Source organism: Vanellus vanellus, assembly GCF_965231255.1.
Source record: "Vanellus vanellus genome assembly, chromosome: 1".
Classification (NCBI taxonomy): domain Eukaryota; kingdom Metazoa; phylum Chordata; class Aves; order Charadriiformes; family Charadriidae; genus Vanellus; species Vanellus vanellus.
The window spans coordinates 44,733,361-44,855,256 of NC_138905.1; the positions used below are offsets into that span (position 1 = coordinate 44,733,361).

Genomic DNA, 121,896 nt, shown 5'->3' on the forward strand with positions numbered 1-121,896 from the left:
GAGCGGACTCAGCATGCAGACCGGGACCAGCATTGCTCCTGCACCTGCCTCCTGCGCTCAGACCATTTCTGTTATTTTCGGTTTTTAATCAAACAATGCTAGTGACAACAACAGCCTCCAAGACAGACTAACAAAATGGCCACGAGACTGCTAGCAATTAAGTTGTTATTCTATTTCCAGATGGGTTACAAGAAGCAAACACAAAATTTTACATCAGCGGTGCTCCTGAAAAGTAAGATTCGATCCTAAAAATATCACCACAGATTTCAGGGTTTTTTCTGCTCACACACAGCCTAAGGGTTTGAAGAGATCAGGGTCCAATTTTTACACCTCAGGTACCATTATCTTCTGTGGACTTGCATTATAAACAATGACATCCGGACATCCTGTGGCCAGTGTGGCCCGGCCAGGCCAGAGACGATGCTCAGCCTCTCTGCAGGGACTGGGGGCTGCTCCAAAGAGGTGTTTGTGCATCCTTAGTTTTTCCAGCTGATGGGCAAGATTTCCTGGTGCATTCTAGCCACCTTTTATCACTTCAGGGATGCAGAGCAGTCACGAAGTTTAATTGCCCCATTAAACAGACTTTACAGTTGCTTTTCGTTGCTGGACTGCCACAAAGCAGATTGAACAAACTAGTGAAGCTGGACCATATTTTTTATTGCATCAGAAAATAATGAAATACGTGGGCTAAAGTAACCTAAATACAGAGGTGTGTATACTTGTACAGGAAGGCACGTGTTTCAGTGTTGTGGAACGAGTTACAGGCGAGAACCCTAATCCCTGCTGTTCTCTTTACAAGGTGGCAGAGGGAGCCCCGCGTGTGCGAGCCAAGCTGGCAGAGCCAGGGCTCCATTGGGGCTGAGAGACAGAGGGGGACCACAGAGCGGCTTGGGCTTCCTGCCGCTCTCTTGGGTCAGCAGAAACGACCCTTTGAGAACAAATCATGGGAAAAGGCGGAAAAAAAAAAAAGCATATAAGCATCAATGACGATTTGCAAATGGAGGAATCTAAACTTTAATGAAGAGCGGAGGTCAGTGAAGGTGGCAGTAGGTGAGGGCTCAGACCACCTGAGCTCACAGCTCTGCCTCTCACCGCCTGCTCGTCCTTCACCAGGTCTCCTCCGCAGCCCCACAGCTTCTCTCCCACCCACCCTTGGTGAGTTCCTGTTTCTTTTCAAGCCTCTTGGTTGTGGGGTGACACCGGATGCACGTGCCTAAGGAGAGGAAAACAGCAAACACTTTAGGGTGGTGGGGGCCTCTAGAGACAATTTCACTACAAATAAATACTACCGTTATCTAAACACCAGCAGGCATCTCAGTAAAAGCGGCTGCATGTTCAAAAAGCTGCCTGATTACTTCCAGGTTAATATTTTTTTATTTATTTACTGAAGCAGTTTGCTGACAGTATAAACTATTGGGTAGAGCAGTGTTTCTCAGACTGACAGCTATCAGAGGAGCCATGGGAGAGTTCAAAAAGACCGAAGCTCACAAAAAGTCAATCAATTCATGATATTTTTATGTTAAAACACCAACAGTTTAAGGCAGTAAGTATTTCTCTTGGTAAGTATGTGGTATCCAGGGCTTGCAGGATTTTCACAGAAACAGACAAATCAAAAAGGAAGCCATGCTTGCAAAAACAAACAAAAAAGAAAAGTGAAACAGACCCTGTTACCAGCCCCCATCTCAGCCCCCGCGGGATGGTGCCCCTTTGTTGGGGCACTGCCTGTGCTGGGGTCACCCTCAGCTCCCCGCTCATCCTGCCTCAAGGAGCAGTCCCACTCCTCCTGCTCCCTGACAACGTCAGCCTGAAAAGCGTTGTTTTTTGGATCTGTGTCAATGTTTATTACAACATTTTTTCAAGCATTATTTTTGAGTTAGTGAAACTAATGTAAATCAGCTGATTTCTCGTCGTTCTTCAGTAGGGATTAGTAGAGACAAATCTGAGTTAGTGCAAACACACTTCATTTTAGCTTCTCCGCTATGTAATAATGGGGTTTGAGGTGCGGTTTTAGCTCGGCAGCAATGGAAAAGCTAAGGGAGCTTTAGCATTCACCCCCATGGCAGCTGGCAGCAATGCCGACCCAGTGTGATCCCCCTTCCATGTCCCAAGGGCACTCAGCTACGCAGGGCTGCGCGCTAGCCCGGCTTTGCCCTCCCCATCCCCTACCACCCACACACGCTTAGATCAGCACTGAGTCTGTTCCAGGCTTGTCACAATCCTCTGACAAAGTAAAGAGAGACAAAGGCATAAAGGATAAGGAGCGAATTAGCAAGGAGGGGAGAGATGGAGAGAATACATATGTGGAGTGGGAAAGGGATGAATAGATCATTGGCTGAAAAAAACATCCTGCGGCGGTTTTCACTTGTTTGAGAAGGCCTTCAGTAACAATTGCTTCTGCAGGACCCTGAAGAGATGACAGAGGTTGCAAAGATCACTTTAAGTGAACTGATTTCAAATCTAGCTCAAATTAGAAGGGCTGGAGGTGTGATCACTAGATAGTTATGCAACGGTCACATGTGAAATCATCAGTTGGTCCTTACAGCGTAGTTCAAGTGGTACGAGCTGGTGCTGTAAAAGGTGTAAACCCTCCGTCTGACCTAAACCTTCTGCCCAGTCTTTCCTCTGGACAGTTAATGCAGGAACAGTAGAAAGAAAGTGCATTTAGAGATTACTTTTTCATTCTCAGAACAGCCCACAAAGGGGTTGTTTCTTTTGAATGTTTGGGAAAGAATAGTTACATATATTCTTTAAAGCAGAGTTACACCATTTGGACCAGAGCTACCTATTGAACAGTTGTGACATCATTACTTAGGGACATATGCCACCAAAATTTGAAATCCAAACATGCAGACATTAACAGAAACCTAAAGCCTTTACATAAATTGGGCATTGCAAACTGTAAGCAGAGAAGTTAGCACTGACACTGCTTTATATAAAGCAAGATTTCAGTTGCTACGGTTTCCAAATGGACACATTTTGCAAACAATCAATAAAGGCACTGAATTAAAATTAAATCAGGAAGACTGATGGGGACTGTGCAGTTTCTGATGCTGAAGGCAAGGGCTCTGTGCACGTTCAGTCACAACTATTGGTTTGTTTATGTCGTTGTATTCAGAGGGTTTGATAATTGCATAGAGGAAATCCATGCATACACAGGCTGAGATCACACAGAGACAAGATGGTCTTTTTTTTTTCCTCCACAAATGATAGTTTGACTCTCTGTGCTGTTGAAAGGCAAGTATTCTGTCAAGCTCATATAACTGCAAAAAATTATGCTCAAAATAGTAAATCACTATTTCATCACATTTTACTACTTTATTGAAGCATGATTAAAATTATTTCTATTACATGTGAACTGTATGAATGATGTTTTAAAAATTAATACAATATGGATACTCTCAAGTGTTCTATTATTTTAATTAAAAAGGTATAAACACCAAACACATTAAAATCAAACTGCTACAGATTTGAAACCTGATGCTGTCCATGGATTAAAAAAATGTATTTACATCAGCTCCATATGATGTGGCAAAAATACATAATAATCATTAAACTGATTTTGGGATGATGGAAGATTGTGAAAAGTTGTGTTGACGGCTTATCTATCTAAAATGTCACTGACCATGGAATGGAATTACATGGTAGGGATTACATGGGACTTTTTTGTAAAAATACTTTAACTCTTAAAATAAACGACTAGCAACTGAGTCCAGAACGCACAATAAACAGACTTGGAGAGCTTTTAACTCCAATCTTAGAAAAAAAAAGAAAGGAAAATAAAAAGCGTTTATATAAGAATAACAGTTCAGAGTATCTTTAAATCCAATGGAATACATTCTTTCAGTCCTTAATACTCTGCTGCATTTGTCCCAAGCACAACCCTGACCTGTCTGTGAGATACTTGACCTGTTTGCTTTCAGCCCCTACCAAATAATGGATTTGCTAGAACAGAGAGGGCTACGCCTCTTGACACAGAGAGCATGCTAGATGGAAAATAAATGTTCCGAAGGCTTCCAGTGAACTCCTATTTTCAAAAGTTATAGATATTTGAAAAAGTCTAATCTAATTAACTTTCAATCAGGTATAGACTATGAATGCATGTCATTCTGCAAACAGAACTCAGGCTCCGAAGTTACTTAAAGGCAGAGGTTTTGTATTCCTTCGGGAGTTAGGCACCTAAATGCCATATACATTTTAAACATTTTTGAAACCTGGGGTTCATTTCACAACTACTAGTTTCTGTGTGGTATAACATCATCAGAGTTTGTATTCCCATACTTGTATTACTCTCCAAATTCATTCATTTGGCAAGACTTTGCAAGCTTACATCAACAGTGTCTTCCACTGTATAAGACTACATGCAACGATCATTGAATCATAGAATCATTTTGCTTGGAAAAGACCTTTAAGATCATTGAGTCCAACTGTAAACCTAAACCTGCCAAATCCACCACTAAACCATGTCCCTAAGCACCACATCTACATGTCTTTTAACTGCTTCCAGGGGTGGTGACTCAACCACTTCCCTGGGCAGCCTCGTCAAATGCTTGATAATCCTTTCAGTGAAGAATTTTTTCTTAACATCCAATCTAAACCTCCCCTGGCACAACTTTAGGCCATTTCCTCTTGTCCTGTCACTTGTTACTTGGGAGACTGACACCCACCTCACCACAACCTCCTTTCAGATAGTTGTAGAGAGCGATAAGGTCTCCCTTCAGCCTCCTTTTCTCCAGACTGAACAACCTTAGTTCCCTCAGCCACTCCTCATAGGACTGGTTCTCTAGACTCTTCACCAGCTTTATTGCTCTTCTCTGGACATGGTCCAGCACCACAACATCTTTCTTGTGGTGAGGGGCCCAAAACTGAACACAGTATTCGAGGTGCAACGCAGTATTTGAGGTGCAATGATGATCACTTGTGGGAGGATTACTGCTCACTGTTCTGATTAGTATCTTTGTTAGATGCTATATGGTTGATACATGATATTTTTATTCCTCATGAAGAAAATGTGCCACACTCAGGGATTCCCGTGGAGCCCAAAGCAGCATCTGACCTTCAGAAGTGAAACAACATCCAAGGTGCGTGTTAGAGCATGAAGGGTCATGTACAAAGTATGCATATCTCACACTGAGACAGAAGTCTTGCTTTGGCAAGGCATTATTATTTCTCCAGTGTCCATTCAATGTCTGTATTCAATAACTACAGGAAAACTCTACTTCATTCTTTTACAGTTTGAAATGCATATCAGCCCCCTATTCTGTAAGGGAACTAGGTTGGGGTGGTTTTCTTTTCCAGCTCTGTTTTTTTTCCTATTGAGATATTGTACTTTTTCCTTGATTTTGATTGCCATAAAATTAAATAAATAATTTTGATTTTTTAAAATACATAGTTTTCTTTTGTTGTAGTTCATAGATGCAATGCTAGTGCCATCATTTCTATCATATTTATTTTGGAAAGATAATACTTTCCAGGAAAAATCTCAAGGTGGTCTTTCTAACATTTAGATCAGTCTGACAATTTTGCTACCAGTGAAATCTTGTATCTGCTCTATATTTTCTGAATCTCCATAGCTCTACTGAGCAGTCATAACCCTTAAAGAACACTTTTATAAAACTAATAGCTGAACAAGAATATGGATAAGATGAAATTTTCAGAAAAGCTGAAATTTGGCTGGAATGTAAATAGGAAGAGAGTCCAGAATGGATCTCTGTTGAAGAGGTGTTTACAATTTAGGTGCAAGTCTTCATAAGGAATGGATGATAAAATTTCATGCATCTGTGTTTTTTAAACTACACTAAGAAAGTCACCAGAGCAATTTCTTTTGCTTCTTAATCTGCTAATAATATATTTGTCACTATGCCACAACTACGTTAAGATTGTGGAAATACACTTTCCAGAAATACTTTTTTTCTAAGATCAGCAAGAAGCTATAGGGAGCACCATCAGAAAAAAAAAAAAAAAATCTGGGTCAAAAGCTCCTGTGAAGTTAAGACATAAACACACGAAAAAATTAAGACATTATAAATGATAAGCTGCTATGACTGCTGTATTGCTGAAGGCTACTCCCTGAGCAATAGAGCTAGTATTAGGTCTTTAGCCTAAGATGTTGACTTTGCATTGACATAATCTGGAATCTACCTATTGTTTGCCATCCTGTCAGAGAACTGACCCCCACCAGACAGTGCAACAGTCTCTTGAAGTGACTGAAGCACAGCTGAATTAGTATAGATGACAATTCAGAAAATGGCACTTCAAGGGACCTTGAGATTTTAACAGGTTTTGATGAAGCAGCTTTTAAAGGAGGAAAAGTCAGTATGCGTATACTTTACAGTTAAGACAAATGTACTTTCTAGGTTTGCAGTAAAACTAAAACCAAAGGACTAGAAGGTCAGTGTAGTTAAGTTCACAGATACTGAAAATGAGAGTTAGTTCCTAGTTGAAACCAATCACTGACAGCCTATAGTCACTCTTTTACTTTCCTCTATCGTTGGTCAATTCCTGTGTTACATGTTGTCTTCCTTAGACTCTGAATTCTTCTAAGCAAGGACTGTATCTTCCTATGCAATTTTATAACACGAACAAAAGCTGCTCATAATCCTCACTAAAGCCTTTGGGTGCTACTGCACTAGAAAGAAGAAACACCATGTACAAGAGCAGCCAGCAAGTATACCAATGATGTAATTATGATGGTATTTCTGTCAAAAGGACAATGGATTACTTGATGAGACTTACATTTGTATGAATGTTCTAGTCCATCATCATAGGACACATATATAATTCTTTTACTTTGTGTGCAAAATCTTCTCTAGAAGAACAAAGTACCTCACTAAACGTGAACTTTGTCTGCATAAATAAAACCATCTGGTTTGCTGTCTAACCATCTGGTTTGTCTAAAGTTTATAGTCTCCTGAGTGTTATTCACAGGCCCACATATGATCAAGCCTCCACAGACATTTTTATTTGGTAAAAGCTTTCCCACAGCACTTTATTTTTTCTATCTGTTTTTGATCTTGTAAAAAAATGTCATTTTAATACGTGTGTTGTAATACGGCATGTGTTTGTGTTTCTGTGAACTGCATGTAGATCTCCTAGTGAGTAGATATTACGGGCTAGATTCTCTTGGGAACAGTGGAGGAAAGAACTACAAAAGAGCCATTTGGAGATACCAGACCCTATGACTTCTTCACCACTGCCTGTGAACAAAGGGCTAGGTGAGGGTGGATAGATTACTTCAAAATGCATCAGCTATTAACATGTAACAAGGCACCAAGAACTGACCTCTGTCCCAGTTCAAGAGCTACAGCTGGTAACAGGTAACAACCACTTTGTCAATCCTACACCAGACGGGGACTCTGCTGGGTTCGATGATTCCATAATTCCTGGCAGCATGCAGCATCCAGATAACCTAGCCATATTCAGTCCTGTGTGAGTAAAACGCATTCTTATTTTCCCTTAAAGCCACAAGCTGGAGAGTCACTACGTTTCTGCTCGCTCTCTCTGCTTCATAAACACAAGATTTTCCATCCAGAGCCCTTACAAAGCCTTGCCAAAAGGGTTCATTCTCCTTCGGAGCTCAACTGCTCTAGTTTCTGAAGAAAATGTCTCAGTTCTATGGTAGGTCAGTAAGTACACAACAGTTCACAAGCTCTGATACTTCTCCCTTATCTGCCCTCTTACCACAGGCAATGGAAAATGTTTCACTTGAAACAACAAACAGATTCAAAATCAGAAATAGAAATGACCTCAGTAGAGATTAATATAACTTCACAGAAACCTACCTCTTTCTGCTCTAAACCACGATTGATGTTTCAGCAAATTAAGCATGTGCATAATTAATAGTCTAGTTCTGTAGTCAATAATTGCACTTTTTCATCTACCTAGAAGATAGCAACTTTCTGTACGTGTAACAGCAAAGATGAGATTGAAAGAGAAACGTACATCTACAGATCATGGAGTGCAATATTGTATTTGTAATCTGAACATAACTAAACCCACTGGGGCAAAAAGCCTGTTATTTTAAAGATGTGCAAAGTAGGTGTCCATTTCTATGGTCACTCTTTCCCAAATTTCTTTAACATGGAAAAGTAGAAAGGATCCCAACAGGCCTGCGGAAACTAAGACCCAGGACAACTCCTCTCGCTGCAGAAGAGTTGAGAGAGGGCAGCTGGATCCCACTGGACCCTGCTGTGATTAGCTTCTAAAAAAGGGAACTAAACCGAGAAGCAGCCTCCAGGGGCAGCAAAATACAGCAGGAAGCTTGGAGATGCCGTTCTGTTCTAAAAAAAATAAATTGTTTCATGTACGTGATTCTATTTACTTGTTGGCTTATTTGTGTAGCTTGGGCGTACTGGGTCGTTGCCCGGTCAGTTTCTTACAACTTTGATTCCTGTTGACATATGAAAGTGTGAGTGTATGAGCTCACGCGCACACACTTAAGGGCTGCTTCTGTGAACGTACAGAAGAAAAGTGTTAAGTGATTGTAATTTACTGTCAATAAATTTCACTAAAGGCTTGTATACTGCAAGAGAGGTCGAACATAGATGAAGTCATATTCCAAACCGACATCCTAAATTTTTAGATTTTGTCCTTTAATATACAGACAGATTCTAAAATGATTAGCTAATACACTATCACTTTCCAGCTAAACTATGTTAACAGATAATATGAATTTCCAGCCATTGGAAATAGGATACATTCTGTTAATTTAAGTCACAACATTTTTCAGATTCCAGCAACAAGTCAGGTAACAGAGCTAAAACAATGAGCCTAAATTGTCTGTCTATACGTTCAGACCCAAGATGGGGTTTGTATTTCTTTTGTTTATTGTACTGAAAGACATATCCTATTCATTCAAACCTAAAGTCAAGACAATCATTAACTGTGATTTTTCCAAGTAGCAATGCTAAGAATGGGTCCTGAGTAACCTATTGTATTGCTAAGCATTTACATTGGCCTGAAATTCATTGAATTACAGGCTGAATGTGCCAATTTCTACATTACAAATTAGCTTGTGTTTTCAATCTCGATTTGATGTTAACATTTAAATATGCAAATGGGAGTCAGTAGTCACACCAATCAAGATAATCCGTATCCTTACATTTCAGATCTTATGCTACAGAGCATCCTTAGAGAAGGATAATTAAACCAAATTTTTTGCTTTAGACATTAAATATTTTCTTAGGAAAAAAATATTTATTAATAAGAAAATCTTGTGTGATCCTTATTTGTTTTCAGAACGTATTTCCAAGAGCTGGGAAGATTTGTTTTCTGGCATGCATTGAACATTTTTCCATTGGTCACAGCATTCTTGCACTAATTGAGTTTAGAAAACTCTTCAGCTGCCTGGATGAATATGATCTGTGAAAAGCAAGCATCAGAAATAATGGGATCCATTAGCTAATTACACTTTATCATCAAACACGTACCAGTTGCAAAATGAAATATGAGAACTATATTGTGGTATCCCAGATCTTTCAGATTGTAAGAGCTGCCATAAAAAAAGGACATCAGTATCTTCTTTCCTGAAATACTTCATACTTCTTAGTGAAGGAACCCACTGATCTTCAAAAGGTATAAACCTGTACAAGACAGAAGCCTTCTGAAGCATATAGAGATGATTTTGCTCTGAAGTCAAAACTTCAGGGAATACGCTTTATTTGTTCATATTTCATGCATGATAAACATCTTCCTTGGTTAAAATTATCCACTCTGCTAAAAAAAAAACAACCCTACAATGTATAATTTAATTGCAAATTGGGACATTTTGTTAGAAGACATAGATTTTTTTTAAATGTGATTATGGACTATGTAAAATAAATGTTTCTTTGTATTTCCCCTAAATGCCCCTTTACTTTTACAATGATTTTTTAAAATTTTCTATCACAATATACACAGAAGTAACTGACTGCATTTTGCCATAGCTCTCACCTTTCTATTAGCATTTCAAATATTACAAGAGGAAGATAATCTCACTAATTCTCACACTACTTTTCCATGGAGAGCATTTTCTCTCCTTTAAATAGGAGGAAATTTAGAGTCACATTACAGCCGGCCTTGTTAACATATTGACCTTGACTCTTTGTTGCCTTACACTCTCAGTAGCTTCTGTGTTAAGTGGAAGCTAAAATGCCGTCCTCTTGGAATGTTTACCTTTTGAACTTACATGTGAATTTGATTTGAAAGATGACAAGGTGCAAGTAGAGAACGAACATCATGATGTCACATGGAAGTCCAGTCACTGGCTAGTTTAAATTCCCCAAACCCCACACAATCATGTAAATCACAAAAATCTTCAATAGATTTGACTCCTGCATAGGGATGCCAAATAAAGTCTCTGTTAGCGTTCAAGTAATGAACAAGTATACATTTAAACTTAATTGGCTGTACTACATCAGCCTGACAGTATTGGTGGGCAGTGGCCTGACACCCATGTTTGGTACTGCAATTTTCCATATGCTCCACACTGGCAAATTTCCAATCGAACAGATACAATGCTGCTCTGCCTAGCCATGCTCACTGACTCTGGTCCACTTTTGCTCATCTCCTGCCATTCCCTTCCTGCTCTCCTCCCTATGGAGCCATGTTACCTACACAAGGTTTGTGTTCCTGTCCCAAAGCGAGGAAACAATTGGAGACATCGTCAGAGACCTTACCCTATAGCACTATACTCTGCTGCCATATCATAGCTGTTTCTAGCAGACTGACAGAGCAGCAGTGCATGTGCCCAGTCTGTAGGAGAGCAGGTCATAGCAACATCGTACATCACAGCCTGCAATGAGGTCAAAGCAGCTCCAGTGGACGATGTCAGGCAGCGAGACTCTCAATCCCTTAGAGGCTCAGTAAACACCCATGTAAAAGATTTAGTAGTTGTAAGATACTTGTTGGTTCAATAATACACAAGAGATCATCTGTTAGTACAATACAGAACCACTGTGAAATCAAGGACTTAGACCTGAGTCAAATCCAAATATTTTTCCTCCTGTTAGGAAAAAAACAAAAATGCCCTATCAAGATGGGTTCAAACCTGCCAGCTTTCTCTTGAAATGCTCATTCTGGTAAGAGTGGTTTACCAGTAAATACACCTTAATTTCTCTGGGCCTGATTATTCACTGTTTTGCATGCTGTGTAACTCTTCACGCTGGTGCAAAGTTAAGGTTAAAAAAAAAAAAAAAAGAAAAAAAGAAAAGGCTGCCAAACAAGTGCCTTATATTCCACAGGTGCAATTATTTTACAAATAAAACGAAAGTGAAGATGAGTTTGCAGGTGGTGCTTGGAGATTCTTACTATGTTATTCTTTTTGAAATCAGAGATACACTAACATTTTAAAGCACTCTGTGCTCAGTAAAACTAAGTAGGGATATTGTCAGTGCTTGGAATTTTCTTCATAGTATCTTACCTGAGGGTTTTTTTCATTCTGGTATCTTTCTTTTTGTTTCTTTTGTATATGGTGGTATTTATGATCTAATTCTCTCTTCCCATGTTACAGCCTAATTTCTGTGGTAGGTGGCTCCTAAATGCCTTTTAGCTCCTATTCCAATTTTTATGCTAGAAAGCAAAGACAAGAGCACAAAGCCTTTATCTTCCAGGCAACACTATCAATATACGTTGGTTACCTTCTTATTTTGCTAACAGAAAGATACGTATATGTAGGCACATCACATACAGAGACTCTTGTAGGATCAGTGTTTTCAGTTCCAGGAAGAACATGCAGCAGATGAACACCCAAATGAGGATGAATTTTTAAGGACCTAAGAAAGCACGCTCCCAAAATGTAAGCTTTATACAAGCAGACATTTGAGAACCCCCTATTTAATGGCGTACTTGGTGTTAAAACATAGGTCTTCATTAGCACACCTCAGATAATGCCCGCAAAAGGAACAGGTTTAGATTTGCTTTCTTTTCCTTTATAAGTGCCCAAAACACCCAACACAACTCAGTGACTAATGGCTCACCTTTGGGTTAATTGTAAGTCTTAGTTGAACATTTTTGTCTAACTGGGTTAATTAGGTATTATGTTTTTCTCTTTTTCACCTAAATAATGGTTTTGTAATGTCTAATATTTCAGCTCCTGCAGCTGCCTTCATTATGCAAGTAAAAGATCTCTCTTATACAGAGCCACCTATTTTCATCAAATATGTACAAGCTAGATTTGCTTTGAAATTTCCATTCTTCTGTGAAAACTAACTGAAATTGGCCAACAAGCTGGCAACCATTCCCTTTCCCCCGACGATGGGGAAAGAGTGGATGATAGACACGTGTGACTGCATAAACACTGTTCCTTAGGAAACAGCCTTAAAAAAAAAAAAAAAAAAAAAAAAAAAATCACTTTTCGGGTCACATGTTAAAGCTTTGTACAATTGGGCGTTTGAGATGTGCTAAATCTTATACGCTCTGCACAGTACTATTCACTTGAATAGAACTAATCACTCAAATTGCATAAAGCTAAGTGCTTGTTTAAATCCTCACATGACTGATGACTAATGTTCAGTATTTAAAATCCTGTACAAAGGAACTGATTGTTTCATTTGAGCAGTCAACTTTCTAATTAATCACAGTAATTTAAATCTCTATTGTTTAAAATATCTAAGAAGCATGACCTTGCTTCATCAATAGATTCTGCTTTTGTCCTTCTGGAAAATTTTGCATACTAAATACCAAGCCTTAGAACTAAAATATTTTCAGTCTGAAAGTGACTCAAATTCCATGTTTTATGACAGATATTACAGAAGGAGAACAGATAAAAGCTCAAATTGATGTGCTCCGTGGATGCCCTGAATCTAAGGAAAAGTCCTTGACTTAATCTTAAACATAATGGTTTCTGATTATTTAAGTGCATATAAAGAATTGCCTGAATATGTCTCAGTGTACAATGCTGGAGTAGAATATGGAGTTTAATGCTTCATCTTCTCCAACAGTTTATCAAACTTCAAAACTAAAAAGGCTATGTAGTTTATATTGCTGCATCTCAAAGAAGTCCAAAGAGTAACTGTAAGTGTTCCAGGGAGGGCATCGTTTTCTTCTCTTTATACCAGAAGCCCAGCTGGGTTCTGCTTGTCACTGAGATACCCAAGAGATGGTATGCTATGGTGTTAACACTAGATATTTCATAAGTAACTCAAGAAAAAGCCTCTTCGCAGGCTGTGCGTCCTCTCTATCCTTCTCAAGAAATCCTTCAAGCTACTGTAATCCATGCCAAAGCTCGGGCAGTGAGTGCCCTGCTCTCCCGCCCCATTCTAACCTCCCCCGCCTGAGCACCGGCTTTGCTTCTCCTGGGGTGCTGGGCCGCTCAGCTGGAGAAGGCGTGCGGGCACTCGGCCTCCTCCGGGCGGCGCCGGGCTCCCTCCCGGGGAGAGGTGGCCGCCTTCCTCCCGCGGGGCGGGGGCAGTCCCGCACGGGCAGATTCAACCGCAGCAGCATTAAGGTGACAGAAGCGGCCTTCCTAAAGCGGGACAACGCCTACCCAGCGCTTGCGGAGTCTAACGGGACTCCATCCCTTCACATAAAAGGAGAAAGCGAGGCAAGTCTGTGTGCGACGAAAGCAACTTTAAAAAACAAACAAACAAAGAAAAAACAACCAACCAATCAAAAACACCCAAACAAACAAAAAAAACCCCTGACAACCAATAAACAAAAACTACACAGCAGAGCTGAGGAGGGGAGCGAGAGACAGAATGACCCTACACCAATGTGCCGAGGCGGCCTTACAGAAGGTCCTGTCGAGGCCGTTTAACCCTCCACAGCGCCCACCGAGCCGACTACTGCGCCGGGGGCCGCGCTTCTCCACCGGCGGGAAACAGGACAGACGCAGCCCCTCCGCCTTATCTCACCAGGAGCCTTCCCCGGAGCGCGGGGCCTCCGGCCCACAGCCGCTGAGGGTCGGCAGTTAACCGAAGGCGCGCGCGCCCCCACTCCCCTGCCCGCCCAGCTCCGCGCTGCCGCAAAGCGCGACTGAGCGCGGGAGGGGCGGCCGAGAACTCTGTCGCACTGCCGGAAGACGACGTCGCGCTTTACGGCCTAGCTGCCCCTGAGAAGAGGCTGGGAAGCCCCATTCGGCCTTTTCCTGGTGCTGCCGCTGAGGGGAGGGTGAGTGTTCGGGGGGCTCCGGCCTCCGCCGCCCTGCTCGGGTCCGCTCCCCCGGCAGCGATAACGCCGTCTTATTCTCTCTTGCAGGAGCAGTCATGCCGGCCAAGGGTCCCCTGCAGAGCGTCCAAGTCTTCGGGCGGAAGGTGAGGCCGGGGCGCCGCGGCCCGCTCCGTCTCCTCGCTGTCGGGCTGGACTGGGCCCTGTGGCCTTACGCGCCCGGGGCTTCTCGGCCCCAGCTCGGGGGCAGCGGCGCCGGCTTCTGGCTGGGGCCGTGTGCGGGGTGGGTGCGCGGAAGGGCCAGCGGTGGGGAGGCCTGCTCGGCAGCCCACGTGTCCCGCTGGGCCGCGGCGTGTCCCCGGGGCTGCGCGGGAACTGGGGGAGAGATTTGCTCTCTTAGGGAGTGGTCCGGGTTCTCTGGATCGGAGCGTTGCTCTGTGTCTTGGGGGTGCTTGGTAGCAGTCACCGGTGTCGTCCGCAGGCCATAGGGGCCTGGCTTATTGCCGGCGTCTGAGAGCCATGTTACGGGGTGGTGGTGGTGGTAAGATCGCACTGCTGAGGTCCAGTGGCTCGAATAATCCTAGGTGACAGGTTCTCGGGAGGAAACGAGCCACAAAAATACCGTGTTACAGAATGGAGAGGGTGTCTTTTTCTTATTTATAACTAAGCGTTACAACTATATAGTATTTATAACTATAAACGAAACACAATTGTATTAAGACGTTGCCTTAATGTTTTGAGTGAATACCTGGGCATGTAAGGAGCAGTACTGTTTTGTTTAGTGTGAGATGTTAATCTTGGCCATAACACTAAGATCTTTAGATTGTTAAAATTCAATAGACGTTCACTTCATACTGCTAGTGCAAAAATTAAATCTTGCACTAATGCACATTCGGATTTTTAGAAAACAGCAACCGCTGTTGCCCACTGCAAGAGAGGAAATGGCCTCATTAAAGTGAATGGAAGACCTCTGGAAATGATTGAGCCCAGAACTCTGCAGTATAAAGTAAGCATGCATCCAGTCCCCGTCCCCCCCCCCCCCCCCCCCCCGCCTGCCTTGGATGGTAAAATACCTTTATAAGTATAATTGTTTGGGAAAGGAAAAGAGTTGCTTGGGTTATTGACAGTACTGAATTTTTCATTGTGTGTTACCTGGTTAGCTGAAATGTAGATGCTGCTGTGAAAATTCAGAAAACTGTCCTGTGATTGCCTTGTTAAAAGGGGGGGCTTTTTGCTTAACTGTATTCCTATATGTTAATGTAATTTTGTGACACATTTTCAGCACTTCACATCTATTTTTTAAATGGAAATGGGTGACTTAAACTCCTCCTTTTTAAAAGATAGTCTAGGACTTAATAAAACAGCTGTTTGAATACTGCTGAGAGAATCTAAAACTGACTAGATAACTGTAAAATGTAATAAATAGTGGAGAAAACCGCCCACAAATTACTTAAGATCTTCAAGTTTAATAAACTTTTTTTTTTTTCTGATGCAGTTATGGCATTCTACTTGAACTATTCCCTAGCTTTTAATTCCCATGTGCATATGCTTTGCTATTAAGATTTCTGAAACTTAAAAATTAAATACATTCCAGGCTTCGGTAAACTTATAACAGCACTAGTAGATGTCAAAGAACTCTGCAGGAGGTGTACTTAATTTGGGTGCCTGGTTGTAAAAGGCTCCACTTTTCAGAACATTGAATAACTTCACATCTGGTAAACCTACTACAAGCTCTAATCCTTGTTTCTGATCACAAATGAATTTTCTTTCTGTGTTTTGTTTCCCAGCTGCTTGAACCTGTCCTCCTCCTGGGGAAGGAACGGTTTGCTGGTGTTGACATCAGAGTCCGTGTAAAGGGTGGTGGCCACGTAGCACAAATCTATGGTATGATTTTTGATGGAATCTCTGTTGTGGGCTAGAACAGGTCAAGCCACATATTTAAGAGGCTTGAGTTTAGAATAGTAACTTGTGCATCTCTATGTTCTGTTTCTTTTTCCACTGCACAAGTATAGTTTTTCATAAGGGTTCTATTTTATGTGCAAAGCTGTAACATCTAGAGTAAGTTGAATGAAGTAAATTGATGAAATTTTGAGAAAACATGAGGAAATGATCTTTGCATCTTGCAGTGTGACCGGACAGTTCAAGTGCAGCTAAGCACAAAGATTTTGGGTGGAGAAAAGGGGATTTATCCTTAGAAATTGTATCTTTAGTTGTAAATTTCCACATTGTTCAGCAGCATCTTTCAGCTGACCTGCAAAGCTAGGCAGTTTTTTCCCCTGCAGAGAAGACAGACAACATCCTTGCATTAGCTGTTGATAGAATTGCTCTTTACAAATGACAGATTTGTTCTGCTCTTTCAGTTTGGGTATGGGTTAGTGAAGTGGAGCTGAAGCTGCACAAAGAGCAGAGACGTATTTCAGTCTCAAAGTTGATTGCATTCATTTTTCAGAAAATTCAGATACTCGCCAAAATCCTGGTCTTGATGTTCTGACAGATTACAGCCTAACAAAATCTTTACAATTACTCCCGTGCCCTTCTGGTTTCAGTTCTGATTACTGTGTTACTATGCTACAGGCTTGTTTTATTGAGGTGTGCTGGAAGAACTGCTCATACCGTCCTATTGTCCCTTTTGCCTCCTTAGTCTTTAAACACACTGGTGAATTTTATCCTTGTTGCAAAGTACAGACATTTCAGAGAACTGTTTATAAGGATTTTGAAAGATGGCTGCTTGTAGGTAGAATATGAACCTACATTAGTACTCGGGAGAGAATGTGATCTGGACTGCCCTTGTACAATTCCTTGGCTAGCTGGCAGTTGTCGAATCAACAAATAAACTGTGGGTGGCCTCCTGGCACAGACTGCTTCAGATTTGCCAAAGTAAAGGTCACGTGGAGTATGTGGGAGGGGAGATTAAGGAGGGAAAGGACAATTTGGCAGAAAAGAAGACGGCAAGTTTCTCAGATAACTGGCACTCTGTGTTTAAGTACATTTGTAATCCTTACTGATACGTTATCTTTTTTTTAACAGCTATCCGTCAGGCTATTTCCAAAGCATTGGTGGCTTACTATCAAAAATGTAAGTGGTTTTGGTTGTTGTATTAGACTTAAGTGGAGATGTATGGCTTCTGGTAGTTTTGGAGCAAAAAAAAGTGCGTGTGGATTTGTTCCATGTGAAACTTCTTAAACTGAAGACTCTTTTTTTTTTTTTTTTTTCTAAAACAGATGTTGATGAAGCTTCTAAGAAAGAGATCAAGGATATTCTAATCCAGTATGACAGGACTCTGCTGGTTGCAGATCCTCGCCGTTGTGAATCCAAGAAATTTGGAGGACCTGGTGCTCGTGCACGCTACCAGAAGTCTTACCGTTAAAATTGTTCTACAGTCATGTGACAGTTAATAAACATCAAGAGAATTTGATAAATTTCATGTTTCTGAGTTGCGTTTCTGTGTGGGTAAATTTTTCACTGTGTGTTAAGATTGATACACAAATTGATTAGTATTAAAGTAAAACAAGGGCTGTTGGCAATCCTCTTTTAGCCCTTCATAGTAGATAGGGTCATGGGAATAATGAAAAGCTTTCTCCAGGTGATGAATGTGCAGTTATCAGAACATAAAGAAGGCTTACATCCTTTTTTTTTTGTGGGTACGTGCAACACTGGCAGCTCATTAAAGCAGAGTTCAATCTTCAACTTGTTGGTAAATCTAAACAAATGTGGACCTTTTCTAGTACCTGGATGGCTACTCTTCATGGTGTTATGAACCAATGTGAGTAGCCCACGTTCTTCCCATGTGAAAATATTTTGTCAGCGTGGTTACAGACTTAGTCCATAGTGCGTGGGAACATGGATCTGACTTCTGGCTGGTAAATTCTATATACTGTGTTATGTGACTTCCTTTAGTATGCCGACGTAGCGTGATGCAGCACATGAAGCATCTTTTCGTATTCGCTTCGGCACTGGCAGCTCGTCTTCTTGCAAAGGACTTCTGTTTTCCTTGTATGTTCACTTGAAATACCACACTGAGAGTGGAGTTCCAAACACCACTATGGAATATTAGATACCAATGAGTGTTGTCCATCTGCGTGAACTGCTTTTGTTTGTTCCTGCTTAGTGGCAAGGAGTTTACCCCCATGAGGGTAACTCCATCAACATAGTGCTGAAGTGGGTATTTGGGCAGCTGTTCTAAAATTTGTCTTTAAAGTTTACGTTGTCAAAACCAAAGTAGTAATGGGAGCAGGCGAGGGAGGTTTACTGAAGTCTTGGCATACCAGATAATACAGAGGCAGGGTTTTCTGGATTACTAGCCTAAATCTAGGAAACTTCTTTTTTTTTAAAAAAAAAAAAAGAAGAAAAACCACAAACAAGCCCCGTATAGTCTGTTTCTAAAATAGTATTTTGTAAATGTAAACCAGAGGACTTTGTGCTATAAATAAGATTGGGTTTAAATTATTCATCCTTCAATTACATGCTCACAGAGTACAAGCACAGAGGGATGTAGAGCTGGAGAACAACGTTAAATGATTTAATCAAAAAAACCCCAGAAAAATCCCTTTGGTATATAGACAGTTGCTTATGTTGTGAGCAAGGTGAAGCAGTTTGAAGGCCTTAGGGAAGTAAGTAGAGTTGAAAATATGACAGTAATCTTAAAAGATCTAGGTAGGGCGTACGCGTATCAAACAGGAAAAGAAATGTTGGAGAAGTCCCTAGTTTCTTATCCATTGAAACTGAAGATTTTTTTGTTCTGGAAGTGATCTCCCAGGGACAAAGAAGAGGAGTAAAGCTCTGAGTAAGGCGTGGGATGTGCCAGCAAAAGGCTGTTGGAAAGGCTAATTCTGTCTCTTGGAAGAGTTGCAAGTAATTGAGTGAGGCCTTGGAAATGAGTTGGCCCAACAGGCATGGGAACAGCCCTGGGCTGTAGTTTCCTCTGTTTGAAAAGCAGTTTGCAGAGGAACTGGAAGAAACATTGGAGATGAAGCAACTGAGAGCCGTGGCTTCTGCTGTATTGCTCACTAAACCTGGTATTTTTCTGTCTATTGTACGCTTGTATGCCACCGCTGAAATTGTCATAGGAGCAGCTTCATACTTGAGCTTTCTGTTGGGCTTTCTATTAATGTGGTATTTCTTCTCTCACTTCTTTGATGGTAGGTCGTTTCAGTGTACTTGATGAACACAAATTTAAACCAGCTTCCTTCGGGAGTTTGCTGGGGGAGTTGGAAAGAATAAGTATAATTTTCCCCTTTTTGCTCTAGTTTGGGAAAATAGGTGCTCGTAGCTTTTTATAAATGTTAATATTTGTTATGATGTCTCTGCTTTTTCTGTAGAAAGGCATTTAAGGCATCTTCACTGAAGTGTAGTTATTCAAGAGTTAAATGTGTAACTCGAACAAATTCCTTCTAAAAAGTAATTCTCCATCCATCTCCCATTTTAGCTGTCAGCGTCTGCCACAAAATACTGCATTACATGACCTGAATAGAAGTGGAACACTCTTGTTCAAACCCCTCATGCTCCCATTGAAGTGAGAGAGACTGTTGTATATTCTGTCGCCAATTTACATACCAGGATTTTTTGTCTTACACTAAGTGAACAAGATATTCTATTCCAGACACTTGCTGTCTCTTTGGCAAGAAGTGTGGTTTGCTTTCCTCAGTCCCCCCCTTTTCTGTACCCTCGGATCTGACCCATTTCTCGTCCCGGCGAGTTCCTCAGAGTTTCTACCTTGTAGTAGCGTTGCTCACAAACTATTCTAGCTCTTGGGCTGCTGAAAACTGTGACGTTCTGCCTCCTAGCATGGCTTTCTAAGGAAAAGACACTGTGCAGGGCTAACTTCAAATTCGATTACTTGAATTCCTGAGTTTTGTGAAAATGGGCGTCTTGATCGATGTTAATTAGCTTCAGCTGAGGAAAAATAATCCTTTTAGTTGTTTGGCTCGCGCGGTGACTCAAAAGCAATGGCTCACTCATGGCTCAGGAAATGTGTACTGGCCTGCCAGTTGGCAGATAGGCACCCTGCGTGGCGGCTTGTCCAAAACTGATTGTTGCCTAGCTGTTAGAGCAGTCGGATGCAGGAAAGGAGAGAGGACACTGTGGTGTGACAGTCAGGCAGGCAGGGGGAGATGCAACACCTGATGCTGCTAACCTTAGGGGTGGATTTCACAGTTATGGGGAAACCTGATGTATCGGTTTTTCTGCCCATGGAACAGCTTGTAACAATTGCGGATTTTTGGTTTGCTGTGCTTTTATGGAAGGGCTGAAAATAAAACTTGCATTGCTACTAATATATCCAGAGATGATATCTGCATGTCATTTCTTCAACCAAAAGGCATAATAAAAATGCTTTCTGAACTGAACTCTGATCGTATAAAAATGCCCCATTAATCCTGTGAAGTTATGTCATTCCCACAGATTTGCTTTCTAAATGAGAAATGCTTTCAGGATTGGGCTGGTGTCTGCCTGGGTGGCTGAAGATTTTTGTTCTAAATGGTTACTTACTGATCACCCACTAGAGGGCTTAACTTCATAGGGGAAGCGGAACTACCACGAAGTTTGGAAGTGTAAGGAGAAAACCTGTTCATAAAAATGTTTCCTGTCCTGATTCTGCAGGTATGGCAATCAAGCTCTTGTTGTTCAGCATCCGCTCTGGCCAGAGACACTCTTCCACAGAGAAATAGTAACAGTTTGATCTTCAAGCCCCTAGCGAGTTCTTGAGCAGCTGTGGACGTGGTCCTTGGAACAGAAGAAATGCCCCTAATTTATCACCCAGCTCTTTCATTAGTTTCACTGATGCTACTCCTCAGGACGATCAGGTGCGCACATCAAAATGTGGCCTCACTTGAATTCTTCATTGAAAACCCCAGTTCAGTGAAGGCTGCAGTGTGAGCTCTAAAAAGTACTATGTTTTGTTAACAATGCCAGTGGATTCAATTCCAAACCAGGGCAAGCTTATACTGATGACACTGAAGGCGGTTATTTTCCTCGCCTGTTGCTTGTAATCCAGATAAGCTGTGTAACCTGTATATAAAATTAAGTCCTCTCAAATATTATGTTGGAAAATATGGAGCAAATTAATTTTGACTGTAATGTACAAATATATTAATATTGACATGTTTAAATTTTATTTTTAAAGAAAAATTTGGAGCTTAAAAATTTAACACTAGCATTTTTTAGGTATGGACCAGTGTGTTCTATATTGTGTTTATTTTCTTACAAGCAATTATTTCCTAATGCATGTTTTCTGTTCACTTTTTCAGAAGTCTCAATCTGTGAGTACTCTACTTGTGTAGATAATGTTTCGTTGTTTAGATATAATTTGATTCAATTTTTCTGTGTGTCTTTCTTAATATAGTCCTCTGATTTACAGTTCCAGTGTACTTGGCTGAATAATTCTTTTTCCTTATTAGCTAACATCCTTCATGTGCTTGGGACTAAGCCATTTCCTACCCTGCCTTAAGCAGAGATACGCAGATCTAAAGAAACCTGTTGCTCTAACTCTCACGAAGTCCCTTTGCAGCTGATGAGGCATAGCCTACTTTTTAAATATCAGAAGTTAAACAGCTGTGAAATACTAATGTGCATCTAATATTCCCTCAACTTTGCTATAGAAAAATTGTAAAAAAAAAAAAAGGCAATTTTTGATAGTTTCTGTTAAACTAATAGGGTTCATTTATATTAATGGAAAGGTTTATCTGTGAAGCTGCATATGAAGCATGGTGTGAAATAAGGTCTTGAGGAAGGGAAGAATCCCAGGTAAACAGTTTCTAAACCAGACTTAGCTTGAAAGTAAGAAAACTCAGAGTCTGGTAATGGAATTTGGAAGCTCTAACACTTGGATTCATCTTGGCTTGAGAGCAACCTGAAGCATTGTCCTCTAAGAGTAGGTTTGTGAGGGGGTGATTAGCCTCTGTCACCTCCTACAAGATAGGTGCATACATAATTATTCAGTCTGTGAGTATGACTACATGACTGTGTCAGTTTGGATCAGGAACTCAATTCTTTTGCTTCTGTTTGCCTTTCTGGTTTTGGACCACATGGAGCAGATGAAACTAGGCTGGGACATGCAGTCCAGCTGCAGATAAGCAGCTGGCCCGTGGGACCAGCCTAGAACTAGTCAGAAGTGAAAACAAAGCAAAAAACCTCTCGAAATGCCAATTCTGTGACTGTCAGCTTCTCAGATCCAACAATGATAAAAATAATTATTAAGAAATACTCCAAACACAGTGTAGTGTTTTAACATATATCAGTTTGCAATAAGTATCCTTGGGCTGTGCGTGGTCCCGAACCTGCGTGAGTACTGTTGGCTGCTGTGGGGACATGGAGTTTGGTCTTTGTCTGGGGCTGCAGAGGTTGAGTGTTTTCCTTTGCCTTCTCTTTTAGTCCAGCTGAAGAGTGGGGAAGAGAAAGGGCTGGAAGAAATGATGAGAGAACTTTTTACCCGAGAGAGGCCATCAGCTTCTATATTTTATTTCAGTCCAAACTCACCTTCTGTAGCATGCTCAGAGGGTCTCACAAAGCACATCCTAGGTAAAGTGGAGGGTCAGGCAAAAGACAGGCTTTGCAAAATAAAATGAGCAGTCGCAGTTTCAATTAGTGTTACATGTGTCTTTAAATGTGCACTTTTTAATGATTCTATTAATATTAGGGTAAAGCAGATGAGATTTTTCCTGTTTTAAAATATGATAATTTTTAGTTTTGGTGAAATTATGTTTTTATATTTTAATGAAATTTAGAAACAAAACCCATTGGCCCCGTTGACTTCTTTCTTCTTTTTTGCTACTATGAAAATTTCATAACATGTTTTATTAAGAATGAAATATAATCATCCTCTGGGAAGCCTTCTTTTGTGACATAAGCAAACTATACACAAAAATGTATCTAAAATATTCTTAAAAATCCAGGAGTATTATTTAATGGAAGTTCACGTCTCTCCTTTTAGAACAGATAAAAAACATTAATAAGTCAATCTCTAAAACCATCTGGTTATAATTTATACAGTAGCATCATTGCAGGGTCTTGCAAAACTATTTCACCGTAAGAAGCAGTAAAGGGCAGCACTCGGCGCAAGCCTCAAAGCGCACAAAGGTGTGTGACGACTGAAGGAACTCTCAAACCATCATGACATGGCAACATTTCGATGTCATTGTCGGCTAGGTTATAAAGGGCCGATTCAATTCAACAGAGGAGTGATACTTGCAGGTCTAGTGAAAGTGTAACTAATACAGACTCCGCTGAGGAGTTACCATGCATTGCTAATGAGAGACATGCAGCCAGAAAGTTGTATGCGACACTTGCAGAGCTCCTGAAGCTGTATGTAGCTACCAAGCTTGATATCTCCTTTTCGTTTCCTTTTTTTCATTGCATTATTTTAAACTATGCATCCAACTATCTAACTCACACACTGTAGAAATACATAGTTCTAAGATGCCATCGTAACCAAAGCCATTGATTTGGATAAATTTCCTATCACTAAGTTATACTGAAATGAACATTGTGGGAAAGCTCAGTTTAATGATACCGTGGAGTATATTCTTGCTTCATTCACTGCTGTCCTCTTTGCAAGGTAAGAATTTTGTTTCATTTTTGTAGTAATATTAACTTTAAAAAAGATTTTTCTAAATAATTGAATATTACAGGTCCTTCTTTTTATATCATTAAATAGCAATGTTTTTGACCCTTGCTGGAATTCATAAATAAAAAAGTTTTTAACACAGCAGGTTATAAAACTATATATCACCATTCTCTCTCACAGGTGTAGAAATTAAAATACAGCTTTTTTTTTTTCAAGATACATTTTTATATCTGAATTTGTTACAAAACAATTATTTAGGAACTAAATTTAAGTTTCTTGGCTTTCTTGACGCTATTGGCAGATGAGTAAGCATCTAATGATTTTCAATGGGGTATGATTTTGTTTGAACAGACTGTACCTGCAGTTTGTTTAAGCATTTTTAGAATGCAAGGGTAAATAATCACTCCTCTGGTTATAGAAATGATCCTATTTTCTATGCAAATGGATCTTGTAGATAGTTTTCTTGCAGCAATTATAAAGATTTCTGAGGCAATATGAGAAAGAAGGGGGGGGTTGTTTTTGTTTTTGGTTTTTTTTGTTTTGTTTTGTTTTGTTTTTTTTTAAGCATGGACTCTACAGCATTTAAAATTATTTACAATTGAGTCTTGCAAGTAACATTCAGAAAATGATTATAGGTAACCACCCTAGAAGTTTGATTCTGAAAAGCTCTGAGCAACCTTTGTATTTTATCAGTTTTCTTCTAAGCCTCTGAAGAACTATGAACTCTTTGCTCTTTTTCGTGGAGCACGTACCAGAACTGAGACCATGGAAACATGCAGGTGATAAATACTTGAGAGAATCAAAATCTCAGGAAGGAAAGCATGTAGTTCTACATCCCTTGGAAACAAAAAAAGTTTGTGTAAAAATGCTCTGAAAAACTTAGGATCATTAAAGAACAAAATTCAACAGTGGTGTTTTAAACTTGACAAACTATTGTTTGCCAAGTGCAGAGTGAGGCTGCAGAAAAAACATTTAACTTGATGACTTTTTAATCTACAGGATCTTATTGCAAGCTTTCTCTTTTGAGAAGAACTTCAAGGTAAGTTTTTACTCCTTATTTGTCAAGTCCTACAAACAGAACAAGAATGAATGTGTGACGCAGTGCAAGTTAGAAAATAAAATACAGCCTTGAATTCGACATGTAAAATATTGTGTACATGCACGTTGGATGTAAAACACACTTTCAGAATGTTTACAACTGTTTTCAAAGAATTTACATAAAGGGGCACGGGTCCTCTGTTTGAAAAATGGATGTCCTTATGAAAAATGATACTTCTATGGTCTCGAGAAAGCTTAGAGGAATAATGGAATGAAACCAAGATGAGATCATGATTTCATGACTGGAAAAATACATTAAATGAGTATCCTTCTACAGTTTTAATTGCATGATAAAATCCTAGCTGCTATTTGAAGCACAGAAAAGTAAGTGCTATACAGTCTTAAAATAAACATTTTCAATACAAGTTTTCATGCAGAAGCCGAAATCCAAACAAAATCCAAACTAGGGAATGTTCCTGATCCCATTGAATTAAATGGGAACTATGCCATCAATTTCAATAGAAGCATCCAGTCGGACGTAGCTTCGGATGTCTAATGACCTCTAATACATCTAGCAAACACACATGCACATCAGATGATATGCCATCTTGGACTGTTGATAAGACTAAGTACGTTTTATAGTTTGATGCCCTCGTTTCTAAGCTTAATCACAAATTTAAGTCAGCTACAGCTGGAAAGCCATCACAGTATATTCAAATAACACTTGGGGCAACTTGCAGCCACTCATACGCAGCGTCAAGTAAATATGAAGCTGCTTTACAATTTTGTATCCTGTCACGTGAGCCTATTTTGCCTGTTTACGTATCCCCCCACAAGCTCCAAGTACCTCCCTGTCCAAGCAGAGATCGGAGTACTGCCCAAGTCTGTAAAATGAGACCATGAAAAGAAAAAAAAAGAAAAAGAAAGAAAAATCACCTTTTTAAATGTTAACTCAAGAAAGACCTCTTTGATAAAGTGATGGTAATCAGAGAGAAACACTTCTCTCTGGGGAGCTGCTTATTCAGGTTGCTCCAGAGACCTTTGATTATACAAGATCCTTTTTGTTTTCTTCCAGAAATGAGTTTAATGCAACTCGACAGAAAAGAGATCTTGTAACAGCTGAGGTAGGTTATACCTCCAAAAGCGGGAGGGAAGGGAAAACCTCCCCCCTTTTCGTGCTCCTGGCCTTTGCAGCCCTTACAAAGGAGCCTTTGTGGGGAGAAGGGCCGCAGTAACAGGAGGACAGTGAGGAGGAGCAGCTATTCCCTACCTGCTCGCCCCCCACCGAAGCCCGTGGCCTCGTGCCTTCATTCATCCTCAGCAAAGCCCTGGTGGGTGACCCACCCTGATGCACGCCATGGGAAATACAACTGCAATGACTCTGTCTTTTGTGAGGGCGAACAGAGCATCCTGCAAAGCTGTTAGTGTTTGGTGAGAGGTACAATGGCGGCGCTGCCGCAGAGGGTCCCTCCCACACGTGGTGTGGTGGTGGCCCTGGTTCCCACCGCCCCGGCCCACTGCTGCCTCAACGCTGCATCCCAGCAATGTTGCACTCAAATTTAATAGTAAATGGGGGAATCTCATTCCCCCACTGGTACACACCGCAGGCTACAGAGCCCAGGCGAGGATTATAAGCCTATTTGATGGAGGTAGGCGGGGAGCCCAAGGTGGTCCCTCCTCATGGTCTTCCAGGGAGCCTGCAGCCGAGCCATGGATGGTTTTCTCTGAGTCCCTTTGAGACCTACGTGTTTCCTGACCGAGTTGGGAAGATAACTGGTGTGAAACACTGCGCTCAGGCAAATTGAGCCTTTGAGGGAAGCAGCCCTGTGGGACTGATGGTGTCCCAGGAGGGCCTTCAGGAGGAAACTGCTGTTGCAGCAAGGGTGCTCTACCTTCCCAAAATAACACAAAGGCCAAAAGCTGCTTTCCTGAGGAGGAAGGCTCAGAGTAACCATCAGGGGGAAGGGAAATGGGTCTTGTTGTGCACGGAGGGAAAGGATCCTCTGTGGCTAGCAACAAGTCAAGGGGACCAGGAATAATTTTGGTGCAGGGGCCTTCCAGGTGGTGATTTGAAGGAGTCCACTTCAGGTTGATTTTAGACAGATTGTGCTACTTGGATGCATCCCACAAAGTATTCAAGTTGGAAAAGGGAAGTTTTTATGTCACTGTACGAGGAATAGTGAGACCTAACCTAATCTGTTCCTTGTGCAGTGCTGTTCACTCAGTTTGAGATCCATTAGTTCAAACTCCTGACGTGGAAAATGACTGATGGCAGGAGGGAAGAAAGAAATTAGCTCACAAGGGAAGACTTAGGCAATTTGTTTTGCTTAGTTGTACAGCTGTAGGCTGGTGTATACGTCTGTGGGGAGCATAGAAGGGTAACAGTTTTCTCATAGTACCTCAGAGAGAGAACAAACCACAGGGAAGAAGAGCTATTTAAGCACAAGGGCCAAACTTTATAAACCAAAAGGATTTAAACTGGCCATGAATAAGTGTAAGAGGGAAATATCTAACTACCCAGCACTTCACCCTGGTAAACTTTCCAGTCAGACTAGTGGGGGCAAAAACCCCGGAGTGCTTTCAGCATGGAATGGGATCAGCTCTTGGAAGGGATGATGAGACGTGACAAACTGCAGTAGCAGAGCGCTGGGTCAGATCCAGAGCTTCCTTACAGTTTGATGTTCCCTGGTGCCTTAATGAGACAGGAAGCAGATCAGGCAGATCCGCCTCCTCTGTTGTTTGGGATGAACTGAAATGCAATTCGGAAGGATCTCAAGGACATGAAATCCATTGCAGCTGGACTGGCCACAATGGGATGCTCAGGGTGCAGCACAGAGCATGAGTGAGGGGAGAGGAGGAAATGGAGAGATATCCCATCTCTGAGCTCTCCAACTAATGGCATTTGACCGAAGTGAAGAGGGCAGGAACGCTCTCCATTCCCTCACTCTTCCTCCCAAATGTAGACGCAAAACACCCCCGGTGGAGCCCTGCTTGTTCATTGGCACTGGCAAAGCTGAGGACATGGAGAGGAGGCCGGTGGTGATCTCATGGTGCATCTATATCATTCCCAGCCCCTCTGAAAGCTCTGCTCCCCCTTCCCATGGTGCTGGCTGCCATGATCACTGCCTTCCCTGTCGTCCCAGGCTGCTGATCCCTCCCACAGTGCCTGTGGCCATGCCCTATCCTGGCCAAGCTGCAAGCTACTCCTCTGTATTAAAATAACCCTCAAAGTCCTAACCCAGCGTTAGGCTGCAAGGCCTAAGGCTCTTATCAGCTCATTTGTAATGCACAAACACCCTGATTCTGCTTTTATGTTTCTCTGACAGATTCGATCTGCCTCTCCTCAGTCACACCTTCATGGGGCCTTGACACGGAGTCCACCAGGAGGTCAGTGCTGCGCTCCTCGCACATGGGAGGAGAGACGCTCCTGAAAATGCTGCCTTCCTACCAGCTCTCCTGCATAACCACACATTGTGGAAGCCCTCCTCATAATGTCCCCTACAAAACTAATTTTCTCATTTTATCCACATTAAATCATGGAAAATTCCCATTAATATTGTACTTTCAAAATAAGGCCTTACAACCAAATCTGAACAGCTAACTAAGCCAATCCTTTGATTTTTTTTTTTTTTTTTTCTTTTTAAAGTTTAGTTCCATTGCAGTTTTTCTTTTCTGCCACTTTTTCTGGCCTTGGCAGAGGATGTCAGTATATCTGAGAGTTGTGTAACCGGTTATGTGAAGAGACAGTGGTGCTCAGACACTGAGCACACAGCTGCTCCTGGAGGGTTTTAAGCATTGTACAAACTAGTGAAGCAGGTCCAAGTTACAGAAGTTGTTTTGCAGAAAATTTGATTGTATGCAACTGAACTTTGGTATCCTTCTTGGAAAATATATATGCCTCGGTAGGTGCTTACTGTTGTGTTTTTCCATGTAAATGAATATGTGTAATTTTACAGCTCACAATTCTAACAGCAACAAAGAAGTTTTCCACATTAGTGCTGTTCTATAAACAGAATTTTCTGCCTTGTTGGTATTTTCAGAGTATCTGTGTATATTTGGAAAGCAATTCTTAAATGGGAAAAATTCAAAAGTAAGCATGGCAAGGAGTTTTCACAGTGAAGGCTGATGTTCTGAATCATTGGTAACTTGTGTGTGTGCTTTACTGTAAAGGTCCCATTTTATTCCCATTTAATGTCACTAGCAGCTTTACCATGGTATTGTTGGGCATGGAAGGGCCTGTTTATTTCATTTACTTCCTGCTTTTTGCAATGTTTTTTTAATCTCCATCAGCAAGACTGCAAGTGTTTGTATCTATGGTAATCCTCCCCCAGGAAGGAAAGCAACTATCTGCAAAACATGATGAAATTTAGCTTTAGGACTACCTTTCTTCTCCACTTTTAGGGAACTATGGTTGAGACCAACCTCAGTGAATTGTTAGTAGATGACAGTGAGGTCTTAGCTTCCAAACAGACTATAAAACCCTTTAATGAAACTGCTTTTAGAAACAATTCCTAATTATAACATAAAATAAGCCATTCCCATGGAATCTTAAGTCTCTGACTCCAGTCACCTCTTAAGCAGAAATAACCTTTTAACTGACTCTTTTTAACATGGGGGGAAGGTTATTTATAATTGGTTTTGACTCCGTGAATTATATATTCTGGACTGTTCGTAAGCTGAATGTACCCTTTGCTGCAATGCTTAAGAGGGAGGAGCTGAACATATGTATAAATTGTGCTGAATTTGAATAATCTGTGTTCTGTGTATTTCGAGATCAGCGGGACTGGGATTTGGTTTCTTTACATGGGAACTTGACCTTTTGTTTGCTGGGAGGAGGTTGACCTTTTGCTCCTTTGTTAGTTTACAAGTCTCAAACCAAACGAGAGAACCTTGCTTGTCTTTTAACCAAGAAACACAAAGGATAAAATTAAGTAAATGTTAAAAACTGGAGGTTGCTGTTGGTTAATTTTCTTAGCTAATATAGCTGCTTATGATTTAACAATAAACAGATTTAATGTGGATCCCTCAGCCTGTTTGCAAAACACTGTGTCTACTAAAAGTATCTACTTAATACTGTCTACTAATGCTTGCTTACAGGTTCGTGTCCTCAGGAGTGCCTTAATGGAGCAGCCTGCACGGAGGCAGGTGACTGTGACTGTCAGTTATTTCAGGCTCAAGGCAGCAGGTGCCAAATTGGTAAGTTTTGGGCCAAAAGAGTCAAATTTCTGCTTCAAGTGAGATTTAAGGTGCAGGTTTTTAAAACAATACTGTTAACAGCACATTTCCACAGATTCCTCTGTGGTAGGACTGTCATTCCAGTAGTAGCTAAGAGTATTAAAATGATATGCGTTAGGGATATATATAGAGCAACATCAGGAATGCCTACATTTTAACACATGGGCTGTAATGATCATAGATACCGTAACGGCTAGATCACTGTCTAGTGCATCAGTAACCAGCCAACTTTTTTATAGTTAGCTGAACAACGAAAAAGTCACTGCATTTTTTTTCTAACTAACAGTGACTTATTGCAAATAAAATTACCAGCTATTTCAATGCGCTGGCTTCTGGAATCTGCTGTGTATAGAGACCTGCAGTAGATCTAAATCCCGTGCCTCTACTTATGATTGAAATATCTCCAGAGCAAATTAAAAAATTATGATGATCACACAAGACTAAAACTGCAGCCTGAAGTTTAAAACAAATGTATTCACTTTATTTAAAGTTGAAGCAATTAGGTTACCTTTTGTCCTTGCTGTGTATTTCCTTTCTAAGCTCTTCTTTCCTTTCTGAGCTCTTACTTTTGTAGATGCTTGTGACACCTGTCAATTTTTGATTACCGTGCTTCTTGTAAACTCAGTGTGTTCTCTCCAGTACCTAACACTGGTAAGGACCGAGATGGGATTTGCAAATCGTGGGGACAGTATCATTTTGAAACATTCGATGGCATCTACTACTACTTCCCGGGAAATTGCTCCTATATTTTTGCAAAAGACTGCAGTAGTCCAGAGCCCCAGTACACTGTTTGGGTAAGTATGTGAGCATACGCTAGAAATAACATACTGAGTATTCCTGTATTACAGGACATATTTTTCATCGTAAGTAAAATAAGTAGAGAGACAATAAATGGATGAAACCATTGCATTGCTTACTTAAATATAAAACTATGCTGCTGGAAAATGTCTAAGCCTATGTGCAGTAACTTGAAACACTGATGAAATGATAATCAACAGAGTCAGTATATTAAAAATAGTATTTCTTATTCCCCCTATCCTAAAAAGGATCTCTAATCTCTCCTTTCTGGGAGCAAAAGTGCGACTTAAAGCAGGCCTTGGAAACTTCAATAAACCTTAGCTGTCAGATTGTAAAAAAAATGGAATTGCTGAGTAAAATGCAAACAGCTATCACCTGCTTGATAGTTGGGCACCCAAGCTGGGCCCCAATTCACAGCCATCGGCGTGCTACAGGGAGCTGCCTCCCTGGTCCACGGAAAACTCTGTCCCCTCGGGGGATTTGTGTTCTAATTTTGGATTACCTCTGTGTCATGCAGAGAAGATTAACAGCTCAACAGCCTTCATCTTGACCTATGTATGGAAGGCGCTCTTTTTAGTAATTTCCTCAAATTGCTGAGTATCCATGGTTAATGATTTCAGGTCAGGGAGAGTTCAAACCTATACCCTCTTTGAAAGGAAGCTGCCCTATTTATCAGGCTGTTCGTTACTGTGGGGAGAGGATATGAGCTCATTATGTTACTTTTTACACAATGGTTGGGATTTGGTGCTGATTGGGCAGGGGAGAATGGGACAAGAGGAGTCCCAGTTCTGAGCCCTGGTAGTCACAGTGCTCGCAGGGTCAAGGGCAGGCCAAGATGCTGATTTCTGCTCCAAGGACTGGTTTTCATGTATAAACACATGGTCTCCTCTCCTCCCAGATAATAGCATCTAGTGAAGATGATAAGTCTGCCATTAAAGCTACTATTTCTATTCATTCAGATTACAGACAGATGCTGTTACAACTGCCTTCCAGGATTTCATTTTAATACTTTGGATTCTGTGTGCAGCTATGATCTTTTAGGATTTTTCAGAAAATGCTGTAGCAAGCCCAAGATTATATTAAAATCAAGAATAAATATTTCAGTGGATCCAAGTTGCTCTGGAAAGAGAGAAACTATCATACAATTGCTGGAATAAATGTCATGTTTTGTTAAAAACTGAAAATGTTTATTCAGAAAAGTCAAAAGTAATGTTGAAGCACTGCAGTCACTACAGGCTGGGCAATGGAGAGCCAAGAACCTTGCCAAATCCTCCTATTATTGTCCTTCTGGCTTTAATAATCCACCTCTCTGGAGGAGAGTGAAACACAAGGATTATTTTGATTTTCCTTGATTGTGTTTCTGTCTTGGGCCAGGTTCACATAGAAACCATCTGTCAATACTAGTAACATTTATGATGTATTTAATTGTGATTTTCTTTATACAAGTTAAAACTCTAGTGCTTTTCCTGGTTTATGTCACTCAAAGAAACAGTAACTGGTTTTTACTTCCAGGGTTGTTAATTTAGGAAGATAAATTTGAGTATGTGTTAGCACTGTGTGTGTTTACCAACAGATCTTTTCAACAAAAATGATAGCTCTAGATAATTTTACAGCCTCCATTACTATGTTGGCAAAATATTTCAAAATTACTAACCTATTTAGCTTCACTGCACTGTCAAATAAACTGGTAATGCAACTCCCATCCTTCTCAGGTAATGGTGGTGCACACAGTCATAGGAGTCCTATTTGAGCTGTCTAAACTCTGTATACATTTTAATTTAGGTAATGATAGGTATCTAAGATTCACAACACATTCCCCTATCTCCTCAGTGCTGTCTAAAATCAGCTTACATGCTTTCGGAGCACTGTAGTCTAGGGCAACCCACAGGTTTGGGTGGCTCAGCTGCACTGAGATTAATGAAAGCTGTTGAAGTTTTCCTTAAGCTCTTGCAGTAGGTATGTCCTTAAAACTCACTTGGACTTTGTGTGTGTAATTCAAAACGGGGTAGCAGTTAATTGGTTAGAGCATATGCACAGGAAGTTGGAGACATGTATCCCTATCACCAGTCAATTTTCAAGTCCTGGGAGCATGTCCTGGCCAGAGAAAGCTGTGTGGTCTCTGGGGACAAGGAGCTTCCTGCAGAAGTCGTGCTCTACCATGCCAAAGACTGGGAATGCAAATTAAGTCTGACTTCAAGGGTAGCCTCCCATTTTGCCAAACTATAAAAAAGGAAGAGTGCTGGCTTATCATGCCTGTTGCAAGGTCTGAGTACACATTTTGTATGAGATCTGCTTCACTGCTATAAAACCATAGCCATGCTGAGGTAGGAGTTGCATGGCGTTCAGTTCTGGAAGCATGCATTTGAGACCTGCTTCACATCTCTCTCTAGTAGTGGGCAGTCATGGAAGTGACACACCGTCAATATCTGAGACACACAGTTTTGCAAATCTCTCTCTGGCTGACTGAAACTTGTATCTCCATTGCTTTGTTCAAACTGGGGAAGCTGATGTGTGATTCAAACCAATACCCTGGCTCCCTATGCTATGTACGTATAATGGGGAGAGGCAGACTTCAGCAAAGCCTGCTCTTCTCCATCAGCAGGGCTGCAAAGCCAGCGCAAAATAGGTTGCAGCAGATGCACGTAAATTGAATGCCTGCAGTAATCTGGGGGAGCACTCCAAAATCTGAACAAATCCCAAGTGGTTCAGGAAAGCATGTTGTTGTTCAGCTGGTGCCAGTCTCAGCTGTCATGGAGAAAGCTGGTATTATGGTGAGGTTTTGTATTGGTTTGTAGTCCCCTCTTGTAGATCAGACCTCTAGAAACAGAGCAATGGGGGTGTCTCCTCAGGGCAAATGAAAAATTCCTACTTTGGCAGTTATAAGCTAGCTAGCTACAGTGTCTCTGGCGTTCAGCTACATAAAATACCTGAGTATTTCATGCAGTATTTAAACTGCTGTCTTGTGATGCTTTGTGCTATTCAACAGTTGCTGTATTTCTCAGTCGTATTGGGTAGCATGAACTTCTATTTTTGCATATCTTTGTAATTGTGACTTTTTTATATTTTAGGTATTTATTTGCAAAGTTTTTTCAGTGATTGGTGCATAGAAATGTAAAATATCAGATATGAGTTTATGAAAAATTGCATGAAATTATTGAGAACAAACACGTATTCTTTTTGTGTGTATATTTTTCCCCTCTAAGGTTCATAATAGTCCTCACTGTTACGGTTCGGTATATACTTGTCAGAGGTCCATCAGCTTATTTTTTTCAAACCAAGAAGAAATAATTATTTCAGGACATGAAGTAAGAAAAGAAGGAATCAGGTAAGTGTTCTAATGGTGAGTTTTAACATTTTATTGCAAAAAGATTGTGTGGAGCTTGGGAACTTGATGCTTTTTACACCAGCCAGAGAAAATAGTTTTGATATATATCTTTATTGCTCCCTTGCTGTTCTGTATTGGGGCTGATACAACTCTGGTGTGAGCAGACATAATGGTGCTGATGTATTTATTACCTGAGCGAGGATAACGCACACTCCCCGCATGAACCTCATGTTTAACTTCTCAGCTGTAACCTAACGATTACCCATCCCCACTTCGTAGAGATGAAGTCTGCAGCAGACAATTGTAGCTAATCCTTGGTGCATCCTGATACTATTTTGAACAAGACAGTCATTATTTATTCTTGGTAGATATACTTAATGTAAGACATAATCCTCTGCTACACAAGTCTGAATTGGTTGAATCAAAGATCTTAAGTCCCCTTTGCCCCTTCAGGGCAAAAACTCCACAAAACATCTCTGAAGTACATCAAACCCCCAAATTTACCTTTTTTTTTTTTTTAATAAGTAAATATATGAGTGCAAGGCTATCATAAGTACGTTTTTTTGGTTGATAAAGTACAGAAAATGTCAAAGAGTTTTTAAGGTATTCTTGCCACCTCCTTTGATGTAATGCTATAGCCATTAACATCTGAGACTGATAGCTACAGTGATACTGTTGGTCCCAACAGAAGCAATTTTGGAAGATTAGGATTAGATCGATGCTGCAATATTATTGTCCAGGGGTCTTCGGCCAAAGAAGGAAGATATACAGTATTTTGGTCAATAGTATTTTCTGTACTGTAAGTTCCTCCATTTGCAAACATCTAACACAGTGAGGACCCTGTACTCAGAAGGGCTGCTGGTGGTCATAGTGTCACATAACTCCTCAGTGTGTGTGTGCTGGACTTTAAAAATGAAGATGCATTATTCTTTGAGGCCTTTAATTGGTACAACTGATAGGTCTATACAACAGAAAAGCATTAATTTTTGATGGGTGATACAGAGAAGTAAACAGAAGAAAAGATGGTAACAACATGATGAAGAATTGAATGGAAGTGACTGTATACACCTGGGAAAAAGAGTTTAGTGAGTTAGAAGGCGATGTTTTATGTGGTATTTTTCCAGCACTAACCTCATCTCATCTGAGATCTGTGAAGCAGGCTGTTTATTTTTTCCAGATTAATGTTGCCTCAGACAGTTGGAAATGCTTTCCTTGAGAGACTGGCTGACTATATTCTGGTGAAGACTACCTTTGGTTTTTCTCTTGCTTGGGATGGAAACTCTGGTATTTATATTAAGCTGACAGAAGATCATAAGGGAAAACCTTGTGGCCTCTGTGGAAATTTTAATGGCAATAAATATGATGACCTGACACTGCAAAATAGTAAGTAAATAGCTTAGAAATACACCCTTACCTTGTGTGAACAGCTTCCGTGATCACTTTAAAGATATTACAGTAAAAAGACAGTCCTGTTTCAGTTATTTCAGCAGAAAATAGAATATCCACTCTATTCTCCCACATCATTAAAGATGCTAAGGGAAAGGGATCTAAAGATGCTAAGGGAAAGGGTTCAAGAAAATATTTATGTGTAATTTTAAGCCTTTTCTTGCTCAGCAAATCACTTGGGGTGTGTTTATTTTAGCTGAGAAAGTGCCTTCAAATAATAAATAAATAAACAAATGCTTGTGGTTTTCTCTGTGTTTAAGGATGGAGGGAGAAGGAGAGAAGAGCCAAAACATTAATATTTGGAAAAAGCACCATTTTGAGTTATTCATTTATATGAGTATCATAAAAATGCAAGTTGAAATATGTAAATTTCAAAGCTGTTGCCGGGGAGTTCGTTGTATTTCTTTGTTGGCATGGTGTATTATGGGCCTCTGACTACCTTCTAGAATGAGGAATTGCCCAATGCTGAGTCTGAGGCAGAGATTATTTGCTAAACTGGTAGAATATTCTGCAGTCTATGTAAGGAATACTCTACAGGGACTTTTGTTCTACTTGCAAATAATGTGAAAAAAAAACCCAAACCCGAACAAGCTTGAGAATATGAGGAGTATTTTTCTTATTTTCTGATAAAAACAACAATAGGACTTTCACTGTTACCGTTAATTGCTGAGGGAATCTAGTCCCATGGCCCTGCATATTTTTAAGTCACAAAAGTTATCTCACTGTGACTTTTTTCCCCTCCTCTGTTTTCTCCATTTTTTTCTGGTTGATAGCGGAGATTTTTGATTATCTAAGTGAAGGAAGACACAGAGTAGTTATCTTTGTATTGTCTTTAAAAATCTGGCCAATATAAATTTTTCATACCTATTCTGTCATGAAAACAATAACTTCCCTGTTTCATGCATTAACTTCTGCACAGCAGAGTATAGTATGTTTAATAACTAGTTAAAGCTGGTGATCTGTAATAATGGAGAAAAATAGAGTTTGGAGGAGATAATGAATTCATATCATCTCTAAAAAATAGTAATTTCAGTGTCTTTAAATGTATTATCTGTTATAAAAGACTTCCAGCTCTTAGCTTTCTTAACTTCCAGAGCTAAGTTTCTTCACCATCATCATTTTGTCTAGCATTTTTCTTTATCAGAAATTATAGTATTGCTTTAGTGGGCAATCAAGAGCACTATGAATCATTTTAACCTTGAACAAGTTGTACAACTTGGTGCCTTGACTCTGCGCAAACATAAAGCATGAAGTTCTGATGTCTTCACAAGAATAGACTGCTAATTCAAATTACTTCTAAGCCGCAACATTTTTCTAAGTGTATCCAAATCTTATAAATCATCTGAGATGATGATATGTCTCCCCCAGCTAAACTACTTCCCCCAGTAGTGTAAGGGAAGCTCTTATATCTACCCTGCACCTTCCAGAGTCTGAATGCTCTCTAGTTGCAATGCCCCAAATAAATAAATTTCCGAGAGGCATGTAATCCTCCATTTCAAAGCACAGTTTAAAAACAAACTCATTTTCTGTTTCCTTGTCTTCACTTTTAATGGCATCTTTGTATTACTTTAATATACAAGGCTGTATCTGTGTATAGAACTGTTTCAAGGACAGTGATTTTATTTTGAGGACGTAGAAAATATTTTCAAGCCATGTCAAAATTTAAATAAAATATTTTTAATGTTTTTGCAGAAGCAGAGGTATGCCAACAGGTTTACCTCTAGATCAAACCCCAGGGTTATCTGCGTGAAGAATTACTCTGTCAGAGAGGGAGAAATGTTTTCACTCTCCCGGGCTGTTACATAAAATAGCCTGGTGGTTAGGATCATATCTTTGTTTATTTGTGGAGATCCAAGTACAAATATCTGACTGGTGTGCTTTGGGGCTTTCCACATTGCAGAGTGTCAAACTTCGTACATCTTGTGCTGGAAGAAGTTAGATTAAGTTTTGGATAGTACAGCTCTGTGAAAAAAACTAGCTGATTTCATTTCGATACCCTGTCTCCTAACCATGCACAGATAGAGACAACCATAGCATACATACCAATTACTGTAAGGTTCTTCACGGTGGAGGCAATATACCCTTTTTAACATACTTAAGAACATAGAAAAAATGTAATATTTAGTTCTGGCTGCAAAAATATGGAAATTTTGGTTCTGTTTCTTTACTGCCAGCTTTCTTATATGTTCATGTATCTTCCTCAGCCAGTTGCCATGACTTCCAGTCACACATCTTCATTAATTCTCCCATGCTCATGCTGTGAGGACAGCTGGGCATGCAGTGGTGCATTTGTTGTAGGGCTTTTCTGCAGCAAGGGAAAAGGAGGGAGATAATAGTGCTAACTGAAATGTGATGAAAGCCTTCAATTGTTTTAAAGAAATGTAGTTTTTCTTAAGTATTCAATGCGTTACCCTTGTCCTTATTTGTATGTGTTATAAAATTTTCAGTGATTGTGCTTAAAAAAACCCCAACAAGCATCTTGTCATATATTTTTTTTTTTAATCTTTTCATTTAAATGTAGTATAAAATACTGCCTGAACCTAAAAAAGAAAAATAACATTTTCCTACACCACCCGGACTTTGAACTTATCTGTAATTGAGGTAATGAACACATTGAAAAACTACCCAAAATTTCCAAGCTGTCTTTTGTGTTTGTGTTGACAAGTTTTTTGGTTTTTTTTTTTTTTTTTTTCCTGGATGCTCTGCCAATGTTTTCATGCAGTAGGTGAATATACAGAAGACATTGCTGAATTTGCAAATAGTTGGGCTGTGCAAACCTCAGATGACATAGCCTGTGTACCTACTGCCTCAGATTTTTCCAGTCCTTGCTCAGCTGACACAGAACTCACTGAGGTAAATTAATCATGTTTTTTTTTATATATATTTTCTTAATCTTCACTGCCTAGTAATGGTACAAGAATCTAGCAATATACACCATGTTGAAAAATGCCCTAAATGCATTGAATCTTTGAGAAATGCAAGATTCAGATCAGGACTGTTGCTAGGGAATGTTTGAAGGTCTTCAGATATTTAGCTTAAAAGTACAAAGGTTCAGATAAGATGTGCCAAGTGGAACAGGTATGTTGGCAGAGCTCCTCATTGCTGCATTAAACTTGGGTTCAGTTTCCCCTCCTGGCATCTTACACCTCATTATTTTGGAAATTGTGAAATACTGCAGAAGTAACATGTTCAGCTCCTGCATTGACACAAAATGCTTTTTTTTTGTCATTTCAGTCTTTCATCCCACCTGGTTTAGTAGCAGCATGCTGTCAAGCCAGCCTAGGCAGAGAGGACAAATTTTAGGAAGAATAATAAAAGAGACATAATAATAAATTGAGACTGTGACATTCTCAAATTTTAATGGGGACATAAAGGACCCTGTATTAAGGAAACAAAGATAAAAATAATTATGCTTGTTCAGAAAGTATTTGCTAACTGTCATTTATTGGTTCTCCTTAATGCGCAGGACATATTCTTCAAGTGCCAAATATTCCTACAGTTTCCTTTTCTCAGCTGTCATGAAAGCATAGATCCATATTCTTATATTTCGAGCTGTATGAATGATCTTTGCAGGTAAGACTGGAGTTCTTGTATATTTATTGTCGATACATGACATGAATGCTCACTCTTTCGTTTGAGACCAGAACTGAGCAGCATTGAGGGAAGTTAGGAGGATTCAAGTTCAAAGCAAAAGAGATGGGATTTCTCAGCAGACAATTTAGTGTGGAAACAAAGGGCACAGAATCAGCCTGACAAGGCATAATTGGATTGATAAAGATTTTACATGGATTCAAGGAAATACTGGTCAAATACATGGAAGACAGATCCGTGGAGAATCACTAATGACAGAAAAGGAGCTGATAATCACAACCCCCCCCGAAACCTGTGTCTGGAGGTCCTGAATCAAAAATACATGGAGATAATACTTGGGGGAAATATCAGTGATAGCGGAGGAGCTGGACCATTTGTCTGACACGGTTGAACTGCTTTTATGAACAACTCCTATGGTTGAAATTATTTTTCAAAATTATTTTATTTATGTAAATTCAGAGTTGTCAAAAGAAATTCAACTATTGTTGGCTTTGGAGGGAGTTACCTCCTCCGCTGCTGGCATTATACGCAGCCTGGTATTTTCCCCTTAGCTCTCCAGACTCCTGTTTAGTTCTTGACAGTCATTCAAGTTAAACTGGTGCTCCAGACTTAATTGGATAGATGACTTAGCAGCATATCACTTGCCTTTTACTAGGGTTTTTAAATTAAGAAGTAATTGTCATAAATAGTAGGATTTTTTACCAGATACTGTTATGGCCTTCTCAGAATATCATCAATTTAATCTAAAACATACAGAAAAGATCACAAGACTAAATGTAAGAATCACTCAGTAGCATCCATTACAACTTGTTAGTTCATTTTTGATGAATTTTCAGTTTAATGTTTTGCCATCAAGTCAAGACGGAAGAATCTGTGTTTGTAGGCAAACTTTCAAAGGGTGTTTCCTGAAGTTTATGATCAGTACATTGATTTTTATCAGAGAAGAGATGAGTTGCATCGATATGGTCACTTTGTAACTCAGGCATTTATTGTGACTTTTTCTTAGCCAAAGAAGAATAATGAAAAGCAATTTTTCAAATGTAATATTGAATCACTGTCATACTGTTAAGGTAGATTTGATCTGTGTTGATGAGAACCGTGTGAATGTTAAAAACCTTGAAGGAAGTTTCTGTGTCTCAGAACTTCATTAATTTGGGCTTATTTTTTTTATAAAAGAGACCTCTTTTCTTGTGGTTTAGTGTCAGTGTATGAAGTTTCTTGTATTATTTCTATTAAGACCCATCTAATTGGATTAGATAAGGAGAGCTGGGGAGACTGGAGAGACTCTGATCACTGTAACAAAGAGTATACTGGTGTTTGATTTGATAACAGATGTGTTGAAAGCAGAGTACAAACACGATATAATATATTCTTAAGACCATTAATACTGGAAGCATGATCTTGTGTGCTGAAAGTCAAACTCAGCTGATCTGTCACGGTCATGCATATAATAGAAATGTTGTGTTATGACTATTTCGTTTTGGCCTCAAATCCTCCATAGTGAGTGATGGGACTTGTTGGACTTTCACAGTAACAAAAGGTTGGTGGTATCTTTCCTCATGTGACTTACATCTGAATAAAATTTGAGCTTACCTAAACATTGATGAATGTCTCTTTACATGATCCTGGCAAAACCACACTGTACAGCTTCTTCTGTATAGGCTACGGCAGAGATGATGTCTTTGCCCAAGGTCGCGCTGTAAATCCCTAAGCCTGTCTATCTATTCAGTAGATAATGCTTCTGGCATCGACCACTTCAGCACAACCAGAACCAACAGGGTTCTTCTCACCTAAGTTCAAGGACTGACAGGGAATTGGAAACTTGAACTTGTTACTTGGTCCAGAATGCCTTTTACTAGTGTAGGTCAGAGTTTCCACGTCATGCAGGAGGGAGAGGGCCTGAGATGTGGATCTTGAGACTGTTGAGTTGTCCATTGTCTTCAAGACAAGGTCATGTTTCTTTCATCATAAGCAGCTTTTATCTTTTTTTTTTTTTTGTAATAAATTAGTGGTTTTGTTGCTTGTGGTAATATTAAACCAAAATAACTTTTTGTAATATCAAATGATAAAAACACAACAGTGTATTCAGTATAGCTCACTCCTTTTCATAGCATTTCCACTGTGTGCTATTATGACTGAGTGGTGTCAGCTATGTGTGAAGTATCCTGTGCAGTCTCATGGCAGAGATTTCTAGATAGGATTTGAGTTCCTTGATTACTCCCTTGTTTTATCATTTCAGAGTGGATGATGATGAAACATACTGCAGAGCAGTGACAGAGTACGCTAGAGCATGCTCTCATGCTGGATCCCCAGTGCGGGACTGGAGGGATGACTTTCCTGCCTGTAGTAAGACTATTTAATAAAGCATACTATGTGACCTTTGAGATACCCCACGTATCCATTTCAAATAATTCCACCTTGACAACTTTTGTCACTGTAGGACTCAAACCTGATACTGAAGTAGATCAGCCAGCTTCACCACTTCTGGCAATCAATTAAGTCAATGACTTGCTAGAGGAATATTTTAATTCCATTGTGATCTGATCTAGATCCGTACAAAATTAATGTTTCCACAAATTGCTTGAAACGTCATGTGTGCTGATCATATTCTAGGTCAAAGAACAAACGTCTGTGGAGATCTGTTGTTGCCCCTCTTCACACATGACCTTTCAGCCTCTACTGGTGCTATAACAGAATTAATACAGTTAATCCAGCTCCTGTCGCCACCACCCATCAATTTCCATTCAGTCTCATGCACAAGACTTTGATCTAGCTGAGATATGAGCACATGTTTCCCTGTCACAGAAACTATAACTTCTTTTGGAGGGGTGATGTAAAAATTTGTTAAAGACAGACTTAAATACTGTGAGAGATTCATCACAGTTCATAAGTTAAAACCTCTCCAAACAATCCATTGTACCTAATCTGAATAATTACCTATACCAGATATGCTGTACAACTGTTTATTTGAGAGAGAGGGGTTCTCCAGTATGGAAAGAGAAATTGCACTAATCTTCAATGTACCATGTATTTTTTCTAGCTGAGAAGTGTGAAGACAGCTTTGTACACCGTGACTGTATCAGTTGTTGTCCACCAACCTGCACATTTGAAAAAGATTGTCTTGGCAGCAACCTACACTGCTTGGATGGCTGTTACTGTCCAGATGGTAAGTACTGTCAATTTAATGTGGAAAAATATATGTAAAGCTAATATCCAGCATCATAATAAAGTTGTCTAAATAGACTGTTCTTAAAGTTAAAGCCAGAAAATAAAATATTGTAAATTCTGCTCTAGCTGTTGTTATTCTCACTGTGGTTTTTCCTTTTATTGTGCTCTAAATTTTTCTCTAGAATACAAAGCCGGCTGAGAATGAAATATCAGTTAAAACCTGGAGCTATAACTAATACTTGCTACAATAAGATACTACATAGATATCATCCACTTGATTTGAATTATTCCAAAATCTATTGAGATTTTTCTTAAACAGAATGTGTCTTATGCTCTGTACAAGAAAACAAACTTCCTGAAACCTGTACTCAATAAAAATTAGGGATTGGACTATGAACAGTCCTGTTCTAGAAGGACTAAAGATTATATGATCTCAGAATCTTTTCGTTTTTTAAGTCTGTACACTTTTACATGCTAAAGGCAGATATTTTTCATAAAGCAACTATTCAGAGTGACAACTGCTTTGAGAGAGATTCACTGTTCATCTCTGAGCACTCTGCACTCGCTCGGTGACTATTTTTGCTGGTCCCCAGTTGAGACTGATGAGATCACCTTCTGGCAGATTTGAATGTTTGAGTCAGATGGGGGAAAAGCGGTGACTGGCGTTTCTTAAGTTGTTTATCTCATTTATTAACTTCCCTCCCAATAGGTCTCATTATGGAAAATGGAACTTGTATCTCTCTGTCAAATTGTCCTTGTATTTATCATGGATCTGCCTTCCCTGTAGGCTCAAAAATTGAACAAGAATGTAGCAACTGGTATGTCAAATCCTCACGTCTGTGTTTCCTCTCTCTGGGACTGCTGCCCATAGTTGGTTTAACATCATAGTCACACTTTAAAGAATAGTCAGTATCTATGTTCATAGTCCGGACCCTGTGTATCACTAAAATATGCAGGCTATTCTATGGAAAGGGTGAATTCAAGACATATTAACTAGCTCAAAGCTGCTCTTTTTGCTAAAGATCAGAACACTGAATTTCTGTGTTTTGTGATTTTTCTTTTTAGTATTTGTATTGGTGGCATTTGGAACTGCACAGATCATGATTGCCCAGGTATCTGTATTTCATTATTCTTTTCTCTTCTCAATGAACATGAGATAACCTTTTCAGAAGACAACAGAACTAAATATGATCCAAAGGCTTGGGATGCTAATTTAAGAAGAAAGATTTAAGCAGGTGGATATTGAAAGTAGCAGTGGGCCAGCTGGGGTGAAGCTGTTAACTGCCTGACCATACACATCTTAAATTTTCCCATATGCTTCTCCAACTCAGTGCCTTACATCCACCTCTTGTTTTCTATTTCCCATTTACTCTGTATGTTCTTTGGGGCAGGCGGCTTATTTTTACTGCCTGTGGGCAGGTATAAGGATCTCCTCAATTCTAGGTGCAGCTGTAAGCAAATGATAAGAAAAACATCATTCTGATGCTCAGTGTGCTATATTTTCTCCCTTGTAACAGTAGTTCGCATTTGGATAAAGATCTTTATCTTTAAAGATTACATGTCTCTGTAATGAGTTACTCAGAGGACTTGCAATAGTTGTGTAGTGCAACTCTTGACAGTTCTGTATCTTAGACAAGATTATACTATGAAACTTGTGAAAGAGAATTTTTTACAAATTAAGGAGCCTCTTCTGAATGAGGTAATAAACAAGGTGTAACAGTCACTAAGCAAGGCTTGACAGGGGGGATCTGTAGTGTAAAACAGTTGACACTGAGAACCACTACATACGTCTTGTGTGTGTTGTGTATGCATGTCAGGGCTTAAGTACGACTACTCTAGTCCGGTCCTAGGGACTAAATGCCTGTTAGTAGCAGGAGCAGGTTAGATGTGCTCCCACAGAGCACCTCCTGCAGTTCTAGTTCATATGCTCTGACACTGCCCCGTGGTGTGAATGAAAGTGCAGTAAATGGGCATGCGCTGGAGACTTGCTTCAACAGTGCACTCCTGATCTGAACTGAATTCATTTAATATAGATGCACCCTGAGGACAGACACCTGCAGCCTCTTCATATCTGGGTTAACAAGCAGTGCCATAGTACCTAGAAGGAAGGAGAAAGAAGCTTGTGCTTTTTCACACTCACTCATGACAAAAGATGATGAGGAATATTCCAGGAAACTGCGGAGTTGTAATAAGTGAAAGCTCTTATGTATTTTAGAGAAATCATGACTCCAAGGCATCTCGTCTTGTTAGAACTAAAAGATGCTGCACATTGCTGTGTGCAACATGAGATGGTATCTGATGGAAACAGGTGTATATAATATATTTTACTTCCAAATGCCATAATAGCTAGGTAGGTTAAAGTTAGCCTGGATTATGTGCTTAGAAATAGGGAGAAAGTTTCTTATTTATCTCTCTTCCGTCATTTAAATAATAATGATTCTTATGCAAGTGAACATTCTTGTTTATCCTTTTTCTCTCAAGCCGAGTGCTCAGTCACAGGCAGCTCTCATTTCACAACATTTGATGGACGTCATTTTACTTTTCTTGGGATTTGCCAGTACATTTTGGTAAAAGGCACCGGGAAAAACAAATTCACAATCACTTTACAGAAAGCACCTTGTGGACAAGTAAGTCACATTTTCGTTGAACATTCACAACAAATGTGTACATCCATATTTCAGGCAATCTTGTATAGGTTTTATTGTAAACCACCGGGTTATGTTTAACAGAAAAATATCATAAATTGAAACCATTTTACAGGTTTTTTGTAAGTGGTTGTATTGCTACATGTTGTATTGCCCTTTGTAAAATCAATTGCATCTTTAGAGGGATAAAGTCTGAAGAGTTATTCATTTATGCACATTAAACAAGTATATACATCTTTGGTTATGGTACAAACAGGTGTCTTAGGCTTTAGAAAAGCTCTTGCTGGCAGCACTGAACAGGCTTAATACACTGCTAGTTAGGCAAGAGATTTTTTTTGGTAGCTTTAAAGTTTTATTTGTTAGGTTATAGACTATTTCATTTGTTGGAGCAATGCCTTTTAGAAAACTATTGAAGAGAATAGCCACCACACATATTGCTTGAAAGCATTTTGTCAGATATCCAACAACAGGCTTTACAAATAGAGGTGCTTATAAAAAGTAGTTATCTGTGAGACTGGATGTAATGATGTTATTAGTCACCTAGGCTCCCAGGACGAGGGTCTCTCAGACTGTGACTCACGGCCACCCATGTGCTGAGGGCTGGCATGCCTCAAGTCAACCGCAGGGAGTAACGCTCTGAAGCTGCCCTACTGTAGGAGTGTCTCTCATGTCCGTCCCTTCAAGACCTAGATTATGAGCTGGTGTCTCTGCTTTTTGTAGGCACATCCTTCTGCATAGGTGTTGAGATCCTTGTTTCTGCATTTCAGGTGGCCTCAAGCATGAAGCCATTGCTTAGGTAGCCACTGAGAGACAAGGATGCTACCGGAAACAACCCTTAGCACAACTCTAGGCACCTTGGAAAGTTCCTGGGTGAAATTACAGGGGCTTCGGGGAGCATAATATGCTTGGTTTAAGCTGGTTATGTGTCACCTTTTGTCCTGTACTTAGGTTCATAAATTCTGCCTGGATAGCACTTTAAAATGATGGGTGTGATTTAGTTTACAAGTCACCATTTTTTGATAGTCAGATATTTATAAATTATTTTAATGTAATTCTGGGGAAATTGTATCCTTTTGCTGCAGTCAGAGATCAAGACTAGGTTGCAAGGTGGAAGAGACGCACCTTCATGTGTGCAATAGTTTTTTTTTTTCTCCTGTTTGCTGCATTTGGTCTCTGGTTGCAGCAGCTCAATAGCGATTGGGTGAGACCCAGAAATGAGGGGTAGCCAGGGTGGCCATGAAAGTTTGGCATTTTGAACTCAGTATCAGTACTTGGGGACCTCTGCCCACTTACCACTAGACTGCCATAATAGCTAAAATGCATTCTTCTTGCTCTTATATTCATATGCAATGTTTTATTATGTTCTACATACAATTTTGGGTGCTCTATTTCATACTTTAAGTGATAGTTTACAATTGATTTACCTGATGACAGTTCTGATATTTCCTTTCTATACAACTGTTTTCTCCCCCTGTTTGTTTGTTTTTGCTTTCCATGGTAATATTAAAGTGTTTGCCTGTTTCTGATGGTGAAACTTGTTTCTACTTAGAACTTTGACCACGCCTGCATTGAGTCTCTAACACTAGTTCTTGAAGACGATGTGAGCAAACAAGTAACTCTCACGAGATATGGTCAAGTCCAAACTGGCCCTAACCAAGTTTTTAACCTTAATGGTAAGAAGTGCATGGAGTAGAAGTTTGCTAGGGTTCAAATTCTTTCTTTTATATGCTCCAAAGCTTTTAAATAACATCTGTCTCTGATGAAGGAACTTCTTCAAACATAACTTATGAAATGTACAATAACTTATTTCTTGTAACCTTAGCAATGGTTCTAGAAATGTACTTTTTCAGCCTGTGAAAGAGTCCTTCATTATGCCCTCATTTCTTTGCATTCCTTATCTTGCAGAGTACCTGGAAATTCCACTCATTTTGTTTGTGTTTAGGGGGGCAGGAGGTAAGAAAAAGAAGGGAGGTGAAGAAAGGATGGAAATCATCTTGATGCTGAAATTAAGGTCTAGCTTGATTAAAGATTTTTGAAATAAATGGCATGTAATAGAAACTGTGTGCTCTACAGGATCTACGTTGCTTTCAGCGCTGACTTACATTGTGATTCCAGGCAGATTACTTTACCTTTTTTGAAAGGATAGTAAGATAAATCAAGCTGAAAGGGATGTTATAAAACTAAGCACTGTAGGTGGAAATTATATTGCTAAATTTTGTATTTAATGGCGATTAGTAGTAAATTCTTATTGGATTTTTAGTCTCTTTCGGTAAAAGCAAAGTGGTAGTTCCCCTTCACTTAGCCAGTCTCTGGGAAAACAGAGCTTAGGGAGTTGCGTGCTGGTGGTTGCAGCTATGCTTTTTCTTCACTGAATTTGTCCAGTTGTAGTTCTGCTTTGGGCATTTGTAGCTTCCTATGACAATAAGTTTCATAGATCAGTTATACTTTCAGTCATGTTGAAAGTTCTGCTTCATAATTTGATCGATAATTCCGTTTTATGTCTTTTGAATCAGTCCCTATTCACTTGCTTGTCTCCTTGCATAGTCTGCATCAAATATAATCTGTGACAAATATTTTGATGTCACATTCTTGATAACTGCGTGTTATCTATTAAGTCTTTTCAGCTAAGAACATCTTTAAGCTCACATCAGCATTTTTTCTGCCTCTTGTCAGTTTATGCAGCTAAGTGTGTGTGTGTGCGCGCATGTGTAGAGGCTGCTTGTGAAGGTAGATCTGCTTTAAGCCTGCAGCTGCAAGTAGCCCAACAATGTGTAGCAAATGAGTGGTGTGACTGTGAAATTTCCATTTCCTTGCATAATGGATTTGCTGGGAAGGAAAAATGGGAATTTGATAGGGCCTTAGTTCACATACAATCTAAGGAAAGAACTATACTGATGTCATATCAATACTAGTAAGAGGGAAACTTCAATCTGAAGACTGCAATACATTTTACAGACATCTGTTAATTAATCTTATAATATCCCTGGGGGCTAAGAAACAAGTGGTTTCTTGTCTTGTCTTCTCATTGCCAGAGGCATGCTGTTGCATTGCTTTCCTCTCAAAAAAATGAAATGTGAGAGGGGTTTCTGGATAACTCACAGGTACAGAAAGGTGAGAGAATTTCTAACTGTTGACAGTAGTTGCAATTCCTGATTTGTGCTGCTAATGAAAAAGATTTGTAGTCTCATAAGTTCACATGGACAATGGGTGAGGTCGTTGGATGGGATGCAGGTGAGGTTGTGCATAGTTTCTCATTTTATTTCTGAGTTTTCAAAATCTATTTTCTTTAAGGCATATACCGATACAACCTGAAAGTTGCATTTCAGTGACTTTGTTTTTCTTTTTCTTTTGCTATGTGCAGGGGCTATTGAAATTCAGAATATATCGTCTTTGTTTGTTCAACTGAAAACTAGTTTTGGTTTGAAGATACTTTTTGGTAAAGACGGAGAGAGAATCTATGTTCAAGTTGATGTCAGTTGGAAGAGAAGAACGTTCGGACTATGTGGAACATACAATGGGAATTTAAGAGATGATTTTCTGTAAGTTGTACATTGTACATTTAGACTGTGTTTAACAACATGAAAAGTTTTGTTTAATGAAATAATCTGATTAATTTCATTAATGTGCTCCTACTTTATTAAACTAATCAATACAAAATCTCTTAATTAAAATATTAGTTAATTTTAAAAATATGAAACTCATAAATGTAGCTAAGTCATTCTAGAAAATTACCATATTATTTATAGAAGTCATTGGTTAGTGATATTGCTTGAACACACTTTTTTTCCTCCCTGCTGATCCCTTACCATCAGAGCAAAGACACGAACACTGACAAAAAGAGCAGATGATAATACTAGTAGCGTACTCACCTGATTAACAATTACTTCTGTTTGATTTTTTTCCACATCATGTTTAAATGGAAAAAAAAATAATTCTGAACCACAGGAACAGTTTAATTAGAAGAGCACACTTTCCTTTTTATTTGACTTTATTTCCTCCAATCTATAATATTGAAAAACTCTTCTAGCAATAATAAATGCTTTTGAAATACATGGTGAAAAACAGTATCAAAACGCAAACAACACCCATCTAGAATACTGAAATTAAATAACAGGTTAAATTTTTGATATTTCACGGAATGCATATACTCAAAAAAAGCCAAATTCTGCTGTCATTAATGTCTTCTTCAACTGATTTCAGAGTACTTGAATTAAGCACAAGTGAGAACAGACTTTGAAAGTAAGAATATTTTTGCATAAGTAAAATATTGAGGAAAAAGCTTCAAATGCCCTCTCTTCTTTTATACCTCACAGATGGAAATTCTTTTGACACGTGGAATGTTCAATGTGACTATGCATCTAAACCTTTTTGATGTTCTTGCATCTTCACCCGTGTAGTCCATAAAGTCATCAGGACGCTTGCAGTATTGATCTTTTTCTTTTCAGTTCTCCAGCAGGAATGATAGAAGGGACCCCACAACTTCATGCCAATGCATGGAAAGTTTCCTCAGCTTGTTCTGTGCCTATCAATATTCCTGTGGTTGATCCCTGCAACGTTAATCAGCAAAATGGTATGTTTTCATGTAGGTGTCTGGAATTAGCTGTATCTTATTTTTATGGAATACTTGTTTTCTCTGTGAATGAGTTGCACTGTTACTTCCTATTCATTAATGAATATGTATATATATTTTAACTTCAGTTTTAGATACACACTCTTTCTTTCCTTTTTCTTTTTTTTTTTGGCAAAGAACATTCTTTCCACACATTTAGCATGTAACATGGAGTAAGCCCTTCATAAATATAAGCATAAATGTAATACATTTAATGCTGGGTCTACTGGCCATGAGTCCTAAATTCTGCTGTATAATAAACATGCAAAGTGCTAGGCTACACCGTCTGTAGTCCTGTAAATTGTTCCAGTTAAAAGGAATGATGTGATGCGTGTTTGTAGATTGACAAAGAAAGTACAGGAGACAGTGTCTTGCCGAGACAGTGTTCAGATCAAAAGTCGTGTCTCTAGCTTCTCTATGTTTGTCTAAGTTGCAATAAAAAGTTTTCTTACCCTCCATATATGCTCTCTGACACAGAATGATGCAAACAATCAGATCTGTGGATTTGTTCAAATTCCTGAGTAAAGATTTAGTTTTGGCTGGTTGATGTGCGTATGTTTTGCGTTGAACTTTCACTGTCTCCTCCTTTCCACGCTGCTGTTCTTTTCAATTAATGAAGACAATGAGCAGACGGTACTTGCCAATTCTGACAGAATTTAGTCTAATGTTTTTAATGTTTCAGACATAAGGCCTGACTCCTGACTAGGGATGTGGGATTTGGCCATATTTATATCCTGTGGGAGCAAGCTCAAAATAACCATAAACCTTTAAGAATCTGGGACATTCTAAGACTTTTTATGCCTCCAGTTTTGGCTGTCTTCTAAAGCAGTACATCTCAGCCAGATTAGCTCTCTCCAAGATGCTTCCTGCCACACCTTCAGTTCTGTGCTTCCTCAGTAAAGGTGGAGTTTGACATAAATGTAAGCTGCTTAGAGCAGGAGGGTGGATTACATGACCTTCTGATGTCCCTTCTAGCCTGAATTTTCCTGTGATCTTGTAATCATCACTGGAAAAAGCAGTCCCTGAGTAAGTGGTCCTGCCCCGTGCTACCACCTGTGCTAAGCCAGCACAAGCATTTTTCCAGGCCTGTGATGATTTTAATCTGATGAAACTGAGAAAGAAATGATAGTTTGTTTGTTTACTTATTTTATCAGGTTACTTTTCAACCAAGTCAAGTTCAGCCCTTGAATCTAATTTACTGAGAGACTCCAGGAATTCTTGTTTCAGTGTGTGTATGTGGGAGTGAACAGGGAAGATGAAGGGTAGGGACACTCCTTTAGCAGTAAAATTGGCTTAAATATGATCCACACTATGGTGTTCCTGAGATATTCCACCAGTTCTTATGGTAGTATGCTTCAGTGGTAGGAGGAGGGTCTGTTGGCACTGGAAGGTATATGGCCAACTTGGGACTTGCATGCCCCTGAGCTCCAGCTTCCTGAGTCCACAAGCCAGGAAGTATATGGCCATTGCTAATTTCAAAGGTAAATGAAACATCAAGTAGGAAAAAACATATTCCAAGCTTTGGAGGACTCTTCTAACTCTTTTGAAATATATTATTTTGCTGTTTAAGTTTCCTGCACTACTAGAGGAAGGCATAACTGTTTTTATATAGTTACTTTTCTCTTATGTGGAGTTTATTGTTGAGGGAGTTGCTTACAAGGTCAGTTTTAAACTATAGAACTTTGCAGAAAGACATTATATACAAGTCTTTGTTGCGCAACTGGCTATGTTTGGTTTTAATATTCTGCACTATCCATTTGGCTCATATTAAAATGGATCTGGCTAAAACAATGTCACCTTCGCTTAGCTGGGTATGCATCTCAGTGTGATATCATCAATCAAGACGTTTTTGCTCCCTGCCATGCCTACATCAGCCCAGGATTATACTACCAGCTATGCCGCTTCGACGCGTGCAAATGTGGAAGCAGCTGCTTGTGTAATGCTCTGGCACACTATGCTTATGTCTGTGGCAAGCACGGGGTTGCCGTTGACTTCAGATCTCATATTTCTTACTGTGGTGAGTAACGTTTGCAGAATGAAGTATCTTTTAGAAATGTGTAAAATTCTACAAATATAATTCGTTCCACAAAATACAGGTATTGACCTTTTTTGCTGGAAACTAGAATTGTACCGTGGGCTAATGACATCCTCAGAGGAGAATGCTATGGGCTTTACGTTAGGTATCTGAGCTGGGGACCCTGAGCTGCCTCACAGGGCGTGCCTGTCCCATTCCGTTGGCTACAGAGAGAATTTAAATTTCTGACTTTGAGCTCCTAAGTCATATGGAAGCCCCTATTGGCTAAAGTAGTCAGGGAGTGGCAGGAGCAGGGCTGCTCCCTAAGAGCAGGCAAGGCAGCATGTCAGGGGCTCCCCAGGGGGAACAGGGCAGGGAAGGGCAGGGCAGGCAGTGATTTGCCAAGTAGGTTACAGCAATGATTTAAAATAAGGCATTTCTAAACCACAGAGTAATGTCTCAACCTTAACTGGACCATCCTTCTTCACTTGGAAGGCTGAATTATTAGACAGACACACTCACCACCACCACGCCTCCCCCACTTAACATATGCCTACTGCTTACAAAATAGACAATTCCAGCCAAGGAATTGTCTAACATAAACCCACCTAAATCTGATAATTTCTAACTTAAGAAATCAGTAAAGAAAGCATATTTTTCTCATGCATTTTAACTCACCCTAGTGCAGCAAGAGATCATTTTGCTTTGCTGTTTTGCACTCCCATGATATACTGCTGTTTCCCGTTTTTCACATTTTAAGAGTATGTTGTTCTCCCTTTTCTCTCCCTCTCTCTCCTCCAGCTGTGATGTGTCACAGTGGTATGCTTTATCATCAGTGCTCTTCTTTTTGTAAACACTCCTGTGCTTCACTTTCTATGGCAAATATCTGTGGTGATGACTGTGCGGAAGGATGTAATTGTCCTGAAGGGAAATATTTTGAAGAGTCGGTCAGCTTTTGTGTATCAATGTAAGTCATAAGAAAATAGAATATATGCGTGGCACATTTTCCTCTTTCCAGCAAGATTTAAAATAGGTTTTGTTGCTGTTTCCCTCGAGATGTAGACTGCCTAAACAGGATAGCAAGCAATATCTGAAGGTTTCAGATTCTTTTGTACTAATCAATACTGGGCCCTCGTCTGCTTCTGCGTGTACACCCATCTACTGCACTTCAGAGAAGATATGTCACACCGCTTTAGAGAAGGGTGATGAAACGTTTTTAATTCCTGGGAAAACATTTTCACATTAAAACCTTGTTTTTAACACTCAACAAAAAATGAGTACAAATGTACGTAGTAGCAATCTGTTGAGTCATGGATAGTATGGAGAGAGTGGCCAGGAGTGCCCTTTCTCTGTCTCACAATACAAAAGCCTTCAGTTAAATGGAAGGAAATGGTCAATGAAAGGAAATAGTTTTTGTACATTGTGTACCAAAATTTTACAGTTTACCACCATGGGGAGTTACTGAGTTCAGGTACAGAATTAAAAACTGGAATGAATATTTTCAAAATTTCAAGATTATACAGTTATTGTTGTTCATTGCAACATATATTGTTGAAAGATGACTGAAGTTCATACCGTAGGGATAAAGACTGTTTCAGACAACCAAAGAGTGTGAGGTAACTTGGTATTCCTGTATTTTTGCATGGTTACTAGGGAATTCTGTTGCTACTTCTGTCTCATCTGGCCCTTATCACAGACAGATTTAATAGATTTTGCTATGATAATTCCTCTGTCCCATGATTTTGACAGTACTTTGAATAGGAACTACATGTTGCCATACTCTTCCCATAACTGGGAACAAAAGTTCCTTTCTATAAGACTAATGCACAGAAACAGCAAATAAATAATACAGAGACTGAGGAAAATCCTGGCTTTGTCAAAGACAGTGGGAGTTTTGCCATTGATTTCAATACAGCCTGAGTGTCATCTTTTGATTTTTGCCTTTAGAAGTATATTGTAAATATAAATAAAAAGATTGATTTAATGAACTATAAGGCCTGTTTCTCATAATAGCTTGATAAATGGGTTGCCCTTAAATCCCATTTCATTTTGCTTTTTTGTCTACATGCATAAATATTCTTTTAACAGATCCGCCTGTCACTGTCATTACAAGGGCAAAGCTCTCCAGCCTGGAGAAATCCTCCCTACACCAACAGGCTCCTGGTAGGTTTGGACGCCAAGAGTTTTATCTTTCATGTGTCACAGTTTGGATGCCACTTAAGAACTCTGAGAATGAAGGTCTATTGTATCAAGATTTTATTTTTGTTACATGCTTAGTAAAAGGGAGACTAATATAAATTGGATTATCTACCTGCTTGTTTTAACAACAGGATACCCAGAAAATGCTGTAGGCCAGGGACTAAAGAGTACCTAAAAACATGGACATGGAGGCTCTAGTCCTGTTCTTAGACCTGGGGGCATTAGATAGCAATGTGATGCTGGTTTCCAAAGAATAAACAATGGGATTCTATTTTGGAAAGTCTGTCAAACAGAGGCTTGCAGGGAGCTATATTGTGTCATTTTGTATTGTTAATTCATGATGGAATCCTGACCTCACTGAAACAAATGGGGAACCTCCCAGGTTTTTTTTACAAGAAATGGTTTCAACATGCTGATTTAAAATCATGCCTGTGACTTGAACATCAAGGTTGGCTCTTGATAAGTTCTTATATATTATAGTTGTTATAACTGAAGCTCGGTAATTATGTAGCTGAAGAGGTGAGAGTAGGGGCTTCATTTTTCTGCCATTGCTACACCTCTCCAATGCTCTGTTTTTTTTTTTTTTTTTCACAATTTTTATGAGGAAGAGGTTAAGTTTTTAAGGAAGAGGTTAAGTTTTTAAGGAAGATGTTAAATGATTGGGTGAAGTTGTATTACCTTTTTTAACACGGTGGCTACAAAGCATTTGACCCTTGAATAAAGATGGGTTTGCTTTTCTTTTCCAGTCAATGTTTGAATGGAACAGTGAAATGTATTGAAGCCACTACAGAAAATACAGGTGATTTACAGTCTTGTCTCATATTACAGTTGCACAGAGAAAGTTTTTGACATTGAATAGTCATTTGGTTTTCTCCGCATGCGTTTTTTCATTATGAGATACTGAACAGCATGACATATCTAAAATAGGACGTTAGGAGCACAAGTTGCCTTGTTTTTTTCTTTTTCCTTTTTCTATAGCACAAATTGTACTACTAAGTCATTTGGGAAATAAAAAAATCCTAAGTACATGTGAGGTGTAGGTCAATATGTTCTCTTGTGAATACCTAAAATTAGGCTCACTATCCATGTCTAGGAAACCTTAGGAAGCCTTGATTTCTAGAAAGTAAATTTTTAATGAATTTCTAATAGATTTAGAAGGGATTTCAGTAGCCTGAAAATTATGCCACTTTTAAAGATTCTGTCTACCTACGGCATAATGACTTCATTTTTAAGAATGGCTGTGTATCAGATCCAGGGTGCATAGATCCAGGTGCTTTTGTTTTTTTTTTTTTTTTTAACGTTAAAACATACACAAATTTTACATCTCTGTAATACAAATGAAGCTATAGACTTTTATTCAGATTATATTCTTTTGTCTACTACAATGTATGCTAATTGTACACTAAGATAAATAGTTTGTAATGAAAACGAATAGAAAACCTTCACTGTAAAAGAGCAGTTGATCTCATTTAACCTGCATTTTGCATTTGAAGTTCACATGTGCCCTGAAGGAAAAATCTACTATGACTGCAGATCTCCTGTGCCTGGATTGCCAGCAGCGGGTGTGAATTGTGGGATCTCCTGTGCAAACCTTGCCATGAACTTCTCCTGTGTCCCCTCACCACCCTGTGCAAGTGGCTGCATTTGCCCCCCTGGGTAAGCTTTGGCAGAACAACCTGGAGCACAAGCTATAGACATATTTTTCACAGTTTAAATCTGCATTTTTGTTTCTTTTTAAATTCCAGTGGTATCACACCTCTAATTTTGAAACAGTTGTTCTGTAGATTTTTGCAGATATACAGTCACAGTTAAAAAGCCAACTCTTTCTTTCATCTCTGAGAGTCCTTTTCTCCTTCCTGCTGGTGTGAGGCTCCATGCTTTAATGCTTCAATGCTTCCTCAGTTGGAGTACCCCAGTTTCTCCATCCTGAGACCATGATTCCAGTATCCCATGAGATATCCCAGCTTGCTACCGGTCTGATTGACCGGTATTTGGGACTATCTGGACAGGAGATGACTCCCACCACACAGTATAGTTTATTAGAGTGTAGAAGCAAACATGACAAAAAATTGTAATGTAAACCATCTGTGTTCCTGCTTACTGCCCAAGTAATTATCTCACCTAGACTTCTACTCAGGCTTAAAGTATTGGTGCCCAACGTGGGGCAGGGAGGTGGGACGTGCAGGCCGGATCCTGCCCTTGCCCCCTTCTTTCTCTCTGCCCTTCTGAACTCCGACAAAGTTTTCGTTCTCTCAGCTCATGTATTTGGATTTGGTGCCCAGAAACAGTCTGCTGAGCTTTGCAGGGGTCAAATCAAAGTACAAAACCTAAAAGCATTTGTTGTGAAGTTTCTGTCAGGATCAGCTACCAACTCCCTCCATCTGTTTTCATTCCCTCCTCTGATACCTGCTGTGTGCACTTACAGATTTGAAAAGTCAAATATGCTGTGCAAATTGCTGCAATTTGACCTCAGGTGGACTGCCCCCTGTTTTTTTCTCAACAATTGATTTTATTTCAATGTATGTGTAGCCAATGGTCGCCCTGACAATATATCGGTTGTACACAGATCAGGGTGTAATAAGACTGCCAGAATCCCGCTTCCAGCAACTTGTGATGTTCAGAGATGACTATGCAGTGGTGAAGGAGAGATTTCAGGTGTAACTATTTAAGATTTCACTAGTTGTTCTTGCTTGGTATTCTCTAGTCCTCTACAACTTCTGCCTCAACTGAGGAGTTAGCTTTCAAGACCATTAATGTTCTAGAAATAAGCAATTATTTTTAACAAAAAAATGCATGAATCTGTACAAGACATCATATAAAAACTAGCAAATTTTTACTGAAACGTCACCATAATATTTGCACGAACTTAAACTATCAGCATTGTCATGAAAGTTCATGTGAAAATTTGAAATTATTAAAATATAAGTTAAAAAACAGAGCTAAGGCCCTACTCACATTCAAGTAGCATTATACCATTTCAAATTGAGTAAGTTGATTCTTTTATGAATTATAAACTATGAAAGGGGTACAGACAAGCCAAACCCCAAGTTTCTCTCACATAGTGCAGTAAAACTGTGATGATACTTATTAATTATTTTCTTAAGTAAGAGAATAACATCCATTTTGCCATTAGATGGAGAAGGGTCTAACATTTAGTGCAGTTAGTACCATCGGCAGTGTTAAATTGTATTTCCGGAGCCACTACACTTTTCAAGCTCATGGCTCCAAGAAGCGAGTATGGCTTTGAGCTAGCAAGGGGCAGCAGGGTTACCTTAAAAATTGGGTTCAGAAGTTCTCTTTTTTTATACAAGAGAATGTTAAGCTCATACCAACGACTCAATGACCTAACATTTTAGGGGGGAATCCTGAATTCTCCTGGAGACTGGTACTACATTCTAGCATCCTTGGTCTTTATGGTGCTCACAAATAAAACAGTTTGTGCTTGGTATTGAAGCCCTTTCCTTTGGAAACCCATGACAGGGTGGACAGGTGTGCAAAAAGCGGTCCTCTTAAAGTAAAAATGTTTTACATTTTCTAGTGTTAAAATTCTTGGACAACAACTTGTAGTTCTTTTAGTCAATAGTTGAAGAGGTGACAAAGAATAAGAAACACTGAAAGTCTCCAGTGTGATATAAAATTTGAATAGAATAGCTCAAAATGTCATGAGGAGATGAGCTGAGAATGACAGTAAATTCACGACCCAAAGACACACTGAAAGTCACCCTAACACTGAGCTGGAGATACAAGAGGTTAAGCTGAATTACAGAAGTACAGAAGAGCTGTATCGGCAAAGATCTCATGAGGCTGCCTAAGTTATTATCCTGCCCTTAGGCAGCATCAGCTATACCTGTTATTCTTGGAAGATAATTAACTTCCACTGACAGAGACTCTAAATGACCTTCCCAAGCCATCCATTCTAGTGCTTTCCTATCTTTAATCATTTTTCTGAACACTTGACTCTTATTTAAAACCAATTAATTTTAATGAACCAGTAATTACGGGGAGAAGAAAACTCTAATCTGTGTATTCCTTTTAACTTCAAGTGAAGCAATCTCAAGATCATAATTTGAAAACACATCTCTCTGCTCGCAACCGTGTGTTGCAATGACAACTGCAGGAATTGCTCCCCTAAAGAGCAGCATTGGGAGTGTCAGTAACATTTTTTTTTTTAAAAAAAGTTAATATTGCTAAGCAGATGGAAATGAGATAGCAAAAAGTGGTTAACCACATCTCTGGGTCACTTATTCATGATATAATCAGACTTGCAGCTTTTTGCATTAAATGCTGCTGTTTTGTCTTAACCTTGTGAGCTGTTTCCACTTCCCTGGTGTAGGCAGGTAACCTCCACCACTGCTCTTTGTAAACTATTTCTTTTGTCCTGCTAACTCTGCAACAGCTGCCACAGCCCAGCTCGCTATCCTGTGCTCAGAACAGGGCGGTTGCTGCTTTGTGGGGAGCAGGAGGCACACCAGTCCAGCTGCTCCCCTGAGACAGGAGGATGAGGGAGCAGCTGGGAGGGAAGGGCAGCCCGGCTGCAGCCTCACCGGTGTGTGTAACACACACATGCTCTGCAGTTTGCAGGGAGGAGTACCTACACTACCTGCACTCTTGCATAGGAGCCGCTGCCTCACACCAATATACCCCTTTCGAGATAGAAGGAGAGCCGCAGCTGTGAGCTTTGTGAGGCCTTCAGCTGTGCACAGTGGAGATCATTTGATTTGGGCAGCTTTTGCTGCTGAAACTGTTGTCCTTGGCTGGCTGACCGGTTGCCCTTGGCAGGGTTTAGACAATGCACTACACATTCATTTATGTTGATCTACTTGTGAATTTATGCTTTCATCTTAATAATTCTTTTATTTTGAAGGATGGCTGAGCATAGAGGGAAATGTTATATCCCTGACAGTTGCCCATGCACCTGGAAAGACAGGGAATTTCTGTCAGGAGAAGTGATAGCTACACCATGTTACACCTGGTGAGTGACATGCATTTTGCTTACTTCCAAATCATCTGGGTCTAGCCACAACGTGAAAATGATACAGAAAATGTGTTGAGTACATTGAAAATCAAAAACGTATATGCTTTTGAAACGTATATGCTTGTTTATACACAGTTACAGGATATATCTTTCATTAAGCTCAGTAATAGACTTGGAGGTGTAGGCAGACTTTGGGGCGAGTGCTTCTTTGGATCTGAAAAGGAAGCAGAAGATATCCAAGTTAAAAAATGGTAAAGAACAAACGCTTGACTCCACACATATCAGTTAATCTGTGAAAGAAAAGACATTTAGCATTTTGGAGAACAGAATATCATGAAAGACAACCAAGGAGAAAAAAAAAGAAATTAAATGTATGACAGCGGTAAATAGTCTGCTCCTTTGGGAACTGGACAATTGCAGCGTGAGTTACCAGTCAGCATGAGCAACTGCATAGAAAGAATACTGTCAATAAAAAAAGAAAAAGGAAATAAAAAAGCATTAGAATTGGAAAATGAGCTAAAGTCCAGCACCTTTTTTAAGAGGCCTTACCTGACTTATATTGATGCAAAACAGTTTTTTATCCGTTATAATAAATATATATCCAAAATATCTGTCTTCAGTTAAGTATCTATTTAATAATAAAGAAAAAGTTTGACATGGCAGCTTTTAATCTGTTAAAAACTTCATTGGCAAATCAACTGAGCTTATATACTTACACAAGCAGAACTAGAGGCTGTCAGTACTTCATATAAATTCATGTAAGTCAGTGAATGTAGCTGATAGGAAAAGTAATCCTGCAAAATATCAGCATTTATTTCTTAAACTCATTCCATACTTTTCTGATACCCTGAAATCTTACAGGTCATAACTGGATGTCTTCTGTATTGAATATGTGCATATTTTTATCAAAATTTCTTAAGAAAAAAATATAATATTGATGTTTTATGAATGAGTGTGTTGTGGCATGGTGTCTTATCTATACTGCAGGCAATGATGGAAATATTTGCATAAGCCATAAATATTTTACGATTTTGCATTCATTTCTTATGCATTTTTATTGTACATATGTGCTGATGGCAAAATTCTCAACACTTTTCTGCCTTGGCACCACCAATGATTTTAGAAGCAATCCACAGAATAGCTCTGCGTTTCAAGGTCTGAGAATTTTCTTCCTTTCATGAATTTCTGTATAACTTGAAATAAAGAACCCAAGAAAGTTTCTTCTCAAAAATAAAGAGAAAATGACCCTGCTATGAGAAGATACTGATTGTTAATTTTCCTTACAGTGTTTGTCGGAGAGGAATATTCAATTGCACTAGTTACCCCTGTCCTGCTGTATGCACTATTTATGGAGATCGACATTATTATACCTTTGACGGATTGGAGTATGATTATGTCAGTGACTGCCAAGCTTACCTGCTAAAGGTAGGAGGTTTATTCATACATTTTGATGTGTCCAAGTGAAGGTTTCCATGTGAGGGCAAGTATTTTGAACATCGGGAGATGTTCTATAGAAACAAACGTTAAGAAAACAGGTGCAGACAGATGTGCCTGAAAGGAAGAATCTGTAAATTACATTTCGTGCTCAGCCATTTGAAAATGATGCATGGGTGTGTCCTTACATATCTATATGGGCTACAGAAAAATAGAAAGCAATGTTTTCTGTGCTACCTTAACCATGAGCAAAGAAAAACACCATAGAAACTGTCCTAGAACTAGGTATAATCTATAGACTTATTTAATAATTACCTATAAACCCTGCTTGGCAGAGGGTTAATGACAACTGCTGAGGCTGCTTGGAATCCCTCTTGAATGTGATCTGCATCAAATCTGTAGTGTATGTGTATACTAATATCAAACACAATGATTTCATAATTCAACGATGAAATCCTTCATTGAAATTGTCTGGCAGCTACATGCTAATGTTCCTCATAGCACACATTTACAGAACATTGCTAGCCTTTTTTGTTTAAAAATACCATTACTGACATTTAGAAATATATTCTATTACTAACAACACCATTGTTTATTATCATTGTTGCTATTATTAAGGCTAAGAGTCTGCCTTCTGAGTTACAGTAATGTGTTTAGAAGGATATTCATTTTCTGTCAACCCTGACTGTCTAACCTTAAGAAAAAGCATGGTTTCTCAACACAGACTACTGCAAATAGTTTATTTCATGAACACTTTAGGAGAGTATTCACAGCTGTGAAATAAAAGATTGGTTCCAGATTTTTTTCTTTGTTCAAAAATATAAAGAGAGAGTTTTGGTAAAGATAATAAGAATACCTCATAGCAAACTTCTGGCATGTATCATATTGTCTCATAAAAGAGCTCTTACTCTTAGAGGTATATAAATCTTTGAACAAACCTTCCTCCTTTAATATGCAACATATAGGGGTTACTTTACCTGTAAAATCATCTTGCCTGTATGATGAGGTGGAAAGGTGGGTTATCATTTCTTAATTCTAATGCTGTCCAGGCAGAGAGGTGTGTAAGACAAATGTATGCTGCTTTTTCAACCTTTAGCATGTTACTGGAATGTTTTGCTTTTACAATCAAATGTCACCTGCCACTCTGCTGCATAACAAAGTACCTACCTGGAAACAAACCATAGGGAACATTTGGAGTCCAAGAATAAAGTTGGCAGCCACATAATTAAGGCATGTGGCACACTGCCAATAGGCCTTTCTTCAGGTGAACATGATGACACAAATGACGAAAATGCTGCCTATGTAGATCTGCTTTTCAGACTTTTTTCAGATTTTCAAACTGTTTTTTTCCCCAAAGTTAGCTAATGTGAGAAAGTATGGCCTAATTTGTTCATAATTTTTCTTTCCTCTTTAGTATATGGAAAACTTTCATGATCTATATTGAAGGACTGTTTATTACAAATTAAGCACTGCATAATTATGTCTGGAACAGATGATGTATCTGTGGGCTCATTTTTGACTGTGAAATGTTTGGAGAAGTTTTAGGGGAAAAAAAAAAGAAACAAAGGATGGCAAGTGCCCAAGACCTTTGAGAGAACTAAAACACAGAACTGATGAACCACGTGATGTGCAATCCTGGAATCAGGAATGGAAGATGGCAGTATAACCAAATATTTTGAAAGGACTCCGTGGTTGAATTTGGCAGGAAAAGACCAATATGTCTGATTTACATAAGAAGGAAATTAATAGAAATTTAATAATAAGGAGAAATTATGACTGGGGAAGAGTTGAACTTTTTTTGTAAAAGAAATTCATGCATGATGAATCTTCTGAGTTATTCAGTGAAGACAATAAACATATGGATGAGGATGATCAGGTCAATATGTGTGTATTTTAGCTTAAAGACCTTTTGGAGACAAATTTCAACGAATATTTTTTAGAGACTAGTCTCTCATAGGATGGTGGTTAAGATTCTTTGAGACATGAACTAAAAGTTAGAAGTTAAAAGATAGGAATAAATGGCCTTTGTTTAAAATGGAGAAATCTCGGTGACATCTCACAGGGATCCATACTGAGACCTGCATTTAGCATCTTCAGAAACAATTTTGAAAAGCTGATATGAGGATCGAGGTGAAGTATGCTGATGGTAAAGAATTAGCTGAAGAACAGCTGAAACAAAGATGGACTGCCAAAAGGTTCAGAAGAACTTACGGCAGAAAGCATCGCATGATAAAATGGAGGATGAAATTCAACAATGAAATATGCGAATCAGGGAACAGAAAAAATAACTGTAACTATGCTACCATGAAGATAAGCACTAAATTAGCTACCGATATGCAGGAATGGAATTTTATGTGAGAAAAATATATGAAACAGATTTAATTGGCACCTTCCTAGTGGCAGCCTGAGTGATAATCCAAAGCGTCATCTGTTCTCCAATTTCACATATGCTTTTATTTGCATGTACACAGTTACACCACAGTTGTACCATGTACATGTACATAGATGTACCACATACTGATGTGGTTAAACTACATTATATGTGCAGACATGATAGCATGATGAGGCTGCTTTTTTTGAAATAGGCTTTGTTGTTCCTAGAGCAGAGGGTTCCGTGGTTGTCTCTTCATAATCATCCTCCTCTACATTATGGCCATGTGCAGTGACATTTTTTAATATTGGTATCAGAGTAATACAGTCTCCCTTGAGCTACTCTTTGTTCAGGAGGTATGCGAGAGCCCTGCCTCTTATAGCCTGTTGTCCAAATAAACAAGCCAGATGAAATTTGGGATAGTATATGTAGTTGCAAAAGTTTAAATGCCTTACTTAACACCTTGGCAGGCACAGCTGCCCAGAGCAGTCTTGTCACCCAAACCACACTACCTGTTCTACAAACCAACATGTATTTTTGAACTTAAATCAGAGAATCGTATAATGGTTTGGGTTGGAAGAGATCTTTAAAGATCATCTAGTCCAACTGCCCTGCCACGGAGGAGTATGTGCTGTGTGCTTCACGTTCTCCACCTGTAAGGTATTACAGAACATTATAGATTGCTAGTTGTTGCTAGTACACAATCCAATCTCTTAATGGTAGTTCTCAGTGCTGTTACGAGGCTGATTTTTATGGATAACACGTAAAAGGCTCACCAAACACCTGAAACTGAAACAGCTGAAGTAGTTGTAATATTGTATATACAACACTGTAATAACTTTGTCCCTTCCCTTTCACTAATCTTTTTCCTGTGGGAAGTGAACGGCTTTGTCTCTGCTATCTTTTATACTCTAAACAAAGGTGTTGTAGCAGTGCAATAAAGGAAATGATAACTACAATAAATTTGTTGGCATACTAGTTCTTCCCAGACATAGAACTGAGCCCAAGAACTACAATCTGAATCCCATGTCCCCAGTGGCATGATAATGTGCGGTTCCCATCCACGTTACCAGCCCTCACTGTTTGACTTGGCTGTTAGCCTCCCTAAATGTGATCTGTTTGAACAGCTCTTTAATTGGTCGCTGTATTGCACTGTACCAAACAAAGAAGTCATCCTTGCCTTTTACTATGTTTTTAATAAGGAGCTTTTGTGCTCTTATGGGAGAAAAATCAAGTATCACCTTTCAGCCAATTATGAAACTTCAAACTTTGTTTTCAACATCAGTATCATCTGTCAGGCCTTTTTGTTTAAGGTGACAGTAGGTGTATGAAAAAGCCCTTTATAACTAGTTCAACAGCCATATCCATCGGTCAGAAAACAACCAATAAGATTTAATGCAGCAATTAAGACAGTTAGGGCAGTAATATCTCATGAAATGATAACGTCATCTTTTCCAAGGAATTAGGAGTTACATTACACACTGCGAAGTAAAGTCCCTGTATGGAAAAATGACATTCACAGAGAAGACATCAATATTTGCTTCTAACATTTTAAAACCTCAGTAATTTCAAAGGAAAAAAAGAAAAATCTTTGCAGACCAAGTCATTTAACTTTTATGTAAACTCTTTTCATGTAAACACTTCATTTTAGCTAATCTCAATATTGATGAATTTAATCCAACCAATTTCTTAATTAATAAGATTTAAATAGCTTACTTTCATACATTTTCTTGCTTACTTTCTGTCATTGATGATGCTACATTCTTTCCCTAAAAAAATGGTGTTATTTTTCTAGCAAACTTTTACCGCATGTGATTTGTCCTTGCGGTCTATTTCTTCCACTTACCTGTTTCACAGACTTCTGCTTTTATAGTAAAATTGCTGTCTTTCTGTCACTCCTGTTGGCTTTTTTCTAGCTTTGTGGTAGTTTTCAGTACTGCAGTTCAGTGCATTCTTTATTCAGGCTTGGAGGGTCAGTGCCCTTGGGGCCCCTCAGACCTCTTCTCTTCTGAGAAGCAGAATTGTACTTCCTCTGATTTGGGGGATTCTCCAAGCAAGAGTTTAGAGGGATAGTCTATCCATCAGAATATCCTCTAATGAGAGAGAGCTCTGTTGTAATGCTTATATGCCTTTTCAAAAAAAAAAAAAACAAACCCAAATAACCCATTGAAGTCTTTCCATTAACTTTAGTAGGTTGTCAATAAGGTCCTAAAGCCAAGAAAATGAAGGACTGTTTTTATTCTTGTATCCTGAAAGATGGAGGTCAGCAGAACTAACCCCTCATCCTCAAGTACCCGCATTTTATGGATTAGTCCTAACGTTAAAGTATGTGATAAAAATATTTTCACTTCTTTTCATTTGACGTTTGGGGTTTGTCCATTTTAAAGTCATCTTTTTAATCTTTTTGATGCAACCATGAAGGCTCTTTTAAAGCTAATTTTATCACCAGATGTAGTGTGTTGGAGGATTACGAAAGCAACAACCAGACATTTGATTAAATAATTGAACTGTTATGCCAATTAGAAGTGAAGGTGTAATTCTTTTGGGTCAGGAGACATCACATGAGACACCATTTGTTAAGGTAGAGGTTCATGTAACAAAACATGCATGATCTAGTGAATCAGTACTACCGTTTCCCAAATGATTATCCTATCGATGAGCAGCCCCCAGTGTTAGATACCTGGTCTGCCGTGGGGAATACAGCAAGGGAGCTCTTCTCTTGCATACCCCTTCTTTTGTAACTTGAGGCAAGTTCAAAGCTCTTAGTTTATGGTGGTTTTATTAGAGTGCTTAATACAGAATTTGGTTGATGCACTGATAATCGTTTTCTTGTTATTTGCTGATATATATATCTTGATTGGTAAATTTGTTAAGTAATGGCTGGGCATAAGCTGGGGCAATCACACACAAAGCAACAGCTCTTCAGTTACTCATTTGTCACATCTGAGGAGACACAAGTAGCCTTTATCCCATTTCACCTTATTGAACATCTGTAAATTTTTGTGCACCTTTTTTCAACATCATTTGTGCTAGGTATCCAGTCTGTAGATCCATGAAGCTGGCAAACCTATAGAATGAAATAGTATTTTGCATGGTCTCTCTCGTTTGTGAAATTGATACATTCTGCTTGCTGTTAGTCACCCAGCGGAGGACTAGAGCTTCAGGTTCATGGTTAACCAACATTGTCAGCCTGACTATTCATAATTAAGACAAATATTTCCTTTTAATAGACTCTGAAGATTTTAATGGGAAAGTAAATAATGTTGAATTTGAAATCACAAATGTTTTACATTGGAAACCTGACTCTAAAAGTAATTTTCATCTATTCAGGGAACAAAACTGTAACATGGGGTCCCAATCAGAATGTTTTTAATATTTTAATTGACATATCTAATCCTCAAAGCCACATTCCAGCAAACGGTTTCACGAGTAAGTGATGTGCCAAAATATGTCCACCTAAAACACTTGTCAAATAATTTATAGCAACGGTAACTGTGTAGAAATAATGATGTGTTTCTTGACAATTTGCATGCAAATCTGTGTCCAAAAAAAAGAGAGACTACATTTCAGTGAAAATATTATTTACTGTGAGTAGTTGGCCCTGCTCTGGTTGCAAAGAACACCAACAGTTTTCTTTTCATCAGTCCCATAACTTCAGAGGAAACCTTTCTGGATGGCCTCTTTTTTTCTGGGTCTCTGGAAGTCCTGTAAGGGTCAGTAGTGAGCTCCCTGTGGGAGACATCCCTTTCCACTCTTGTCTTGAGCTGGGAAGCACAGTGCTCAGATAACATTGGCTTGTACCTGTTTTTCTGTTTTTTCTACCCCTTCTGTGAGCAAAAGATTTGATTACAGTTGGCAATGGATTTATGCTCCAGTTCCATTTTCTCCAGATCAATGATTTCAGACTCAATTACCTCTACATGCCTTTCCGTCTCCACCACCTGATTCTCCAGACCATTAAATTATGCTGTGAATGAATCACTTTTATTCTCCAACAAAGGAAAGATTTCTTTCAATTTGTGCAGATTAGCATGGAGGTCTTCCAGGAAAGGCTTGGGGAAAAGTTTCTTGCCATGAGAATGGCAGTTTGGAGGCGGTTGTGCATGGTGTGACTCAGAAGTTGGATTCTCTTTCTGAGGACCTTGCCATTTAGCAACCACACAGCTTGAAGAAAGTGACCTTTTCACCTTGAATTTCTGCTTTTGGGTTAATGTTCAGCATGAAACAGCCCTTTGGCTATACTGGCTCTAAAATATTATAATCTGATGGCTGCCTGAAAAGGCACTTCACTGTATCAGTGACTGCCTGAGTTGGATGGCCTCTGGTGGGTACGGCTTTGTGGACTGTTGATGCCCATCTTCTACTGATACAGCAGTAAAAGATGAGCAAAGCCCAGCATCATGTGTTGCTGTTTCATGAAGCTGTATGGTATGTTGGCAGCAGTAAAATGAAGGCCTTTTGCTCTGTTTGAAGTGGGAGGATGCTCAGGCTGGTAACCTGTAGATGCTGCTTAGCAGTCTATGGCCTCTGACTCTCAGTGTTGTCGGTGAGCTACAAGAACTGTGAATTAGATTTACTCTAGTTTACATTAGGATATGAGTATTTTTGTTTCTGAATGCATAGAAACTAAGCATCAGCAGTGTAAATGGACACATTTGACGTTCATTATATTTAAAAAAATAAAAGCTTTGTGTGAGTTCCAGCTTTCTAGCTCCTGCCATCATTTGCTGGAGCTCAGAAAAGGCAAATTTATCACCACCGTGTCTTGTCCTTTTATTTCCTGTTATGTTGTGCTTTATCCTTACAACAAACAACGATAAAATATTGGCATTCATCATGCACTTGTTAATAAAATATTGCTAATAGATCTCATATAAATACCTGTTTAGATATTTAAAACTAACACCACCAACTGTGCTTCTGATTTGTGATTCAGAATAGCTCATGTTGCAGAATGTGTCACTTGGAAACAAATATTTGAATGTTCCCAAATCCTTAATCTTCAGAATATCTCATTTTTAATTAGAAAGGGATTGCAGTAATGTGACCTGTGCAAAAGCCAAATCAGATACCCAAGCAGGCAAAGATGAGTAAATGAAAGAAAAGAAATCTGCTTTAGATGATCTTTCCTCAAACCTTTTAATAGAGTTCTCTTAAAATATAAAAAAGAAAAACAAAACCTTTCCAGTGATTTCTAGCTGATTAATCAACTTTTTCAAAATTAAGAATTGTTGACTTAGAACAAGGTTTTGAAGTATATCAAGTAGAATATTCCCTGTCATGTACTTTTCATTATTAGCAGTAGATTTTTAATAATTACTTGGATTTTTTTCTGACAAAACCTCAGAACACCCAACCCCACATTGCCATAAAATCTACTACAAAAAACCTATGTATAATGAAGTATATGTGATATAATTTTTCCTATTGCTTGTATACATACACATGGATAGTTGTAACGCATCTTTCTCAAGAGTTGTCGAGAGTTTATTCTGCCTGAGGTGTATCCTTTTGGGAAGTCACTTTTAAAGAAATAGGAAAGAGTTATAGTGGATGCATTAGCAGACATCTGGAAATTGTTTGAGGGTGAGTCAGTAGCTGGAATAATCTCACCCCTTTGAATTTGCATCAGCGAAACGACTCAGTCATGTCGCTCTCCTCCATTTCTACTCAACTGTGCTACAATGCTAGAAATGTGTCATATATTACAGGTGTATTGCAAGTTTCTTTGGCATATTTTTAGTGAAAATAATCATATAATCTGCAGCTCCATAGAAGATGCTGAGGAAAACAGAATTTATGTGCACGTGTATGTGCATGAGCAATTTAGGTCTTAGGTTCTTAGTTCCTAAATGTGTTGTTTGTTTCTTTTTTTTTTTAAAATAGTTGTATAGAAATACATAACATCAGTGGAAAAATAAGTACTGTTACCATTCCTTTTCTCTCTCCTGTAAGAGGATCACCTACTATCTTTCCTAGAATAGTTTCTCGACGTTCATGTTCAGTTCCCAAACCTAGACAGTGTGTATCAGTGCCATCTGCTGACTCCAAGCAATATTGCTCCAATGGCAACGGGGAGAAGCATTTGATGATAATAATTCATACAGGATGCAAAAGCAGGGATTAAACAAAGTTACACAGAATGTGTGTGTATATATATATATATATATATATATATTTGAAATGGTACAGAAGAAAGTATCACACCAGCAAAACGAAAGAAGCCTTCCAACAGGAGATGTTTCTTGTTGTAAATTGTGAATGAGTTTTGCATGATTAATGTGTTTTCACTGATTATCTGGAGATCAACCCCCCTGGTAAAATGGCACAAAAAACTAACAAGGCAAGATCATGTTTGGTGCCAAGGCATGTGTCTGCTCTTCAAAAACATTTAAATATTTATGCCTAAATGCTCACTAAATATGGGCTAATATGCTTTAGTTATCCTAGGATCACGCTCACTAGAAGTAATAGTTTGAAATGTTAAGTTCCTTGAGAAGAAACTCAGAGCCCAATAAACAACAACCAAACTAATTCGGAGTTTCCATAAAATTTCCTGAAAGGTTAAGTCTGAACAGAGCTAATGGTACCTCTCCAAAAATATGTAGGAAGGAGAAAGACAATTCTACTTTTTAAGCTACTGTATATTTTTTTCAGTATTTTAGAGCTTTTTGCATTTGCTTGTGTGTGTGGTTATATAGGAAAACCTCTAAAGACTCATTAAAATAAAAGGAAAATAGGATTAATATACCTCTAGCCAGTTCCCAGTATGTCTCTAGATGCCTTTATGGCTACCCTAGTTTGCAGGTCATTGTATTGCAGGGAACAAAGCAAAAAAAATGGAGAAATCAGGGTATTAAGAATCGAAGAGAATGAGCCTTTATGCTGAACAGTTAGAGAGACTTTAATGAAACTTTCAAAGAAGATAAAGAGAGCCACTTTTAAATTGTCTTCTCCTAGGCTGCATTTTGACTATGTAAGCACACTGCATAGCGTTGTTATTGGTTGGTAGTGATAGAAAATTTCTAACAGGATATTGAAATAGAAAGTTTCTAACAAAAATAAACCCCAGCATTCCCAAGCGCTACTGAAAAAAAAAAAAAAGGAAAAAAAAAAGAAAGCAGTGCTTTGCTTTTTCGGCTTGGAAAAAATATGGAAAAAAAGTGCAGTGAAGTCTAGAAAAAGAATGTCCTGAGAAGCGGGACTGACAATGAGCTTTTGACTGACTGCCCGGAGCTGTGACTCTGTCTTCCCTGTTGCTTGGCAACTCCATGTTATCACAAAGAAACTGATATTAAGTTGGAACAGGCTGGATATGGTAATTTACGTGGGAAGATACTCTTGCAGTGGGAAAACCATTTTATTTCTAGTTTCTGTCAGCATAAGTAGGTTTCACATGATGAACTGTAGTACATCCCCTGTTGGCTGTATTTTACCTAAAAAGGTAAAGAGTGACTCTGCCTGGGAAAGAGACTGTGCAGGGAAAAAAAGAAAAACAACAAAAAACCCCACCTTGTTATTCATTAGACCTGCTCCTGGTGTCTACTCAGACATTTCTTCCAGCAGTAGTGACGAAAGCTTGTTTTCATACCTGTGTGGATCCAGTGCAGATTAGAGAGATGGAACTCAATCACTATCATGTATACTATCACAGTCTCTATGAGCTGTTGAGATTTGCCCAACACCTCGCTGTCTTATACAAACATTAAAAGATGATTCCCCCCCCCCCTTATCTAAATAGTCCCTGTTCTTTCTTTTGCATTGGCAATAGTTAAGTGCTAAGTTTCAACTGCACTTTATTTCTTCTCTGCTGAAAGAAGAGGCTGCATATGCAGGCAGTTACAGAATAATTTGAAGACCATGATAGAAACTGTCCTTCAACTTTGAATTTTGGCTGGGAGAGGACTCAATTTCTTTTGAGGTGTATGGAGAGAATGGCAAGGGTATGTACATAAAGCAATTCTTAGCGTGAAAGCTTCGAGTCACAAGAGCTACATAATCCATAATGGTGTTTTAACGTCTGGGTTTAGGTCTAATATTTAATTAGAAACAGAGAAAGCACAGAAGACACAGGATTTAATGTAAAGCCCTTTTTCTTAAATGTCTGTTTACTCATAGCTCTACTGAACCGCCACCGCTGTCTCTCTGTGTTTCCATCCTGCATCATTTTTAATAATTTAAGACCAGCATGCAGTCCTACAAGTAAGGAAGTACTTCACAGGTCTTCAGGACTCCCTGTTCTGGCTTTGGTCAGCAAAACGCTCCCTGTCTCCAGTGTTCTCTCTGCTGCAGAGTTAACTTGAAATGTAACTCAACTTTTGCCCTTGGCTCAAATCCCAACCATACACAAAAACTTCTGACTTGAGTATGTTGATGCTGTTCCGCTGAAGGGATTGGCCTGGACTGTCAGGAGGCACAGGCAGCAGCCTCAATTAACATAGCTAATACAGCTACCCGCTGCTGTTCCAAGAACTTGTCCTCATTGCCAAAAAAGGTGTATTTTTACTGTAGGATAATTAGCCTGAATTAACTATCCTTATTTAAAATAAAGCCCTCCATCTCTTTTCTTACAGTGAAGACATTGCTTCCCTATTAACTCAGAGTGTCCCCTTTTGCTGAGGCTAAGCTAACTGAAGAGGAATGAACTCTGCAGTGAAAACAGCCCACAATGTCCTGGGCATCAAACAGACCCATAGACTGCAAGCGAAGTCCTTTTCTGAACTGATTCGTGGTGGGGAGGTAGCTTCTTTGCTCGCTTTTTATTTGGCCAGCACAGAACGGATCAGCTTGCGTCCTATCTAGCAAACTAATGAGTTTGTCTCCTTTTTAATTTACCACATCACCTCTAATAAATCCAAAAACGCTCTGGGCTGTTATCTGACTTGGAGGGGGATAATTACTGGACTGACTCCAACAGTAAGCCTGGCTTAATTAAAACACAGTGTATTTCCCAAAAAGGTAGTGGCCAATTTTATTCCGAGTGCAACCTAAAACAACTTTACAACAGAATGGAAAAGATGAACTTTGCTTTACCCTGAAGCTTTCAGCATTTTTAAACTGAGTTTCCCTGCTAAATCACGAAGAGCTCATTTCCTACACCCCCTTACCACCACCAGCTAGTGGCTAACTTTACCCGCCTTATCTGTTGTCTTCCCAGCTAATTGCTAACACATACCACCTGTTTCTTAAGCCCTGGCATTAGGGTAACATAAAGCTTGCAGGCAGTCTCCCATACCTTATGTTCATGGCATTTGCTCACGCTTGCTGTAGAGTGTTTTCTACGCCAAGTAGCAGCATTCTCGGGCTTCTGGACCATGCTAGACTAAGGGCAGCAAAGCTGTAGCACCTCCTCTGTGTGGCAACAAAAATACCTCTATGCTTCCCATCACCTGGGGTTGAGCAGTGTTTTGGTTTTTTTTTTTTAGATTGAAAGTGTTCTTTAAACAGTTTGGTCACTTTCATGAATTAAAAAAAGTCTTTTCTGTATTTTCTGTATGCGGTATTTCTCACTGGTGAGGAAAAATTGCTGATATGTTTTTTTTCATTCTTGAATTCTGATGAACCCAGAAAAATAAGGGTACGAATGTGAGGCAGGCAAGGAGTAGTTAGGAGCACCTTTCAGGGGTACTCTGACCAAGGGAGAGGTACACCGACCAAGGGAGGGCGCAAAGCTCTGGGGAGAGATGCTGTGCGTACAAACCAAGGCAAGGGTTCCTTCCCATTGTGGTGAAGCAGAGCTCTCCAAGAGCATTGTTGGGGGCCAAGAGGAGTTCTGAGGACCGGGGAACCGCTCACACCACCATTCCTATCTTGTCCGTTATGCCCGTTAGCACCTGCAATTAGTTTCAGCTCGCCATAGTCTCAGAGAGTGTTTAAAGGTGGGTGGGAGTAAGAAGAGAAGTTTAAACCTCTTTTTGTTTCCAGCACTGAAGTGTCTCATATAAGACTGGATGGCTCAGCAGGTGAGATATGTAGCTTGCCCCCTCCAAGATTTTTATTTCATATTCTCAGGTTTGTAATGGCTGTAGGACTGAATTTGATCAAAAATTAAACTGGATTCAGAAGCACTGTTAGTGGCTTGCATTAATGTTATGAAGTTAACTCTCTCAAGTCTTTTCTATAGTTACGGTTTCTTGTTGACTTGCAAGGATTGTACAGAAATGAATTGAAAGGCAAACTAAAATAAGAAATAACAACAGTAACTCAACTTTATTTTTGTTTGTGGTAGTTTTATCAACTCTGAAAGTACAGCTGATGTCCTTTGTTCTAGTACCAATCCTAGCATGGGCAATTACAAAGTGCATGTGTGTTTCCCCTCAGGGTACAGAAGAACCACAGAAGCTGCAGGTGAATAAACAGATATGTTGAGCCAAGGTGCAAAAATGATTTTATGTGCTGACAAAGCAAAATTAATTTACAGGCCAGAAAGCAAACAGATATGGAATTGGGAGGGCAGTAAATTTGAATTTTGGGTACTAAAACACCAGCAAATCAAAAGACAACAGAGTAGACAAATCTTCTAAATGTTAAAGAAAAAAGCACAAACAGAAATATTGGCAGAAACCTTTGCCCCCTCCAATAACATTGAGTATGACTCATGGTTTTGTGAATTTTGATAGGTGGTGGTACAAAAATTGTTCTATCTACTGCTGACGAATGGTAGGTTTCTTGGTTTTAAAAATACGAAAGCAGCTTGATCTCAAGTACCTTGGTTTAAAAATAAAGCTCTTTTTTTAGCACGTCTTGATTTTGACAACCATACTGTGCAGTAAATATTGGATTCCATGTATAAGCACATTTTAAAAGCCTAAACTAGAGTCTTATTTTAGGGGTAGGTTGATCTTCTGAGGTTGTGAAGTCCTCAGAAAGAGGACTTACAGCTGAACGTAATGGTTCTTTCTGTTTTACTCCAAAGTTTGAGTTGGCTGTGGGTTCAGCTTTGAATTTAAAAATGCATTTCCTTGTTTGGTAGCTTTTCTTAAATTTAATTTCAAAGATGTGTAAGTACTAAGTTATTAATCTTTTTGTGATGGTAAGCCTGGAATAAATCTGCAGCAGTGAAATGCAATAGAATCTATAACTAAAATGATGTCTTCTTCATATTGCAGAGCACAGATAACTCAAATATATCTATAATTGCTCAGAACAAAAAATGCTTTGACAATGATATTGTTTGCTCGAAGAATGTTTTCATCACTGTTGGAGACACTGAGATTTATTTTAGTGAATCTTCTGAGAAGCAGGTTAGTTATTTTCTTTCCTTTTTGGGTCGCCCTTTAAGATAAACATTGTAAAGTTACAACTCTAAAGGAGCATGTTTTTGGAAAACGTCTCTCAGTCTGAGCTAACATAGTACAAGTGCTTAGGTCTGGATAAAAGAGCAGGTCTCGGGGAAAAAACTTATTTTTTCATTGTTTTTTTCAAGTTCTGTTTTTCATGTTCTAGTCTACAAAGATGACTGTTCAAAAGCCTCAAGCATTTGAAGCATATTGGAATTTTTTTATTTATTTCCACTCGGTTTTGAAAGGGAAACCAAAGTACAAAATCAAAGCAAACTGGAATGATTGAAAAGACAAAATATCAAATATTAAACCACATTTCTAGTAATATTATTGTTTCAGCTATATGTTAAAGTATTCTTCAGTATACACTTTGTAATTAATTGGCTGCATACTTTAGCAGAATTACTTTATTAGTTCTTAATGCATATTCATTTCTGTCAGAATACTTTAAGGGGACAGGAAAACAAATCTAACTATCAGCTTTGGAAGGCTGGCTATTATACTGTGATACACTTTCCAGAACAGGACATTACAATTCTGTGGGATAAGAAGACAATGATGCATGTTAAAGTTGGACCTCGATGGAAGGTGAGCCAAAATAAAAAAACTGAGATCTTTTGTAGTTCTCAGGGTTACTAGTATGATTTCTTATTGGGAAACTGTGGTTGTCTTTTCTCTGTGACTAACTTTCCCAATGATATAGCTGTTTGTCATGGTGTTCAGCTGCTAGCATTTCCCAGGTAACAAGAGATGGAGTATGTGATTTAATGGCTGGACTCCTGAAAATAAGGGGTGGTTCCAACATGCATGTTTACTATGTTGCTCCACACATTGCAGCCTTGCAGATATGCAGTGATTCAGGTCTGACTCAAAGTTACTTTTGGGGGTGGAAGAGTGGGTAAGTTTTGAGTTACCCAGTTCACTGCATGTTTCCATAATTGCTGAAGCCAACAGAAAAGAAGCTTCCATATCTAGCAACATGGAAGATAGCAGGTTTATAGCACAGATTGGATTAGTCTGATGATGGAACCGCACCCTGAGATGCAGTAGAGGCTGCTGAGATGAACAGATGGAGTCACATCTTGGGTTTAAATTAGGAAGCCAAGATACAGGAAAGGATTGAGACAAAAACTGATAAAACCTAATAAGTATACTGTGACAGGGTTCAGCCACAATGCAGGGGAGAATATGACTCTCCTTCTCTTGATAGTTGCTCTTCTCTGTTCCTTTCCTACATCATCACCTGCCTTGGTGTCTCTGCAATTCAGTCTTTGGGTCCTGGCAGAGTAACTTTATCTGCCCATTTGACACTTACATTCCTGCTTTGTCTCAATCATGAACACACATATTGAGAGGGGGCTCTTCCCATTAAGAGAAAAGAAGGCACTCTATGGTAGAGTACAGTATCATTTTTTTTTTTTTTTAAAGTGTAAGTCAAAGTTACAATGACCATCTAATCTGTTTTTAAAGCAACATTATAACAGGCTTTTGTCCCAACAGCCATGAAATGCTCACTTCACATACAAGCTGATATATCAGCCAAAGACACACATAATGGGAAGATTCTTCTGGTTTTGAGTAAGCTAGCAAGGTTGCATGCAGGGACACAAATACTTCAAGCTTTTTCTGTTTTCAATGACTGTTTCTTCCAGAGGTTCCAGTTCAGTAAGATAATGTCTGCAGCAGACCTTTAGGAAAAAGAATTCATTAGAGTGAGCCACAGCACCCCAGAAATCCAACTCTACATTTTACTGTTGTGCAGAAATACCTTTTTCTCTATGTATGTATATGTCTATGCACATATATATACTTTTTCCATCAGTAGCACATGCCCCAACACAAGAAAGTTGCAGCTCTTTTGTAACTACTATTACAAATGTTCTTGCTATTGTGAGCTAAAATTAGAGGCAGCAAGTTTTAATGACAACAGCTAGTCAGGCTTCACAGTCATGAGGTAATTCACCTGAACTTTTGACTTTGGGGCTGGATGCATTACTAAGCTTTCAGGAAAAAATACGACTAGATTCCAGTCCCTTTTGTCAGGCAAACAGAAAGAACAGGTTCTGGAAAGCAGGAAGAAAAAAAGGAAAACATGAATTTCTATTAAAAGTTATTTGCAATGTGGAACGTAAGCATAGCAGAGTGTCAGATATTTTCAAAGTATAAGTCAGAGTTGCATTCACCTTTTTCAGTTTAAGAATGTTTTATTCCACATATGTCATTTGTATCGATTATTGACTGTCAGTATATGTGGAAAAAAAAAAAATCCTTCTTCTCTTTCAGGGTAAACTGGCAGGTTTGTGTGGAAATTTTGACAAATATACTTCAAATGATCTGACTACATCAAACAACATGGAGGTGAGAAATGCACAGGTGTTTGGAGACAGCTGGATATTAGGACAGGTAAGTCTCATGTCCAGGAAAAATTTAGGAAAAAAGGATGATAATTTTAATTTATGAATGAACACGTTGTAATCACATGATGTACAGGGATTTTCTAAACTTATTGTCAGTGTACAAGAAGACATTTTAATTCTTATGTCTGTAGATGTGAAATGCGTTAATAATGTCTTATACCATAGTAAACATATACTGCATTTAAATGAAACCAAACGATCTTTTTAGGGAAGAATATATTTTTCCCTATACAAGAAAATTATCAGAGTTGTCTGGATTTCAATTTTCTACAAAGTTAGATACGTTGCTTCTGATATTCTGGATTCAGCCCAATTTTAAAAACAACCACCTCCTCTGGTGTTAGAGGCATCAGGATACTGAAAGCAAATAGAATCTGAATGCTGGAAAAAATGGTCTAGAAAAAGGTTTCTTTCCAAACACTGAGAAAAAAAATTAGTGATTGTTTTTAGCTGCAGTTTGTTGTAAACAGAGAACAAACTGACAAAGCAGCGGTGGTGAAGGGGTGAAACTGAAAAGGCTCAGAACAGCAACAGGCACAACCCAGTATGGAAACTTGGTTTCTGAGAAGAAGGGAAAAGGATGTAGAGAGTGGATGACCACAACTGTGTTTTATAACTCAGGAGAATAGGTATTTTATTAATATGTGCTGAGAAACTCTAAGGTTTTAAAGCCTTGTGAACCTCCTGAAAAATCCGTATCTGTAGAGCACTCCCTTAGGATGTCTGTGAGAACCAGTTTTTAATCTCTTCTCTCCTTGACTCACTGCAGGAAATTGAACCAAAATTTCTCACCTCATGAAAGAATATTAAACCTATTCTGCTTTGGAGTAAAGATTTTGAGGCTTCTTTCCCTCAATATCTCCTTTTGGGTCTAATTTGCTCTACACAAAATGTTTAAATTTTGTGAGTGAGCAAGGCAAGTGCGTAGTGTTTGTTGTTATCCTGCTTATCTAGAAGGTGGTACATAAAGAAATGTATAAATACTTTGTATGAAGTTATGATTTTTTCTTTTCCAATTTATCGGTTCAGTGTCCGCTTTAAAAAAGCGTGTAGTGTTTGCATAGCACGTTAACTTCTAGGATGTTATGACTTTTGTTTATGCAGCCCAAACTTGCACTTGCCTTTTTGTGGCCATGTATATCTCTCTCTATGTAAAATCTCATGTAGTCTTCTGATTTCTGTAGCTGCCAGAGCACTCAGGAGCTGAGTTCAATATTGGCCTCGCAGGCAGCCTGAGCTCAGTCAGACTTGACACTTCATTTGCCTCCACAGTAGGTGTTAGGGATTTTTTTCAGAAAGGACTTTTGGCCTTCATAGACATGTATCCTGGTCATCTTTTCTGCAAAATCTAAATACTGTAAAGGAGTATTTGACAGCTGGAGGCCTAGAACCCAACTCTGCTACTGGCAAATGTGCTTGCATTGGCACCTGGAAGCGTGGGATGATTCCAGGGTTTCTCCCTCCTAGGAGCAGCAGCCTGTCCCCCCACAGCGGCATCCGAGCATCTGCACAGAAGGACAGTGTAGGCGTGTGACTGCAATGCAGCTGAGGCTGTGCTGGGACACCCCAGTGCTACCTACAGGTCCATCTTTACCCCCTCCTGGGCTTCCCTGCAGCAGCAAGAGAGTATGGTTTTGGATGAACTTGTGTTTTCTGAGCTGAGTGTCGTTATGTTATATGTTTCTGTTTGTTTATTTTTCTTTTTGAAGAGAGACTTTAGGAGAGGGAGTTGTATCAGCCATTTTTGAGTTATCACGATGGTCTTTGACCCTATTTTTTTTTTATGGGTTGCTCTCTTCCTACCGCTGCTTTTTTATTTGAACTTACAGGGCTAAAGCCATCTGTAGTATGACTCCATTTAAAGTCAGTGCAAAACCACCAGGGGTGGATTTGGACCGTGTATTTGTTTGTGATGTTACAGTTGGTTGCTCTGGTAATGATTATAATGTGTCACAAAGAAAACATTTTGTCTTTATGCGCTGAGCAGACAGCAGGAACACTTTAGTACTTCGGAACAAAACACAAAGATTCTTTTTTGTGCAAATGTTTTCACTTATAACAACAAATCAAGAGGAAGGGGAAGATGAAGAAAATAGCATTTAAAGTTTATTTTTGTTTTCTGAGTATGCAGGTATTGAATTACATGATACTATAATGTACCTGAGTCCATGGTAAACACACCTCTGTATAAAATGTTTGTGGTGTTTCTGCTTGTTTTTAAGTGCAAGAGCCCAAATGAAACACTAAGACCATGTGAGGTACATCAGAGCAAGTTCCCTTATGCCAAAAAGGAATGCTCAATTTTATACAGTGATGTTTTTGCACCTTGTCGCAATGTGGTAAGTTTATTAAATATCCAAGATGTGCTCTCATGTAGGAAAATATTAAACTTCCAGTAATTAATTTCTTCTTGTCATTCCCCTCAGCCTGAGTGCTGTGGAGGACACAGAGTAGAGCCCTGCAAGTATTTCTATGTGGGTGGGCTATGTTTGTGCAGAGCTCCTCGTTCCTTTCAAGACCGGAGCCTAACCATAATAATGATAACTGGGAGCCATGAGTTAGTGGACTGGATAATCAAGGTTCTGTTATCTTTAGGTTTGATTTATATCTTTTATATAGGTAACTAAAATTTTAAGGCTTTGGTATATATCGCAGGATTCTAAAATAAGCATTTGTGTAATGTGTCTACAGCTTATCTCAAATGGTTTTATTTTGTTAACTGTCCTGCTCAATGTAGAAAGAAATATGAGAGTGCAATATTTCAGCTTTGGAGCTATCAGTATTTTTAACTGGCTGACAGCTTATCATCTGCTTTTTATCAAAACTCTGAGGTATGGTGTCCTTGTTTTCCCAATACCTGGCTAAGCCTGGGACTTGAGTTGCAAGAATGTCCTTAAGTTCAGTCTAGGTGAGATGGGGAAAACAAGAGCTTGTGTGGGAATCTTTCATTCCATTTTAGTGCACCCTTTATCAACACAAGATATGCTCTACACATTTTTCCCTAGTTCTGATTTTAGCCTCCCAAAGGTATTTAGTTATCAAAGGTGCTTCTTTACACCTGTGCAAGCAAGAACCACTACGACTTTTTGCCTCAGTCTCTTATTTTCTTTATGACTATTAATACTAAATGAGATCATTAGATGTCTCAGCTGAACCTCCTGACTTTCAGGACTGAAGTTTGATATCAACATGGTTAGGAATTTGCCTGAGGAGGAGGTTGCAGTAGCTTAACCCAAGAGATTTATTAATGTTGACTTTAGTTACTATGTAAAGAATTTTTTGAGTATGTGCCTGAGAACATAGTGATGAGTGTATTTTCAAAGTGGAAAGTAATAAATAAAAATGGAACTTTTGAGAGTTTTTAAGGAGCTGTATTATAATAACTCATAAATTTGTTTTCTCTTGAACATTAATTTTCTATATGTTATCCAGGTTGTGATTAGAATTTACAAACCTTATGACAAAAATTTAGCGTAATTATGTTCAAAAAATGCATGTCAGGTGCAAAACATGCCATTTAATTAGTAGTCAGGTATTTTCACATACACATATCCATCCTGTATGGGACGGCCTGTAAAGCAAACATCTTTCAGGTGTTTTTACAACCTATTCATCAGCATGTGAAAATATGGCTCTGACAAATGCAATGTAAAGTGACCTCCTATCAAGGATCTCTGCAGCTGACTGCTGGCTGCATCGGTGGGCAACTGCATGCCAAGGCAAAAAGCCCAAGCAGAGACTGACCCTGGGGGCACGGAAGGAGCAGAAAGGGCAAATATGGGTTTGAAGACATTCTTAGAACATCACTCTTACAGTAGGTCCTGCTGCGCAGGTGGTGGAGGGTCCTGCTGTGCATGGAGGAAAGCTCCTGCCCATGGGACAGGCGACCTCAGAGTTCAGATGAGGCTGGAAAATCCCGTTTTCAGGGAGATGAAATCTTGCATCTGTGGTTGGCAGTGACTGACAGATTGCAGTTGCCCGGCTGAGTGCTGAACTCAGCAGGGGCTGAGGAGCCTTGACACTCACAGAAAAAAAGGTCTTCCTCATAACGCCTGAACTCAGCAGGAGCTTTGACCTGAGGCTCCCAGTTTGTTACAACAGCAGGATGTTGCTGACCCATGGAGAGATGCCGTCCTGCAGACGTGACAGGTTCTTCTCTTTGGAGGCAATCTGCTGCGTGGTGGTTCCTGTGAAGTTATTACAGCCATTTTCAATGGAGCTAACGCTCATGCCTCCCCCTCCAGTGGTATCCCTATTTTCAAAAGAAGAAAAACAATGAAAGTAAAATGGCATCTCTCTCCACTGGAGACAGAAAAAGTCTTCATATCCCTGCCAGCTTCCAGCAAGTGCCAGCTGAAAAGCTGTCTCCATGCTAGATAAGTGATGGTATTTCTGTAAACTGACGTGTGCCGTTTGAGTACTGTACAACTGAGCTAGACCAGAGTCTAAAAATGAGCCTAAACTGAAGAAAAGCATTGCTTTAAACATTCCATGTGTTGAGTAAGAAAACTGTTTTGGAAACACTGCTCAACATTACAGAAAAGATGATTACAACCTACGAAATAATGTGTCATGTAAAACCATGAAATAATGTGATAGCATTTTAGAGTGGGGACATGGATTTCTGACCTAATGAAGGTTTGTGGGCAAAGTATATTAAAATCTTGATAAGTGCAGAAATACTTTTCTGCAAAATGTCACCAGCATGCTCAAGCTTTCTTTCCCTGACTAAAAACCCCTCTACAGATTGTTACTTTAATTACACAATAATCAGAGCTGCAGATCTTTGTTGTCATTCATGCAAAACTGGCAGGATGACTATAGATGGCAGCATTTGCCTTATAAAAACCCAGAACTGCCAGCTTTGATATACTCTCCAAAATCGATGAACCGCAACGGTGTGGACAGACATACTTGTTAATAGTCACTGAATGAAATTTTCTCTTGGCCTGTAATGTAGGTACAAGCTGATCATTCAAAGTATACTTTTTGTGTAGAAATGTACCCGAACCTTAGAAAATGCCTTATTTTTGTGTTAAATTCTTTCAGACAATGCAGAGGTACAACTCCTGCTGAAAATTCTGCAATAGGAATTCATACAGCTCATGCATTTAAGTCACCAGCTCTTTTTTTTTTTTTTTTTTTCCCAGATTGATGTGACTTCTTTTGTCAAAAATTGTCATACAGATACTTGCAACTGCAATCTTGGCGGGGACTGTGAGTGCTTGTGTACCAGTATTGCAGCTTATGCCCACAAGTGCTGCCAGCAAGGAGCCGTGATTCACTGGCGATCTCCTTCGCTCTGTGGTACGTACCTGTGCTGGTTTCACACCGGAGCTCAACTGGGGCATCCTTGGCCTTTCACCGCCCAATACAAATATGACAGAAGCAGGTGGATAATAAATGTGCTGCTTCACATTTTTCAGACTGTCTTTATGTCAGCTGTTAGTCTTATATATCAAAAATTTGCTGTCTTACCTAAGAGGACTGGCTGTGCTCAGGGTATGCCAGTGTGGAGGCTGATGGAAAGGCACTGGTGTACCAGATCTGGGGTACATCCAGCATTGTGCAGGGGGCTGCACAGAGATTCAGTCCATTCTGCTTTTCACTGACAGTGAGAAGAGTTCTCAGCTATAGAATAATTCATGCTTCAGATCTGTTGTCCTGGTGCACCTATTTAAATACAGCTGGATGTTACTGAATAAAAGCCAAAGGAAATAAACTCACTAATTGAAATATATTACAGAAAATTGAACTTGCTCTGATGGAAATGAAGTTTACATTTTTAGGATGCAGATATGCAGTGATTCTGTTGTTATTTTCTAATCATAATGTGCTTGTTTTCTTTTTCTTTTAGCTTATGACTGTGAATATTACAATCAAGGTATGTAGTATTTGATATTAGTCCTTCATTCATCCTCCTATTTATATAGCTTGCTGAATACACTTGTTCTTCATGTTTTCTAGCATGCCAGCTAGCTATGTGCTGGAAACAAATCTCTATTTCTTGGTTCCAACATGGAATCTCCTTTTATAAAGCATGTAGTTGCAGATAAGCCTTCGACTTAAAGAAAAAAATTCCCACTTTGACCACTCTAGAATATTGAAGACATCTTTGACATACTATTCTATCATCTTTCTTTCTGTATTACACTATTTTGAGAGATTTGTCTCTCTCCCCTACTCATTTTGTTTCTCTTTTAAAAACAAAAACCCTCAAGAGATGCTGTTCTTAGTTCACTCAGACTAACCCTGGGAGAAAATTTAGTTTGGTAATTTCTCAATTTCTCTCTTTCACAGGTTAGAATTTTTTTTTTTTTTTTTTTTTTTTTTTTTTTTGTACTCCTGATCTGATTTGGGTATCTGAGGTTAATGAGCTCAGCAAGTCAGCCAAGCAAGTCCCTATGGGTCTTTCTGCTCTATGTCCAGGGACAGTGGGTGGTGGTGTGGAAACAGACATCGTAGTTGTAAGCAAAACAACACATCTGGCATCTCAGATGAAATGTGATACAGTGCACGCTGCAAATAAAACCCTTCATAGCTTGTGCTGAGGAGAATCTCTGTCAGCTGCAGCATTGTTGGAGGTTCTCTCTTTTCCATTCTCCACGATCCCTAGGGTAGGATTGCATAGTCACAATCCCTTAAGACCACTGGACCTTCAAATCCATTTGAAAGGAGGGTATTGTATGCCTGGAGTATTGTATGCCAACTTTGCTATATAGTCCTTGCCTGTTTAATATTATGTCATCTTACTGACTTTATCTTCCCTCCTGTTCTGCTATGGATATCTAAAAATACTGGTTTTCTGTGCAATATCTCATGTATTACTTGAGATTTGTCCTGTATAAACACCGACAATCCTATATTAATGAGTGATTCAAATACTGACACATTAGTGTGCATCTTACAGGATTATATTTGAATTTTCACCCCACTGAATTAACTGCCTTTGGCACAGGGAAACTCGAGTCCTTTTCTCCAAAAACGAATAGTGTGGATATAATGCATCTCTAATGATACTGAGTTAAGATTAATCTGAATTATAATTAATTTGGTATGATTTTTAGAAAAAAAATTAAAAAGCCTTACAAATTCTATGAACATTTGTCATACTATACAGTCATCTTCTACGTTTTCATTCTGAAGTGGCTTGCTTTGTTTTGTTTTTCCATTAACATATATAAAAGAGACTGCTCTGGTTCAATTAAAAACTCACTTGAATTAATTGATGGGCTTCTTCTTTGAGTTGGTGTGTGAGGCTTTAACACTGCTGCTATTTTTAATGGTGAAGGTCAGTAGCCCAGCTGTGTTGAATGATTTTAGTATTCCCCAATGTCTCAATTAATAACATTATGATATTCAATGTCGGGGTGTATTAATGCCCCATGCAGCATATTTTGGCAGTCAGTGAGAAGCTCTGGAAAGATGTTAGCTTGTGTTTGTACTGTAAATTTCAGAACTGGGACCTATTATATTTTGAAATTGATAGTTTACAGGATTTTATGCACAAGTGTCACAAATATTGTACAGTAAAGAACAGCTCATTTGAATGAGAGTGGTATTCATTTAATAAACTAAGTTCCTGTGGCGTCCCCTCTTAGATTTGGATACTGTGCATGTTTGTTGTGGGGAGCAAGACATTAAAAAGGAAGGGAAGCTTGACTAAATGCAATGATATGAATGTGACTTCTATACATCTTTTTAGCAACTTGCATCCTATAATGAGCATCATACGGTACATGAATTTTTTTTTCTCCTCCAACGAGTCTGGCTTAGTACAGTAACAGCTTGTAGATCCTGCTAGGTATAGCTGACTTTGCATAGTTTCTTTGCAATAGGGAATTTTGTCTTATTTAAAAAGTAGTAAGGTGTACTGGTTTTGGCTGGGATAGAGTTAACTTTCTTCATAGTAGTTCATACGGGGCTACGTTTTGTATTTGTGATAAAAACACTGTTGATAACACACCCGGGTTAGCTACTGCTTATACAGCATCAAGACCTTATCTGTGTCTCATATTGCCCCACCAGTGAGTAAGCTGGGGGCGCACAAGAAGTTGGGAGGGGACACAGCCGGGACAGCTGACCCCAGCCGAGGAAAGGCATAGAGCAGAACATATGGCGTTGTGCTCAGCAATAAAAAGTGGGGGGAAGTTTGCTGGGGCTGGCATTGCTTGGGGTCTAGCAGGGTATTGGTCAGCTGGTGGTGAGCAATTGGGGTTTTTTGCATCACTTTTCTTGGTTTTGCTTTTGTTTGATTTTTTTTTTTTTTTTTTTTTTTTTAATCTTGTTAAACTGTCTTTACCTCAACCCACAAGTATTTTCAGTTCTTCCCCTCCAATTCTCTCCCCCATCCCACTTGGGAGGGAATGAGCAAGCGGCTCTGTGGTGTTTCACTGCCTACTGGGTTAAAGTGAAGAATGGCATTATTTCCACCACCAAGTGCCAGCAAAACACCTTTTGGGACTGGGATGGCTCCTCCTCTCATTCTTTTTTGTTCTGCATGATGTCAAACTGTTGAGCCTTTACGGAAACTTTATCAATTACAGCTCAGTCCTGCATTTGCTCAAGTCATAGGCAAAATATCTGTTAATATGTAGGGATAAACATCCAATGATTTAGAATGTGTCTTTTTAAGACAAATTGTCTCACCATTGCTTTAAAAATGCTAGTTTTGTCACAAGCTTGTAGGCTTCATCTGCCTGTGAGCTCCAGTATAGTTACCATATAAAAACAGTAGTTATTTTGATGCAGTTTTCTTCAGGAATTGGTGTTTAACTTCTAGCTGAGCCAAATCTCATTATTATGAAAATTCCTTCTCTCTTGGAAGAGTCGTATTTGAAAGGAGGTGTGTTATGCTGGGAAGGGGTTCAGTCTTTTCACTGTAAGGATTAAAAGCTTTCACAGAACTTACACATTTTGTTTATTACTCAGAAGGTAAGGTTTTAGAGGTATGCTGCTCTTGGTTCTTTCAGTGGGATACAGTGCCAAAGACAGATCCTGTTGTATCTGGATGTATCCCTGTGAGCCTTTCCAGCCCAGCAGAAATAGCTCCAGGGGTTTGCTGTGGGGCATGGTTCGGCCAGCACCGCCTTGGCAGTGGTGCCAGTTAAAGCTGTTGTCACTGTTACATTGGCATGAGCTTTTGAATGACGATGTGGTTAACCAGACTGGAAAAATTTGCTGGTTATTTTTCAGCTGGATCACTTCACTGCTGAAACACTTAGGGTGGCGTAATAAATGGGGCAGTAAGGGGGCAGAAGCAAGTGGCTTGTGGAAGAGGATGAATTAGATAACTGCTTAAGCAATATTGCTGCCAAAAGTTGAATTACAGCCTTACAATTTGAAATCTGTTACTTTTGGGGGGGGATTGTCTTGTAGATCTTAGAGTAGCTTCAGTGTCTGTTTGGGGAATTAGTATTAAAGTTGCTCTGTTGAGAGATAAGGACATGTAAAAGACTAAACACCATAAAAAAAGCAGCCCAGATAACCAGCCACAAGAAAGCTATCCTCACAAAATGACCGGCTCACTTTTTGTGTGCTCACTTTGTATCTGTTGTATTCCAGACAGCAAGCGAAGAATAAGGGAGTACTTTGAGCAGATAGGTACAGATCTACTCCAGCATAATACCTTGAGGCATTAAGCTGTAATTCGAAATTTATTTGCTTCCAGGTATGGTGAAATATTTAAGGCAGTATATTACGTCAACTAAGACTTAAGTTTTGTATGTGATGCAAGGAGATTTTTTTTTTTTCTATTTGATTTTTCTTCCATTAGGTCTTGGTGAAGGACCCTATATTTTGGCAAGTTATGGAGAGAATGACACAATTATAGGAGCTAACGTATCCAGTAGAAGGATATTTCCCCTGCCTAGAACGGGACCATATGGAAATGTATTTTTCAGTTTCATGATAACTCCAGGTCTTTTCAAAGACAAAGATTTATGTAAGTGTTCTCAACAATTTTGCTTATGGCAATACATTTTTTTCAAACTATATGAATGATTTTTGCTGCATCCTCTAAATCTCCTAAAGTAGTCTAGATTATATTAGTTACTGGAATAAGGGACGATGAAGCAGCCAATTTCAAAACTGAGGAGGAATACTAATTTCTTTTATTTTATATTTTTAAATATTGGAACACCTCGCTGCCAGCTTTAGAGCTGACTTTTCAGAGATTTTTTTTAGAAATATTGAAAAATACACATGAATAGAATTCCTTTGTTAAAAAAAATATTTTGTATAACTGGAAACTGAAAAATTTTGCACATGTATCTAGCAAGTATCAACACCGAAGGTGAATGCAGGATAATTTTGTTTCTAGTAAAATCACTTCTACTTTATTTTTTCTTCTTTTTTCATGACTTTCAGTGGACTATAAAATGTGCAACTGAGAACGATCAATCTGTCTCCTGCATTGTTAGTAAGCAGCATCTCCATGCAAAGTAGAAGGAAGTTCCTTAGGTGAACAGCTATTCCGAAGCTCTATTTTTTTCACATATCAGAGACATATCCAAACTATACAATCAAAAATAAATATTTTAAAATATTTTTCCCTCTGTATATATTTTCCTTTCTTCACATGTATGAGGATTGTGCCAATTAAGTCAATACAGATTTTGTCATTGCTTTCTCACAGAATTTAATTTGTTGAAAAAATCAACGTAGAGAAGGGCTGTCTTCACAGTAAAATTTGAAACTATATTCACAAGCAGTTGACAATTTTGCAGTGGAGAAATTATTTTTTTAGATATGATTTTTAAATGAGAAAGTACAGAAAAATTAATTCAGTTTTGTCAACTCTCCAACCAATGTAAAGTGGAAGTAAAACATTCATTATATCTATGCAGTACACAGGTAGTTTTCACATCTGTGAGGAACAAGATAATATTCATCTAGATTAAAGACACTTCAAGATTTTATTCAAGTTGAAATCTAAATCTGAAGTCAGTCCTCTTCTAGGTTCTAAAATTTTCAAAGAATTTTCTTCACTTTTGGTTTCTGGCATCGGTAGACAAAATAGAGGGTCAAGTCTTTTATTTGGCCACAGTTTTTCTTACTCTATTGCTGGATATGACTGTATGTAAAAAAAAAAAAAAGCCTGACCTCAAAGTGAAGTCAAGCATGTTCTTACAATATCTGTGTGATTTTATTTACGAATGAAATTTTGGTACAGCTGGACTGTCAGGCATTTGTCTGAATTTGAGAAAAAACTCCCAATTTGAGACTGCCTATGAATTATTTTGAAGGCTTGTAGCAGGAGGCTGAATGTAGTTTTGGTGGCTCCGGACTATGTGATCATTTGAAGTCTCCTTTAGACCCTGCATTTCTAACTTTTTTTTCAGTAAAATAAAACTGAAATACTTTGTTGTGAAAATCAGTTGTTTAAAAGAAGCCACTTAACAACCAATACATAGATTTTAATCTCACCTTTAAGTTGTTTTCTGTGAAAAACTTACTATTTTTTTTTTTTTTTTCTTCTGTGGAAGCTCTCTCTCTTGTTTCCCTTGAATCTGCTGAAAGACCAAACTACTTTCTGTACGTACATGACAATGAAACCGTTGGGTTGGAACAGTGGCAGTCAAGTGCCTCCTTTCGGAGACGAGCCACCTTCTTCCACCACCACGGCCTCTGGAGTCCGGGGCTTAGCACCTTCGAACTGCACAGTAAAAAAGGCTTTTTCATCATTCTCACCTCATCCAGTGTTAAAGTGGCAAAGTATGATGACTCAGAAGAATTCAAACGTTTGAGCAGCTTTAGTATTGAAGGTAAATCTTGCATAATCCACAGGGATAAGTACGGTTTCTTCTGCTTGCCTTTAGAGCATTTTCATCAACAATAGTAACAAATATTTTTTATCCTATTTTTAATTACTATTCTTTGTCTTCCACCCCACCTTCAAATGTTGCTGTTTTCTAATTTTTGCAGATATGATGATCACTTTATCTTTGAACTATATTTTCACTGCTTTACTCTTTGAAAATGAATGTGGCATGTCACAAAAAGATGTGTGTTAATGTCTTGTTATTGAGCTCTAGATATGTGATCTTTTAAATGAATGTATTTTTGTTGCTCCCATAATGAACAGTACTTTCGCAATGGTTAATTGATTTTTAAGGTTTTTAAAGATAATATATTGAAAAAGTGAGTAGCTGTTTGTATCTTTGAAGCTTTGGTGTCTTTTAGCTTGATTGAATTTAAAATCCTTGAAATTGAAAATGAACCAAATCTCACCTATTTGAAACTTCTCAAGAATTTGTCTACTTTTTTTTTCTACTCATTTTTTCCAAAAATCCCAATGTACATTACAGAAAAGGCTACAAATGTATAGTTTATTGACTACACAATCAATAAATAATATCTTTTCCTTCTTTCTCAGAACTTGGCGCTTCTGTGCCTTATAGAAGGATGTGTGAATGGCGATATGAATCCTGTGCTAATCCTTGTGTTAAAACATGTAGTGATCCTGAAGGAATAGCATGTAAATTCCTTCCTCCGTAAGTCAAACTAAGTTCAGTATTGCCACTGTATTGTATTTTTGTAATATGTGTACCATATGCTTTCTGAAAATTACAGCAGCTGCAATATCCATTCATTTTTACTTATCCAGATTTCAGTATCGCTCTTGTGAGCAGCTCTCACAAGTCACGTGAAAACATTTGTAACAAGCCTCTCCTTTCCCACAGTATATATTCCTGTTTACACGTCATCTTTCAACACGAGAATAAGAGGGTTTGTATTTAGCCCAGGGGATTAACTTCGGGTAGTGGTTAGGTAGAAAACCACTAAATTAAATTAAGATTGTTCCCTTCTATGGATTTATATTCACATCCTAAACCAGCATCTCACGATGCTGTAAATGACTATATCTTTCTGGTGTTTAGATGACAGAGGTCAAAAACTGGAGGAATAGTGAGGGCGGACTACGCCCTCTCCTGTAAGAGGAAGGAACTTTATGCTAAGAAATGCTCATTGGCATGAAGTGAGGCATTTCACACTGATAATGTTATAATGTTAGTAACAAGGTTTCCTGTCTCCGTGGATCTCCCCTGGCATCTATGTAACTATAACTTTTTAAAAACAAACTAAAAGGAAAAGTGCCTAAAAAATCAAGGCATAAAGTCTGGTGGAAAAGAAACGGTATTTTGAATTTTAGGGTATCTCTCCCTAGGCATATGCAGTTTATGATTAGGAAAATTACTAATATTGCTAATTTTCTCTGTTGGTATTCTTAGCTTTTTTCACACGGGCTCAGTGGTTGTTAATTTAATAACCAAAATTAAAAGGCAAGGGACTTGTCTGCACTTTCCTACTCTGAAAGTGCACAAGAATGAGACTTTCTATAGAATCCATTTAAATATTTTTAATGTCTCAAATGAATGTATCTGGGTAAAACAGTGGCCTTGTAGTGAAGTTCTTTGTCCTGTGGGAGATCTTTCTGCTTAGGGATCTGAACTTCAACATGGTTGTGGAAGCAGAAATGTCCAAAGCTATTATGCTCATCAGCCTGTGCAAAGAATTGATTGTTAACAATTTAGAAATAGAATTTTGCTGTTCAATGTCTTATTGACCTTAAAATGCCTCAAAATTCTGTGTTCACCATTACACTGGAAAGTTCTCAGAACTCTAATGGGGAAGGCATTCAAATGTTTCATCTTGCTAAAGTGAAATAATTTAAAATTAATTTGTATTTCTACTGCGGCGTTAGAATTAACTATACAATATTTTAAAGGGTTGAAGGATGCTTGCCATACTGTCCCAAAAACATGATCCTTGATGAGGTCACACTTAAATGTGTTTATCCAGAAGACTGTAAGTATATTTTATTATATCAGTCTAATCTTATAAATCACTCTAGAGATCCCAGGAAAGGTTTTAATCAAATGTACATTGTTGTTTTTTATTAAATGCTTTACTAGACGAAGACCGTCTCTCTGGGACACAGACTCCATTCCCAGTCATCCAAAATACATCTCTTACATCCAAATAAGCCATATCTAAAGTTGAGTTCCTTCATTTCTCTAATACTGCGTTAAATTTAACCCTTTGTGACAGTGTTATGCTCAACTATATTTGGTTATATACTGATAGTATATCATATGTATACAAAGAAAGATCCCAAATGGAAGAAATACTGCTGTGGCGAAAAGCTCAGACTTTTCAGTTGAGGAGCCACCACTAACAAATTCAGTGCATCCATTTCATAACTTCTGGCGTGTGAAGTTACCACATTATTTGCTTATTTTGGGGATCAGTATTCTTTTAACATAAAGATTACATTTTTGTAGTGTCTCTTACTTCATTTTACAAGTTTTGAATGAAATACATGATGTTTGATATTTGCTAGTACAAAGTTATCTCATATAGTATACTAATTTCCAAAGATACAAAAGAAGATAACATATTCTATAATATATTTATTCCAAATATTTTACTATTTTGGATTTACTAAATTTTCCATGGCATTCCCTTGTTGCTTCAAAACTGCTCTGCAAAACCAAGGTTTTCATTAATAATAAAAAAATAGCTACTCCACTTGCAAAGAAAATTAGAAAACTTCTTGAGTCAGCTGAGCTCCTCAAAGTCATCAGGCAACCTGGAACCACTGGCAAGTTATCTTCTCAGCAAAATGATGTTCTGATTTTCTAAGATTTAAATGGGACTTGAGCAGAGATAGATGTTGCTATTTTGCTTTACCAATAATCCATAAAAGACAGTGAAACGTGCGTTTTTCCTTTTAGGCATACCTGTGACTCCTACAGAATCAGCAACTGGAACAAAACCTTCACTGTTAATCTCTCACATGGGTGTTACCACAGAGAGATTTCCTCAGAAACGTCCTTTATCTGTTACTTCAGGGACTGAGTCAACTCATACCGCTGTGACAGCCAAAATAACCATGAAGGCAAACACAACTTTAAGGGGAATGAATATGTCGGCACAGTCCATGCCAGACTTTTATTCACTGGGAGCATCTAATGCAGCCACCTATTCAACATTTTCATTACCAAGTACAGTGAAGCCTTCTGATGTACTTCACAGCACAGCCAGCCCTACTGTCCTTTCCAAACTCATCTCTTCAACAGATTTTCCAACTGCTCTTCAAGCCTCAGCAGTCACATCACGTACTGTCAGTTCTACTGCATCTATAACTTTACCCATTACAATAGCAACTCCAACAACCCTGCTCAGTGCAAGTCCTATTCCAACACGTTCTGCGTTATTAACACCCACTTCCCTAATGGTAGTTCCATTTCCACTTGAAACATCAATCACTCAGCTAGGAACTGTTCCCCCTACCTCAGCATTAACAACTTTAAGGTCCGAGCCATCTTTTGTCACTTCTGAGCTGCCTGCAGAGATTGGGAAGAGTAGGAGTCCTTCAGTAAGTCATTCTAAGGGAGCAGCAGTATCCTCTGAAGTGTCTTTGTCTGCTTTGCTGGCTGGCAGAGCAACTTTCACAAGACCTGTGTTTCTTCTAGGCTCACAGTTGTCACTAAACACATCTGCTTCTCCTATATCAACTTTGTCTCTTAGAACTAGGTCTGGCATTGGTCAAATTGCAGTTCACCCAACACCGATTTCTGCACTGACTTCAACTGCTCAAACGGCTCAAATTCCTATGACTACTAGATTTGCTACCTTTGAGACAAATATTCCCCAATTAATCACAGCTTCCTATTTTGAAACAGCAAACCCCTTGTCTAAAACTTCTCCGATATCTTTAAATTCAAGTTCTTTAGCTAGTTTTTCTCCAAAGACATTTTTATCTTCAGTGGAAATTTCAGTGACTGCTCCCAAGCAGACATCTCCATTAATAAAAGGCAGTATTTCTGCTGGTCTGCCCATAATGACGGTATCTTCACCTAAAGTTGCTTCTCAAATCCTTGTAAGCACCTCTTTGAGTCCTTCCGTAACACGCACGCTATCTATACCAGTGCATTCTTTGATTACCTCCCTGAAGCCTAAAGCTACGGCAGATGTCACTGTTGCCTCCAAAAGTCTTTATAAAGTACCTTCCACTGCTTCCACTCTTCTAGTCAATACAACAATCTCTGATATGTCTATAGCAAGTAAAGGCTCAACAGAAAATAAATACATGAGACACGCTGATTCCTTTTCAGTGTCATCCATTTCTAAAAAGCCAAAGAAATCCAGTAGTTCTACAGTCTTCCCTCCTAGGACATCAGTATTACCTCTAAATGCTACATTAATAGCCACTTCAGAAATTACAGAGTACCCAAGCAGTTCACATACAGGACTGAAAAATGACACTGTGGCACTAAATTCAAGCACTTTCATTCCTAAAGATCATTCTCTTACAAAGGCACCATCTTTATTTACAATCTTGTTATCACCATCAATACCATTTTATGTGACGTCTCATACTACAAGTTCTTCATTGATTCCCATAGACAGTAGGACACCATCACTAACACAAAATATAACTGCTACCCAAAAACCAGTTTCACCTCTAGGTACACATGGAACCTCAAAAAGTCCAGTTATAGACTTTGCAACTTCTTCTGTAGATTTTACTACATTCACTTTAAACATAAGCCCTTCTACCAGCCTTTCAACAGCGCTAAAAACATCCATTATAATGCCCTCTTTACTAATGCCTACAGCTCCTGAAGCCACTTTAGAATACCAATCCAGTAAGGTCTCTATGTCTTCACCTCCTCCTAAGACCACTCGTATCTCTACTATTTCTCTAGGAAAACAGACTTCTTCAGTAAGTTCTTCAGAAGAAGATGGAAAAATATCAGCTGGAATCACCACTCAATCCACTACACCGATGATCATGAAAACAACAGTGAATGCTACATCCTTAAAAACACCTTATATTTTTGCAAAAATACCACCTAGCTCTTCAGCCAGTTTATTAGTTGCTTCTGGCACTACTGTAGCCTCTGGGATTACTACAAAGACCACTGATTCTTTTGTTGCCAATTTGGGATTTTATATGGCTTCAGCTTCAGTTCCTACCACCACAGAAACACCCATGCATGTGTCGCAGGAATCTTTATTTACATCCACAGCGACTCAAGCTTCAGAGAGCACTAAAGAAACTCCAAAAATGATGGTTAAAACAACTGGTACTACAAGTCCATTATCAAAGATGAAAAGTACCTCATTTACAGCTTCAGAAGTTAAATATGCAACCTCATTTGAAAGAACTGTGGATGTTTTAGAAAGTGGTGAGACTTCAGATGAGCAAAGAAATGTTACCAAGACAAAGTTAACCACAACCGAGAAATCTTCTCTGCCTTTTTTGACAGTATCTACAGTTCAGAGTTTGCCTTTTTCAAGAAATACCACCTCAGCAAAAAATCTCTCTCTTCCTGGAGCCCTGGATGTAACATCAGATTGGTCCAAAATCCCAACACAGAAAAACATTACACCTTATTTTGGTTTAACAGAGCCCACAGAGCTGCAGACCAGAACTGTAATAGATTTATCTCATTCTAGTGGTGGAATGGCTCTGCCCTCCTCTTCAGAGCCTGTGGAAACACCAACTTCTTTGGCGAGCACAGAGACAATGACAGCTACAGCTGACAAGGCTTCCTTTGGTACAATGATGCATACACTGATGTCAACACCTTCCAAATGTGTGGTATGATCAGTTTAGTTAGTATGATTATTTTTTATGTGTTAAAATATGTATTGCTTTTCAGTCCATTCTCTTATGCGATGTAATATCAGAGATTTTAAATATCTCCCTTTTTTTATTTATCTATTTTAAAATACCCAATTATTCTTAGAGGATTGTTGTATTGCTTCTCTTATACTGCCCTGGTATATTTTGCAACTTGGAGGTATTGCTCTGGAATAAAATGGCTTTTAAAGCTACGTGCTGATATAGCCAAATATATTTCTAAGGTGCAGAAAAAGCCACAATCCATGGAATTTTGAGGCTTCAGCATACTCTTACCCTGTCTTTCTTTTTTCCATTTATTTATTTGTAATAGGGTTTAAAATGATGGGAAAGCACGAATCTGTATTTCTTAAAATGCTTCAGATTATTACTGAGTATAACATATAGCCTCAATGCATAATGTTTTACATAGAGTGTTCCACCAAAGCTAGATGGAACAGGAAGGGTGTGGGCATACAGATGTGCATCATTGTCACCTGTTACAACCATACAAAAGCTATTAATTCCGAAACAACTGATGAGTGGTCATATAGATACACTGATTCTGCCTCAGAGCAGAGTGATGAACAAGAGATGGCTTGGACTTCATAAGGGCAATGAATGTAAAGTTGATTCTGGTTGTTTTTTCCTTATATGACAGCCAAGATACCTTGAACCTGTCGACAAATGTAGCCAGTATGTATGTGTTAATACGGGTTGGATGTTATACAACCTTTCAAGGAACTGCCCTAAGGATGTGCAGAAGCCAGACTGTGGTTTTCGAGGAATGCCAGTTCAAGTCAACACTGACAGTTGTTGCCCAGAATGGGAATGTCCCTGTAAGTCACTGTTTTATTTTTAAATACAACATAGACCCTTGATCTGTAAATTTCAAGTAATAAATTAAGGGTTTATTACAGTGGGAATATGAGGTTGAAATGAATTTAGAAGAGCTGTTCATCAGCAAAATGGAATGAAATATACTGAATGTTTTGGTATCTTTGAGTTAACATTCAAGAGAGTAAAAATATTTTGTTTTGAATGAAAACATTGAAATAAAATCTGCAACATGAACATCAACATATTCCAGCTGAGACTTTTCAGAATTTATATCAGTAGAAATGTTGAGGTTTGAACACTTTGTGAAGAAAAAAGAAATACCGTCATTTTCTGAAAGACAGAACCCCCAAATTTCAGTTAATTCTAACTGCAGTTTTCACTCGTGTTTAGAAACTGCAGAAACTGGCAGATGACTGTCTGTCAAGGGAAAAAAAACAACAAAGAGAAGTCATATCAAAAACCTTGCAGCACTACTGAAACCAATATCGCACTTTTACATACAGAACAGAACAGTCTCTTGTTATCAGTATCTCAAAAAATGCAGATTTTAATGCATATATTTTATCTGACAATGTGCAGATTCATTGACCTTGTCTGGAAAACGTTGACTTAAGTGACATTTTTCATCAATTTAAACTTTCTCCCCTACACCGGACACATAGCAGTAGGTTAACGTATTCCCATTGACTAACGTAGGATGTACGTTTCTGCTCATGGCTCAGTATGCTGTCTGCAGAACAAGGTCATCTATGTATATATGAACATGTGCCATATGAAAGCAAATATGAAAGTTTTTAGAAATGCCTTGTATTCGGTTTTGTGGTAACCTCATTAAATGACAGTTATTTTTTAGGTCAATGTTCTGTACTGTCTGAACTGAGTGTTATCACATTCGATGGAAACAACATAGCCCTCTGTAATATGGCTTCCTACATTTTAGTCAAGTTACCAGGAGAAATTATTGTTGCTCATATTGAAAAATGTCCTGCTAATCAGGTAAGATTCTTGCATTTCCACAATAATTGTAAGAGTTTCTTGAATTTTTGTGTTACAGGTATGAAATTCTGCAAAAATGTATCACTTAAAACTTTCAGATAAAAGCCATACCCATTGAAAAATGGCCAGTTATTTAATTTTCAAGGATCGTGCTTCATCATGCTGTCTAGAGAAACGAGTCTTATCTCAGGTTAAATAGTAATTGTTGTATTATGTTATAAGGAAATTCAAATGTAGGTTCCTTTTAAATTATCAGGGGTAATATAACTTCAGGCTCCCCACCCACAAATCTTCTTGAGGCTCTGAATTTATACTTCACAATGTGGTCCAAATAATAAAATATTTGGAATAGTCAAAAAAATCTTCTGTAGTTCTTTTAGGAAGGTATTAATGAATTCGGGATTAGTGTGATGAGTTGTTCTTTGTAGTTGTCTAACTCTGCATTGCGTACAGAGGGGATCCAGCCTTTTTATTTTTAGACTGCCAGTTTAGGCCAGGTCAGTCTCATCCTTAGAGTCTATACATACATTTCCTTCGCATTGTCCATAGCCCTAATTTACGCAACCCTTGAACAACTGGCTTGTATTGCCGCCCTTGGTTTGTGGATGAACAAGCTCCTGATGAGGAACTTCATCAAGCTTCTATCCTTCCCATCCCTATTCGGCCTCATATCTACTCCCCCTGGGACAACTGTATATTCGATTTTTAAGTCCCAAGTCTTACACTGTTTTAGAGGTTTTCTTTTAAATTGCTCTCTTCACTGTTCTTGGTTGCAGTCTAAAGCTGTAAATGCAGCTCACGTAGGCAGAGGAGCTTTAGAAGTCTGTAGCTGCAGTTCTTTAAGAAATATTTTTTGAAACAGCTTTGCAGCATATGCTGAATCTCGTGATGCTAGTGATGAATTGCTCTCAATGTTAAAGCTGTTTAGTTAAAAGCCAGCTGAGGTATGGTATATAGAGCTGCAATTTTGTGCAGAAAGATGCCTTGGTAAAATAGAAGTTTTATCAAAGCTAGGTCAGGGGATTTTATCAGCGTGACCACTGTATTGCTATGTATTTCTAATTCAACTTGTTCAGGTCCTTGTGTTATCTTTTCTGTATTGTTTTCCACATAAACCCCTTTGATTTAAATCTTTAACAAGTAAATCAAGTTTCTAAAAATAGTTCATAGAAAGGTGCGCTACATTGGCTGGGAAATGCGTATTTTTCATTATTTTTAAGGAATATTTAAATTACTTTAATTATGGAGCTGATTGTAGAACTTCAAACACAAAGAAAACAATCAACTTATTTTTGCCAAATAAGAATGCTACTGATTATCATTGCACATCTAATCTATTTTTAATGTTTTCCAGAGTGCAAATTCAATAAGAAAACTAGTAAGTACTTTTTTCTTTTACTAATTATAAAATATACTAATATTACACCTGTTGAAAAGTTCCCTATAGCACTGGTAGAGAATTAGAAAAACAGTAGTAACTAAACTTGTTTATCCCTTTTCTTTCAAGGTCCCCCCTGCAAACACTTCAGGGCTCTGTTTTAAGAAATTAAATGTAACAACACGCACCTATAAATTACTTATCAATCGTTTAGCAAGAAAAGTAAGTATGTATCACCAGTATACAGCATGTGTACACTTAAAGATACCTGTAGAGCTCTTCTGTTGTAGAATGCGATGGATCAGACTTCTCATGAATGTACTACAGGATTGGGATCACTTTTGCAATTCAGGTTCCCAGTAATTCATAGTATGTTAGAAGCAAAAAGTATACATTTCTGGTACTGTGCTTCACTTATATGTTATTTATCCCAAATGACACTTCAAAGTTCTTTTGGGATTTTAAGGAAGCTGCAAAAGGCATATAAAGTATAAACTTGAGACTATATTTCCAGAAAACTGAGAACTAGACAGAAATGTTCCAAGGCGTAAGAAATACTTAAGCTGCCTTTCCTGCTAGTCAATAACAGGTCGGAACAGATAAATTTGAATAATTGGGATGAGGGTTGTTTTATTTTTTATCATACTATATGTGATAAATAAGCTTTATAGCTTCCTTAATTAGAAAGATTTTTGTATCATCACTTTTTCTCTTGCCTACTTCATTTGCAGTTATAGGAAATCTGTGATTTAAGTACTGTGGCTGTTATTGTATGTGGCAGAGGCTGTAAAAATATCCTTTGCTATAAAATGCAAAGACATATAAAATACATCTTCACAATCTGTTTTTATCACTAAAATGTGTTTGCTTTATTTTAGGTAGTAGTGGATTCTGTAATTCAATCATTACCATTTTCAAAAGAAGGACTGAGTATCCAGGATACTGGTGCAATGTATGTCGTTAATACCCCAGCTGGTATTAGCATCAAGTGGGCTCACATTACAGGCATCATAGATATACAGTATGGATTACACTCTAACACATCGATGAAGACAGAAGGACTTTGTGGTGAGGCAACGTTTTTCTTATTTAATAATTTCTCATTCAAAATGTACACCTCCCTTTTGTGTCTGTGACCTGCTGTCCCTATAGCTCCCCTTGTGACTCCTATTAACTACACTGACAAGCCCATTTGAGGTGGGCTTGTGAAATTGTATTAATAATAATAAATCAATAATTCTGTTTCAAAGCACTGCTTGCTAGTAGTTTTCAGAGCAAGTAATGACCAGTGCATTGTATCTAATTAACTTTTAAAAATGTGCTCATCTCTGCCTATGTTTAAGAATATTGTTGAAGTCCAGTAAAGAAAAGGGAAAAATTTTCGATGGAGAAGTGGCTGCTGAAGAAGTTCAGGTAGTGACAGGATATTTCAGTGATTATGGGAGAAAAGAATAACTGTGAGATGTTAGCAGTGGCAGCTGCAAATACTGATAAAAGGTGTATCTTGGGCAGGGTCCAAGTCCCCTGAGAATCCAAATTCAGACCTCTTTAAGGTTGGAAACAAGGTCCAAAACTGTGCTGAGGTGTCTCAGACTTAAATTACAATGACAGTAAATTTAGCATGTTTCAGGCTTCCCTGATAGCCTTTTTATAATTCTGCCAGTATGAATTATATGGAAAAGTGTAAGCTGGTATTTTAGAGTTACTTTAATTCTATCATAATTGTTCATTTTCTGGTGCATTGTAATTTTACAGAATCAACCTCATATTGATCAGGAAAATGAACTTTTAATCATCTTTTAAACTGCTTTTAGTTTAAAAAGCAAACAAACCAATTCAGATATGGTTTAAATATACATATAAACAAATTAAGTTTTTAAAATCAATTGCTATATTCTGCTTGAACAAAAGGAAAGGCTGTCCTAGATCTAGTGACAGAAAGCGAATGCTTGCCCTGCCATGTACCACATCTTTTCCCAGTATGATGCCATCTTTTCTATGCATGCTGAAAAAGATTGGGATGAGATGAGAACAAATATAGAAAGGATTATAGAATAGTTACTCTTTGTGCCATGAAGAGACAGAAAGAGGAAGACTATGCAGACAAATCCAGCCTCTGCTGTAAAGTGGTGCTCTACCTGATATTTTGCAGTAGTCTGAAGCTTCCTTTAAGTGCTTCTTTCCCATTCTCTGCCATTTGTTCCCGTCTGGGACGCTCCTATCCTCTCCCTCTCATACTGAAAAAATTGTGGGACTATATGTGGTAAATTTGCTTTATTTTTAAAGTTGCATTCATTCTGCAACTCTGCAGTATGGCCCTACAAACTTTAACGCCAGTGCAGTTTGTGGGATGCCATTGGGACAGCAGCAAGAAGCAGAAGTGTTAAGAATACTGGAAAGCGGTGCTACTGTCAAATGCTTCTTATCATGCTAATACCATCCTCTGTGTTTCTCCGTGCTGTCTGAGGGAACAACAGCCTGTCATGCCAAGCAAGGCCTGCTCTGACACGGGGCCCGGGAGAGTATCAGCATGCAGGGCTGGAAGCATGAAGGCAAGGACATAGGGTGTGGTTAGCAATCCAGAAGGCAAGAGGAAAAAAGGATATGGGAACTTCGGCTGATCAGTCCCTGGGATGTAAACACTATTACGAAGATTAAAATTCTGGCGTTAATGACTTGTTATGTGCTTATAGGAAGTATTTGTTTTCATTGATGAATTAACTGAATACATACAGTAATGAATTCAGGTGCGAATGGATGTCAGGGGTTTGGGTGGGGCGGGTTTTTTTCAGTGGTTTTGTATTAATAAATTGAGTGAGAAAAATATTTTCTCTCGAGAAGGTAATTTGTTCATCAAAAGATTCCCTTCACAACTTCTTGCATTTAGAATGTTCAATTAAATTTCAATACAGTGTCATATCATCAGCGACATGCAATTAATTTGAAAGTCAGCTACATTTACTCCCATGGAGCTGATTGCTGTTCAGTAAAATGAGATCAGAATCTGATGCCATGTCAGTGAATTTGCTACACTCAACAGCACATTTTGGGAGAAGTTTTTCTCAAAAGTTAATGCATTGTCAGGAAAATTCTCATTACTTGTAGTGTATGATCTGCTTGTTTTGCTGAGCAAATGAGCTGACAACTAAAATCAGAAGTAGAGGGTTGGAACTACAGTGGACATACAGCTGCTTTCATTTACAAATTGAGATGTCTAAGTCTCACAGGTGAGCCTGATGGTAAATCTCACCTTATCAAGTGCGTTTTCCTTTCCCAAATGAAGCAATATGGCATGTCTGTTTGTGTTTTGAATGTGATGCTCTGTCTCCAGGGGTATGTAATGGAGACCCTACTGATGACCTGAAAATGCAGAACAGGACCATAATTACAAATATGGAGGAAATTGAGGTGTTCATTAAGAGTTGGGAAATCGAGAAATCACTTGATGTAACAACCAGGAGGCCAGTAAGAAACTGTACTGAAGATAACTGCACTTACTGTATGGAACTGTTAAACAGAAGTATTTTCACCCCTTGTCACAAGAAAGTGAGTACAAAGATCAGAGAAATTCCAGATGCAAATTAAATAAAAGGTATACAGTTAAGAAAAGAGTGAGAGATGCAAACATTTTTTTATATTTTGCTTATTTTCATGAGTTGACAACGGGTTGGGTGCCTTTAATACCTCTGTCATGTTGGCTTTAATACTTTTGTCACGTTGTCCCTTGTAAATACACATCTAAATGTATCCCTATGTTATTATGCTGTTTCTTACATCATTGAGGAGGCAAAGCTCTAAGAAGAGACACCAGATCACCATCTCAACACAAACGCATTCCAAAAGAGTTATTTTTAATAAATGCTTTAAACAAGTCACTAGAATGGAAAGCCTCATGCTTCTGCTGCATACAACAACTACTCATGTGGTCAGAGACTGATTGGACTAAAGAAATTTCCAGTTAAACAGATTTTGATGTAGTCACTATTACATTGACAATTTGGTAGCATTTCTTACAGAAACCATTCTCATTTGTTTCTGGACACTGTACTTTCTAATGGGGATATAGCTGTAGCATACGGACTGCCACAAGAGGTAGGTAGCGCAGCACAGCTGCTTCCCGGAACGGGAAATGAGGATGCCCCAAGTCTCTGAGGTCTGACTTACTTTTCCCACTTAATTCAAAATAAAAAGGATTAATTACTCAAGTGGCCCTTTCTTTCTCAGAGATAGACGTGTCCAGATTACTGATTCACTTGCTGTTCTGCCTTTCCACCCTTGGTTTGCGTTGTGTTACTCTGGTTTTCATCACAGAGAAACACTGTTAAATGTATTGCAGGCAGCTGAGCCCCTTCCTTCAAATTCCCCAAGACCTCTCCTCACTTTCCCCAGTTAGAAAAAAAATGGAGGGAGTTCTTCTGAAAGGAAGGGGTTAAAGAGATTTTTTTTTTTAAATGCTAATAGATATTTGCCACAGAAACTTAATGGGAAGGAGCAGTGGAATCAAACACTTTGGAATCAAGAAGGGAGAGTAGCACCAGTGGGTAGCAGGATGCTTTTCATAACTGTTTTAACATATGTCATTTAAAAATAATTAAAGGGTAGTGCAGCGCAAAGGAATTCCAGCTACTCCAGCCAGTAAGTCAGCTTCATCGGAGGCTCAACTTAAATGCCTCTATACAAATGCAGGTAGAATGGGGAATAAACAAGAGGAGTTACAGATGTGGACATGTGCTTGCCTGCAGGGCTATGATCTTATTGGCATCATGGAGATGTGGTGGGATGGCTCCTAACACTGGAGTGTTGGAATGGAAGGTCACAGGCTCTTTAGGAAGGACAGGCAGGGCAGATGAGCAGAGTGTGTGCCCCCTCTGTAAACGACCAGATGGAGTGCGTGGAGCTCTGCCTGGGGACAGATGAGGAGCCGACTGAGAGCTTATGGGTCAGGATGAAATGGACTGCAGGGACAGGTGACAGTGGGGGTATGCTACAGGCCACCTGACCAGGAAAACTGAGCAGATGAGGCCCTCTATAGACAGATAGGAGCAGCCTCACTTTCACAAGCCCTGGTCCTCATGGAGAACTTCAACCACCCCAATATCTTTTGGAGGGACAACACAGCAGGGCATAAGCAATCCAGGAGGTTCTTCTATGACAGGGTTATGGCACTGGTGGAAAAGGGAAGAGCAACTGATATCATCTGCCTGGACTTCTGCAAAGCACTTGATAATGTTCCACATGACATCCTTGTCTCAAAATTGGAGAGACATGGATTTGATGGATGGACCACTCAGTGGGTAAGGAATTGGCTGGATGGTTGCACTCAAAGAGTTGTGGTCAACAGCCTGATGTCCAAGTGGTGAGCAATGATGAGTGGCATTCCTCAGGGTTCGGTACTGGGACCAGTGCTGTTTAACATCTTTGTTGGCAACATGGATGGTGTGATTGAGTGCACCCTCAGAAAGTTTGCTGATGACACCAAGCTGTGTGGTGCAGTTGACATGCTGGAAGGAAGGGATGCCATTCAGAGGGACCTGGACAGGCTTGAGACGTGGGCCTATGCAAACCTCATGAAGTTTAACAAGGCCAAGTGCAAGGTCCTGCACAAGGGTCAGGGCAATCCCAAGCACAAATACAGGCTGGGCAGAGAATGGATTGAGAGCAGCCCTGAGGAGAAGGACTTGGGGGTACTGATTGATGAGAAGCTCAACATGAGGTGGCAATGTGCATTTGAAGCCCAGAAAGCCAACCACACCCTGGGCTGCATTAAAAGAAGCATGGCCAGCAGCTCAAGGGAAGTGATTCTCCCCCTCTACTCCACTCTCGTGAGACCCCGTCTGGAGTACTGTGTCCAGCTCTGGGGCCCCAACATAAGAAGGACATGGGCCTGTTGCAGTGAGTCCAGAGGAGGGCCACAAAGATGATCAGACGGCTGGAGCACCTCTCCTATGAAGACAGGCTGAGCTTGGGGTTATTCAGCCTGAAGAGGAGAAGGCTCCGGGGAGACCTTATAGTGCCCTTCCAGTACTTAAAGGAGGTCTACAGGAAAGATGGGGAGGGACTCTTTATCAGGGAGTGTAGTGATAGGATGAGGGGTAATGATTTTAAACTGAGTGAGGGTGGATTTAGATTAGATATTAGGAAGAAATTCTTTACAGTGAGTGCGGTGAGACACTGGAACAGGTTGCCCAGAGAAGTTGTGGATGCCCCATCCCTGGAAGTGTTCAAGGCCAGGCTGGATGGGGCTTTGACCAACCTGGTCTAGGGGGAGGTGTCCCTGCCCATGGCGGGGGGGTTGGAACTAGATGATCTTTAAGGTCTCTTCCAACTCAAACCATTCTATGATTCTATGAATATGAAAAGTCAGAATTCCTACTACATACATGTTTCCAGGAGAACTCTCACAGCCTCAGATGCAATGCAGTTGCATCTTTTCCTGGTTTATAGCAAAACCTGTCATAGCATCAAAATTGCCAAGCATTTGGTTCATCCATTATGAATCTTGTTTTCTTTCATGTACTTGATGGTGGCAGAGCCAGAGTAGATGGACTGTATTATGTCCTTCATAGGCGTGAAGCAGCAGGACAAGGATATGTAACAGTCATCAGTGTAACAAACTTTATGGCACAAGTGAGCAACTGCTTGAAGATTTGCTGAAATCACAGGGAGAGCTGACTTTTTCCACCTTCTTATAAGCTTATGCAAATAAAACCAACAGAAATAAGACAGGTTGGACTACCTGCATTTAGATACAGTAACATAGGCTAACGGGTCCTATAGATACAGAAACAGAGCACTCTGTAATAATTTGTTCACATCGGGACTTTATGGAAGGTATAGCAACAATGTTTAGCTGAGATTGTTGACTTTTAGCTGACAAGGCTATACTGCAGAAGTTCTTGTAAGAAGGGTGACAGTCTCATTAGGACTGTGTTCTGTGCCTACTAATAAGCATAAAAAATTCTGGCAGTTTAAGTTTTGCAGAATAAGTGTTATGAAAAAAAATGGTATTTTTTACTTTAAACATTACTTGTGGTTTATTTCTCCCCTGCAGCTGTATTATTTCGTGTAATTAATGATTTATTTTAATTACAGAAAGCTCTTTTACTTGTTAATTCTCATTTACAATATGTTCCTAGGTGTCACCACAGGAGTTTTGTGAGAAGATGTGGATCAACAGTACTTATTTTTGGAATTATGAGTGTGATGCACTTTCTGCTTATGTGGCTTTATGCAACAAGCACAACATCTGCATTAAATGGAGGACACCTGATTACTGTTGTAAGCAGATAGCCATGTTCTATACCCCAATGTGGCTTTATACGGCTGCAGTGTTTAGTGAGGAGTTAAAATATACTTATTTCTATTGTTATTGGAAGTACTATCTCATTCTGTCACAGCATTAGTAAATCAGGGTACAGTTCTTAAGATGTATTGTTTTAGTCAGTGTCATGAATCAGATTTAATCTTGATTGAATGAGTTGCTTACCTAAGTGCTGTTAAAAATACAAATGCATGCTTTCTGTGATACACTTGTTCTCACTACCTCCAACCAAATGCTGAAAAAGAGCAACAGCAGCACTCAATGTCCTATTTTTACGACTTGCAGCATTGAGTTGTCCTGAGGGCAAGGAATACCAGCCTTGTGTGCAACCCTGTGAAGCCAAGACGTGCTTGAATAAATGGTTCTATGAAGATTCTCCCTGTTCCTATTTAAGGGAAGACTGCGTGTGTAAAAATGGCACTATTCTGCATAGAACAGACTCTGACCTCTGTATACCTGAAGAAAAATGTAGTAAGTGCAGCAGGACAGAGTGGTTTTGCCGATATGCTAATATTAACTGCAGCTCAGTGTAAGCGATGTTTAACTTCTGTGTCTGTCCCCAGTAAGTGCGAATCTGGTACAGGTCCCTTCAACAAAGCCTAGCTGTATCTCAAGCTACAGCAGTTTGTGCTTTCAGTTCATGTGGATTCAACACCCACTGCTGATGTACTTCTGTTGAGGAAAAATGATGGTCATTCTTCTGCAGCTCCCAGGCCTTCTTTCCTGGAGTATTCAGGAAGGAATAGCATGGACGGGTTCTTTCCCTTGCAGTCAGTATTTCTTTTCACCCATAGAGAAGCATTTATTCATTTGGGGATTTTAAGGTAATCATCTTTTCTTGGATTCCTTGATCATAATACTCCACAGCGCTTTTATTTTATGCAAGAATTTTATGCAATTCCTAGTTGCTTGTAGGAAAGCTGCACTCTCTACTTGTTGAAAGGATATAATGTTTTTTTTTTCTCTCAGCATGTACAGATAACAAAGGACAACCCCGCTCTGCTGGAGAGATCTGGAATGGGTCCATGAGAGGCTGCTGCATGTATAACTGTTTAGAAAATGGAAGTGTTGTTGCTGTAGAACCTGAATGCAATGAGGATCCACCACCAGTCTGTGAAAGAGAAGGGGAAGTTATTGTCCACGTCATTGAAGAGAGAGCTTGCTGTCCAAAAAAAGTTTGTGGTATGTACCACATTTTTTCTCAGTAACAGAAGTATAAGGTAAATGCTGACATTCACTGGCAGATGGCAATATTTAGACAGGGTTGACGGTAACATTTTTCAGAAGTTATTTTTAAGTACTTGTGGCTGGTTGGGCCAGCAAAGCAGGCTTCTTTTCTTTGTAAGAACTGACTCACAGAAATAAGTTTTTTTTCTTTTCTCAGAAGTCCACTAGTGAAACAAAACTTCTGTAAAAAAATGAATTTTTAAGCTCTTGGGTGGAATTTCAAAAGAAATTGATAAATACTCAATGACAGAAGTACCTTGCTAATTGGGGCAGTCATCAGAGCCTGTTTGCTTTTCTTATTAGTGCTTTGGTGTCATGAGCAGTATCCTCTGACCTACTGCTGTTTGCCAGAAACAGTATTCTGAGAGCTGATCACTGAATACTAATATTCTGTCTAGGCATGGTTGTTAGAAAAAAAGGAATAAGCTTACTGCTCCTAAAACGTTAAGCAAAAGATACTTATTTCTTCATAACATCTTCAAGGAAAACAAGAACAAACGGTCCAGCTGATATGGTGCTTTTGCTCATTAGTTAGCTACCTGTAACTGACACTGTATTGTCAATTTGTTTAGGGAATATTTTCACTGGGACACCTTAGCTGGCTTTGTGTGTAGGAAGCAGAGCAAGTAAATAAGTGTTTTAAGAGGGATCTAATTGTGCTTGCACAGTGCCACATGAATGGAGCTATGCCAGCCCTGAGTTGAGCTTGGGGGTCTACGTGATGGTATAGAGTGAACTTTAAGATGACTTGGGCTGCTCTTAGTTTGCGGATCTTGATACTAGATGGTATAAATATCTTGAGCTATAGCACTTGTATCTGTTCAAATACATCAAAATTGATTGGTTTTTTATTCCACAGAATGTAACATGTCATTGTGTGACGACGCCGTTCCAACATGCAAACCTAATGAAAAATTAGTGGTAGGCTACCACCCCCTGTCCTGCTGTCCACAGTACCGATGTGGTAAGGGAAACACAAAAACATAGTTACTGGGACATGTTTTTATCACACTCTCCAATATTTTTTTGTGTTTCTCTTTTGTGTCACTTTTGATTTACAGTCAATTTAGGGTGTTTCGTTTTACTACGAAGAGTATATTTTCTTTACCTTTCTAGTATTGTTTTTGTGACTTTTAAAAATGCTTTTATTTCATATCCTACAGAATGTGATCCTTCAGTCTGTTTCAATGCTTCCCAGCTGGACTGCAGAGAAGATCAATTTATTGTTGAAGCAAAACAAGAAGATCCCTGTTGTTTCTCTTACCTCTGTGGTAAGAAGCCTCTAATATTTTTACAGAAAACTAAGTTAAATATTTAAGTAAATAGTTAAGTGTTTACAAAAACAGTCTCTAAGTCTAAACCTAGTAACTTATGCCAGGAATTCTTGGAGAGGTCAGTGGGACTTCACACAGGTCTGTCTGGCTGTAGCACGAATTATTCTTGGTTTATTGAATATTTTATTTCCAACACCATTTTGAATATCGTATTTTGTTATGCTTTTATATTTGAATCTCAATCCATAAAAGCTCTGTTATGCAAGTAACAAATGTAATACCACTGCTATACAGTCTATTAAATAGACTTCACATGTGCTAACTTTTTAGTATTTAAAACTTTGTAAATATCTGATTTTTTGTTTTTAATTTAGTTTGTGAATCCTGTATTGAGCCTGTTCCCTTGTGTAATGAAGGGGAAATTCTCACTGTAGACCTTAATACCATACATTACTGTTGTCCTCATTACTACTGCGGTGAGTGTAACTGTTGTCAGTTCAATACATCACCAAATTTAGTATAAATTACATTCTTGGCGTATAAATGTACAATTGTTCATATATTAAAGCACCTGTAATAAAACAGCTTCCATGTTGTTCCTCTGTTGTACCATTTGTTAATGTTTAGGCAGTTTCTTTGCACTTTTAGCTTTTAGGGGAAGGAGTAGGCCAAGGGTTTCAAATACTGCTGGGCTGACTACTCTTCAAACAGTGAGCAGCCAGAAGAAAAATATTTGCAGTGTTAATGTAGTCACTTTGCTAGCCTTATAAAACACAGAAATTGTACTGTATGTTCTTAACTAATGTCTGTAAGTGTTACTGCTTAATTTAGATCAGTGGAGTATTCCTGCATTAACTCTTGAAATATTACAGTCTTTGGCTAATTTAATTTAATTAAATTGCCTTCCAGTAAGTTTAGAGCTTAGTGATTTTTACTTCAGGTGGTTCCCCATTTTGGTCTTTTCCTTTTCCTAGTACTTGCATCCAGGTGAAAGTTTCTGCAAAGGCTTTTGTCACTGTTCTAGCAGCTAGAAAGTTAGTATGTGGTCTTTTTTCAGAGTCTTGGTAAGCCTCCTCTGATAAGACAGGCAAGTATTCTCTCATTAGAGTGGTCCTAGGAGGGCAGTTGCTCCCTATTATCTTACAGGAGTGTGTTTTACATCAAAGCCGAGATGAAAAAAAAGCATGTTTTTCCAAAAGCTATGATTTTAGTTGTCTTTGTTACTGGTTATCAGCTCGAGTCACTCTGAAGTAGGAAGAAAATTAAATTACTTCTGTGTGATCTTTTCTGAAAATTTAAACTTGTTCTAAGGCAACTAAAAGCACTTTTGAAAATCTTGGTTTATTTTTCAGTCCTAAACATAATTGAGATGCTTAAGAAACACAATAAAGAAATCATTATTTTTAGAATGTATAATAATTTTTAGGATTATTTTTTTTTAATAGTTTATCAAGAGAAATATAAGCTGGAAAAGTCAAAGGAAATTTGGAGTAAATTCTCATACCTGTCCTTTCCCCCCTTTTAGTTTGCGATGAGAATCTTTGTTCGGAGCCCCCTATGAATTGCACAGATGACATGAGACTTGTGAAGGAAAAAATACCTGGGCAGTGTTGTCCAGAATGGCACTGTGGTAATTATTGCTTTATTTCTTAGTCACTGCTGTTAATAAAAGCTAACAATTAGCTAACTGACTGATATGCTTTTCTTGTTCTCTTCTCAGAATGTAGCTGTGAAAACACTACTACGCTGACCTGTAAATTGGTAAGCGCTGTCTTTCATTTATTTTTATTGATCGTGTTCAGCCCTCTTACTCCTCCCTTTCCACTCCTTGTTTCAATTAATTGTAAAGGGTGATGAGGCTGAACAGGGACAGGCTGGGACTCTGCCTCCCAGTCCCCAGCTCAAGCATGTGACTCCATTAAGTGTCTGCGCAGCGCTGTCAGCTATTCCCTGGGGAAATTTCACTTAGTATCTCAGGAAAAAATGCTGGTTTAGCCACTCTGCTGTTTATATGCATTCCTAGAGAAAATGAAGTGGTTTGTTCCTGTTTAAAGAGATAAATACATTGAGTAACTCTGAATGTGCTATTGTTTCTCGAGTACATCGCAAGTTTTCTTTTTTATGAAAGCAGGGGTGGAAGTGATGAAAGTAATATTTTACATTTTTAGAGAAAAACTGTCTGTTTAGCGCTACATATAATTGTGCATGACCTTGCAAACTCTTTTATCTTTTTATACTAAGGGAGAAGTTAAAAAAATAGATAATAGCATATCCAGCGCTTGTGGATGCACTCACTACATTTGTGGTAACTTTTTCATATTCCTATATCTGGTTTGTTTTAGCTTACAGTAAAGAAATAGGACCCTAATAACCTTCTCGAATATAAACACCCTTTTATCTTGATTTTATGGGTGCCTACCTAGTTATGCAATGATGCTGTCTTTTCTGAATATGATGCTTTGTCTGCTAACCCATCCATTTTGTGGTGGGGGTGTAGGAGTGTCATAAAACTGCCCATGCTTTCAATCAGGTATGGTGAGAGGTAGATAGGAAGCAGGTTGTGAACCTTAGCTGAGTGTGAGCACTGCAACTGCTCCTAGTCCACTCTCGAGCACGAATGAGATGACATCTCACACCAGAGCAATGACATCTCACACCAGAGCAACAGACCTGTCCAGCCAGCATGAGGGTAGGTGCCTAGTCTTCAGATCAGACCTCTGCTCCCTTCCCTCACTCAGTTACCCCATGCAGACTAAATTTCAGCTGTACTGTACATGGAGGTGCTTGAGGTATGCTGCAATCCTGACTTCAGCCCAGGCTAAAGTGCCTCCAGGAGCAAAGTACGCACACAGAGTACCACTTGAGCATATTGCTGTCCCACAGGTAATTGTAAACATACTAATTTAATTGACAGAAAGGCTACACTTTGTGATGTGTAAAATTATTCATATAGTGTACTTAGACCAATGTTAAATATTAAAATTCTTTAAAAATAAGACCATCAGATATTTTTTTTTTTTACTTCCATAGTAGGAACGGTATCAGTTTTAGGCAGTTTTGCATTTTGTAGCATTTTCTTAAGCTGAATTATACCTTCTCCTCCCCTCACCCCCATTTGGTAATTAAACCCACAAACCAATCAGGTATAAAAGTTAGAAAACTTTTGCAGAGCATAGGACTTTGCCCTACTTCTGTCTTCAGTGATTCTGTTAATTTGCTTGATGATTTCCACCCCCCACCCCCCCCGGTAACATCTATTTCTTTTGGTGTTAGAGAAGGATGATGTCTGTATCTTCCAAGAGGTGACAGTACTGAATCCTGGGCAGTCAGTGGTTCAGTACTTGGATGGAGACCTTTGTTACACTGTACAGTGTTTACAAGAAAAAGATCAGATCACGGGATACAATGCCATGCATTTCACAATGGTGAACTGTTCCCAGCAATGTGAAGCTGTGAGTATTCTTAATATACAGGAACAGTGCAATTTGTGAGCACAACTGCACAACTAGGATGAAAGTCAAAGAGAAGACTTTTGCTAGTCCTATTTGCTCAGCAAGAACTTGAGAACTTAACAGTGATGATGTGTATCTTGTGCCTGCAGGATTATTTTGAGAGGCAATTTCTAGTAGCATACATAGACATATCCATCCATCCATATGTTGTTTCTCTTGGTATTTTTAGTTTCAGAAATCAATGAATTTTCTTGTACTGCATGTTAAAAAATATTTGGTTTTTTGTTTTTGTTTGTTTGTTTGTTTGTTTTTTTGCTTTCCTTTCTTCCCAGCATCAAATATATATGCCTTCAGCTAGTCACCATACTTGTTGTGGCACCTGTCAAAATGTGTCCTGCTCTTTTCATACTGAGAATGGAACACTAATTGTGTATGAGGTAAGTGCCTCTGGACAGAGATAGAAAATAACTATAATGGTACGATAAACAGGTGTCTGACAGTCACTTCTTAGTTAACTCGTGCTGTGAGTCTTGCTTCATACATCCTTACTGCTGGTTATGCACTTAGGGACTATTTATGGCATATGATTGGAAAAAAGTGTGTTTATATAAAGACCTGCCATTTCACACAAGGTGAATACCTTATTTCATTTCATTGGTTGTAATATTTTCTCCAAAGATATGTGAATGTCATCCTTTACTTAAGGTTGGATATGTTCTAAGTGCAGGGTAGGAATCAAATTGTAACTCTAAGTCACAGACTGTGATTTAGACAAGTTGGGCACTTCTGAGTCCACATCAGAACTCCTGTGTCCCCCTCCTCCCAGGACCACTCTTCTCCCCATTCTCTGGTTTCTGCAGAAGGGAAGTGTGCAAACTGAAGCACTGAGGTTCAGGATCCTGATGGTGTGTTCCAGCATCCACATACCAGGAAATTTAGATGTGGCCATGACTTAGTTCACGCTTCCCATCGCTTCTGGAGCAAAAGAAAGTATTGGACTTTCTTCCTGGTGCAGAGCCCTTTCGTTCTGCACTAGGACACCCACGCTGAGCAGTATGCTGGAGAGTAGAGCCATGGCTGCAGGGAGTAGTCGTCACTGGTAGTCAGTAGGTGGGCTTTCCCTTTGCTGCCTGTGGGTGGTTTGCAAAAAACTTTCAACTCCAGTAGGTACTACAGCATGAGGGCACCACTTTTACAGACATTTGGAGTTGGAGATAATGCTGAAATGTTTTGTCTTTCCTGACAATGGTTTTGTTTTAAATATTCAGGAAGGAAGCACCTGGAGCTCCAACTGCACCAACTACAAATGTGCAAAGACTGCAGCAGGGGCCATCATACTGGGATCCAGTGTTGTCTGTCCCCCTTTTAACGACACTGAGTGTACAAAGGTTTGTACTTTTGGTGAGGTAAGTGACAATAACTGATCTGGAGTTTGCCTTACACTTGACAATGCATGCGTACCTCATGCACTTCCCTTAAACTAAAAATGTGGTAAGTAAGAACACGTAAGTGAACAATTTACAGTCTTGTTTTCTATGTTTCTGTTTGCTTTCTGACTGACAAAACATCTGTGACGAGTATGAAAGTTTGTTTTCGGTCTTAATGATGACTGCACTTAAATTATTGTGCAATTGGAGTCACGCTTGACATACCACTATGCAAAATGATAATCACTATGTCTTACTTTAGTTTGGAATAACACTTTGCCAGGTTTGTAGAACACATACACTAAACAAATTGGATCAAGCAATGTAGAAATGCTGCATATAAAAGTGGGCTATATTAAAAATTCCTTAAGCTATTGCAAAGATTAGAAAGATGACAGAGTATATATAAACTTTATTATCTCTTAAACTAAACTTTGTCTAACAAAAAAAAATATCTATCATGCATGAAAGGATATCTACCTACATGATATATCTAAAAATGTAAATGTGGCATATCCATATAAACTGGTTTGAAGAATGTGGATGCTTCATGTACATTACATATTTGTTTACAATTTTAACTTTTAATTTAATATTTCTCTAGCTTTATAACACTTCTTATAATTCTAGTTCTTGCACTTGCAGTACACCATATATTTAATATAAGCTACAAATAGCAATAAAATAAATATACATGTAGAGAGGGTAAGAACCAGCGCTGCCTTGACTACAGATTATAAATTTAGCACAAGTCCTACTTATCCATTGCATTTGTTTAAAAAAGTCCTTATTTATTCCAATCCTCAAGAAGGCATTCTGTCTAAAATTCATGCCTGTTCTACTTTGACTTTATGCTTCAGTTTCTTCCTTGGAATCCCTTTGTCACCATCTATTAGGATTTTCCCTTAGTAATAATGGTTAAGATTTTAAAGAACAGAGCCCTAAAATTAACTTCCTGACTCAGTCTGACCTGTTTTTCAGAGATGCTGAGCATAGACTTGAGCCAGTAGTCAAGGAGAAAGCTCTTCTGACAGGCAGCTCAGGATAATTTAGGAATATGGATTTAAGAGGCTAAGTTTAAGTGCTCATTTAAGAAGTTCTTTAACAACTTATTCAGTAATTTTTCTGTAACAAGATAAAAAAATGCATGTTAGCATGAAAAGATGGAAATTTAAAATGTCTTTTTTCTGTTGCTTTAAGAGTGCTATTGATGGTCAGTTGTCTGCTTGATATGCAGTTCTGGGCTATGCACTAAAATTGCGGGCATTTGTTTCTAGCTTGCACCCATTCTGACAGATTCTGAGAGTCTCTCTCTCCCCCTCTCATGCTCTCTTTTAGTTTCAAAAGGATACTTTCTTCACTTTGATACATTTTTACTTTCTTGCTAACAAGCAACTTTAGAAGAAAACAATAACAGACTACAATTGTTTCAGAAAAAGTATTAGTTCTGAATTGCTGCAGTTAAAAGTTCTCTTTCAAAACTGTGTGTATATATATGCATATATATTTAATCTTATAAAGAGCTACTTATTAGGTATTAATTTTCTCCTTGGCATATGAACAGTATAAATCCCTTTTTACATCATCAGCAAAGCTGCATACATTAATTTTTTTAACTACCCTAATAAATCTCAGTGGTGGTGAAAGAGATGGTATTGGATGATATAAAAAGATGCTCATAGAAACTAAGTGGCTTATTCAAAGGAGACCAGATCAGATCAGATAAGCAGTGACGAGTTCATTTTCAGTGCTAAAGGCTGTAAAATTTGTGAACGAAACCTTCAGCTCATACATATCTGTATTCTCTTGATTTCAGTAATACTATCTTTTATTAGTTGGGCATCTTTAAAACATAGAATGTCTTGAGATACAGTTCACCTTTGCATTGGGCACAGTCTTTTTTGATATATTCTCCCTTTATTTTCCTAGAACGGAGGAATTGTGCAGACGTATAACGACGGCTGCTGCAAGACCTGTAAGTGATAAAGGCTGCAATATGTGCTAGTTTGGCTTTGGTTTTGGAGGGCTGTGGTTTTTAACTTCAGTTGCTGGGACATAACAAAGGAAAGAGCATGCAGTCCCCCCACAAATCACGTAAAATCATTATAGTTACCTAACTATTCCTATTAAAAGGTCTTGCTTCATTTGGCTGCTGACTTGGTGATTTTTAACATTATTGTTCTGGAGTATAACCAAATCTCTCCAAGTATAACCTGTGGAAGATGAAAAGTTATCTCAATTAAAATAATGAAAACATTCTCGTTATTGCTAAGATGACTCTAAAATATTGCCTATATGATTTTCACCATAAAAGATAAATGATTTCTAATTTGATGATGTTTTGAAATATGTCTCCAAACTTTCCAATTTATTCTGTATCAGTAGTATGTATTTTCTAGGGCCAAAATACTGGAATTCTTTTTTTTTTAATCCCAAATGAGGAAAAGTTATAGTAATATTGTTGTTAGCAACCCTTATATAAAATTGACTTTTTAATATCTGGGAATTCAGTCACATTTTCTGAGTGTGTAACTTTAAAATATGATGAATTGTGACACAAGCTTATATAAAGGTTTCATAAGTTATGCAATTTTAAAAGTAGATTAAGAACAAAATTATTTTCTCTGCAGTTTTGACTAGGAAAGGTTTTATGATCAAGGTATATAATTATATATACATAAAAATAAAACACTATTGTGTAAAACTAATTGTGTAGAGCAAGAAGGTGCTGAATGCCACAGAAAATCCTCCACCCTCTTTTTGGGCCTTTTTTGTGTTCAACATTAGAGTTAAAATATATAAGCAAATTAGCCTTTAGAATTTTTTTATTACTTAACAATATTGTATAAGTTGTCACAGACTTATTACCATATATTGCACAGTTATTAAATAAAATTCAGAAGTGCAATGTAAATAACTTTGCAATATAAAGGGCAATATTCATCTTTATCAAACACAGAACAATACTCAAGTTTCCAAGTTATGCAAAGCTTTGCAAATGAACTGCAAGTATTGTTCTATCATAGTCAAAACACAGAAAATAAAAGCTATTTGAATAAAACAAAATACTTTTTAAAAAAAAGGAGAATCAGCAGAGAAAACTAACACTCCACAATCGTGCTAAAATCTTATTAATCAATATTCTTTCTCTAATGAGATAAGCTACGTTGAAAAATATTTAACTAAACCCCCTCAAATTAGGTTGGCTTTATTTAGAAAATTAGTCTAAAGAATTCATGGCTATTGGTTTTCTGTTGACCAGGAAGTTTTATCATTTTGGCCATATTCTGTGGCCTCAGGAAAGGCATTGTTATACTTCAGAAATAACTTGCTGAGGTGGCTGCTACAAGACCAGATATAATTCATACAATTATATGCTCTTTTATTTTTATTTTAATTTTGCTTTATTTTTAACTAAAAGCATGTGCCCTGTGGTGAAGCAGTTAAAAAGAGTACTTATAAATAGAGCTTGCAGCACCTTGTGGTTTTAATGGGGACAATAACCTTTCCGAAAGAGCTTGATTCAATGCATGCAAAGTGAGTGCATATATTTAATTCTTACCTTGCCATAGAGAGTGTCATTGCAAAAGTTTGGTTTAAAAGGAAGCATCATTCCAGTTTTGTGTTAACCGGGAGAATAATAAAGTTTAGGCCATCTTTAGTGAGACCTGAAGCAGCTGCAGACTTCCTAAATTTGGAAGACTAACAGGAAAGCTCGTCAACTTTTGCTAAAAGAAAAATTGCAGTTGGCAGTGTAAGAATTAATGAAATGTCATTTATATAAAAATGTTTTTATTTCATGAGAAACTTATATTCCTAATGATTCTGCCAGGTTCTGGATTGGGTCTATTACCCTTTGCCATTAGTCCAGTAGTGCCTACTGATAGTATTAATTGTGAACCAGGTATTATTTTTAATAATGTATTTTCTTTTCTTAATAATAGTGTAAGCACTGCTTGATATATGCATATAGCTGTCATCATCATTAAATGTTACCATGCAGTTACTGGTGCTGGGCCCGATACTGAGAGATGCTGGTCCTCTGTGGGCCTTCCAGACAGTGTTTTTCTAAAGCCCGGTTAGGGTTCACTGCTCAGCACCTGTCAGAATTAGGTTCATCCATTTATGGTATATACTACTGATGATTCTTCCTCCTGTTCATTTCTGAAATCAGTTTTATTCCATGAACTTACTGTACAGGGTAATGTTACTTCAAAAAATACCATCATCCTGACTACTGTTACCAACAGATTCTAAATCTAATCACAGGTCTCTGAATTTAATGTCTGAACTGTTTTTTGCCTTAAAATAGAGCAAGAGTGCATTACTGCCTGGTCTCACCTTTGCAGATATGGATTTATGCTGTATTTCTGCTTTGTCACAAATACCATGTTTTACAAAGTTATGAAAATGTTGGGGGTGGGGGGAAACGTACAATTACAATCACGCATTAATAAATACTCTTTACACCAGAAATTACAGAACGTTACAGAACTGTTGCATTATGATCATAATTATTTGCTTTTAAAGATAGGTAAGTCACTGAAACTCCTTACTCAAATAAGGAGTGAGTAAAAAAATCACACCTGATACTGAATACAGATCTTCGTGACAGTTGAAGATGGGAGAGAGTGAAGTATAGCAGTAGAGTTTTCATTAGACATCCGCACCTTATACTCTGAAATGTCATATATCTCTCTATATGACTTGTAGAAGTACAAAGATTGCATTGTCTACACATATTCATGCTGGCAAGCACTTTCTGATGGAAATACCAGATGACTTATTTTTCTTAAGTGTTGCTGAGGAAGGAAAACCAAGATGCTGTAGGCTGTAACAGCTTCGATCGTACAGTGATCTGCTGGTTCAGTAAGAGAATCTTCTCTGATCCTGCAATGTGCAGATTAAAATCTAGCTGCGCTCTGGGGCCAGGCTAATTTTTAGATACCCACTGGAGCTATGGCTGTGGAATATCTTGGTTACTCAGAGCTGATCTATCTTATAAAAGTGCTCACAAGCTTCTGGGGGACAGAAAAGTTCTTTTTGTGTACACCCAACCATGAAGGCAGGTGCTGAAGGTGGAGAACCTCTGCTGAATGGTGCTTATTATTTTATATGCTGGATGTCCAGAATGGTTGTGTAGCAAAACCAATAGATGATTTTGATGGGTAGTGAAACTGGAGATCTAAATCACTGCTGTTACACAGATAATAATAACAGTCTGATATGGACTGCTGCATGAAAGACTGTATGTTCAATTGTTTCAGTATTATATTATGATTTTTACTATGTTAAAAATGGCTTTGCGCTGTACAGCTTCGGTGGTAAAATAAAAGAAAAAAACTATCAGTATCTCCCAGAATGTACTTAAAAATGCAGTATTTCCCTAATCCTAGATCTATATGCTGACTCAGTGCTACATGCTTCAGTTCTGGTGGTAAAAACTGCACCATATTTAGCAAATATACGCATCCCTCCCTTTCAAAGCTTCCTTGAGGGATGTCTTTCTCAAAACTATATTGAAATGATATAGTCCTATTTAAAATCTAAACATTCAAAATAGCATCAAGGTTGTAATCACATTCACATTCACATTCACAGCTTTACCTTCTCAAATGTTAAGTTCTGAAAATTTTCTAAAACGCAGAATCAAAATCTTAATTACATTCAATATTCCTATTAAAACAGAATTAATTTTAATACTACTCAAAATCACCGGAGGCATCTTTTTTCTAATTGTTTATATTTGTCTTGCCATATGTGCAATTTAAAATCTTATTAATATTCTAATATTTTTAAAATCTGCATAGCTTAATGGACCACTTAATGCCTCGTATGTGCCAACTATAAAATCGGTAATACTGCAAAGGAAGTGTCTATTAATATATGAGATTTTTTTTTTCTAAACCATTATTTAATTATGGAATTAATAGTTTCAGTGTGTACATTAATAGAAACAAAGTATTATTATTAAAATTATTTTCATATTTTCACTTTTGTAGTAGCAAATACAGTACAAAAAGTGTACTGATTCAGTATGCATTTTCTGTATTTTATCAGGCAAAAAGGAAGAAAGGATTTGCCAGAAAATGACAATCAGGACAACCATAAGAAAAAATGACTGTATAAGTCAAAGCCCGGTAAGCATAAAAGACCTGTGTTTCATGCTGGGCCTATGGCGCACCATATCAAGTATTAAGAAGTGGGTTATAGCTATCAGCAAGCAACAAAAAATGCTGCTATCTTCTCAAAAGCAGACCTTTGACCCTAGGAATGTTATCCTACTCGTAAACAGAGTAAAATTAGCTGTTTCTATGGCTGAAAGATTGAGTCCTCCTACCTGGAAAAACATCTGGCTTCAAATGAAAAGTACACAGCATAATTGCTTGTAACTAAGAAAGGCGCTGAACTCTTCACCATGAAATAACATCCCACTCTAAAAGAGGAGTGGAAATGCTTCCACTTAGGATGTGATGGAAACACTGCTGCATTCCTCTTTGAAGACCTTTACTCTCTGGGTGTCTTCTCCTCCACACAGCATGTGTCTCTATATCATAAATTCATTGATCCCATTTATTTATGGGTCTGCTTAAGACATCCTATTTCTCAGCTTTGGCGTAGCTCCATCTATAAAACACAAGACACGTCTGAGCAGCAAATGTTCTCCTCATGTCACACTTAAAGGAGATGCAATCGATGCAATATCTTGAGACTTCCAAAAGCTGTCTGGTAAGATGCTGTTGAAGAATCTATACAGTCATAAGGAAAGAGGCAAAATATCACCACAGACTGGAAGCTGAGCGGGTTAAGTTCCATCCTATTTATTTAGTTTTAGAAGAAGGGTTGGTAATGAGTGAGTATAAATATGTAGATGAAATTACAGTTATTTGCCATAATTAAGAGCACAGAAGACTGTGCAGAGCTTCACAGATACTTTGACAACCTATGTTAAGGGACAGCAATACGACAAAATAAAAACTTGGTATTGACTGAAGCAAAGAATATTAAAAAGATTTAGTCAAACCTCACAGGTTTTTAAGCTAGCTGAAAAGGACTTTGCCCTTGCATCCAGTTCTGTTAAATGCACTCCTGCAGACAGGAAGGCTATCTAAGAGTTATGACATTTAGGGAATAGGATAGGGAGTGGAAACACACTTGTTGTAGTGTCTCTTACGAGCCGATGCAGTACTATTGAGAGTGCTCTGTGCAGTTATGGTCCCTCCACATTGCTGCAGAACTAGAGAGGGTTCAGAGGGGAGCAAAGAGAATGTTGACCAGGTCATTCCACAAATGGCGCAACAAATGATGCCTTCATTTTATGACTTGCCATTGTAGATTCTTTATCTTTTCTTCCTTCTCTACCGACCTTCCAAAAAGACCTATCCCTATCCCACCTCCATCCGTATTACAGCCTCCTTTCCCCAAATATTTTCTTGTCTCCAGTTTCCTTGACGGCTGGACCCTTCCCGCTGTCCAGGTTCCCTTACGCTTCACCCAGAAGTCCCTCCAGATTTCCATGTCCTCAAAATCTCTATTCATACCCTTAGCTCCATTTCCTTTCCCCTCCAGCTCCCCCACAGCAAAACCATTGGCACTTTCTTTCAATCCTGTGATTTTGGCCCATCACATAGTGGTATCTCCTATGGCTGGTTTGGAACTACATAAGCGTTCATTGGCCAGATTAATGCTGTCAAACTTTGGAAGGGCTGAATATAATTACATTTAATTAATTAATAACTGAGAGTATTAGTGCTTCGGACAAGGTCTTTTTTTCCCCCCCGTCAAATTTCAGGAAAGCTGTAAGAGCATCCTTTTGGTCTAATTTGTTTGCATATGGCCCATTTGTTCACAGGCTGTTTGGAAGGGAGTGGATCAAAGCATCTTTCATACGCCTCACTTGCATAAGAAATCAGATTTAAAACTATCCCCAAAAGAACTACATCTAGTATGCCTGTTATCAATTTCACAGCATATCGACTCTGCTTAAGTCTTAATTAAAATGTATCGATTTCTTTTCTATCAGAATATCAGGTAACAAGACTCTTCACTTAATGTGTTAGTGAGAGAAAGCTTAGCTCTGCTCAGTCTAGAGCACAAATAATGTTACAGCCAGTCTCTGCCCTTGCTGGTTTGTTACTGCATCTACCTTTTGGATGTAGTTGTTACAGTGATAACACAGCTAATATTGGTGTGCCTTAGTCACAAGCAGTATGAATAAGAAAGGGAAAAGTTTTTGCTATGGTATGCTCCTCCTCTTGAACCTTCAAGGAAGATAGATTTGCCTTCATTTTGCTTAGAAGAATTTAACTTTTCAGCAGTGAACATGAAAAGAACACGAATTTATCTACAATGGTTTGAAGTTATTAATTTGTAAACTAGGATATATATCTACTAGGGTAGATTTTGGTATCCACAGCACAAAGTTTTGCTCAAGGTTAAGACAGAATACATGATAAAATGACCAAAAAAAAGTTTAATTAAAAAAAAATATTAAAAATGTGTCTACACTTAGAATGAATTTTAGAAGATAAAATAATTTTTAAGACCAGAGTCCTTTTCAAATCTAAAAATGGGGTTTAATCACAAAGGAGTTTGAAATGTAATATGTTTATAACATAATCTGAGATCTCTAACTTCAGTTATTCTTTTACTCAGATAAATGTGGCTTCTTGTGATGGAAAGTGCCCGTCTGCAACAATTTTCAATGTCAATATTGATAGCCATTTAAGATTCTGTAAATGCTGTCGCGAAAATGGAACACGTAATCTGACTGTGCCACTACGCTGCTCAGGAAATGGCACTGAAATTATGTACGTCATTCAAGAGCCTATAGACTGCTCATGCCAGTGGAACTGAACATTACTGTGGATGTGATTTAATTGAAGAATTAAAATGAGTTTCCTTTCACCAGACTCTTTTTTGACCTTGGATGGCTATAGTACTCTGCAGGGAAAAAAAAATTAAAATGTCCTCAATTATGGTTAATAATGTAACTTTTCACAAATTTAGTAAAAACTATGTTGTTCATTGTTCTTCAAATTTTCTTTTTAAATATTGGAATGTATACAAAGAAAAATATAAACCCTTTTGACAAGGTATAATTTAGCCATCATTTATTTCTACTCATTGGATTTCCAATGAGTAGTTGAAAGTCGAGTTGTTGAAAGATGGTTAATATCTGTGTTTCCAGAGTTTTAAAATTTTGGATTGTGGGTTCCTATCAAAGTTCAGAATTTCTCAGTGGTTCTTTTCCTTTCACTTGGAAACTTCCAATTAAGAACCACCGCTGGTCCCACATTTAAATGGGAAAGAAGCATATTGCGGTTTTGAGAATGACTGAATTAATTTATTAAAAAAATAGTGGGTTCAACTGAAACACTTTTTTGTATTACTGAAAAGTCTATCTTTTGTCCATTAAGCTGTTGTGAATGAAGAGACTCTGATTACACCGTAAGTCACTGAGAAACACCACGGCTGTGGTCTGTAAGTACCTGTAGTATATCTCCACAGCACATAGTAGAATCATAACAATGTCTTTAAACCTTTGAAATTTGTTTAATTTTGATATATATTATAAATATGAAGCATGACTAGGCAAAGGCTGAAGAGTTCAAGCTTTTGTGCCTAAGCTGTTTCTGATATGAAGGTTTCTATTTTATCTCCATTTTTCACTTTTCACAAATAAGGAACTGGCTGTCTACTAGCTGTAGAATAAGATTTGCTGTATATATATATTTATTGAAAAAACAGGATACTGCACATTTTAATTATTCATAATAGGGTTCTTTGTTTTCCAGTTGGAAGATCTGTGTTCAGTATATTTTTACAAAACACGTAAACCCGTTTAATTTTTTTTAAATATTGAGATTTGGACTATTGATTGAATTTAGGATTCATAATTTTTGAGTCCAGGAAAAAAGATCCAGGTAAAATATATGTTTCAAAGGGCTTAGATGAGCTATTCATGTCCAATCAGGCTGCGAATGTCCATGATTCAGCACCGTAAGCTGAATATATTCTCCCTTTTATTAAACACACTGCATAACCTTATCTTAAAAACTAAGGATACAATTTATGCTTGTTTTTAGAAGACTACTTTGCTTTATAAACTCACTGAATGAAACTGGTTTAAATGATGACAGTAGGAGTTTTGCCATAGAC

At 38.6% G+C, this 121,896-nt stretch overlaps 2 protein-coding genes across 2 annotated transcripts; both read left to right on the plus strand.

Moving 5' to 3' along the window:
* The first annotated feature begins 14,032 nt into the window (after positions 1-14,032).
* On the plus strand, positions 14,033-17,498 carry RPS16 (ribosomal protein S16). Its single transcript, XM_082497839.1, has 6 exons — positions 14,033-14,082; positions 14,170-14,225; positions 14,984-15,085; positions 15,867-15,963; positions 17,107-17,154; positions 17,301-17,498. Exons 2-6 carry the CDS (start codon positions 14,178-14,180, stop codon positions 17,444-17,446), a joined length of 441 nt encoding a protein of 146 aa, XP_082353965.1. The 5' UTR covers positions 14,033-14,082; positions 14,170-14,177; the 3' UTR covers positions 17,447-17,498.
* Positions 17,499-23,529: 6,031 nt separating this feature from the next.
* OTOGL (otogelin like) lies at positions 23,530-120,591 on the plus strand (the record flags this gene model as incomplete). The annotated part of the gene is made up of 59 exons (XM_082482757.1): positions 23,530-23,629; positions 24,638-24,677; positions 25,752-25,800; positions 28,003-28,063; positions 29,774-29,872; positions 30,551-30,705; positions 33,913-34,034; positions 35,212-35,417; positions 38,203-38,333; positions 38,947-39,053; positions 41,311-41,417; positions 42,112-42,237; positions 42,949-43,057; positions 43,305-43,351; positions 44,721-44,866; positions 46,434-46,557; positions 48,246-48,423; positions 49,330-49,454; positions 51,301-51,510; positions 52,309-52,474; positions 53,596-53,670; positions 54,453-54,505; positions 55,200-55,362; positions 58,571-58,678; positions 59,968-60,106; positions 73,595-73,729; positions 74,210-74,356; positions 76,052-76,171; positions 78,408-78,524; positions 81,336-81,492; positions 82,043-82,069; positions 85,961-86,128; positions 87,672-87,950; positions 88,562-88,679; positions 89,915-89,994; positions 90,924-91,193; positions 92,901-93,799; positions 94,482-94,659; positions 95,514-95,656; positions 97,011-97,034; positions 97,164-97,256; positions 97,913-98,102; positions 100,366-100,580; positions 104,171-104,312; positions 104,641-104,826; positions 105,325-105,537; positions 106,442-106,546; positions 106,746-106,853; positions 107,231-107,332; positions 108,382-108,486; positions 108,577-108,617; positions 109,098-109,161; positions 110,130-110,308; positions 110,641-110,745; positions 111,577-111,696; positions 113,665-113,710; positions 115,568-115,639; positions 117,796-117,875; positions 120,391-120,591. Exons 1-59 carry the CDS (start codon positions 23,551-23,553, stop codon positions 120,589-120,591), a joined length of 8,154 nt encoding a protein of 2,717 aa, XP_082338883.1. The 5' UTR covers positions 23,530-23,550.
* Between the last annotated feature and the right edge of the window lie 1,305 nt (positions 120,592-121,896).

What these genes read in the sequence shown, in the direction of transcription:
- RPS16 (XM_082497839.1), top strand. Translation starts at nt 14,178, where the DNA reads ATGCCGGCCAAGGGTCCCCTGCAGAGCGTCCAAGTCTTCGGGCGGAAG. An exon ending in CCACGTAGCACAAATCTATG is followed by an intron (nt 15,964 to 17,106) that starts GTATGATTTTTG and finishes TTTTTTTAACAG; the next exon opens with CTATCCGTCAGGCTATTTCC. An exon ending in GGTGGCTTACTATCAAAAAT is followed by an intron (nt 17,155 to 17,300) that starts GTAAGTGGTTTT and finishes TTTCTAAAACAG; the next exon opens with ATGTTGATGAAGCTTCTAAG.